The 144,179-nt window shown below is 46.1% G+C and overlaps 1 protein-coding gene across 1 annotated transcript; it reads right to left on the bottom strand.

The window, feature by feature from the left end:
* Nucleotides 1-33,993: 33,993 nt before the first annotated feature.
* Nucleotides 33,994-142,566, bottom strand: LOC119653064 (protein O-mannosyl-transferase 2). Its single transcript, XM_038057542.1, has 13 exons — nucleotides 142,274-142,566; nucleotides 142,103-142,186; nucleotides 125,190-125,274; nucleotides 124,860-124,964; nucleotides 124,241-124,349; nucleotides 110,020-110,294; nucleotides 109,447-109,746; nucleotides 94,048-94,248; nucleotides 93,253-93,493; nucleotides 92,928-93,076; nucleotides 80,647-80,806; nucleotides 79,423-79,563; nucleotides 33,994-34,768 (listed from the first exon to the last, which is right to left on the bottom strand). Exons 1-13 carry the CDS (start codon nucleotides 142,354-142,356, stop codon nucleotides 34,575-34,577), a joined length of 2,127 nt encoding a protein of 708 aa, XP_037913470.1. The 5' UTR covers nucleotides 142,357-142,566; the 3' UTR covers nucleotides 33,994-34,574.
* Between the last annotated feature and the right edge of the window lie 1,613 nt (nucleotides 142,567-144,179).

Raw genomic sequence — 144,179 nt, 5'->3', positions numbered from 1 at the left:
GTATTTTATTGATAAAAACTATGTCCTCGCGAAGAGTGCGGCAAGTCCTGAAAGTAAAGTTCCTTCATAAGTTCCAAAGCGATTATGAGCTCCTTCGCTGGCTGCTGACTTCCAACCCTGTCCAAGGAACTCTCCTATGCACCTACCCTGCAGACATAGTAACGCAGTAAGGATTCCATAAGCCCGTTCCAATAACACTTAAATATTTCATAAATTACAGATTGAAATTGCTGCGAAAGCAGAGAACTCCAATATTGGCATCCTACTGGCACTTAGTCCTGCCATTTACCATGAAATATTCATCAATTCTATTTCTTTTAATAAAATTTCAAAGCACAGTAGATACTTAGGAAATGTATCTTTCATCCATTGCGAGCAATTCCTTTTTACTGTCATCGCTTCACTTTTACGGCGAATGTTATATTCCGCCAAGCCGCACACCGGCAACGAGCCACCATCATTCCAATCGAGGCACTGAAGGAAACAACCTGCTTCAGTCATATCGTTTGCATAAAAATTCCCAAAAAATCCTGTGATTTATTCAATATTCACACGCAAAACATCGCCGCGTCCTTTGTAAACGTCACGCCGTCACAGCCATCATATTACCATGCGTGGCTGCTTCCCGAGGCAAGAAATCGAACCAGGCATTATGGCGAAAGAAAGGATTTTTATGGTGGATGCCTCACAAAGAAAAACAACCCATCGAGCCATACTCCTGCCAAAGGGATAATTCAGGCTTTTTTCGCACCTTACAAAATTATATGATCTCTGCGTGTGCTGGAAGCAGCAAGGAAATATGTTGTCGCCATGAAACATGTTGTTTTTGTGACCGAAACAATTTTCGTGATGGCGTTTTCTCCAGGACGGATTGGATTCATATTTCCATTTTTTTCTGGTTACCTCCTCCGGCACACTGCGCGCTAGACAGCTCGTCCTTGCAACGCCAACGCTCCGAGAATATGATGATGGTGTAATTTTTCAGCACAGCCGGAACATAGACCACCAGCAGGCTGGGCTACTCCGGTATAATACGGGAACGTGTCATGAATATGAATAAAGGACGATGAATGCTTGTAGGATGGGTTAATAAATTCGTAACAGCCACTTACAAGTCAAATTACAAGCATGACCTCTAGCCGGCAAAGACTCTGGCACTGTGCAGGAGCATAAGCCAGTGGTTGCCAGTCTAAGAGACCATGGCTGAAATTAAGGTCATGACTGAGTTGTTGGAAGCCATCGTTTGACTGTCGTTATCCTGGTGAAGTTTGTAGTGCCGGTGGATTATCGGAGAGAGTAAGTCATGAGTGCTTAATTTACATCACATTACCTCGAGAGGTTGCTATTCATATGCAAATCTACAATGTTGTAGTGGATTTCGGAGGAGCCAACTATGCAGGAAATTTGCTGCTCCTGCGATTATTTGTAATAAATTGCCCGAGTCCTTGCATAAACGAATTATGCAGAGTATTCTGATAGTTTGAGGACTGACGGTGGATTGAATGTTAACACTCCAAAAGCAAGACTTCTGTCCTGGACTACAGACAACAAAAAACCCTAGCACTTTGCCATATCCAGAATAGTAATCTAAAGTTGTTCAACACACTTCGGACAACTTAACATGTCGCGGGAGGATTGGCTTGGCAAATTTCATTTATCTGAGCTTTTTCTGTGCCCAAACATTTTCGACAAACTAAAAACTTTTTTGATGTTATTTATTTTTATTCAAATTTGTTGCAAATATTCAGTTTTCAAAGACGAACCCGGGAACGACAACGGTATAACGATTTTCAGATTTTCTCATGGAACGTGCGCTTCCTATACAGAGATGGAACTGGCAACCAGCTAGCCGATACCATGTCCCAAAATAGGGCTGATGTAACAGCATTGCAGGAGATGCATTGGACAGGGTTTCCTCACTACACCATAATATTAAAGCGGCCATTCAGTAAACCATTATTATTCTGTTAAGGGAAAGTCGCACCGCGTCCTTTAAGAACTATTGTGCCCCTTTTACTGGTTATAGTGTACCTGTTGATCATAGTATCTCAAGCAGGCCTGTAACCGTTAGGAACTTTAGTATGTTCCCCACTTCCAGAAGTTTCAGCTTTGCATCTGGTATTAAGTGTTCTCCCCGATGTATCGACCTACTTTGCACAAGTGCCGGACACTGTCCCAGGACGTACATAGAGGTTTCGTCCTCCTCCTCACAGAACCTGCAGGCAGTGTCCGTAGATATCCCTAGCTTCCCTAGGTGATAGTTCAGCTAACAATGACCAGTGAGAATTCCCACTATGATTCAGAGGTTCTTTTTGGTGAGGTTTAAGCAATCCTTTGTACGCATGGGTTCGTATCCCCCAATAAGCACCCTGGACTGCTCCATCCCTGATAGGCCCGCCCAATATAGTTCCCTCAACCGTTTCTCTTCGTTTCTTAGATTCATAGTCCGAGTTTCCGATTCCACAGAAGGGTTCTGGCCCGTGTAAAGGCATCCCTGCTCCCTTCTTGGCTAGTTCATCCGCTGCCTCATTGCCTTCCAACCCAGCATGGCCTGGAACCCAAAGTATCCAGACTTTGTTGGACGAGCCGAGTGTATTCAGTCTCTCAAGGCATTCCCATACCAGTTTAGAGTTCACCTGGTTGCACCTAAGTGCCTTGATCGCTGCTTGGCTATCGGTGAGAATAGCTATGTTCTGCCCACTGTAGTTCCTTTGCAGATTAAATGAGGCACATTTGTCTATGGCGTAAATTTCCGCCTGGAATATGCTAGTGTACCTGCCCATTGGCTCAAAGTACATTTTCCTTGGACCAATGACACCGGCACCCGCTCCCTCTGCTGTGAGGGATCCGTCAGTGTACCAGTTTGCCTTGTTACTCCAACGTGTTTCAAACTTCTTATCGAAGTGAAACCTCGTTGTCATGTTGTCCCTCGGTATCAGTAATTCGGGATATCGCCTAGAAAGGATATCAATCTTCCTTCGATTTAGGCAGCTCCCCGCCTCACTCATACTACCGGCCATCCTGAATATTGATCTCCTTGCCTGCATCTGTATGTGCAGATGGAGAAAGGTTCATCCCAGAAGGACCTCCAGGGATGCCGTTGGGCATGTCCTCATTGCCTCACTGATACACACGCAAGCCAGCCTTTGGAGCTTATATAATTCCCTGGCTTGTGTGCTGAGTTCGGTTCTTTCTGCCCAGATTACCGCTCCATAGATAATTATTGGCTTTACTATTGCAGTATATATCCAAAGTAGTATCTTCGGGCTGCAACTCCATTTTTTTCCTGCTATGGATCTGCAAGTCATCAGAGCCCTCGTGGCTTTCCGACAAGTGTTTCCGACATGTGTCTTCCAGAGTAATTTTTGGTCTAGCGTGATTCCCAAATATTTGACCTCTGTTTCTCGTTTCACCTCCATACCATGTAATGTTATGGCTTTCAGGTGATCCAGCTTACGCCTCCTAATGAATGGTACTATGGTGGTTTTGGTTGGGTTGATCCGCAGTCCCACCAGGCACTAGTAACCCTTAATCCCGTTTGGATTCTATCACATAGGGTATCTTCATATTTGCCCCTACAGATTAAGACAATGTCGTCCGCGTAGCCCTGGACTTGTATTCCAGTATTACGTCCAGGAGTTCATCCACTACCATACTCCACATCAGCGGCGATAGTACTCCACCCTGTGGACAGCCTTGAGTGGTGTTCATGATAATACAATTTGTACCTGTCTGTACCTCTATTTGTCTGCTTTCTAGCATTTTGCCCATCCAGAGTGCCAGAGTGTTTCCCACTCCTTTACGGCTCAGGGCATCCTGTATCTCTGTGTGCGATGTGTTGTCGAATGCTCCTTCGATATCCAAAAACGCGCACAGTGCAACTTCTTTCGTTTCTATGGCGTCCCGTAGTACCTCAGTCAGCTGATACAGAGCAGTTTCAGTTGACGTCCTGCCCGTTAAGCGTGTTGACAGTGATTTAGGGGATTACGCTTTAGAACGTTAGTTCTAATATAGTTGTCTATGACCTTTTGAGTACGAACGATGTTAGGCAGATTGGTCTGAAAGATTTAGGGTGAAAAGGATCCTTTTTAGCCGCTTTCGGAATAAAGACCACTTTTGCCTGTCTCCTCAGAAGAGACTCTAAAATAATTCCAAGGCCTCTCTGGATAAGTGCTGGGAAAATGCCATCTACTCCAGGAGATTTCATTGGTTTAAAAGTTACCACTGCCCATCTTAACCTAGCTTCTGAGCATACCTCTTTTGCTAGTTTCCAGCTCTCTTTCCTTCCCCTTTTATTCGTTGTTGGGGTGTCAGGCAGATTGTTGTCGCCTGCCGCCGAGGGGTAGGACCCCGGAAAATGAGTTCTGAGAAGCAGGTGTACCCTGTCCTCCTCATTCTCGGTCAATGTCCCATCTTCCTTTTTCAAGCAGACAGAGGATATTCCCCCGTCTTTGGTTACAGCCTTGTACAGCCTGGTTGCTTCTGTGATCTGTTCAATCCCTTCGCAGAATTCCCTAAAGCTGTTCCGTTACCTTCCCTGATCGCGTTGCTATACGCAGTCAGTGCATTTTTATACCTCCGCCAGTCCCCGGTTTGTTTTGCCCGGTTAAAGAGTTTTCGTACCTCTGTTCTCATTCTGGCTAGGTTCTTGTTCCACCATGGTACATCCCTTGATGACTTGACTGTCTTGGCCGGACAGCTGGCCTCATATGCGTCAATGACGATTGTGTTGAGGTTTTCCACCACCGTTTCTAATTCCAGTTCGCTCCTGATGTCACCGCCCCCTTGAAGGCGGGCAATGTTGTTGCTCAGGTGCGTTGTGTAGGATTCCCAACCCGTTCTCTTGGGATTCCTTATTATTCTTTTTATTTCGGAGTTACCCTCAATGTCGAATCTGATTATCCTGTGCTTGCAGTAGGTTTCTTAGTCAGCCAAAAAATGAAACCTGCGGTTATCGACTTTGAAAACATAAGCGAACGGCTATAAACTCTGCGCTTGCGAGGCAAGTTTAGAAATATAAGCCTCAATAACGGTCACGCCCCTACAGAGGAGACTGCAGAGTTGAAGAAAGACACCTTCTATGAGGCAGTAGAACGAACCCTCGAAGCCTGTCCCAACTATCAAATCAAAATCTTATTTGGGGATTTTAGCAGGAACGTAGGGCCGGAACCTGTATTCAGGCGATACGTTGGCTCCCATAGCTTACATCAACATACAAATGATAACAGACTGCGAATTATTCAATTGGCAGTATCACACGAAATGGTAGTTGGAAGTACCTGGTTTGCACGAAGAGCGGTCCACAAGCAAACGTGGGCCTCTACATACGGAACCACTTTCAACCAAACTGACCACCTCAGCATTGATGAATGTCAGAACATATAGAGGAGTCAATATATACTCGGATCACTATCTCGTTGGCATAGTGCTCCGAACTCGAATAGCAATACCGCCCAGAATTCCCTCTGACAATCAGGAGAGAGTTAACACTGAAACCATCCACAACACAGCCCTCGGCAACACCTATAAAAGCGAAATGGATGCCGCGATAACCGCAGTTAACAGAGATCCTGCAGATGAAGTATCAATAAATGATCTTCACAATCACCTGAAAAACGTTAACATAAATAGGGCCCTAAACATTCTTGACCCGAGTCTCAAAAAGAGTCGGAACGGCTGGTTTGACGATGAGTGTAAGCAACGGAACGGAAGATACCGAGTAATGTTGCATTCACAAAGGACGCGGTCACGCGCGGAGGCTTATCATGAACTCGCTCGAGCCGAGAAGTGACTTCACAGACGGAAAAAGGAAGCTTGGGAGAACAACAGGTACCGGAACTCGAAAATACAGGGAGCAACCGCACCAGGCACGGAAGTTTTACCAACAAGTCAGCAGAATGAAGCCTTACACACCTCGATGTTCATCCTGCCAAAACAAAGAGGGAAATCTGATTTCTGGCAGAATGGGCATATTGGAACGATGGGTTGAATACTTTGATGAACTCCTAAATAATAAGAACATCGGCGAGTTGTAGGTCCCGCCAACTGAAGACGACGGTCAAATACTGCCACCACAAAGTATAGAAGAAACAGTCCATGCAATTTATCGGCTTAAAAATCATAAGTCGCCAGGAGCCAATGGAATTATAGCCGAATCGGTTAAATATGGAGGCGACCAATTATACCAAGTGGTTCACCAACGTTGAAAATGTCTGCGTTACGTGTATTCTAAGACGCAGGTGATATGGTTAGCGGCGAATCAGCCCATCAGACCCGAGGAACGTTTAAAAAATGTGCATAACTCCAGATAAGATCTACGCTGTTGTAGGAAGAGAAGGTTCAGAAAGGGGAGGGGGTCGTTGGGTTGTGCACGCGGGGGAAGCTTTTTTGAAAGCAGAGGGAACAGGTGAATTTATATTGCACATTTCCATGGCGAAGACAATAACAGTTACGGGGGGGGCGTGTCCAGATCACAGCACAGTACTCGAGGGTATTCCTCACGAGGGAGTTGAAGAGTGGTAATGAGGGTCGGATGGAGTCAAAATCAGAGGAGGAGGGAAGTATAAAGCCTGACAATTTTACTGCTCCAATGATGACTTCGAGGTAATGGATGTCAAAGCGGAGTTTATTGTCGAAAGTGATTCCGAGGTCTTGAGTGGAATTTAAGCAGGCTAAGGAGCCATAGAATTTAATAGACGGAGGGGACAACTGAGCAGGGCAGTGGGAGTTGCGAATATGGTACCAGAAAGGTTTAAGGTTTCCGCGCTTTAGTGAGTTTTCAACACTGGTTTCGAGACTTCCCTATTAAGAATTTGACCAAGGAACGCAGAGTTTTGGAGAAAACTGAGTCAATATAGGTTCTAGAAGACAGGGACTTCTTCCTCGCGGTGTGTTTTTGACGTAGTTTTTTATGGACTTCAGTGATGAACCAGACGGGGAAGAGCGTAAGCACTTTGGAGAGGAGGGGACGTAACAAGGAAGAAAATGAGATAAAATGGTATAGACGGGGTTGAATGCTTGGTCACACGTAAATAGAGAGAGGAGGGGAACCCAGTTGTTTGCCGCGAGGGCAGAATTCCAACCTTCGAAGTTCGCCTTACGAAAGTTGAACTTGGTAGGATTGCGAGCGACAGGAGAATAGAGTCGAGATATCTGTGCATCGAACTCTCGAGCAGGATGATGGGCGTCAGGGGCAACGTGAGACGGGGTATGAAGGGATTGGGAAAGGCAACGCATAGGAAGGTTAGAGAGGACAAGGTCATGAGTGCAATCTAAGTGGTTCCTAGAAAGGTTAAAAAGGAGGGCGCCACAGGTGTACATGAAAGTGGGTAGAGGGAAGGATGGGTGGGTGGAATGAATAGGGAGGAAGGGAAGGCCAGGAGTATTGGGGCAGGAGTGCATGGGAATATTAAAATCGCCACAGAAGATGAAAGGAAGTGAGGGAAACAAAACGATTAGGACCTCTGATAATCTGTCAAAAAACTCTTTGTTCAGAGAAGGCGGGCTGAGGCCGGAAAAATATACACATGATATGATAACGGGGCAAACGTTTGGTGGAGGAGGAGAAAGAAAAGATGATTTCGGCACGGAGAGGGGACTTAACACCTATTAGAGCGCCACCACCGGTTGTCTTGCCAAGCGCAGCGCAGTCTCTGTCACAACGCAAGACAAAGTAACCTTCGAGGAGCTCGGAATCTAAAATCCTGTCATCCAGCCAGGTTTCAGAAATGCAGATGACATGATGTTGGAATGCTAAGGCAGTCAGTTTGAAATCCGACAGCTTGGTCCTTAGACAGATGAGAGAGGTGACAAAGTTGAGTTGGCTTTGCTTCTGATATAGGCCAGCCTTTCGTCGGACGTAGTGGAGTACGCTTTGATAGCATACCCAGACTAACACTGTACACGGCCATGAGAGAATTCGGTATCCCGATGAAATTGATAAGATTGACTAGGCTAACCCTGACCAATGTGCGGGGCCAGATAAAAGCAGCAGGATCACTCTCAAGACTATTCAACATCAACAACGGTCTACGATAAGGGGATACCCTATCATGCTCCTCTTTAACCTGGCCTTCGAGAAAGTGACCCGTGATGCTGAGGTAAATGCAAGAGGTACGATCCTCTTTAAGTCCACTCAACTATTGGTTTATGCTGACGATATCGACATCATGGGAAGAACGACTCGAAACTTACAAACTGCCTTCATCCAGATCGAGCAGGCGGCGATGGAGGTGAGATCTTTAAGACCATTGATAATTTCTCCTATCTAGAGTCGAAAATCACAACCGATAATAGCTACGACGATGAAATCCGCGCACGGTTGTTGACAGCCAACAGAGCCTATTTCAGCCTACAGAAACTATTCCGCTCTAAACGTCTCACCATAGGATCAAAGCTCTTACTGTACAAGACAATGATCTAGCCAGTCCTCAAGTACTCCTCGGAGAACTCTTGGCTACGTTCGATAGAAGAATCCTCCGAAGAATTTCTGGCCCCCTACATGAGGGTGGACGATTTCGTAGCCTACATAACGACGAATTTTATGAGCAATACCATGACCGTCTGGTTGTGGATAAAATCCGGCTCACCAGGTTGCCGGGTCGCTTAACCCATATGGATGAGGATGATCCAGCCCGGAAAGTCTATAAGGGCAATGTCTATGGTAGGAAAAGAAGACGAGGCAGACCCTGCCTGAGATGGTAGGTCAGGACGCCAGACAGCTTTTAGAGATTTCGAATTAATGAACCTCTGCGCAAAACCAGGGTGTCTGGAGTTCCTCATTAAAGCAGGCCTTGACCGAGAAGGTCGTTTGTTGGCGGTGTAGTCCTCTTTAGATTTCAGCAGTATTTGAAGGTTGAAGTTTTCCGATTCTTCACCAAAAGGTCCTTGGTTGCGGTATTGGAGATGGCAGTCTATATTACCCTAAAATTTTCCGCGGGATCGACAGTAACTATAGGAAGGATTTTAGCAATGACCGCCTTTCTCTGAAGACCTGAGGTGGTTGTTTGTGAGGCTTAGATGTTGTTGAGGTTTGCTGTTTACTGTTAGATTTCACAGCGAAGCGACACAATACAGCATTGATATTGTGAAGTTGGTCTGCTTGGGGCAAGGTCCACCTTATGTTGATTTGATAGTGGCTTTTAGTAGGGCAATGGTGGACTGCAGACTCCGGATTAAGTCCTACAGGGGCTTGTTTTTAAAAAGGGGTTCCTCGAACTTGATCAGTAGGCCTTTGTTTTTGTCTGTTTAGGGCAAGTATCTCATCGTTAGCATTTTTTTACTCACTCCTAATCATTTGGTGAGGATCGTTGGCAGTGTCGGACAAGACAAAGGGGCAACATTTGTAATAGTTATGAAACACGCCAAGGACATGCAAATTTATTGAAATGAAATCATTCATTCCATCAAAGCATGGTTACAAATAGTTAAACTGGACCTGGTTGACGACAACCAATTGCAGAAAAACAATACTGTCAAAATCTGGTTTGGTAACCACGAGGTAGTTACAAAATCGATCGTTAGATATCTGGGGGTAATGATTGATTCGTTGCGTTTTAAGGGGATTTGGGGCAGCGCGCGCGAAAAGGAAAGCAAGGCTAATTTCTAGCAATGAAGATCCCTAATATTAAGGGTCCAAAATATATTCGTCGCCCGTTCGGCATCGCCACAAATCTAAGAACATGCGGCGCATATAGGACAGTGAGGCAGTATGCTTCGAATGAGGCGCACTATCCCTACCTGGGCAAATCCACCCAATGTGACTGTGGCCCTCGGAAAGGACGCTGAACCCATGCACTGATCCCGTACATTCAGAGATGAGTCGACCGATACCCTGTGGATACAGGAGGTACTTGTATCGCTTCAGAGTAGACAAATCCCCCGACTGTCCCGAAGGCACCACTACATCAGAGAACCAGGATCATGTTACGTTCCATTGTTGCAGATTCACGGAAGAAAGAGGAAGACTAAACGATGCCCTTAACGCAGTTATCGGACCTCATAATTTCGTGGAAGACATACTGAGGTCAGAAGTAAATTAGAGCATGGTAAACACAACAATAACTGCGATATAAGAAGAGCTCCAGGAACTAAGTGGAGCTCGAACAGCATGACGCTAGAGCCTTCCCTGCGAAGTAATACTTCAAGGTGGTCCCACAGGGATATGAGCCTCGACGTGGAGTGGTTTCAACTAATGTTTCCCAGTCACAAAATCTGTAGCAACCCTACCTTATGCCGTCTTTTTAATCAGACTTGAAACTTTTATTGCAGGATCCTTTTCTCCTAGTGCAACTAACAATTGATTCCCCAAAAGCTCGCAATTACAATTTCAATTCCAAAAGCAATGTTGAACTTAACACTAGATTAGACTTTTGTCCCTTTGTCTCTCAAAATTAAGGACTTCGACATTGAAACCATGTGGAGGCTGGTCGCTTTGATATGTCACCTGGATTTGCCTGGGTCTACACTTCGCAAGTTTGACTACAAAGCGCTTGTAACTGAGATGTTATCAAGGCAAATAAGACAACGTTCAACCTGCACTTACTACTGCACCTCCGACTAGACTCACTGAATACCATAGGGACATTTGAACACTATGGCGGTTGCAGAGGGTCACCGATTGATCATTTCACATCCAAAGGTTAACAACTACTGTATCTTAAACAAGACAACACTCACAAGTGGATAAAGCAGAATATAAAGTATCTCACTGCATATGCTCCTAGCTTAGCTTTGCCTTTCATCTTTAGGCAACGCCATTCCACCTCCAAAACGCCTTTCTTCTTCCTGAAATTCCATGACATGAAAATCGTTTCACCAATTCACTGACTGTGCCTACGATGGTCTCGCCCACCTACATGCTCGTCAAACACTTACGACTTTATGGACAAGTGATGTCGCCTCCTCGGGACATCATCCAACAGCATCCTGAATCAAAAACAAGGGAAAGGTTCCTTCTCGCCGGTCACCTAACAGAAAGGATATTGTTTTCTACATGATGACAAGGATGATGATGACGACCAGGACAACGATGAAAACGACAATGACACAAGCATTGGAACAAGGTCTATTTGCTTTGCTTCGCCCAAGCCAGAATCGTCCCTAAAGAGATTGGCCATTTAGGAGTGTGTTTTGCCAAGTATGCAAGTCAATAATTGAGGAGAGAAATTAACAAGAGAATTTATGCTTACCGAGGATTCCTGATAAGGAATAATGAAGGAGAACTCTTTGGGGGATTTCCTGCAAGATGTGAAAGTACAGCATCAAATTATCAAGAAATGTCTTCGGTGAAATGGTCATCCTGTTAAAGCTAGGGGAGGAACTTGCGGGGAATCCATTAGTTTGATTGTGTTTTGTCAAATACAAGGTATGGGAAATTGAAAGCTAATGGTTCGTCCTGTTAACTATAGCCTTTGCCTCCGTAACATGAAGCAGAGAAGATCCAAGTATTGATTTGGTCCGTAATCTTTTTCTAGACATCGTGAACAATCTCTTTGAAAACTATGAAAGATATAAGACTCCATATCAGTCCTTGTGATAAATTAAATAGAGAATCGTTCATTCCATCCAAATAAAGGGATTCTTCCCTCCTCCATTAATATTACATCCAACAAGCACGTACGGTTACCTCCCAACATTTTACCTCATTAAATATTCTCCTGACAACATCTGATAGACTCATCTATTTCTCTCCAGGCTAGTTGCCAATTTAAACCATATCTCGTGGGAGCAGATAAGGAACATACGAGCCCTTTAAAAATCAACCATTTCGGTCCCTCACAATGCATGCGAAGCCCGGAACATTATCTCTTTTTCCCTTGGCAACCCGTCCCATCCGGAGCAGACAACGCCGTTCAATAATGTCTGAAGACAATTTAAACGTAAATCACTGAAATTTTCAAGCGTAACATAGTTTCCAGGATATACGGAAAACTTTCTCGTCATCATCAACAGTGGTAAGGAAGTATGAGACCAAACGAATCGCATGGTGAAGGCAGACGGAAAGAAGTTTCACATAAGACAAATACCCGAAGGATCGTCTCCTTCGTTATGCGGAAACATCTTTTAATAACATAACGTTAGCGATGAATCCTAATCACTTCCGCTGAAGCGTAGCATTCCGTGCTCCACCCGAATTCGTCGGGAATACCCGGTTAGCGTGAGTCTGCCAGGAGAAGGTGCGGAAGGAAAGCATGCACGAAACCTGATCTTCCAAGATTTCAACCGAATAGAAGTGTCCAAATCCGCTTTCCACAATCAGTAAATTTTTAATGTTCCAACACAGATAATCCCAACGGAGCCGCCAGTCGCAGGACAATATTAATTTTACGCTACTCCGGCATAGGAATTTCGTCCTGAAGTGGACACCGAGCACATTCCGGGCGTCGTTGTTCGCCTGGTGTTGCGACAAATCCTGGCAGATTTTTGGAATTTCGTCCTCACCGAGATACATATCCGATGATTTATAACTGCTTTGAAGTCAGAGGAACATTGTCCTCGGAGGAACTTTGAAGGCATAATTAAATTACTAAAATTTCTGCTGCATGGATGAGTGCCCACTTCTCATTTTTTCCTGAAGATGGAAGACGTGCCTTTCACGGTAACGCGAGCACATACTTGACCTCTAGGGAGAGGAAAGATACTCGATATGTTTCTTGGTACCGACTCTCATTATAGTTGAAAGATTTTACACTTTCCTCTCGCGCGCATTGAACTTCAAAGACAAAGCACCAGAATTTCAACTCCACTTTTACGAAGGAATACCCGGAAAGGGTATCCAATTCTACCTGATACGAATCTTAAGTTGTTTCGCCGTCGGATAAGGAAGCAAACTTTTCGGAACAGTAACCTTTTGTAAAACTGAGCAACTCCCTCGAACAAACGGAGCATTGTTAATCAATGTGCTGTCGATGACGATAATGAAATAAGCATGGAGCGAACAGCAACTGAAAAACTAAAAGTTTCAGTTGAAAAAGCAATTTCAAGTTTCCTCCTCGTTCGGGAAAGGTGTTACTTCCCGGAAAAGGATTTCCATCAGTTTGCTGCAGTCGTGCTTCGTTCACTTGTTTCGTGGCTTCTTGAAAAGTGAAAATAACATGCTGAAGTGTCTGCACAATGTTTAGGAGCTGGAGCAGCCGTAGGATGTGCTAACTTAGAACTCAAATCACGTTGGGAACAGATACCTTCTTTCAATCTTCATTTGAAAAGTTTACTTCTCCTTGTTAGAGTAATGTTGATGAAAATCTATTACAAACGATGATTTAGTGTCCTGGGCCTAGGGTTCCTTAGATGGAATTTCGGTATCGATATGTTATCAGTAGTTGGGACTCTTTAATGTCCTTTGACTCTCGACGGTATCTCCAGAAAATCTTTCTGACTCCACAGCCCTCTCAGTCGGAACCATAGCAAAACAGCAGCTTTGAAAAACGACTGACGGTTTCATCCTGGACAGAGGCAATACTGCCTCACTTCGGCCCAGGGAGCAGCATGATCGAAAGTGGCTATAGGTTATGATCGCTCCTTCATATATAACCACAAATACAACATGGGTGTAAATTTTACCCATCGTGGGAATCCTTGACGAAACTAAATTTTTATGTAAGGATTAAGGTGGCCCTGAGTCTGCCCTAAATGACAAACCTGAGCAACTGGAGACAAACTATCTCGTACCCTTGTGATCTACGCATTCCTCTTGCTTATGTTTAACACCAAAGTTTTCACAAAGGACAACTGATTGTTTCGTTCAAAAGTGATAATCGCTTCTTGTAACCACTTTCGGCCGCACTGCTCCCAGGGCAGAGTAAGTCTCACCATGATTTCTATTCAGTCATGCACATAAGTAACCAATGAGCTGCGCAGTCCATTGCCTCTTGTCTCGTTTTGGCAAGAGAGTTTCCACTCATTTAGTGCAGGTTGCAGTTCTTTACGAGCAACCGCCTCCCTTGCCCTTGTAAATGTCTTTACGCTCCCTAGTAAAATGGGCAGCAGGAAAGACAGACGCCACCTCCAAAGCTCCTCCTTCTCTGCAATGGCGCAAGGTGCTTACGATCAACTTCTTTGTCAAAAGAATAAGCCCATACTTCCGCGCCGCAGAGCAGAACAGACTGCCCTACATTCACTGGAAAATGTCACCTGCTATTTACTAACTTAAGGCCGAAACTTCAGCTACAGATTTATCCGTTGCTGCTTCGATTTGCTCGAAAAAGGTCATTTTTGAGTCGAGCCTCAATCGAAGGTACTTAACCGTTGATTTTAACTCGATTATGGACTCGCCAATCGATAAGGGGCACAAGGTCTGGATTCTCGTTTTAGTCAGTTTTTTCTCCAAGACAAGGCCAAAATCATGAGCTTACCCATGCATCAATGAGGTAAGTCTACTTTGCGCTTTTTCAACGGTGCTTCCAACCAACAAGTGCTTCAAAATTATCTGTAGCCGACCATGCACGACTCTTCTGGCATATCAAGTTTTACCAGACTATCATAAGAAACGTTCCAGAGGTCCCGCGCCAAGATGGATCCCTGCGCTACCTCCAATGTGACCTCCATCCTCCGCTGACCATCTAGCGTCTCGTAGAGCGGCGAGCTGTTTCTCAGATAATCCCTCAGTATCTGTAAGATATAGCTCGACACATGGAATTATTGAGTAGTGCGCGTAGATCATTTTCCATTTTACGGAATTAAAGCATTTCTGCCATGGAGCGTTACGAGGAGCTCCGCCCGTCCAGCTGTGTGGCCCAGTTTAATGAACCGCATGCACATTTCCCTACTTTAAAATCAAACTGACCTTGAGATGAGCTTTCGGCAGCATGTATCACATCAGCGAGTCTTCTCCTCTTTCCCGGTCGTGCCAAGCATACAAAGTGGCCGATATTCAGACGGCAGATTTACCGGTTAGCACAAGCCTCGCTAGCTAGTTTCCAGCGGGAAGGAAAAAGGAAAGCAACGACGTTCGAACACCGGTTGTATATCTATGTCAGGATGCCATCGGACACTGGTCTCTCCTTTTTTCATCGAGGGAACTGCCTCTTCCAACTATTTTACAGAGAAAAGTGGGAAATCCTCTACGCTTTACGTGCTGCTGTCATCAACTCATAAGTGATGTGCAAGGAATAGTGTCCGTAGAGTACAAGTCATCTGTTTCGTCTTAAGTGAACAAAATTCGCGCAGGGTCCCAATTTTTAGGATTACCAGTTTATAACCGAGTCCCTACGGGCAGCCATTCACCTGATCCTGATTGACAGGGAAGGGCTTTTATTTCTGTTTAGCGCGGAACGGAGTCTCCTTTTGGCTAATCTGTGCCCTGTCATTGTGCTACATGACTCCTGTCGGTCGCTTCGAGGTTTTGTCAAACGACGCAAGTGAACAGATACATATCAAAGGGTTACATGAGTTATTAGCCTAGAAATAGTTACGATTTCTGAGTCTTCAATTTTGGGAAACGAGATAATAAAACGGGTCGTTATTCACCTCCACCGCCACGACCAGGTCCTGTCAATAACGGGTTTTGTTTATGTTTGTCGCACATAGGAGTCTCCAGTACGGCTTCACCTACTCCTTCCCTCTCGGTGTTCACCTTCGCGACTTTCACTCACAGGAAAAGCGCCGGGCTAGTGCACTACGAAAAGTGACACCAATCACTTCGAACACGATATATCATCGTCGCTTGCCGAGAATTCTTCAAGAACTCGCCATCCGTCCACCAGCGATACCAGTGATTCCGACGCAAAGGTTACGTCTGAAATGTTTTTTCGTGGTCTAGGCACCGGAACGATTTGGAGGAAACGGTAATTAAAACGACGAACCTTCTTCTCGCAGCCATCTCGAGAATCTATTTCCCTCTGGAGTCTGAGTAAAGAATATTCCATTCAAATGTCCTGGCATTGAAGCCACCTCTAGCAAGGATCCGTCTTCCGTGCCCAAGACAGCGTCGTCCATAGTATGATACCTGCGTCGAAAGTCCGGCATTGTCTTATTCGGTGTTAGACAATGAAAATCGTAAACATTACCCTTAAACATCGCATCCGTTGGTCTTGGGCAAGAACTTTTAGGCGAGTACCAACTCGACCCCAGATGGTCACGGTGTCAGATAAGTCGATGTTCCATGAAGCGGGGTCCTCGTTTAGGTAGTGCTCACCTACAAGCATTAGATCAGCTTTTATCTCCGCAGCAAGCAACGCTAGCAACTCATGAGCGGCTGCACTCCGGTACATATTGATCTGTAGCATGCAGAGCATGTTAGTGCCATTCTTGCTCTTTCTAGTTCTGCTTTGAAAACGTGGCACCATCCCAAGCCAATCGCCTGTGCAACACTGCCATCAGACGCGGCAGGATCACTACAAAAAACGCAACTCTCCTTTTCGTTGCAGGTATTCTCTTCATGACCTACCCCTTGGCATCTGCGGGTTGTTGTTCTGCTGTGTTCTCCTGCCAGGTCTCCGTTTGGTTGCCGACGTATGCTCATAACCTGAGTTACACTTGATAGAGGCGTAAGTAGATTCGCGGGTGTGGGCACGTAGGTAGGAACCAGCGACCTCTCTGAAGAGCCCAATTAGCGCTTTGGTGCGCCGTTTTGATCACACAAACTGCTAAGACCATGACTGTTGTTATGAGAGCAAAGACGCAGCGTCCAGCCGACTGAGATCTTCAGATCCAGCCCATAGCATTCACGAAGGAAAGCAGCTTTCCCGCCCTGCAGCCAGAGATCTCCCTGAGGTCCGCAAAGAATGGTATACCTAGTATCCGTAACCTGAATGTAGCTAGAGCTGGATAATCGGAAAAGCAGTACGTGAAAGTTTCCCCTCTTCTCCTCATTGTAGGTTATGCCGAGTCTGGCAGCATGGTCCCCTATAGGCCCGTCCCCGATGCAAACTGCATAATTTTGTCTGCATTCGTACCCGCCTGGCACGGGACCTCTCGCGATCGGATTTAGTTATGCGAGCCATATCACTAAGTTGTTGGCATACACCATCACCTTTAATCCACTCCTGTCCAATATTCGTAAAGTTTAGTCCATCACTATTAACCAGAGCACCGGATAGATGCCGGTACACTGGGACGAGCCTCTGCACACAGCTCTGCTCAAGTGGCTGGCACCTATATTAGATAGTTCTTAGCATGGATATTATCCAATGCGTAAGATACCGCTCCTTTGCAACACTGGTCAAGGCTTTCTTAATGGCATTGGTACTAACACTGTTGAATGCTCCCTCTATATCCAAGAAGGCAGCAGCATAAATTCCTTTTTTAAAATGCGCGCCACTCAGTTAGTTGATGTCATAGCGGAGCGCTAGTGGTCTCGTTCAAGAGGGGATACTGTAAAGTTTTGTCCCGACACGGTTCAGTCGCCATCATGCGTTGGAATAGTGAGGAGCGTGCCTTTGCCGTTGAGGTTTACTTTTCAAGCGGATGTTCGGTTATTGCAACATAGCGTGCATTTCGGAATCGCTTTAATTTAGCCCCGTTGGCTCCCGTCCCAGACCGCAAATCAATTGTTAAATGGGTCACTACATTCAGACAAACTGCAAGTGCGACAAAAGGAAGAACTGGAGTCCCTCGGCCCGTTAGATCACCTGAGAACATTGAAGCAGTGAGAGCGTCAATGTTGCGATCGCCACGGAGTTCTGCGCGCAAACACGCTTCTGCCCTTGGACTATCCGATAGTTCGTTATAAGATGGCGATCCGTTCATTATAAGATGGCGATAGTGCAGGGACTTTCAGAACATGACTTCAACTCTTGAATGAACGCGTGTGAGCTTCTTCTTGATGTCGTTCCCGAGGGTGCTATTGTTTTTTTTAGCGATGAAGTCCATTTTCATTTGTGTGGGTCGGTTAACAAACAAAACATGCGCTGCTGGGCTGACACCAACCCTCGAGAATTGCATCAAAAGCCTTTGCATTCACCCAAAGTCACAGTGTGGTGTGCAATTTCCTCAGCTGGAATTATTGGTCCCTGGTTTTTTGAGGAAAATGAGGTTACAGTGACAGTGAATTCGGACCGGTATGTAAACATGCTACAGAATTTTTTTTTCCCACGGCTAGAAAATTTGGATTTGGGGGACTCTTAGTTCCAACAAGACGGTACAACAGCACACACTTCAAGAGCATCGATGGCTGTTTTGAGGGAACACTTTCCAGAGCGCCTTATCTCAATTAGAGGAGATTTGGAATGGGCGGCACGCTCTCCCGATCTGTCTCCTTGTGATTTTTTTCTATGGGGTTTTTTGAAATCCCGTGTTTATGTGAACCGTCCAAGAACCCTACAAGATTTGAAGACCAACATCCAAGAAGAAATTGCCAACATAACACCTGCTATGCTAACAAGAGTCATGACAAACGCCAGAAATCGGTTTACGCAATGTATGGAGAATGGGGGACTTCACCTAACAGATTTGATCTTCAAAACAATGTAAATAAAAACTTTAGACATGTAACTACATTATCAAAAATAAATAAATATTTTCCGATGCATACAATAATTTTTATTAAGTTTTGAAAAAAGGAAGTTATGCTGCCGCACCCTGTATAACCACAAATACAACATGGGTGTAAATTTTACTCATCGTGGAAAGCCTTGACGAAACTAAATCTTTGCGTCAGGATTAAGGTGGTCCTGAGTCTGCCCCAAATGACAAACCTGAGCAAATGGAGACAAACTTTCTCGTACCCTTGTGATCTACGCATTCCTCTTTCTTATGCTTAACACCAAAGTTTTCAAAAAGGACAACTGATGGTTTCGTCCAGGGGAGGTGGCTCACTGTAGCCACTTTCGGCCAGGACAGAAGTAAAGTAGCATCCTCCTTTACGAAACCGTCAGTTGTTCTTTTGTAAAAACTTGGATACTAATCCCAAAAAGAAGGGCCTACGACGCGGAAGAATGTAAAAGTGGGAATGATGGAAGTAGCATTAATAGTGTTTTTTTCTGGGGGTAGGGTACGTTAATGCTTTTACGCAAAGAATATTGGAATCTTGCACAGTTCGCAGTCGGACTAGCAACCAAATCTTTTCCCATTGCCAGAGAACTAGCCACGAATGGTCTGGAACTTCCAGCTAGCCCTTCTGCTCTGCCCACTTGGGCATCCCTCGAGCCAAAGAACTCCTTCCACCAACGGAAAGAAAGATGAGAAAGCGAACTATTAGCTCAAGGAATCTCCTTCCACAGGTCGAGCTAAAACACCATCATAAAAAAATCTCTGATCGTCGTCGTCCACAACCCTATTGCAAAACACACGGTCAGGAGATCGGAGAAACTCTAGGCTCACTTAGGAACTGGGTAAGGAAATAGTCATACCTCTTATCTCGTTTTGCCAAGAGAGTTGCCACTCATTTAGTATACATTGCGATTATTTACGAGCAATTGCCCCTTATGAGTAGACTCCCTTGCGCTTGTATATGGCTTTACGCTCCCTAGTTAGATGGGCAACGGAAATCTTTCTCGCGATCACCACCACCACTTACGATCACCTTCTTTGCCAAGAGGATCAGTGCCATAGATCAGAACAGACTGCGCCACACTCACTAGAAAACGTCGCTTACTAGATATAACACCTCCAAATTTTGACGTTAGCCGATTAAGGCCAAAACTCCAGCTACAGATTTGTCCGCTGCTACTTGGAATTGCTTGAAAAAATGTATCTTTGAGTCGAGCGTCAATCCAAGGTACTTAACCGTTGGTTTTGACTGGATTATTGAATCGCGGATCGATATGGGACTCTTGAACGGGATTCCCCTTTTTGTCAGTATTTTTCCAACGCAAGGCTGAAATCATGACCAGTCGTCCATCAAGTCTGCTTAGCGCCTGCTCAACGGTGCGTCCGCCAACAAGTGGCACAATATCATCGGAATAAACGACCAAGCGTGACTTCTTTGGTATACGGAGTCCTAACAAACAATCGTAAGAGGCGTTGCAGAGGTCGAGCCCGAGAATGGATCCCTGCATTACCCCCGACAAGACCTCCAACCTCCTCTAACCCTCTAGCGTCACATAGAACAGGAGGCAAGACCTCTATAACAGCATCCACTTGGACCTCCCTACTTTAAAACCGAGCATCCGAAAGCACGTATCACGTCAGCTAGTTTTCTCCTGATGATCTTTACGAGCACTTTCCCAGTCGTGTCAAGCATACAAAGCAGTCGGTATTCAAACGGCAGCCCAGGTTCGCCTTTCCATTTGCTGGGTAGCACAAGCCTCGCTACCTTCCAGTGGGAAGGAAAAACGCCCCTTATCAGTCAAGCATTGAATACAACAAGCAATAGGATTGGCCGATGTTCGAACACTGGTTGTATATCCTGCCGGGATACCAGCGGATACTGGCCGCTTCATATTTTCCATCGAGAGAACTGCCTCTTCCAACTCTTTTATAGAGAAAAGTGGGAAACCTTCTGCGCTTGCATGCTGCTGCCATCAACCCATATGGGATGTGAAAGGAATAGTGTCCATACAGTACGGGTCATCTGTTCCGCCCTAAGTGAACAGAATTTGCGTAGAGCCCCGATTTTTCGAGCAACCAGCTTATAACCAACTTCCCACGAGTCCCTATTCACCTGATCGATCAAGTCCTATCAGCAAGGGGCTTTGTTTCTGTTTAGCGTGCAGCGGAGTCCCCTTTTAGCTAATATGTACTCTGTAATTGTGGTATATGCCTCCTCCCGGTTAGAGATTATGTCAAGCGACGCAGGTAAGCAGATACATAACAAAGGTTTACAGGAGTATCTCAAATGGTTTCAATTTCTGAGTCTTCAATTTTGGGAAATGAGATAATAAAACGAGTCATTATTCATCTCATTGACCAGGTTCTGACAGCAACGAGCATTGTTTCAGTTTATCGCGTGGCGATCTCTTTTTCCCGGTCGTTTAGAGGCATTTAGGCTTTCTGATACTCCTTCCGGAGCTCGGTATATTCCGCCAAATAGAAGGTTTGCCACGTTTCATTGCTCTCTTTAGCATAAAAGCTCCGCAGACCACAGCAATCAGATTCATAACTGAATTTACGACAGTACAGCGCAGTTCACCCTACTAAAAGAGCTTCCCTGCCGGTATTATATCCACTGCGTTCCACGCACAAGAAAAGGGGCCGGGCTGGTGCACAGCGGAAGATGGCATCAACCACTTCGAACGCGATATATTCATGGTCGCCCGCCGAGAAGTCGTCCAGAACTCGCCACCTGTCCATCAGTGACGCCACTGATTCCGACGCAAAGGTTACGTCTGGAAAGTTTTTTTCAGGCCCAGATGGCAACGGTATCCAATAAGTCGAGTATCTGATAAGTCGGTGTACCATGAAGCAGAGCCCTCGTTTCGGTACTGCTCACCGAAGAGCACTAGATCAGCTTTAATCTCCGCAGCAAGCAACGCTAGCAATTCATGAGTGGCTGCACTCCGGTGCATATTGATCTGTTACATGCAGGTAATGTTAACGCCATCCTTGCTCTTTCCAGTTCTGCTTTGAAGTCCTGGTATCACCCCGAGCTAGCCGCGTGTGCAACACTATCATCGGACACGCCAGGATCCCTACATAAAACCCAACTCTCCTTTTCGTTGCGGGTATTCCCTTTATGACCTACTCCTCCGCATCTGCGGCATGTTGTTCTCCTGCCAGGTCTCCGTTTGGTTGCCGACGTATGCTCATAATCTGAGGAACACTTAATAAAGGCGTAGGTAGACTCGCGGGTGTGACTATGTAGGTAGGTATCATCGGCCGCCCTGAGGGGCCCAATTAGCGCTTTGGTGTGCCATTTTGATGATACAGACTGCTAAGACCATGGCTGTTGTTATGAGAGAGAGTCCAACCGACTCAGATCTTCAGACCCAGCCCGTAGCATTCACGAAGGAAAGCAGCTTTCCCACTCTACAGCCAGAGATCTCCATGAGGTCCGCAAAGAATGGTTTACCTAATATCTGTAGTCTGAAGGTAGCTAGAGCTGGATAATCGGAAAGGCAGTACCTGAAATCGTTCCCCTCTTCTCCGTATTGTAGGGTATGCAGAGTCTGGCAGCATGGATATAAGCCCACCCCGGTGCAAACTGCATAATTTTGTACGCATTCGTACTCGCCTGGCACAAGAGCTCTCGCAATCGAATATAGTTATGCGAGCCATATCACCAAGTCGTTAGCATACGTCATCACCTCTAACCCTCTCCTGTCCAATATTCGTAAAGTTTGGTCCATCAATATTAACCAGAGCACCGGTTAGATGCCGCTGCACTAGGACTAGCCTCTGTTCACAGCTCTGTTCAAGTAGCTGGCACGCAGATTAGATAGTTCTTAGCATGGATATTATCCAATGCCTCCTTTCCAACACTGGTCAGGGCTTCCTTAATGGCGTTGGTACTAACACTGTTGAATGCTCCCTCTATATCCAGGAAGGCAGATAGAGTATACCGCTTGTAGTACAGTGACCGTTCAGGTGTGCCAATTACCTCGTGGAGAGCGTTTTCTGTGGATTAACCTTGATATAGCCTAGGACTTAGAGAAAATCTCGCCATAATCGAAGCACTCTCACCTTTGTTTTCTTGACTCCGAACCGCACTTTGTAGTGTACCTTTTCCAGTGTCCCCAGGCAGTCTCCGTTTACACGGAGCAGGAAAGTTGGCTGTTGGCCTGGAGTTCCTTCTCCTTGACGACAATCCAGTCGTCCATCGGAATCTTGTGATTTTGATGGTGCAGGGATTGAACGAGCTTGTCCTTATCCATACGGACCTTCAGCAATTATATGCAAGCGACCGATCTCCCAGGAATCTCGTCGTAGGGAACGACTTTGAACTTCACGCCCTCCCAGGCGTCGTTGATCATAGCGTCGCACGAACCATGAAAATCCCTGAAGCATTGGTCCTCGCAAGCTATAAAGTGGAGTCCACGGACCATTTGAGAGGAAACGAAGTAGGGAATGGATTCTTTGGCGTACAAGAGATGCTCCAAGACCATCTCCAAAAACCTGACCTCAACACTGGTGCACGGCTGCGGTGCTAGTTTGCCGCTAGCGGAATTGTCATTCGCAGCGCCACACGTAAGTGTAACCACATGGCTGAAAGCATGCAGTTCATGGCCCGCCGACTGGCTGTTGGTGCTTATTTGTCTGCAGACGTTACTTAGCATCGGAGCCCTTGCATACTTATCAGTCCTTGCTTTCGCGGGAGCCCCCATTGTCAACGCTTTTGAATTAGGGGTAGCTGGTGCTCCTTACAACCAGCCGTACTCTTGACTCTTGACACTCCGGGTGGTCCATGCGGTTGGCTCCAACACAACCCTGCTTCGGCTGGCACCGCTTGTACTGCTCTCGACGGCTTTTCAGCGGCCACCACGGGGAGGTCGTGTGAGGACTTGCCGAATTATGCAGCCTTAACCTGGAGCATAATCGCACCAGGTCGCCGTTTTTATAAGATTTAGACTTTAAATCATTACTCCTTAATCCGCGAAACTGGATGAAGCTAAATATACACATATCCTAAGGACAATATGTTAGAGACACACAGAAGCCAAAATAGCGGTAATATTACTATTATTGGGAGTGGGGTATGCATACGTAACAGCGAAGGGTGTTGAGATTCAAAGAGGAGAGCAAGGGAAAAACCTCATTACAGAGGATTTGACGAATATCAGATATAGATTCAGTTACGTCGACTGCGCGTGCATAAGGATAAACGAAAGAATAGAGCCCTGAAGGAATATCAGGCAAAAATCCTTCCAGTATCCCAGAATGATTGAAGAAAAAAGCCAGACCTCCTACTACTGCCAGAATCTGGCCGTCAAAATCCTTTCAGAAACCGGCACCCAGGCCATAAGAGGTCCCCTTTGGTAGCCATTAGCAATAGTACGATAGCGACTTAGGGTCTTCTACCAAACCCACAGTGCCGCAAGAGGGAGAAGAGTACTCTCCAGAGTTCCACTGCCCTAGTCTTCACTTGGGCCTTGGCTTATATCGCCAGAATTCTTCAAGTTGGAGGAAACCAACATTCTAGGGACCCTTAGTAAAATTATCAAGGAGTGCGAGCACACTGGGCCAACCAATTGTAAACCGCTTTCGGTAGCCAAATGTCGTAGCGGCAGAGTCAATCTCCTTCTTAGATGTGCAACCCGAAAGTGGGAAGAAGGTTCGAAATTTGCAAGTTGTGAGACCACGAATTTCTAGCCCTTCAATGTATTCTTCAACTTCAACCCAATGGGGGAACGAGCACCAAAATCATGGAAATTTACTATATCAAAAATGAGGGAAACATGCTAGACGTACGCACACAGGTCATTGGCACTCAGAACAATTTCGGTACCAATCTGGAAAAACTACCACTCAATATGTATCTAACAGGCTTACCCCCAAATCTAAACAATTCTCATGCTTTCTCCACCACTTAATACCACTTCTATCTATGTGTTCGCAGTGCCTGCACTGAAGATAATCTAACTCAATTCTAAAGAATAGAAATTTTTCTCAATGCCTGATGAATGGCTCTTTTAGTCCATGAGTTTCAATTTCCTGTCCATGACCACTTTTGCCAGCCCTCAATGACCAAAAGACGTCTTCCTTTACCAACACTGCGGCTATCGGTCGTCTTTAGCCATCTTTTCATTCCTTCCAAATTTACCCGCACTCAGACATGAGCCCTCTGAAATAATATTTATGTCCTGTCTACGTAAGGAAAGATTATTCCATGTTTTCTTATTTTATTTTGTACTCTCTCTCGCTCTCTTTCTCTATCTGGATATTCTCCTTGCCACCAAGCCCACTTTTCCCATTTAGAAAATTTCTGTGCATTGAAGAATTTCACTTTGCGCTTCGTTAATCCTTATCGAGCTATCCATATCAATGAAGCACCAAAGGAACGATGAGGAGGTCAACGGGTGTAAAGCTGGGTGGAACTCCTGAAGGAATCAAGTCAGTTTGAAAGTGAAAAATCTTTTGATAGGTTCGATGGTGAATGGAGACTGGAGGAGAATTGCTCGGTAAAAGCCTTTGAAAGGCTCCTTAGTCATTGTGAAGACAAGTTCGAGAGGTTTACTATTCACTATTTATGCAAAGTTAGTTCTTGTTGGATCGGTGTTCAGCCGAAGTCTTGAATACAAGAGACGTAAATTCCTTTGCTGCCTTCTAATTGCTTCTCGAGTTACATCCAATTATCTGCATTCAGTGTGCACTTGCAAGTGGAGAGCAATTTTCAACAATATCGAGTAAGATCCTGGAATTATGATGAAACTGGGCGATGTTAGCTTTTGTTATTTTCTTCTATGATAGATACGAGTTGGATATTTGAGTTAAGATTGCAAGAATCCTTTCCTGGATGATGAGGATTATTTCTCATTTCCTTGCAAATTACACATTAATTGAGACGCAACGCTGAATATCTTGAACAACAATTCTGGAGGATAAAATTCAGCATCAGGCTCTCCCTTACAGAGCAGCACGAAAGACCTACATTTCAGTTTTTTCAGAAGGTTCGAACGTTGACGTATTGCTACTAAGCAAGTAGTTATGGAAAATCGAAGACTTGTCAAGACAGCGAGGACATAGTACTTTTCACTTCCCTTATAAGGGAACCCATATAGGCAAAATAAATTCAAAGTCGAAAGAACTCTCGCGCTTTCCCGTAGTTCCCGCCCTTAATCGTCAACCACAAAAGTATATCCGCGGATCAGAACCCATGTTATTAAGGATTCTGGTGTAATGATGCACATCTAATAGGGCACCAACCACTCAAAGCGGCAAACTGGTCACGCCCCTTTGGTGCCCCTCCGTTGGTGCAACAGCCTGAGTTTGATGCTAGGTACTAAGGTAGCTAGATTCCAAAGTTTTGTACAAAGCAGCAAAGATAGCGGTGTAGCAGATAGACGTTAAATGGTCCTTGGATACCGAAATCCTGTAATTCATAGGAGTTAAAAAACCCGTCCTTCTGAATGCTACTTTGGGTTTGTTGGTATCTCTGGTATCAAGTTCTCAGGGGCTTCAATGGACACATGATTTTTCTTCCTTTTTTTTTTGTTGGGACTCGAAATAGTTTTGTTGCAGAAAGCCGGGCTTCTGTTTTGAGATAATTTGAGATAATTCGCTAGTAAATATCCATCTTTATCCTTTCCATCTTAAGAATCTCTTGGGTGCAATATGCCACCCGGTCGGTATTGCGCAAAACGCGCAGAATTTTTCCTCTTAACACCAACACGGCTTACTCCGGAATGGAGGCATAGGTGGACGTTACTCGCAAATCCTTTCCCAGTTGAATATTCCACAAGAGCATGCGTCACCAAATCTGAACTGAGTGCTCATTATCTTACTTCATTTTGCCGAACATTGGCTATAGTGTATCATTTGCCTACGTCAGCCGTCCTCAATTCGCTCCAAATTGCTGGATTGCATTGTGGAATAATTTTCCATGCCAAATGTCTTAGAACTCCCTCTGCGTTTCTAGGCATTCTGGCAAACATTTTCTCCGAACGCTAACTATCGTTGTAAAGCTCTCTGATGCGATTCCACTCCTGCTACACCAACCACTACTACTACTTTAGCATCAATTCAAATCTACTGTTTCAAGCTGCTTGTTCACCGGGCACCAGAGTAGTCTCGGCTTGTCAGATATATCTGCCTGGCTGTGCTGATAGCCTGCCTACGACTGCAGCTAACAATGCTGGTCCTAAGTTGCCACGGCATATAATGCCAAGCACTCTTCCAATGCAACTATAAAAGGTCGCACAAGCCCGATGGGGCCTCTAAGCTAAACTATCCCTAACAACCGCCTTCCATCCGAAGAACACGGCATCTGCCGTACTTCGCAGCTCCGATTCAATGTCACTGAACCAGTGTCTACGCACGCTCCCCCAACGATGCCTGCCACCGGTGAACCGCAGGCCACTTCTGCCGTCATCGCAATCATTTTAATCCACTGGCCTCCTGCTGAACGCTACCTAACTACCGAAAGAACTAGTCGTGTCAACACTGACCGGATTTTAGATTACAAGCTCCCCGAAAGTGCATTTGGCAGCTCCCTCATAACAATTAAGTTCCCTTTCCGTACCCAAACCACCTCTTTCTCCTCCTCATGCACCTACGATTTCATCTTCATACGAGTCATTCCGCCAAATGTATGCCCCTTTATCATATTCTTTGTATATTTTCCTCGCTTCAGCCCCTTTCCTGTACGATGACCTTCCTATGTTCCCTTGGCCTAACTTCTCCTACCTTTTGCTAAATTTATCCACTTTCATTAACAGCTGTTCCGCCATCCAATTTAACCTTTCCAAAAATCACTTAAACCGCACTCTTTTTCTTGTCAGCTCTACCCTTCCTATACGTTGCTTTTCTCAGTCTCCTCAGAGGTCCTTTTATGTTGTTCCTGCTGCCCATCATCCTGCTCTCGATTTTGATTCTCAAATCACTCAGCTCCAATCCCCTGCCGTGCCTCAAGGGACGTCAGCAACCTTTAACAGGTCGCTTGCCCATTACAAGCCGACCTTACCAGGTCGCGCTTTGCCAAAGTGGGAATTGTGGCGTGTATCAGGAGCCAGACTCTCCACGATCCTGGTTGGGTAGTGAACATGGAACCGCTTTAAGTAAATCATGTTGGTCCGAGCGAGCGCCCATCCGTCCGTGAATTCCGGGATCTGTTAAGCTTAGGTCAGGCCTCAGGGAGCTAGGGTAAGGGTTGTGTCCCCAAGGGTACACGCGTTCCAGACTATTGCGGACCGCTTCCTTGCACATGATGCGCTTGTGAATTTTCCTTGGAGAATAAAGAGGCAGCGTTGATGAAATACCCAATGTAACATCGGTATACCCAAATAAAAAGGAACCCTTACCAAGTGGCGCGACTGACCTTCCAGAAACGGCAACTCCAATACCTTGTTGTGCCCCTGTTCCGAAAAGAAAGCCCAATCAGAAGCGCTAGTCCTGAGCAGGTGGATTCGGACACGAACTGAATAGAAGTGTGGTCGGCCGTCCTAGTTACAGCCGAAGAGGAAATTCTCATCAGAAAATGTGTGACAGTGGTGAAGCGAATGCGGTCGGCAACGTTCCTCCAGAGGAGCATCAGGTAAGGCGCCAAAAACAGGCTGATGAAACTGAAGGAACTGGTAGACCGCATCTCCTCCTACAGGCGAACGTAGAAAGCAGCGTAAGACGATTGGAATACAAAAACAGCCGCATTTTCCGCTGAGAACACTGATAGCGCCAAACAAATAGCAAATAGCCCACTACAAAACGAACTGGGGAAAAAGTGGGGAAGGAGGGGATGTGGAGGGGAGGGACAATGTGCCAGAAGGAGACTACATCAAATTAGCTCCAGTACCCAAAAAAGAAGTTGAAGAAGGATAGAAGAAAACAACTGATTATGCCACCAGAGACCCGTCTGTCCAAACACAAGATGACTGCAAGCCACAAACAGAAAAGACGAGGAAACGAAGAAAGACTAAATCGTCGTTAAGCCGACGGAAGGCAAGACATTTGCGGAAGTCCTTAGTGACATCCGCCACATGATCAAACCTGAAGACAATGGGGCAAATGTGTCTTCCATACTGAAAACGAAGAATGGCAGAGTCCTTGTCGTACTGAACCCAAAGACGACTAGCAAGAGTACGCTCTGCGAAGCAGTCAAGGGGTTATTGGGGGGGAAGCATCTTGTTTCTAGTTTAGTCTATGTGCTCTCTAGAAATCCGAGATATTGACTGCCTCACAGGAAAGGTCGAAGTGGAGGATAGGTATCAAGTTTGTAAATGCTCGAGGCCAAAAACTCGCTGTGGTGGAAGTCTCCGAGCAGTATGCGAGGAAACTCCTTAGCAACGAAAAAATCAAAGTTGGATGGGTAGTATGCAGTCCCCACCTAGTGCTTCAGGTGTTTTGACTATAGACAAACATCAGCAGTTTGCAAGGGACCGGGCAGGAGGATAGCATGCCGCGAATGCGGTCAGGTAGGTCACAAAGGAAAGACCTGCAGTGAAAGCGAAAGTTGGGTTCTCTGCAGGGATCGTGGCGCATTTGATGAGAGCGTCGTACACGCTGAAGGCTCGGGACGGTGTCCAATCTTTAGGGCGGAATTGGAAAGAACTTGAGTGTGAATGACATAATCCGCATTTTATAAATTAACATGCAGCGGAGTGCAACCGTTCACCAGTTGCTAGCTCAGTTCGCCGCGGAGGTGAACGCTCACCTAGAGCTAATCGGCGAGCAATATCGAAACAGAAACCCGGCTTCATGGCATCTCGACTTATCAGGTACCGCTACCATCTGGATTCGGGAATGACTTTGTCTGGATGGCGGACTTTCGGCGCCGGCTTGACGCTCTGGAGAACGAAGTTTCGTTCACGGAGGAGCAAATCCTAGTAGGCGGTGATTTTAATACTTGGGCCCTTGAATAGGGCACGCATCACCCAAACTCTAGAAGGAAACGGATTCTGAAACTGGCGACGAGAACTGAGCTCGTAGTCTCACGCCAACGTTTCGGCGCCCAAGTTACGAAGGAAAAATCCCTTATATCACTTTTGCGTCGGAATCTCCGGCACCATCAGTGGACGGGTGGTGAGACCTGGAAGACTTCTCAGCAAATAATCACCAGTACATCGCTTTCAAAGTGGTTGGTACTCCATGCCGACCTGCCCCAACCCTAGCGCCGGGTTCTACGCCCGTTTGTGGAATGTCGCAAAGATGTACATCGAGAAGTCCTTCCCATCTCTTGGAACAGGCAGAGTCGCGCTGGAGGGCGGTTCAGGGGTTGATAGCGTTGCAGTTGACACTGTCGTAGACTCAGTGATGAACTTAATAAGGACAGTATTTGACACTTCTATGTCCCGGAGGGGCCCCAGTCGTAACAAGCCTTCTATGTACTGGTGCGTAGCAGAAATTGCCGACCTATGGAGGGAGGGTCATAAGCTCCGCTTTTTGGCACAAGGTTTACATGTCATCCCCAAGCAGTTCTGGTTCAGAACAGGGAGATCCACGATGAATGCTGTTGTGGAGGTCGTGAACACGGTTCATCGAGCCAAGGTACACAGCTGATAATCTCGACGGATAGTACTCCTCATAATGCTTGATGTCAGTACATAAAACAAAAATAAAATGCTGAGATCAAGGAAAGAGATAAATAGAGTATAGTTGGAGTTATTCCACTATGTTAAATCCTACCTGATCTCTATTGGTGACAGGTCCCGCGATAGGCCGACCAAGAAAGTGCATACAATGTCGTTAGAAACAAGATGATCGGATTGAGTCACAAGCATTTGGTGGAACCAAGTGGCAAAACCGATCACGACGAGCCGACTCTACTTCTGAACGAGACAAAGGCTGAAGAAAAAGAAGAAGACATGCTAAGCTATCTCTTGTGGATATTGAGGGATTACCTGAAAGACTGCTCCCTGCTCTATGAGACGCTAGAGGGCCAGAGGAGGATGGAATTTTCATCGTGAGTAGCACAGGGATCCATCCTAGAAACCTCTGGAACGTAGACTATAGTCTGCTGAGACTCGATATGCCCGAAAGATCGCACCTGATCAGTTATGTAGACTACGTTGCGGCACTTGTTGCCAGACGCACTGTTGAACAGGCCTAAAGCAATATGCCAAGTCATATTGATCATAGCCTTCTTGACCAGAAAGAGAATCACGACCCTCCTTCCATATCGACCGGCGAGTTGATTATGGAGTCAAAACCAACGTTAATGCTCACCCCAAAGATGAACTTCTTCGAGCAAACCAAAGCAGCAGCGGGGATGACTGCAGCTGGAGTCTCGGCTTTGAGTCGGTTAATGACAAATGTTGGGCCCCTATATCTACTAGGAAACATCTCCTTATGGAAGCAACCCAGTCGGTTCTGCTGTATGGCACGGAGGTATGGGCTGATGCCCTTGACAAGGAGGTGCATCGTAGGCGCCTTGCTCAAGTGCAGAGACGAAGAGCTTTGAGAGTGGCGTCTGCTTATCACTCTGTCTCAGAACCGGCCGTGATGATGATCGCAGGAGCGATCTCCGTTGCCCTCCTTGCCAAGGAGCGTAAAGCTATCTACCGCCGTAAGGGCGAAAACTTAAAAGAGGTCAACACATTCTTACGGCGTGGGAACTCTCTTTACAAAATGAGCTAAGGGGCAGAGAGACTGCGCGGCTCATCGACAATTTAGACCGGCACGGTGAAATTGATTACTTTCTTACCCAATTTCTAAACGGGCATGGAGCTTTCAGTCTTACCTGCACAGGATTGCGAAGGCGCGATCTCGATCTCCTAATTGTGTGCTCTGCAATGGAGTGGCGAACGACGCTGAATGCATCTTTTTCTTTTATGAAAGGTAGGACGGCTTTTGTCAGCAGCTTTATGCAGATACAGTAGAGCTCTTTCCAGACAACATTGAAGAGCGCTTGCAGCCGGAGTCGTGTTGCGCATTATGTTCGGGCTCTTCTTATAGCGAAGAAGATTGAACTGGACCGACGGAGAGACCGGTCGGCAATGGGTTTCCTTAACTAACAACTTCCTTCCTCCCCTCCCCTCCCGCTGGTGAAAATGACTTGAAGGCTCCCGAAGCTGGGAGGGCGGGAGGGCTAGCCCGAAATAATGTATCAAACGGTTCCAGGCTAGTTTTCTGATGATAGGGAGGCATTTACTTGGTAGTCCGACAGCGTACTGTTGCGGGTGCACTATGTGCGTAAACACATTCACCTACCCTACTCCCAAAAAACAAGAAAATAAAATCCCCTGCCGTGCGCAACCCTGCAAATTTCGGAGGTTTGACCTCGGTCCTGGCAACAAACAGCTGGACACCCCCTTCTCTCCAGAGTCCCTGCGCTCTTAATCTGTATGGTTCACCACTGAAGTCCAGAAAAGACTTCGTCAAAAACTCAGTGTCCGAATAGCTGGGTGGTTAGAGCACAGGGCTGCCATACCGAAGGTCGCGTTCAAATCTCACTGGTGGCAGTGGAATTTATATCGTGATTTGACGTCGGATACCAGTCGACTCAGCTACCAGGCGAACGCACTGCTGACCGATTGCCTCTACAGGGTGCTGTAATCCCGTAGTGCACTGTTACGTTCTTGAATGAAGTGCTTTACCACAATTCAAGGTCCTGATCCAATTGGATTGTTGCACCAACGCTTATTATTGTCTTTTGAAATCGATGTTAATTTCGTTTTTTTAGGAAATCTTTAACACTTAAGTCCAGAAACCTGACTGGTTGTCCGCCAACTTTGATCACCTCATTGTGAAAGAGCAGCACGAAAACAGGTTCAAGCAGTGGACGAACGCTTAGTAGGTCCACTGCCTCCAACCTGCTCAGCTTCGCCAAATTCGTGGCCAAATGATTAAACTCAGGACAAGAAATCCACACTATCTACACCGATTTTGCTGAATCCTTCGACACTGTAAATCACAAGATCCTTTTGTCCAAACTCGCTTTCCTCATTGTTCCCATATCACTTGTACTTTGGCTTGCCTTTTACTTTTCCAACCGATCTTACCCCCATCCCTTTCCCCCTCCTCTAGCGTCCCGCAGGGCACTATTTTTGGGTCTTTATTATTTTTATTCTTCATCAACGACTTTCCCGATCCTTAATTGTCCCTGTTTGCCTTATGCCAAGGATCTTAAACTGTTTTCTATCGTCCACTATAAACATGTCAACCATCAATAAAAACCTAGGCACTCTGGTTCGTTAGTGCTCTGCTAATGGTTTAGCGCCAAAAGTAAGAACGCATCACTCTATGTGCTGTTCGTTCAAATCCTCATCCACTTCCTCTTGCTCCTCTCTTGACGAATATTCTCTATCAAATCAGGACAACATTGGCGTCAAGGTTGCCAATGTGGCACTCGGCAAAGAGAAAAGTAAAGAGGGGATTGATAGGAGACTAGTGGGAGGCAAAGGGCTGCATTCACTATTGAGGGAGAAGAAGATGGGGGAGAGGGAACACAGACTGAAGAAAAATGGGAGTGAGCAGAGGAGCCAGAAAATGTAATAAAAGAAAGAGATTGGTGGGCGGAACTACGAGAGTTGCGAATGTGCGACCAGAATGATTTGAAATTTCTGCGCTTCGCTGCGGGTCTTCAATACTAGTCAAACATGCTTTCCTGGACTTAAAGGTTAAAGATTTGACCGAGGAACGAAGTCTGCTTGCGCTCCAAAACTAGTTAATAGACAAATGAACTGCGCGGCAGTTTCGGCAGTTTCGATCAAAATTATTTAGATTCTTCCCAATCCTACAACAGCTGTATGGTCATCTCCGAAGCTGAAGAAGATATCTTTATGATAGTTCCGAAAATACCATGCATACCATTATTATGATTTACGCGATAGGATGGGTCTGTGTCTTCATCTCGGATTGCAAAGCTTTTGCGGAAACTTACTTACCTAGATAGGAAAAGATGCATCGGAAAACAGTGACGGACCGAAACATCCTGCTTGCCCCTTCTTCTTCTTTTTCTTCAGGCTTTGTCCCATTCACAGGCAGGGTCGGCTCGTCGTGATTGGTTTCGCCATTTAGCTCTATCGAATGCCTGATCTGGGTGCAATCTCAAAGCTTTTAAATCTCCATCCAGCATATCAAGCCACCGTTGTTTGCGTCTGCCTTTTGGTCGTTTACCATCGACTTCGATGTTCAGACCAAGATTGGCATGTGAATTCCCGTTAGGGCGAATTGCGTGACCATACCATCGAAGACGCCTCTCTCGCAATTTTTCCATGATCGGTGCAACCCCATAACGATCGCGGATATCCTCATTTCGGATGTGATCAAAACGTGTCACGCCATTAGTTCAACACAACATCTTCGTCTGCATTACTGCAAGGCGTCGTTCATTGACTTTTATAGTCGGCCAACACTCAGAACTATAGAGAGCGACAGGACAGACGACATTGCAGTAAATTTTAGATTTGAAACGGTCGTTGATACGTCGATCACAAAGAACACCAGTTGTGGAACGCCACTTCATCCAGGTGGCGTTAATGCGTGAAACTTGCCTGCGGCTCCTTAAAAGATTAACTGGCGATACCAAATTTAGATTTCAATAAATAATAAAATTTTCTTTTATTTAACTAAAATCCATATAATCAGAGACGTTAAAACTATGAATATTGTTAAATCGCTGAAAAGGCTTCGTATGAATAAATAATGTAAGGCAGTATCTTATCCTTAAAATTAACATAAAAAATCTTAAAAAGAAATCAATTCAAATCAAATTTAACCGCAAAAAGTCTCCTAATTTAATCTTTAAATGAAAACAACCACGAGTTATTATTAGCAAAATTAAAAAAGTTTCCTCGTTCGCTCCGACGAGTGTCCTTCAAAAACACAATTTCTCTGCTTATCCTGGCCATCAAGTTCGTAAATGCCAATCCAGTCCCACCCGAAAGTAGCCGCACTCATTTAAAATCCACTGATATAATCCGACATTATTCATTCACCCATTTAGTCCTTAATGCATTCATTTATTCGTAGTTTCATTCTCAATCGGTCTCTCCGTCTGAGTTTGTCTGTTCATATTTTCTGATTTTCATATCCACATTACGCCCGACTGTCCGCCTGTTCGTCTGGTCGTCTGTCTGTTGTTGTCCTTTATTTTTTATGACTGAATATTACTTATGTCCGTCTCTGCATCCGTTTCCATTCGTCCGGGCCAGGCTGCGTCGGCGACCAAATTAAAATTCCCAACTGGACATCCATTTCAGGCCATACATGGTCGAGTTGGGCTCATTAGCCAAGGGTCCGGTCATTCCGTAGGCCAGCGGCGAGAATAGGATGAAGCTGTAGGCGAGGACTCCCAAAAATGCTCCCAACAGGATATGCCTGAACCATGGGCTTAAATGATGTGTCACGTAGTTGTATATCACACCTGTGGATGATATGGGTAAAACCGCATATTAGTTCTGGACGTGGAGAAAAGTGGAGGGAAATTGATAGATATGCCCCTAATTGGTAATTTAGTGAATATGCGAAATTAGGTTCATAGATATACTGAGGGAGAGGTTAGTCAACATAATGCAAACAGGCTTCAAATTAGTTTAATTGTGGGGAATATTTTGCAGCCAATATAACATTAAAAGCCAAATAAACGGGGAAAGGAGGGGGAGAGGAGGAAAGAAATCGAAATTTAACCAAATCCTTAGCACAATATGAGGGTATGGTGTTGGACGCAAGAGACCTCAGCCCTAAAATCATTGCGGGCGATTTCAACGCATGGGCCCTGGAGTGGAGAAGCCGATCGACGAACACCAGAGGTCAGATTCTGCGGGAGTCCTTTGCGGAGTTGGACATGGTGCTGGCCAACGAAGGATGTGCGCCCACCTTTCGAGGTAGAAGGTCGGGTTCGATCGTTGACCTGACATTTGTTAGCATCTCACTGATGAGGGGGATGCTTGGCAAGTGAGTGAGCACTACACCCTCAGTGACCACCAGGCCATCTTCCTCAGCATCAAAAACCGAGGAAGCAATTAACGACGCTCTGGAGAAAGAAAGGCCAAAGCGGTGGGCTGGTCTATCGGAGCTTTCGAGGAGGAGACATTCCTGGCGGCATTGGAAGGGAGCCCATGATCCGGATGGAACAGCGGTGGAAAGGGTCACACACCTGTCTCAGCATGTAACCGAAGCATGCAACGCTACGATGCCACGACGACGCTTGCACCACGGCAAGAGACCAAACTACTGGTGGAACAAGGAGATCGCTGCCTTGAGATCCTCTTGTCTACGAGCGAGGCACTTTCCCACAGGATAAGAGGAAGGCCCGAACACCAGGAGCGTGAGGAGGAATACAGGGATCTACGAAGCAACCTTAAGAAGGCCATACAAAGAAGCAAGCGGGAATGCTACCAGAAGCTGCGCATGGAGGCTAATACTAATCCCTGGGGTATAGCCAACCAAGTCGTAATGAACAAGATCCGCGGGCAAAAATCACCTCAAGTGACATGCCCGCGGCTCTTGTTGTAAATAATTACAACTCTTTTCCCGCATCAGGAGCAGGATGAAAGTGAACACCAACTGGCAACTCAGCAGGACGTCTTCTCGATCCCTGGTGTTACTGAAGAGGAACTTCGGCAAATCTGTAGACGTATTGGGGATAGTAAGGCTCGGGGATTGGTCGGAATTCCGAACAAGGCTCTGAAGATGGCGGTCAAGGCCAGACCAAAGTGATTCAAAAGCACAGTCGAATCGTACATGGCGGAAGGGGTATTTCCCGCCCAGTGGAAAAGGCAGATGCTGGTATTGCTGCCGAAGCCCCAAAAACCACCTGGCGTGCCCTCTTCATATCGCCCTATTTGTCTGTTAGACACCATGGGGAACATTTTGGAGAGGGTGATATACAACAGGCTGCTCCCGTTCATCGAGCTTGCGGGTGGTCTTTCAGAGCGGCAATATGGGTTTCGGCGAGCCCGTTCTACGGTCGATGCAGTAGCAAAGGTCGTGGAATTGGCTCGAAATGCAATGACCATGGGCAAATGCTGTGCTCTGGTGACGCTGGACGTCAAAAGTGCTTTCAACTCAGCCAACTGGAGCTGGATTAAGGGCGCTTTGGCGAAACTAGATGTTCCCGAGACGGACGACAGGCCGAAGGAGAAGGAATTATTGTGACAGCAGGTGTGCCTCAAGGTTCTGTATTGGGACCACTGCTGTGGAGCATAACGTACGACGGAGTGCTTGGCCTACGCGTGCCGGAGGAGGCAACGCTGATTGGTTTTGCGGAAGACCTGGTGGTAGTTGTAATTGCAAAGCATCCCCAGGATGTGGAGCTTTATGCAAATGAAGCCACTCATACCATCGAGTCATGGTTACGAATGGCCAAGCTGGACCTGGCGTACGAAAAGACGGAAGCAGTCCTCTTTACCAACCGCAGGAAGAACAACACGGTTAATATCCGGGTTGGTAATCGTGAGGCCGTCTCAAAATCAATTGTCAAATACCTGGGCGTGATGATCGATGCCAAGCTGAGTTTCAAGGAACACTTGGATTATGCGCGGGAGAAGGCAGCAAATTCTAGCTCATCCCTTGCAAGGATAATGCCTAACGTGGAAGGGCCGAAGTATAGTCGCAGGCTACTCATCGCGGGAGTGGTGAACTCCTGCTATACGCGGCACCTGTCTGAGCGAGAGCGTTCAACCACGCTGTCAACCGGAGAAAGATTAGTACGGCATACCGACCAATTATGCCAAGGGTGTGCAGCGCATTTAGGACGGCGTCGACAGAGGCAGTATGTGTCATCGCGGGAATGATCCCTATAGATCTTCTAGCGGGCGAGGCACACTGGCTCTACGAAAAACGGAAGGCACGGATTTCCGAAAAGCTATCAGAAAAGAGTTGTGTGGCAAGTGGCAACAACGGTGGGATAACTCCGATAAGGGCGGGTGGAGCCATACATTGATCTCGCGTATCGAGAAATGGGTCGACCGAAAGCACGGAAAATTGAATTACTATCTGACACAGTTCCTTACGGGACACGGTGGCTATAGGAAGTACCTGCATCGCTTCGAGTTGGACAAGTCTACCAACTGTCCTGAGAGCAGTGCTATACCCAAGGACCCGGAGCACGTTATGTTCCATTGTCCCAGATTTCTGCAGCAGAAAAGGAGGTTGAACAGCATCCTGGAGGCGAACATCGAGCCCTCCAATCTGGTGAAAGAGATGCTGAAGTCGGAGGAAAGCTGGATTTCGGTAAATGAGGCGGTAGCCGTGGTGCAGACAAAACTACTGGAGTTGGAGCGAGCAAGGAAGGCGGCGTGACGGAGACGCGACATGGAAGAGCTGGTGAAGCGAACCAGAGCCTCCCTCGCGAAGTAATACTTCACGGTGGTCCCGCGAGGAGGGGCGGAAGGGTGGAGGTGGTTTTAGTGGGTGCGAATCCCAGACACTCCTGCAACCTGGCGGAACAGCGTTTTTCTAAGATATCCACCTCTATCCATAAAAAAAAAATTAAAAAAATATATATATTAATACACGGAAGTGTTAAAAAATCTTGGAAAGACACATCCATTTTAACTATGCCGTGCGTATGTCAAAGCTGCCATGGATGGAGCGTGGGATTGGCACCCACTAAAAAAACACCCCTACCTATCTCCTACCCTTGCCCCACGGGACCACCACTTAGGCATTACTTCGCGGGGCGGGCTTGTCTTCCGTAGGCTTTCATGTTTCCAACTCTGCAGTCCTCCACTTCTTTGCTTCCTCCATTTTGTTCTGCTCTTGTGAGTTTGTATTGGCGCAATTGTGTGGATGACCGAAGTCCAGTTTGCCTCCGACCTGAGCATATCCCGGATTAAGTTTTGGCGGCTCACGCCAACTCCCAGGGCCTCGCTCAGGCTTCTTCTCTCCTCCCGGAATCTCGGGCACTCAAACAGCACATGTTCCGGGTCCTCTGGGATCCCACAACATCTGTAATAGTTCGGGGAATCATCCACACCAATACGATGCAGATACGTTCCATAACAACCACCGTGTCCAGTGAGAAACTGGGTGAGGTAATGGTTTACCTCCCCGTGTTGTCGGTCAAGGTATTCCCTAATATCAGGAATAATCTTGTATATCCACCGACCCTTCGACGACTCGTCCCATCGTCGTTGCCAGAGTCAATGCGACTCCTCTCTTGTCATTCGCCGGTGATCTGCTTCCATTCCTGATGGACCCACCTGCCTCGGTCCATACAGACATCGCATCTCGCATCGCAACAGGTCAATAGAGACCATCCCCCGATTACGAACACCGCATCATCCGAATTGGTTCGAAATAGGCTGCATACCTTCAGTACAATCAAACGAAAGTCAGAATTTATCTTCCTCCAGTTCTGTACGTTGACCAAAGCCTCCGCCCACACAGGCGACCCATGCAACAATATAGACCGCACGACCCCAGCTATCAGCAGCCTGCTACATTGTTTTGGCCCACCTACGTTCGACATGGTCCTTTGCAGCTTTTTCACAGGCGTGCGATATATGCCCTTTGAAACTCAGCCTGGCATTGAGAGTCACACCGAGGTATTTGATGATCTACTTTGGACGATCATATAGTTTCCAACTCCCAGACTAATCGTATTTCTTTTCCGGCGAATTGTAATGAGGTTTGCCTCCTTTTTTTCCTCCCCGAGGCTCAATCCCGCCCCCTCAAGCCAGGACCTCACAGCCATGACCGACTCGGTGGGGTAAACACATCCCCCACATCCTCCGCAACGATCACTATGGCCAGGTCATCTGCAAAATCGACCAACGTGGCCTCCTCTGCTGCGAGAAGCAAGAGCATCCCTTTATATATAACGTTCCAAAGCAGAGGACTCAACACCGAACCTTGTGGTACCCCCGCTGTAATGATGTTTTCATTGGGCCCGTCGTTCGCCCCTCACCAGAGAGCTCTCTCCAACAGGCAACTCTTGATTAGCTTAGCCAAGTAACCAGGTCCATTAATTTTGGCCAATGACTCCTTAATGCGGCCTCAATTGGCGAAATTGAATGTATTTTTTACATCCACAGCACTTGCCAGAAATCATTGCCTCTCGAGCCAAGTCCATCACTCTTCCCACCGCGTCAACAGTGCAAGCTTCCCGGAACCCATATTGTTCATCCGCAAGACCATTCCCGTCTTCCACGATTGGGAGCAATCTATTGTGCGCTCCAACATCTTTCCCATAGTTTCCAACAAACAAATAGGATGCTGGGTCCCCCGGTGACTTGCCGGGTTTGGGCAACAACACCAGTACCATCGCCGATCCTTCCGCAGACCTCCCAAAGTTTCCCATGCGCCCAGAACATCATTGGCAAGCGAAGGAATAACTGCTAGAATATGGACATCAGCTGCACAATCTTTTCATCGACTTTAAGGCCGCCTATGATAGCATAGCCAGAGTAGAATTCGGTATCCCGACGAAATTAATAAAACTGACTAGGCTGACCTTGGCCAATGTGAGAGGCCAAATAAAAGCAGCAGGATCACTCTCGAGACCATTTGACATCAACAACGGTCTAAGACAAGACTTAATCCAGCCCGGAAAGTCGAGAAAGGCAATATCTATGGTAGTAAAAGAAGGCAAGGCAGGCCTGAGATAGAGTGATGGCGTAGGTCACGATGACAGACAGCTTTTAGGGATATCGAATTGGTGGCCCTCGGCGCGAAAACCCGGATGTCTGGAGTTCGTAATTAAAGTTGATGATGATGTGTTATAACATTATCGCTGATCTTTCGCTCTGGCCTAACTGAAAACCCAACTGGGAAATTCCTCTTCAAGCACCGTCTGCGACTGTCCAGGGATCTTGAGTCTAGGATGTTACTATGGCCGTAGGGCTCCACTGCACATCCAGAGTCATGAAGCCTGACAGCACTATACGATACAGTAATAATTGGGGCACCATTTTTTCCAAGCGAAGTTGTTTTGGAAACAGCGCGCCAACAATGATTCCTTCTGCCACAGCTTACGATCATTGGTAATAGTCACTCACTAGGGGAAAATAGGAAGCATGTTCAATCGACCTTGGAATACAAACATCTAGAGCTCATTCCTAGGGGTCTTGGTCGTCATGAATGTTTGTATTCTTCTTTGTGTTTGTCTCACTGCTCTGGGCTTATCACTCACTAGCTAGGTATCGTTGTTATATGCTCCAAAAGATGGAATGGATAAAACGTCAATGCTAAGCCATAATCAAGCCCCAAAACCCCAACTTAGGGTATCCACCGGTGAGTATCCACAGGAACAAAGATATGGCCATCAATGGTGAACTTTAGTCATCTGGTGCCCAATATTCCAAACAGACATATTTAAAGAAAAGGGACTCTGTCGGCAGCACATCTAGCACAAGGATGCAGTTAGTACGAACTGTTGCAAAGCAAGGCTTATTCATAAATAACCAGTTGCTTCCGGACGAAAAACTTCGAAAAAGTTACTAAGCTGGTGTTTAATTTTCAGATGAAGGACCAAATGATGTTGAATTCTTAAGGGCATGGATGCCATCAAGTGCTACAGCAAGAAAAGGGATGATACAACGAAAGTTTTGAGGTTCGGTAGCGAACACTAGCTGCGCCTTTTCAGGCTACTGATTTGGTCAACCTGTCGTCGTAAACTAATTTCAGAACTCGCCAAAAATCAAGTTTAGGAGGATGCGTCATTTGTGCCGACGATGCACCAAATTGGATGTTGCCCGACGCAGTAAAGGCAGTAAAGGATCCACTTTCACTGGCTTGTCTAAAATCTGGAAATTCAGTTATCTCTTCACCAAAATCAAGTTGAGACTGTCTCGTGCTAGTATGGTCTCTGTGTTGCTCTATGGAAGTAGCGCGTAGAAAGTGGCCCCCAATGTCACTCGGAAGCTCCAAGCCTTCGTCAAAACTTATCTGCATGGTATGATTAGAGTAACCTGGACTGATGCTATTACAAATGGAGAACTTGGTCGACGTACAGACCTAGCACCCAAACACGATGTGATCAGAAGGCAGAAATGGCAGTGGATAGGTCGCACGTGAAGGAGAAACGAGAATTCTATTGCTGACGACGCCATGCAGTGGAATCCACTCTTTCCCAAGATGGGCGGCAAGTGGGTTGCCCCAAGGGCGCTTAGCGCATAGCAGTAGAGAAGGAGTGCAGGCGTCTCAGAAAATCTTGGAGAGGAAATGGAGCACATTTTAGATACTCCGGAACGACGGCGCCATATATATATATATAATCAGTTCAAGATCCTAGCAACAAATGAAAGTCTTGTTTTGCAGCCTGAGATGTTTAGAGCCGGCTTTTACTGTCCCTTAAGAGAAGAGACAAAAGGATCACAGTAGGACATCTAACGAGTGTTACTCCTGAAGCTATTTCCTCGAAAAAATCGGCATACCAGGTTCAGCTGTCTACCGCCAATGTCAGGAAGACGTGGATACGATTTCGCAGTTTTTCGTTTTAATTAATATAATCTCATCGTATATCTCTTCTCCCAACCCCCGAGAAACCTTTGGCCCCGTGCGGAATTATCCCCTTCCTTTTCGACGGGGCCTCCATACTTCAAATGTCCAACTTCCGCTTTCCAATTTATTTCAATCTGCTCTCAATAAGCATAAAATCTGTTTTCTGCTTAATCAGAAATTTATTCATTAAAAGTTAATATTCAACGCTTACACCGTATAAAGTACTCTCTGCATGTCTCTACAATAAGCGTTCTTCGAAATAATTAAACATAATTCCTTTTTTCACTGGTTAACCTGCACTTCATTCTGAATACAATTACACCAAGTTGCATAATACCACAGTACACATTACCAGGAAAAAGATGGAATCTCAGAAATACCAATTGGTAAAATGACATGCTTAAACCCCCATCCCTGGCATACCCTCTTGATCCCAAATACTAATATTACCTCTGACCGCAGTTGCCAGCAGCATCACGCCGATACGACCCACGTCAGAGAGGTGAAGGCGTTCATTTTGTTCGTTTTAAACGGTGAAAGGAAAATAATACTGTAAATACACATTTTACCATCGTCATTTCCACATATGAGCTCATATGTGCTAGGAGACGAAGGGACACGATACCAGATATTCCAGAAGAGAGAAAAAAATCATATTTGCATTGTGAGTGGATTTCATTTTAGCGTACAGTCTGGACTGAATATTTAGGATGAGCCAGGAAATATATGGTAGGAAGGGAATAATATCTAAGGAACTAAACTAAGTATGAGAGAATATACCGTCTCTGTCCTAACCATTGATATCCTACTATAGAATAACCAGCATGGATATTTGCAACTTTTGACAATTTATCATTATTCGTGGTAGGCAAAGTCTGCACACTGGTGAGAGAAGAGCCGAAGCAGCAGCTCAGGGAACCATCCTCACTGCGCTCGAAAATATGTTAATAGGACTCCAATCCGAGGTGGAACAGGGACTACGTGGCCAATCGAGAGCTTGGTCTTTAGTGTGCGGACTCTAAATTCCTCTAGTTTCAAGTCAGACGTTTACGCTGGTTACGGGCTGGATGAAGATATAATGTCAGGCGCATCATCTGACAGCCAACTGCTGGCGTCCAACTAGGAGGCAGTAGTTGCCGTGGTCAGTATGTCGGTGCCAGCCGTAGCACCACTGTCCTAAAGCTAATAACAGCGGCCTCCGAGAGCATGCGGACTGTTGTCGAGCTCGAAGTTGGAAGTGCCTGCCACAGTACCCCTTCTCCGTAACTGCCAACATCGAGAGCCCTCCAAAAACCAGAAGTCAATAAGAATGTTGGCTCCCGAAAGCCAGTGAAGAAGCGCTTAAACCTTGCTCAAGAGCCAGGACGAGAAGGCCATACATATTCCGAGCAAGATGCAAAAAATAAGGAAACCGGTACTGTCGCCAAGGGAAATGAAGAGGACCTCGCTGGAATACCAGGCGATTGTAGAGGATTACAACAACAAACACCAGGGGAACCAGCATTAGGTGAAATCTGTTGCCTTCTAGTAAAATCTATCTCAGGACTAGATCGGACAACAACACAAAAGAAACAGAGTGTGCAAGGACCGAATAATAGCCCTTCAGTTACGTGGCCATAAGTCACTCGGTGCTGCCGGTTGATAATTTCGCTAGCAGCAAAACTAGAGCTGAATGGGGGTAGGACCAGGGCTAGGGTCAGGCTGTAGATAACCATCTCCTACAAAGGAAGCAAGGGGAATATACCACCTGCTTCGATTCCTGTCAAGTGGTCTACGGATTCCAAGGAACAGCATGCGGGAACCAATTCTCCAGGGAACCTTTACTACTCCGGATAAATGGAGATTGCCTAGAAACACTGGGAAAATGGACTATAAAGTGCGGAGGCAGTAACGCTTCGCAAAATCAAAGGCCTCCAACAAGTTCTTGGAGGAAATAAAAATCGACGGCCTGACGGTGGCTGAAAATCCCTCTCTACAAACAAATCATGCTGAGTATAGCGCAGATTGAAATGCGACCCAACTAACTTACTCTCCTTCCTTCGAGGGGCAAACATTGACGTCGCAAGAACACAGTCTATAGTCCTAGATCCGAAGAAGCCAAAATAAATATTACAATTTATTCCATAACACAAGGGACACTGATTGGGACAGACCTAGAGCATGTATCTTCGCCAGAAAGAGCCTATATACCTTGCTATATCCCGAACTGAGTTCCAGCGACCGTGGTCTAAATGAACCAAACGCGAGCCGAACCTATGTTCATCTTCCTGATTTACATAGTTCACGACTGATCAGCTCCACCAAAAGAACTACAAGATTTGACCACCACCATCACAACAAAAAACGCCAACCTGTTGAAATGCTGCCACGGTAATCCAATCAAACGCGGCCGCTTTGAAATCAATAAAAGAGATGAGTCTCGCTTTGACTTTATTATTAACCTAACGGTGTGTAACAGAGGCAATACACCCACCTTTCATATCCCCAGCTCGGAGAACTGTAACGTAACGTTTGGAGAAGGCCTTTAAACTACCCTCCAAGGCGGCAATGGGAATTTTAGGCTGGAGACCCGGGTGTCTGACCAGAGATACTTCTCAAATCACAGTTAGATGCTTTTCTGTCCAAATTTCCCTCCTGGCCTACTGGGGTCTCTGAATCGACTGAAGGGATTTGCTCAAGTCAACATTCCGGTGATCCTAATGGTAGCATTGACCCGACAGACGAACTAGTGTCAAATGTCAGATCTCCGGAAAAAAACAGTCGAAACCAGCTTCAAAGTCTCGGCCGTGTTGGCATAATCCCACCGTTTAGTTCGGACACGGATTGATTTGGAGACGACAATCGACCTCCCGCATGACTAGCGCAGCGGCACTGGTCTATACCGAGTGCAGTCTCAGCATTCATACCAGTGGATGCGAGGTCTATCTAATATTGGTACCCACGAGGATTGTGACTCCCAAGTATGTCACTTCTGCAGGTATTTCAAATTTACTCTGCTTGATTTTACTAAGGGCGAACGACGTAGGTTGCATTTGAGGGTAACGGGTTTCTCTGTTGAAACCGTAACACCACCTTTAAGATACCGTGCATTTACGATGGGCATGCGCTCAATATTCCGCTGCTCATGCTCACGCCGGCTGTGCCCCTTCAATGACAAATTAGACCCAATAGTTCATCCATCATCAGGTTTCATATAAATGGACCTGCGATAGATCCCTGTGGGAAGCCATGCTCTACATTAACCCACCCACGCTCACTGAAACCTTGGAGGAATGTTGGGGGTAACCGCTTGATCAGAGCCGTGAGTAAAGAGACGCTCCACAGTGACGGAATTTCTCCTGAGCTCTGGTCGATAGTGACATATGATACGGATTCTACGGATATTAGAGATGTTTCCCTCCGTTATGAGTCAATTCAAGGAGGCGCGGTGAGAAGGTGTGGGCTGCAAGGCGCGAAATCGGCATAAATTCAACAAAGAATCTGATGCTATTTGTTGCCAAAGCAAGGATACCCAAATTTTACCCCTCGCCTAAATGAATTAAGACTGACACTTTCCATCAATGTGAATTATCTCGGTGTGACCCCGGATCATAAGTTAACTTGGAGACTGAACATAGATATCAGTTTTACGAATGCCGTGTGAAATGGAGTCTTTGACCGAGGATGGTTTTATGGAAATGCATAGACGGTGTTCGTCCCAACCTGACGTATGATTCTATTAAGTGGTCGACGGTGCTAAGCAAGAGATATAACCTCCTCCCCTTGACCTCCACATAAAATACGCTTTAACTTGCAGTGTCATCAAACTACCTGAGTTCGGATGATGGATAGCAAAGCCTTGCGATCATAGTAATATCCTAGACGAAATACCTCAGAAACACCACACGCAAGCCGCGCTTCACGAGGAATTCTGCTGCAGACAGAGTGGAGAACCAGCGACCTGTTGTACGGCTATGACACAGGATTCTTGTCCAACGAATCAAAGATGGTCTCTAGAGTTGTTGCGGAAGTTTTGTCAGATACACACCGTGTAACCGAGTCGTACGATCATCAGGGATTCGCTAGTTTATTCCAAGTGGAGTTATCCATCAGTCCGCTGCTTTGCACCTTTGTACTTAGTGGCGACACCCTCCACGCTGGTGGAATGGAGCAGGGAGGCGTTTAGCTAACTAAACGCACCCTCAAAGTCAAGAGATTGAGCTGACTAACGGACTGGCTACACGAGGCTCTGCCCTTGGCAGTCCCTCGGTGACACAGCCAGATGGCGGTAGCCCGCCATTTGCGCCAAGTCTAGAAGGATTTCGCATTTTTATAACGAGGCCTGATCGTGAGAGCTTTTGGGCCAGACGTGAGCAAATACGTACAGGATTACTACGGTCTGCACTTCGCACTGGCCTATAGAGACCGCGAGACTCGACATACCATATAAACCACATTACGAAGGAGAGAAAAAAAATCCTCGGGCGCTTTCTTTGTTATTGCCCAGTTCTACCTAGCTAGAGTGTGGAATCTAGGTAAACGATTCTTTGAGATCTCAAAGAGATCTTTAGTCGTAGGGTAGGGGAGCTGCCTGAGTGTGCCCTCCCATGACCTAAACCTACTGAAGAAGCAACTTCGTCGACGGTGAAACGGCGATCTTACTTCAAAAACTCCTTAGCTGCACGGACGTTTTCGTATATGATGGGAGCTCGAAGACATCTTTAGAAAAACTGTTTTGCCACTCGTGGTTTTAAAGAGAGTTTTCGCCTCGAATTATGCCCGTCAAGGTAATAAATTTTTTGAAGTTTTCACTTTTTCCCATGTCAAAACCCTTATAATAATTAGTTGTCAATTGGGTTTTAATTGACCGACACCAATCAAATCGAGCGCTTCGCGATCTCCTGGATGTGCGTAACAAGAGACGCGCTGACATCGACCTCGGAAGAGATCACCATCTAATGATCGCTTACGTTCGCTTGCGTGTTGCCTCTGCCACTTCCAGCAGGTTTTAAGAGCTCCGAACCCCCAAGTTCAACATTCTATGATCCACCTGTCCTTCGACAGTGCAAAAGCCATCTTGCTGATCGAGCGACCCCGAAGGGGGGTCATAATATCTGATTGACTACGGAATGGTGGAGCCGTATCGATGAATGAAAGGAATCAAAGGCTTTATTGACGCTGCGAGTTTTGGGGGGCGTGACGCAATCGAGCTCCGATACCGAGCGAGGGAAGCCGAAGAGCCCAAAACGCAATGATTTCAAAAGTGTATATGACCTGTATGTGACCGACGTTAGCGGTCGACTTCTCATCCACGAAAAGAAGCAACCGAAGAGGTGGAAAGAACACTTCACCATTGCTCTTAACCGTATTACATCCGGTAAAGTTCCCCCTCTTGTAGATGAAATGGCCAGCGACCGTAACATCCAGCGCCTGCAGTTACTGCATATATGCTACTTCCACGCGTTCGGGAATCGTGGGAATCCGAGACTTTTCCCAGTGAGTGGAAGAAAGGGATGATCGTTTAGATTCGAAAGAAGGGCAACCGATTTGAGTGTAACATTTGGAGGGATATCTCCGTAATACTTCCTGCCGTTGCAAAAATAATAGCTAAAATAGTCGTGGAACGCATTACAGAATATCTCAAAAGCTTGGTCGGTAGAGATCAGGCTGGTTTTCGTTCGCCATCCCGCTACATTGACCAATTAACACCCTACGGGTCACTATAGAACAGCGTGCGGAGCTTTAATCTTCGTTGCACCTGCTCTCGGTTGATTTCCAGCTTTCGATAGCGTGAACAGGGTTGCATCCTGTCACTGATATTATTTCTTCTTGACGACCTTCTTCATGTTACCTTGGCCGGAGGACGTGGAGAAATTCAATGAATTATCATGTTTTTCCTCAAACACCTCGACTAAGCTGATGACATCTGGGTCATGTACCTTGGTCAAATGGCTCTGAATGCCGAAAAAGGCGCGAGTACAGCTGGACTAAAGGTAAATACCAACAAAACCAAGAATCTTGCCTGACGCATTAACACCGCTGGATCCGTTTTCGCTGTCTAAATATGGGAATGCAGTTATCTCAAGAGCAAGATCAATTTGAGACTGTTCTATGCTAGTATTCTTTCTGTGTTGCTATATTGAAATGGTACTTGGAAAGTGAACTCTACTGTTACTCAAAAGCTCCAAGCTTTCGTCAATACCTGTCTGCGTCCTATCATCGGAGTACACTGGCCTGGTACATCACACAAAGAACTTGGTCAGGTACGCGATGTGATCGGGAGATGGAAGTGGCAGTAAATAGGTCACACATTAAGGAGGGGTGACAATTACATTGCTGGCTACGCCATGCAGTGGAACCCACTCTCCCAAGAAGACCGATGGGTGGATTATCTCAAGGGCACTTGGCGCAGAATGGGAGCGAAGGAGTGAAGGCCTCTCAGGAAATCGTGGGTAACCGCGAACTATAGCCAGTAAGTGTGGTCGACTCCCCCTCGGACACCACCTTGTCGTGGTGGGGGAGCCTGTAGTAGTTTACTACTACACTAAGGGTATCCAAAAATATGAATATGGAAACGATGGATTTAAACTCTCCAAGTGGTAAGAAGTCACAGACTTCGAATCCACCCGCGACCATGAGCAATCATGTCGCGGCCGAGGCGCGGATTTTGGAAGCCTCACCACATTCATATTCGCCTACAGATCAATCTGTAGAAGGCATGCTTTCCGACTCAGTGGAAAGTTTGCACTTGGTGCCTACGGCGAAGTTAGCCAGAAAGGAAAGTACGGAAACTTTCAAATTGGGAGAAACTGGAAATCCGACTACGGCTGAATTCTGCCTGTCAGAACCTTCTCCTTCATCCTTACCAGGAAGAGCGGAAGAACGGGAAGCTGGTGACGTGGACACTACTGGTTTAACGCCGGTGTGTGGAAATGGATCCAAGCGGTCCGGACACCGTGAACCTTGAAAGGCTCGAAGCCGACGGCAGAAAAGAGCACTGCGAAGAAAGATGAAACACGTTGGGAATGAGGACATGGACGTGACTGTACCACTACGCGCGGTAACGCCCAGAGAAAGACACAAGGACACAAGGAAGCGGAATCTCCGGCGGAAGGTGGGGATAAACTGGAAACCCCGGTAAGATCCACACTGGACTCACCAGACTCTTCTGTCAACGACAATAGACTAAGTTTATGTCGAAAAACATAAAGATTGGTCAAATCAACCTGCAGCATGCTAAAGCTCCTCCTACCTGTTGGCAGCGAGAATGACAAAGCTGCAGGATTTCCCCTATATCTTTCTGGTGCAAGAACCGTGGGTTCGATTTAACAGAATCTGTGGCATTGGATCAGTAAAGGGGGCTAGGATCTTCTACGACGAAAGATCCATAAGACCGAGAGCTTGCGTCCTGATGTCAACACGGTTAGAGGCAACTATGCTGAGACAATATTGTTCCCAGGACTTAGCTACGGTCATCATACAATACCAAATAAATGGCGAGAGGAAAAACATCATAGTTGCCTCCGCTTATTTACCCTATGATTCTTTGTATCCTCCACCGACGCAAGAACTTAGGGATCTTGTGGCGTATGCAGAATCAAGTAGTCTCGAACTCTTAATAGGTTGCGATGCGAATGCTCAACATATTTGTTGGGGCAGTAGCAAATGCAATCCAAGAGGAGAGAAGCTATTTGATGGTGGGTGCGGTAGGGTGCGCCCCTACGTTCGTGGGACCGAGAAGAAGCGAAGTAATTGACCTAACAATCTGTACCCCAAAATTGTTAGAGTTGATTACACACTGGCGAGCGCTAGACGAGGTCTCACTGTCAGATCACCGATATCTAGAATTCAATCTGACTATTGCGGGCGAACAGTCTGCAATACAAAGACGGAAACCTAGGAAAACGGATTGGGCAAAGTTCAATGAACTTCTTGGCAATAAAGTACAGTTCCCTAGGCGACTAAGGACTCCTTTGGTGCTGGAAGATGAATTGAAAACTCTGAACGGCACACTTTTAGAGTGCTATGAAGAGGCTTGTCCTATTTCCCGAGGCCAAAGCGGTAAAACGGTTCCTTGGTGGAACCGAGAACTTCAAAAACTCAGGAAATCAACCAGGCGACTTCTAAATCGTGCTTGCAAAAGTAACAAAGACGAAGACTGGTTAAATTTCAGGAACTCACAACGTGAATATAAGAGGCTCGTGAGGTGCTCGAAACGAGACTCCTTTAGAGCGTACTGTGAGGAACTGGGAGGCGAAAGGGAGACTTCAAGGCTGTGCAGAGTCCTCAAAAGGGATGAGTCGGCCAAGTTGGATTCTCTTAGAAAACCCGACGGTACTTTCACGAGCTCCAGACTGGACTCAGTACAGACCCTCCTGGAAGTACACCACCCGGGAGAACGGGTGAGAGAAGTGCTAGGGGGAGAGTTGACGGTTCTTGCAACCCCTTCAACACGCAAGCGTTGCAAGGGGAACTGGAACACTGCGAAAGCGGTTGTTACCCAAGAAAAGGTGAGAGCACCTGGCATGGATGGCATCTATCCGGCAATGCTAAAGGAGGGTATGGAGCATTTAGAGCTACCTCTAAGAAATATTTTTCGAGGATGTCTTGCTCTGGGCTACGTGCCTTCTTCTTGGCAACAGGTTAAGGTAGTTTTCATACCGAAACCTGGGAAAGATGACTATTCTAATCCAAAGAACTTCAGACAAATCAGCTTGACTTCATTCTTGCTGAAAGGTTTGGAGAGACTGGTGAAGCGTCACATTCGTGGAAACGCACTTACGTCACACCCACTTAGTGAAAACCAACATGCTTACCAACGTAGAAAGTCCTGTGAGTCTGCACTTCATTCTTTGGTCACAAAGATAGAGGATGCAACTTTGAATGGTGAGTACGCGATGGGGGTGTTCGTGGACATTGAAGGGGCTTTTGACTGTGCGCCTTTCCAAAAACTTTGTGATGCCGCCAGAGTTCATGGTGTTGATGATGCTTTAATTAAGTGGATCTATGCTATGCTAACGCAAAGATTGTTGTGCGCTGAGGTAGGGGTCGATCGCTACTTGACTACAGAAGCGACGAAGGGCTGCCCCCAAGGAGGTGTGCTTTCGCCGCTTCTGTGGAGTATGCTGATCGACTCACTGCTATGCGAACTGCAAAATTTGCCAATACACGCTCAAGCTTATGCTGATGACGTGGCTGTACTTGCTGTTGATCGGACTCTTGGAACGGTTTGTAGGAACACACAGCGTGCCGTTGATTTGATAGACAGCTGGTGCCTTAGGCATGGTTTGTCAGTTAATCCAAATAAAACCACAATGGTTTTCTTCACAAAAAGGAGAAAACTGGATGGACTTTGTCTCCCTGAGATGAGAGGTACTACCCTTCAACTCTCTGAAGAAGTGAAATATCTGGGGGTCACTCTAGATAAAAAACTTCTTTGGAACAAACATGTAGAGGTAAAGATGAAACGAGCTCTCACAGCTTATGGGCTGTGCAGACGGACCTTTGCCTCAACATGGGGACTCAGGCCTCATGTGGTAATGTGGATATACGTTGCCATCATTACGCCGATGTTCGTATATGCATCTACGGATGCATGTGGTGGGTTAAGGTGAGACAAAAAGGTTTTCACCGTAAACTAGACGCACTGCAAAGAACTGTTTGTCTGGGTATCACTGGTGCCATGAGCACGACATCCGGCGCAGCTCTGAATGCACTACTCAATTTGCAGCCACTGGATATATTTATTCAAAGCACTGCAATGAGAGCGGCTCATAGGCTAATTCGATTAGATCTATGGGAAAACAACGGATGTGGGGGGCACAGAGCATTGGAAGAGTTACTGGAAGGACTAAATCCAATTCTTACAATGCCTTCCAATTCTCGTGTCCCCATAGATCTGTTTGGTAGAAGATATGTAGTTACCCTGAAGCATAGAGAGGACTTGGAAGACCCAGAGGAATGCGTGGCGGGATATACGGAAGTCTTCTACACCGATGACTCAAAAACAGAAGAGGGTTCTGGAGCCGGAGTCTACCTCTCGAATAAAAAGGAGAAGTGGGCTTTTCCTTTGGGACAATATGCAACGGTTTTTCAAGCCGAAGTTTATGCAATCCTAAGGGTGGCAAACTGCGTGATTGACGAGCGGTTGAAGGGCAGGCGCATCGCAATCTGCAGTGACAGTCAAGCTGCACTGAGGGCGTTGAGCAGTCCTTTGATCACCTCGAAAATCGTTGAGGAATGCAGAAACCGTTTGAACTCTATGTCTAGATTCAATACGGTGGAACTACTCTGGGTACCTGGTCACTGTGGCATAGAGGGAAATGAAATCTCGGACGCTTTAGCGAAAGAGGGGTCAATCTCCCCTATGCCGGGACCGGAGCCAGCAATTGGGGTATCAGTAGCATTGGCTAAATCTGTTTTCAAAAACTGGGAACAAGTTTCGCATAATGACAGGTGGCAGAGGCCTAAATGCTGCTCGACACACCAAACTTTTCCTGCCAGAACCCAACATACGCACCGCAAAGTTTATCCTGTCGAAAAGCAGGAGGACTTGCAGGTGTATTGTGGGCATTCTGACAGGCCATAATTCACTAGCTGGGCATATGTTCAGAATAGGAATTACCGAAGATGATACGTGACCCTCCTGTAATGAAGAAGCGTAATCCACGGAGCATTTCCTATGTGAATGCCCCACCTATGGACGCATCAGGCATCAGATCTTTGGTGCCGATGTCCTCCAATTGCGACGGGTAGCATCACATCCACTAACGGACATTATACCCTACCAAAGGGTAAATGAAAATCATGTATACATATATAGAACTGAAAAATACTTTTTCTATTCTATAGAAGAGACCCACAATGTGTAATAACCCTTTCCCAGTTAGACTTGCCAACTATGTAAAAGCTGAAACAGCTTTGAATCTGATTTTCAACACTTACTAACTGAAAGAGGTTGAAGGTTTGATCGTTTTTTTTTGAATCGCTTAGGTTGCCAGCGGCCGGGAAGTTGAAAGCCAGATAAAAGATTAGAGTTTCAAGTCTGGCATAGGATGAACAAGAAATCGAAAGTGTCATACCTAAACCGGGAAAAAGTCTTTAAAATTGGCCAATTCTGTGGATCAAAAAATATCTGACGCATTTGATTTTTAGAGTCCTGGAATCATGCTCGCCCGAAACTGCTAGAGGAACATTCAGTCATATTCCTAATACCTTAAGATTCAGAACCAGTACAGCAGCAATTCATCGGATTTTACTAGTGCTATCTACCCTTATGATTTAAACGTGTGTTAAGAAATTTGAACAGACTTCAACAAGGACTACAAAGAAGCCTCTAATACCAAGAACATTACTGACTCTAACAGGAAGAACTAGAAGAACTAGAAGAATATCTATGCCTAGAATAAACAAGGTAGTAGGCGAAGACGGTAGTGAATAGGTCACGCAAGAGAGGAAGTCAATATTTATTTTGTTGCGAAAAATGGAAATATGGCAGAAAGTTGATTTCAAAAGGGTCAACGAAAAGACCCCCCAAAGTCCCAAAAGACCTCTGCTCCTTACTATGAACAACAAGTTATCATGGACAACGAATTATACCCCACCTAAAAATTTACAGAAACCTTAATATTCACAAACTAGCAACGTTGATCTGATATCTGCAAAATGTATCTTTTTTAAACCCCACATCACTCTCATCCAATATATTTCCCTTTGACTGTAGTTAACACTATCAAGTTCAACGAACAGAAATCGAGAATGTATCTATTCACTGCATGGAGCAATCTAAAGTACACATAGCTATCCCTAGACGAAATTTCGCCTGTGGCCCTTAATCCTTAACAGCCCTAGCGCCATATCACCATGTTTAGTATCAGATTCACGTTGATGATATTTTTTGAATAAATTTAATTTTCCATAGGCACCACGGATATGCACACACAGCCAGACATCAGCCAGATCTGCCAGGATCCTCTGTGATGTTATAGGTGCCTCCGAAACGAATGATACAACATGGTCCTTTTTTTTGCCACTCTAAGTACAAATTCAATTCCACCAGGAGCACCAAGTGCTTTCGATTACCTTCATTTTTGGGGTCGCAGTTGTCGGAGCTTGGGAACGGGGGCGCTAGGTAAAACGACCGACCAGACCAGGACATGCCATCCTGAGCCATATCATAGGGAATATTAGAGCACTAAACAGAATATATCCTGGGCACGGGAACCGAATTAAACTTACATCATATTTAGAGTGAAGAAAATATGAAATGTGACAGGATTGTAAATGTAGCTTTCAACCCGGTCTGTAGCACTCAGAATATTTCGGCTGGCAAATGGACGCAATGTGCCGCAGATGTAGTAATACAATTTCATATTTGGAGAGCTCTTATTAGCCGGTGAAGGCTGGCTATTGCCCTCAGGATGATGTAACGGTGCAAGTTCCATTCCGTGTTTTGTATAATTTTATTAGTTCAATCGGACATAAAGAGAATACCAAACGCACTTCAGATCTTTTGGACGTCTTTGCCATGAGGTACATCCGGCGGATTCATGAGCGCTTCAAAGGACTTTAAATCTAACGAAATTAACATAATCAACATTTGCCCTTTTCGATTCCAAAGAACCTTAATTCAGACCAGTTCATAGCAACGTGCATACCCTAGGACCACACTTCAAATGGGATGCTGGGATGCTGGGATGCAATCTTTCGTTTGGACCATTGGCTCTGCATCGTAGCCTTGGAGGTGTTCTTCTGTGAATTATCTGCTTGTAGTGCTCACTTGATGGTCTCTTCACTTGCAAGAGGAGAACACTGATTGAGTTACCTTTGTGGGAAAGTTCAAGAGCAATTTGTACAAATTTGCTGGTGCTACAGAATCTGGGAATTTTGAATTTCATCTAAAGGAGAAAGGCAAATAATATATTCAGGGAAGCGGATTCTTAACGTCATAAACCTTTGTTTACCATATAGAATTATATTATGTACGTTTTTTAAAAAAACTCGAGAAATATAATGCAGCAAATTCCCGGCATCCTCTATTCAACCTGATGAACTAAAGATTCACACGTCCTTCCCACTCGTTATGCCGTCCATCGAAATCTTTGGGAAGATCTGATCCGTAGTAGTTTCGATACCATTTTTAACCTCAGCAGAAGCAGAAAATGTGGAAAACACCATCAACCAATCCTTTGTTTTAACACTATGCTACAAAAAGCTAAGACTATGGCTGACAATAGGAGATCCTTCTGTAGTAACACCAGAAAGCGCTGTTGTTGTTTACCTTAATTTCTATAGTAAAGGATTCAGTAAGCTGAAGCTCCAGACCCAGAAGGGTTCTAGCACGTTCGTGCCTTTTGGGAGTACCAACCCCATGTAGCCGAAGCATAGCTCTTTGACAAGTAGCGCTCCGATAGTGGACGTGGATGCAGGGACCCAGAGACGACACAGGAACTAAATAAGCCCTTCATCCCCTGTTATGAACGTCAAGTGTGCACTTGCTCATTCGCAAAAACTCCATTTCGGAAGCAAGGCCCTTGACTGTATTCATCAACTTACTACGAATAGAGATTAACTCCGCTATGTTACTAACATAGTATGCAGGTCCCAAGCCCAGGTAAAGGAGGAGGGTTTGAAGCACAGGAAGACAGGTCCCACAACAGGCCGACCAAAGAAAATCCATCCAATGTCGCTAGAAACAACATGATTCGAGGAACAAGTCTCGGTAAAATGCTAGGGCGTCCACCTAAGTCGACGCGGCAGGACAGGCCCCGGTCCTGTTGAAAAATGGGCAAGGATTCTTGACACATCAGGACGTAAGTAAGTTAGTCTGAACAAAACAAATACGAGTCTGAACGCTAAATTTTGGCACTCTGAAAAGACCGAAAAACTCGCTAGAGCCCTTTGGAAAAAGCACATTAATATCTGCTCTCTGCAAGAAACCCGATGGTCTGGTGCCAAAAGCTGCGACATTGAACACGGACGCGCTAAAAATGGCTATAAACTTCTCTATTTTGGTAGCCCACACACACGGACGGTTTCGTGATGCCATTAAAGAAGTCGTACGATCTGATGATCGGATGATGAAGCTCACCATTATATCAGCTGATGGCACTATTCACTTCTTCACCGTAAACGCATGACAGACAGGTCGACCTGATGATGCCTTCTGGCAACTTTTCGATGAAAAGACTTGTCACGTACCTGCTGACGACTATATCATCATTGCCAGCGACCTTAATGGTCATGTGAAAAGGCAGACAGGTGCCATGGGGGAAAAGGGTTCGGAGCGTGCAATGAGGGTGGCGAGGGTATAATCGATTTTGCGGGCACCCATGACTCTGTATTTATGAATACATTTGTTCAACAAACGATTGTCCCATCTTTCTTCATTTTATAGTGGGAACAGTAAAACGCAAATCGACTATATTCTCATAAGACGGCGACATTTTACCATTGTCACTGATTATCCCCTATGAGACCATCGCGCCTCAACATCGCCCGTCGATTGCCGTCCTGCGAATTAAGCCACCGATAAAATAGCATGAGGAATACACTGGGTCGCCGCGCATTAAATGGTGGCAATTTCTTGAGAAGAAAGAAGAAATGATCTCACTTACGCGATTACCAACCATCACGAATGTGGATGAATCGTGGTACCAAATGAAAGACACGATCCAGAAAGCGGCCTCTGCAACTCTCAGGGTCACCAAGCCGCATAAGCGGTACATCCACCGAGATACTTGGCTTTGGAATGACGATGTTGAAATAAAGGTCCGTGAAAATAAACGCCTCTAGCACAAGTTTCTCGACGATAAAACGCTCGCCAATTGGCAAATTTATAAGAATGCCAACCGGGAAGCAAAGAAAGTAGTCGCTGTCACCCGAGCGGACCATTAAAAAAATCTTTACGATAAACTGGACACTCGGGATGGCGAGAAAGATCTGTATCGACTTCCCAAAAGCCGAAACGAATGTACACAGAATTTCGAACACTTCTGTTGCGCTAATGACAAGAACGGTACTTTGCTCACCAATCGTCCAGCCGCGACTGACAGATGGCGAGAATACTTCGAGCAGATTTCAACGGAAGAATTTGCTCATCGTCCACTTCCGCAATCATTGCCGACATTTGGACCAGTTCCACCTGTCAGCGCAACTGGGTGATCAGCAGAGGTGGCGACGAGGAAGATGGGGCGGCAACCCTATCGGCCAAACCAAAACCAAGTGGCCGAGTAGAACCTCCATAGTGATGGCACCGGGAGACGCTATAATCACTTTGGTTTGCCGGCCGTGATTCAGTAGGCGAATGCTCCAAAGGCCTAATCAGGGCGATCAGACCCGAGTCTGCACGGGGACTCATCTGAAGTGGCAAAATGGTCACGAAACCTTACCAGGGGTATACTGGTACCATGGGAACCGGGAAAGCCCCTGGACTCACATACTTGGGGTGAACTCCTGTTGTATGTGAGGACAACTCGGTTATTTGCGGTTGGCCCCTCTAGTGGGAGTTTCATGGTGGTTGTGGTTATGCTCAAGCAAGAAGAAACCTTCGGGCCTCGACGTGGTGTTGCGTATCAACACGGGTGCCGTACTTCATAGTTCGGTAGAGATTTAGGTAATTCTTGCATCCACCAGTATGAATGCTAAGCCATGCACTTGGTATAGACTGGTACCGTTGTTGCTTGTCTCAGCGGAGCTCTGATTGTGGTCACAAAATCAATCCGTGTCTGAAGAGGACCGTAGGATTAAGTTTCACGACAGGTGCCTACGTAAAACACCATGGGCTTCACTGTCCTCGCAACTGAAGCCGAGGAGGCAATAAAACGAATAAAATCGCGGAAAGCCACAGGACCTGACGACATCGCATCTGGGCTCTGGGAAGTGTAGAGCTAGGACCCAACACTGTGGCTCAGTGAATTCTTTAACCGGATTATTCAGGAAGGAAGAACACCATCTGACTAGCAAGAAAATACTACCATTCCAACATGGAAAAAGAAAGATAGTCCAGCAGAATGTCCAAATTACCGTCCGATCAGGTTACTTTCCCATATCATGAAGATTTTTGAACGTATTCTTGACAACCGTATTCGCGACATCGTTGAAATAACCGTGAATCAAGCCGGACTTGTCAAAAACTACGGAACTACTGGCGCAATACACGCTGCGCAGTTACTCATGGGGAAACACCGTGAGAAGCATCGTCCTTTTTACATTGCATTTCTGGACCTAGAAAAAGCGTTGACCTAATGCGACATGAACTCATCTGGTATGCTTTACGACAACACTTTGTGCCAGAAGAACTTGTGTGCTGGGTTCAATTGCTCTACCACGTTCCGAAAAGTAAATTTCGAAGTATGACGGGTGTACCAAAACCGCTCCATGTCTCTGTTGGTGTTCATCAAGAAAGCGCCCTCTCACCACTCCTCTTTGTTCTTGTTATGGACACCATCAAGCGGGACATCCAACGTCCAGCGCCCTAGCCCCAGCATCTAATATCAAAAATGATCTCAAACAACTTGTCCAGAAATGGAATGATTGCCTCATGAAACATGGTCTCAGATTGAACCTGAATAAAACTGAATTTTTGACGACCCATCCCCGTGAAACAGGCGCAATTATTGTCAGCGGCAAGGACCTGCCCAGAACTGAGCGATTTAGATACCTCGGGTCAACGCTTAGATCTAAACTTTACCGCAATGTCGCCCGTCCTGTTGCTCTCTATGGTTCTGAGTGTTGGCCGACTATAAAAGGTAATCAACGGCGTCTTGCGGTAATGGAGACGAAGATATTGCGTTGGACTAGTGGCGTGACACGTTTTGATCACATCCGAAATGCAACAATCGCGGAAAAATTGCAAGAGAGGCGTCTTCGATGGTATGGTCACGCAATTCGTGCCAACGAGAATTCACTTCCCAAGATTGGTCTGAACATCGAAGTCGATGGTAAACGACCAAAAGGCAGATCTAAACAACGGTGGCTTAATACGCTAGATGGGGTTTTGAAAGCCTCGACATTGCACCCAGATCAGGCATTCGATAAAGCCAAATAGCGAAGCCGATCACGACGAGCCGACCCGGCTTGTGAACGGGACAAAGGCTGAAAAAAAAGAAGAAGTACGTTTTTGTCAAAAAGCGTGCGATTCAGTAAATTCTCCCTGCCCTTTTTACCACCTGATGAACCATATATATGTAAGAAGCTTCTCGCATCCTTACTGCTCATTAAGCGTCCATCGAATCTTCGGGAAAATCTGATCTATACCATCAAGAAGGTAGTTTCAACGCCAATTTCAACTGCTGAGGTTCAAAGTAGAAGTAGAAAATGTGGAAAAACCCCATCAACTAATATTCTGCAATAAGACTTGGGGAATACTATGCCACGCGAAGCTAAGATTATTGTTCTTACTCGAAGATAGCAAAGAGGCAAAGGAAGCAGCCACTTCTACTGGGTCAATACCAAGTTGCCCAGAGGGGATCCGGCCCGCGGTAGCACCGGAGAACGCTTTGTCCACTTTGATTTGCTTGTCGTGACTACAGCAGGCGAAAGCTCTGCCTCAACCCAGAAGGTTTCTAACGGCTTGCAAGGCTATGACGACTTCTAGTGACGCCGTTTGGGCGCACCTATTCCACGTAGAAGACGAGGCAGATCCTGCCTGAGATGGAGCGATGGTGTAGGTCAGGACGCCAGACAGCTTTTATTGATATCGAATTGGTGCACTTCGGCGCAAAACCTCGATGCCTGCAGTTCCTTAGGCCTAGATCGGATACCGGTTGCTGCGCCGTTGATGATGATGATTCCACGTATCTAACATATAACTGGTTGCCAGTGCTGAGTTGCATGAGGCTCAATTGGTACCTGACCAGAAGTTTGGTCTAGTAGCACGGGAGCTGAGATAGCCATTTACAAGTAGACTTCGTTCAAAGTCCTCTTCGGGTCCGGCCGTTGGCGTCTGCTTTTGACACCCCAATCCGGGGAAGAGAGTTCTTTTGTCTTTTCATGGAATTATGTTTCCTTCCAACCCATAACAGCAGAAGTGTCAGTTGAGTCTCACATCCACTAGTATGGATGTCAAGGGTGCACTTTACTTTAACCAGTATTATCTCCTCAAGACGGTTGGTTTCCGACTTCCCATTCCAACTCTTGCCAGTTTGGTGGAAGGTGAAGTTAGTAACTGGTAGCAATTTACCAAGCGCGCTTTCACTTTGGTCCCTACACTTATCCATACTTTTGAACTGTGACGTAAAAGGAGCTGAATTTCGCTCATTCGCCAACACTGAAGTTCACTATCGAATTCCCAAAAACTTGCAGTGCAAGAAGCCTAGAATCGGCTAATAGGGCACCTTCGATCGAAACCAACCATGATATCATACTCCCCAGAGATTGGAATTTAAAAAAGAGTTCATCCACTAATCAATGATCCTCGCGGTCCCATCAGAACTTCCCAGTTGAGAACACTGTCGCCCCAATAGTCACTAAGTATCTCCAATGAAGGGATGTGTGTGTTTGAGGTGGAGGAGAGGCAAAGTCTCTGAGTACTCAGACCTTAGTGGTCCATTGTACTCGATTCCCCCGTCCCGGATTCGTTTATGTATCGCAGGATTTCCGTTAGTTGATGTGATGCTACCAGCTGCAGGTGGAACACATCAGCACCAAAAATCTGATGCCTGATGCGTCCGTAGGCGGGGCACTCACATAGAAAATGTTCCGTGGATTCCGCTTCCTCATGACAGGATGGACACGTATCATCTTGGATAATTCTATTCTGAACAAATGTCCAGCTAGTGAATTATGGCCAGTCAGAATGCCCACAATACTTCTGCAAGTCCTACTGCTTTTCGACAGGATATACTTTACAGTATATTTGTTTGGTTCTGACAGGAAAAGTTTGGTCTGTCTGACAGAATTAAGGCTTTGCCACTTGTCATTAAGGGAATCTTGTTCCCAGTTTTTGATAGTAGCATCAGCCAATGCTACCGACACCCCAATTGCTGGTTCCGGTCCGGGTAAGGTATCCAATATTTCATTTCCCTCTACACCACAATAACCAGGTACTCAGAGTAAATCCACCGTATTGAATCTAGAAACAGAATTCAATCAGTTTCTACATTCCTGAACAATTTCTGGGCTGAATCATTTTCATCCATATGGATTTAGTGACCCGCCCACTGTAACCTGTTGAGCCAGATTTTATCCTCAACCGGACCGTCGTAGTGTCGTTCATAGATTTCGTCGTTATGTAGGCTACGGAATCGTCCATCCTTATGTAGGGGGTCAAAAATTCTTCGGAGGATTTTTCTCTCCAGCGCGGCCAAGAGTTCGTAGTTTTTTACTAAGAACCCAAGTCTCGGAGGAATATATAACGACTGGTAAGATCATAGTCTTGAACAGTAAGAGCTTTGACCCTATGGTGAGACGGTTCGAGCAAAACAGTTTTTGTAAACTGAAGTAGACTCTGTTGGCTGCCAACAACCGTGCGCGGATTTCACCGTCATAGCTATTATCGGTTGTGATCTCGCCTAGATAGGAATCCTATATAGCATATTGGTGGATTTCATCATCCCGCATGAAGTACCCTGTGTCTATACTTTCCTCTCTCCCCAAGTTAGGCAGCATCCCTGCTAGAGTTAAACTACCCTTTGCTGGCTTCGCTCGTCCGTAATCTAAGAGCCCCGTGGACAGATACCTGGTGGATAACATCGAAGTCTGACATCGATAATTTTGAGATAATCTGGTGATCACCCATAGAGATCAGTAATGGGCGTGATATCATCCCGGATGGTGACTGCGCTGTTTTCATTACGATTGATAATAAGGACCGGCAGATCTAGTTTGACCATTCGTAACTATGATTTTATAGCATAAACAGTGTCACTTCCATATATGTTATGTCATGTTCTCGCAGTCCTTTGAAACTACAGCGACCGCCAGCTTATCAACGAAACCAATCAGCGTTCCTGCTTTTGGTAAACGAAAGCGGGGTCCTCCATCATAGATCGTACATCAAGGGGTCTCAATACGGAACTTCAAGGAGCACCTGCTCTTTGGACGTTTCATTCATCTGGTACCAAAATTGCCTCTCCGAAAGCTAACTTTTGATTGGCCTAGCTAAGCACTTTTTGTACAATAGCCATAGCCAACCGAGCCGGATCCACGACCATTGCTATTATATCAACGGCAGGATTTGGTTTGCCTAAGCCCATAATGTGACGTTGATAGACTTCTTGGTAACTCGATAAATGGATGACACTGTATATCACCTTCCTCTATTGGTACTGAGGTCATCACCGATCTGTCAGACGAATCTTTTCGTGAGGCACTTCATCAACATTTTAGAAACTTAGTGAATTACCGGGATATACTTGAACTGATGTAATGCAACACTCAAAGTTCTGCGTGGATTTGAACACCGACTATAAGCCAATACGTTCACTAGTTGTTAGGTTAAAAAATTCCTTAACAAAAGATAAATTAGTATAGTTGCCTGAGCTGAAACCCGACCTTCAGGAGCAACTTTTCTACTTCTCGGCGAGTACGGTTCGCGAGCTGCGTAAGTTAGTAGAGCAGAACGAAAATATTGAAAACATCGATAAAGGATTTGATCTATCATGGATCTTCCCTCTCGATCCCCACACTAAGGGCTCGAATTGACACATTCCCGAATTTGCAGCATCAATATTCGCGACGGAACTTCCAGGGACAATTTCGAAAACCTTTTTAACTTTTTTGAATACTTTGCCTTCTAAGTGAACTTCGATCAACCAGAATGGTCCTTTTATCAGCACCCAAGTCATCTAGGTTATCACAATCCTTGCAGGACGTTCTTATTAAAGTTCGATGCACATGTTCCATCCAAAAACAGCTTTAAGCATCTTTCTTTCGTAGAATCATGCCTGTCTCTAAAATCAGACACAGACTCATTGAGCATTTAGTAGTTGCTCAGTTGCTCAGCGAACCACATTTGGAAAGTATTCCTAGCCTTGTACTAATAAGTTACTGATACCCCCAAATCCAGATGGCGCTATGCCGAACAGGGAACTGTGATGGAGAGAAATCCAATCACTTTGTTTTTCTATTTCTTGTGTATGTTGCCTTGCACTCTTTTCCTCCTATACTGACATGGCGTGGTAATGTTTGTGCCTCGCTGGGTGAATTATTTCCGAGATTCGAGCCTTGGGAGTCTTCTAACGGTCGCGCTGAAGGAGGGGAGGGGGAAGAAATTAATTGCCTGATTGCCTGACGTGTTGTAAGATCGAGGAAAGCATGGCAAGGGTCAGGTCTCGGAGGTCGCCTGACTGGGAGAGGATGACTGGCGAGTTGCACAAAACCATCTGACAAGCCATCCCATAGTTTCAATCTTGCACTGGAAAAAACCGAAGTAGTCAGCCTAACTAAAACAGAGAATCCCAACCCTGCGTCCCATATAGTTCAGCGAATCGATAATCGAGTCAAAACCAATGGTAAAGTACCTCGGCTGACTCTTAACTCAAAGATGAACTTTTTTGAGCAGATAAAAGCAAACAACGCTTCAGCTGGAGTTTCGGTGTTAAATAGGCTGATGGCAAATATTGGGGTCCTACGTCTAGCAGGCGACGTCTCCTGATAAGTTCAACGCAGTCTGTCCTGCTCTACGGCACAGAAGTATGGGCTGACGCTCTTGGCAAGAAGGTCTATCGTAAGCGTCTCGCGCAAGTACAGAGACAAGAGGCTTTGCAAGTGGCGTCTGCGTACCGCACTGTCTCTGAACCAGCCGTGATGATGATGGCGAGAGTGATCCTTGTTCTAAGGAGCGTCAAGTCATATACAAACGCTAGGGAGTAAAGCTAAGGGAGGTGGTTCCTCGTGAAGAACAGCAACGCACGCTAGACGAATGACAACTCTCTTGGCAAAATAAACCTAGAAGCAGATGAAGTGCGCGGAAGCATGGTGAGACTGATTATTTCCTTACCCAGTTCTTAGGTGGGCATGAAAGTTTTCAGTTTTACCTGCACAAGATTGGAAAGGCACGATCTCCGGACTGTGTGTTTTGCAATGGAGTTGCTGACGACGCCCATCACACCTTTTTTTTCTTCTGGAAGGTCGGATGGGATTCGTCAGCAGCTCTATTTGGACACACGGGATCTCTCTACAGACAACATTGTTGAGGAGATGCTGAGAAATGCTGACAGGTGGAGCCGAGTTGCCCATAACGTCCGGATCCTTCTCGTCGCTAAGAAGATTGAGCTCCACGGGTAGAAGAGCCCGATGGTAGAGCGTTCCTTGAACTGACAGTTCCCTTCTTCCTCTCCCTTCTCGTTGGTGAAAGGAATGCGCTGGTTTGAAGGCCCAGCAAGGCGGGAGAGTTCGGGGACTAGCCCAAAGTAATGTGATAAACGGTTCCAGGCTAGCTCTTTGACGATGGGGAGGTGTTTAGTTGGTAATTCGACGACGTACCGTTGCATTCACCTACCCTACCCCCAAAAAAAAATCACCTAGTGAAGCTAGGGATATCTACGGACACTGCCTGCAGTTTCTGTGCGAAGTGTGATGAAACCTCTGTGCACGTTCTGGGGCAGTGTCTGGTACTCCTGCAAAGTAGGTCGAGGCCGCTGGGACAACACCCAATACCAGATGCAAAGTTGAAAGATTTAGAAGTAAAGAATATATTGAAATTCCGAGGCTTGCTTTAGATACTATAATGAATAGGTAGGTTAATATAACCAGCAAAAGGGACACAATAGTTCCTTAAGGACGCAGTACGACTTCCCCTAACAGAATAATAATTATATTTATTTCACCTCGTCTTGGTTCGCAATAATATAAGTTTTCCCCGCGTCTGCTTACTTCCCCAATTTTTAGGTACAATCTCATATATTCAGATTATTAAAATGCTCGAGGGATCTCTAGTCTTTACTACTATGTCACGCCAACTGAATGTGGATGAATGAAGCTGTACCCAGGATTCTCTCGAATACTCGGTTAGTTATCAATTTACGAAATCCTTGTTTTTTTCAATATTTCTTTATTTACTTCCAATATCCCTCCATTCGGGCTTGAACCGCCAAAGTTCATGCAGATTAAGCGATTTTTTGGCCATCTCCCTTCTTATGATCTTCTAGAGACTAATTTAGTCCACAATCGTATAATCAAAATAGCGTGGTGGCCTAAGGGGTGACACCGGGGTCTTGTATATCTGAACTGAATTTGAACCACTATCTGACATAGCTTGAAGTACATTTACACCCCGCCAGGCGTATTACCAATGAGGAGACAGGTATTGCGGAGCCTGACAGGCAATTCTGAGGGATGTCACTCAGACGCTCCAAGGAAACACAATACCACATGTATCAGTTTACTCACAGTAAGTTTCCCGTAATATTTCCATCAATCCATGTCGAATTCATCGCTCCTCAAACATATTCACCACCAAGCCTGCTATTCAGTGATAATTGCTAAGGGGCTCCCGTCAATTTCTGTTCCCGAATGACAGGGACTATTGCAAGCCCGCAAGTCGGCCTTGAGTGTCCGAACCTTATTGGGGGCAATTGAATACATTTACAACAGGACCCTAGGATAGTTGCCTTCTACTTAGGATGTCCTTAAGTGATTTATGTAAATCTGTTTGCTCTCGATACTCCTCAACTTATGAATTTCCACTGTAGGAGAAAGGCAAACAACATGTTCATGAAACTTTCATTAACGGTAACAAACAAATGCTAATTTGAGGAAGAATATTAGGAACACGTTCAATATTAATGCAGATCCAGTGTACGGAGCTTTTTGATTAAATTCAATTTATAATATCATCGCAATACCAAAGGTTAACCGAGCGTTCTGGAAAACATGTAGAACGCTTCCGAAGTCGATTGAGACGCATCGCCCTTCACGTACCGTTCTGGTCCTCGATACCTTCACCGAACAAACCCCGAAGCGTCTCCCCAACTTCTGAATATAATCTGAATGTTTTGCATGAGAAATATGCATTTTCAACATTACATAAATAATTTATGCGAAGCCAATCAACGCTTTGACTACGGCAAATATCGGTATGCCTGTTATTATCCTGGTAGACGTGCTCCTGCCACCGGCAATATATACAATTTGCAAGGGCAGGAGTGAGTACTTGTTATTAGTAGTACTTAGTATGCTTGGCTCGTACAACCAACTAGCCCCGGGGCTGATCCTGAGAGCAATCGGTTTTAACAATTTCAGCCAATCTGCATATAATCACTGTCGCCCGGCTCACAACCCTTTCTGGTGCCCTTCCGTTCAGCAAACTTGGGGAATCATAACCCTATGCAATCCTGTCATGTGGAAATTATAGAAATCTGTTCATTGGCTTTCTATGTGGCAGTGATTCAATAAAAAATAATTTGAATTTAATATCAAGGATTTTTCCTTTCTGTAATTGAGTTCAAAATGTTGGAAGACGAAGCGTTATTGAATGAAAATTCGTTTATCCAAATGAATTTATAGGAACTGCTCGTTGGAAATGGCATCTAATAAGTTTATCCTTTTTCGATTTTGGGAAAAGTCTTGCAGGAATTCCTCCGTCTAAATCAGAAATTCTCAGCAACATAAAACTCAACTTCGTCTTAAGATTCCGTTTTTAAGGTTCTGTGTAAAACAAAACCTTATTAAAATCGTTTTACTGTCTGTCTGTCCGTGTGTCTGCCTGTCTGTCCTTTTTTTAAAAAAGAAGAGGTGGAAATCTTCAAAAGACTCTGGCCTGGATATGCCAGAGTGTGGGATTTTTACCCTCTAAAACTACCCCCGACTCCTCCCTACTCCGTGGAACCACCCTTAGGTATTACGTCACGGGGCGGAGGTAGCTTACTTTAGCTAGGTCTCCTTCCGTCTACCCGCCGGGTTCGTAACCGCGCCTTCCTCACTTCATCTGCTTCTCGCAGTTTATCCTGGATTACTGCAATCATCGAATTGATCGCATCCCAAACCTCCTGGCAACCTACCATTCTCCGAACAAAACTTTTCGGTGATAGCACTTCCCCAGAGTTTCCTCTAAGTTCCGCTTTCTTCCACAAACTTAGAACATTGGAACAATACGTGCGCTGGGTCCTCTGGAACCTCGCCGCAGTTTGGACAATTGGGTGAAGTATCCAATTTAAACCTGTACAGGTATTGACGGTATCCTCCATGGCCGGTGAGATTATAATTGATCTCCCTATGCTTTCTCTTCAACGACTCCTCGATGGAAGGGATCAACCTGTAAGTCCAACGACCCTTTTCTAACCGATCACATCGCTGTTGCCATCTGCTTATAGATCTCTCCTTTTCGGCTACGATAAGGGAGAGATGGATCTGGTGTTATCAATGTTCATCACTTTGGTTGCCAAGATGCCGATCGGCATCATTCCCGAGATGAACATTGCATCATCTGAGACGGTCCTGAAGATAGAACACACCCCTAAGGCTGTTCTTCTGTAGACCGTACTCAGTTTATGTGCAATGCCTAAAACATGCAGCGCTTTTCCCCAAACTGGGACAGCATACAACAAGATAGAACTCACCACCCTGGCTATGAGGAGCCTGCAAGTATACCCCGGTTCTCCTTCGTTCGGCATCATCCTTGCCAGAGCCATACTCGTAGCAGATGCTTTTTCGCAAGTATGCTCTATGTACTGCTTAAAACTGAGTTTTCCATCTATCATCACTTCCAACTGTTTGATGTCCGGCTTGGAAATGATAATACGATTCCCGATTCTAATGCAGGCGCTTAGTGATGAGGACCGTTTCCGTCTTTTCCTCCACGAGTCCCAGTCCAGCACTCTCTAACCAAGCCCTAATAACACTGATTGCTTCACTTGACTACAACTCAGCATCCACGAGATGCTTTGCGATCACAGCCAGTGCTATATCGTTGGCATAACCCACCACTTTGACCTCTTCCGGAACCGGAAGGTTAAAAAAATCATTATACATGATGTTCCACAGTAGTGGGCTCAGTACAGAGCCCTGCGGGACACCTGCGGACCTCACCTCCTTGGGTTCATTATCGGTATTATACCAGAGTGTTCTCTCATGCAAGTAGCTATCGACAATAGCGGCGAGGTAGGTGGGAACACGAATCGTCGCCAGAGACTTTCGTATAAGGTTCCAATTGACCGAGTTGAATGCATTCCTCACATCCAGGGTCACCACCACACAATATTTGCTGGTACAACCCCTTCCGGGAATTGCATTTTCGGCCAAGTCAGTAACCATTTTGATGGCATCAATGGTTGATCTCGCTTTACGGAACCCATACTGCCTATTTGAAAGGCCCCCTTGGCTCTAGACGACTGGGAGTAATCTATTATAAATTACCCGCTCCAACATTTTCCTCATAGTGTCTGGAAGATATATTAGTCTATAGGAGGACGGTTCCCTTGGAGGTTTGCCAGCCTTAGGCAACAGCACCAGTTTCTGCCGCTTCCATGGTGCAGGAAAGATACCCTCGGACATGCACGTTTTGAACAGCTACGCGAACATATCCAGTCTACATTTCAGGGCAAGTTTGAAGGCCTTATTCGGTATGCCGTCTAACCGGGGCTTTGCTGTTGCCTATTCAACTGTCGATCACCAGCAGCCCGTCCATGGTGACTGGTGGAATCGACGTCACATTCAGAGGACGCTGAAAGGTCAGTACCCCCCTCTTATTAGTGAATATAACCCCTGGATTATTTTCAACAAAAGCATAGGGCACTTGATCTGCGGAGATGATCGGCTTCGGATCGTCCTGTCACGATGTTGCGTTCGAGAGAAGAATCCTTCGAAGAATTTTTGGCCCCTTACATGAGTATGGACGATTCCGTAGCTTACATAACGACGAAATCTATGAGCGATACCATTACCGTCAGGTTGTGGATAAAATCCGGTCAATAGGTTACGATGATCCAGCCCGGAAAGTCTATAAGGACTATATCTATGGTAGAAAAACAAGACGAGGCAGACCCTGCCTAAGATGGAGCAATGGCTTAGGTCACGATGCCAGACAGCTTTTAGGGATATCGAATTGATGGACCTCGGCGCAAAACCAGGATATGTGGAGTTCCTTATTAAGGCAGGCCTACATCGGATACCGGTTATTACGCCGTTGATGTTGATGATGATGTCACGATGTTATAGGCGCTACCCCACGGATTTAAGCCCGCTTCCGAACAGAGCTCCTTAAAACATTCCCTCTTACTCCGCTGGATGGAGAGCTTGAGGTTCTTGCGGGCTTCTCTATAGGCATGCTCCTTTTGCCCTTGAACGATCCTACTTTTGCCCTATAAACCGTTCGTCTGGCTCTGTGACAAATCAATTGAAGGCTGGCAAGGTCACTACTCCACCAATAATTGTGTCTTCTAGTGGGGAATGAGCATCTCCTAGGCATCGAAGCGTCACATGCTTAAGAAATGCTTTGTGTGACATGGAAAGCTCTATTCGTAGATGGACCTGCTTTGCTAGGCAGGTTTAAGCACACTTCCATGAATGTTTGCTCTTTCATGGCTTTTGCAGACCATCCTGGTGTTCTCTTAGATTTTGGCTTCCGGGTTGCGGGTCTCCTGCTTTGTGGCTCCGTCCTTAGTTCAAAAGTGATTGCCTGGTTGTCGCTGTACATGAAGTCCTCGCTAACTTGTCAGGGCATGTCACATGCTAGCGCAGGGCTGAAAAAAATCAGATCTACAATTGAACCAGATCCCCTTTTCCGATAAGTGTTTCCATCACCTTCGTTGGCCAAAACTACATCCGACTGGGCAAATACTTCTAATAAGCACCGCCCCTTGCGTTAGTCTCACTCGATAGCCCACGCATTAAAGTCACCAGCTATCACGTTTGGACCTCATCCCTTGCGCCTTGAACAAGATCATCGTACAGGTCTTCAAACTAAGGTAGTGTGAGGCTCGGTGGGGCGTAGTAGCTTTATACGAATATACCGCTTATTTTTGCCCACACAAATCCACTAACCGCCTGATCCATGCTTTCTTGTATGGCTTGGCAAACCCACGCCCATCCTACCGCTTCACCAGTCGAACCTGTAACCCATACACCACCGTCAAGGTTTCTGTACGGTTCACTAATGATAGCAATCTCCATCGCGGATTCGTTAGTGGTCTGGGCAAGCACGACCCTGCAGTGGTTGAGGTTTATTTGTATTAACCTCATTTTTACACTGAAATTTACACCTTCCTAAATTCCGGTCATTTACCACTTCCGGCACCATGCCGGTTATCCCGTCCCTCCTTTCGTTCGCACAAAATGCATTTGGGGTCATTATTGCACTCCTTGGCAATATGTCCTTTCTCCCCACACCTTCGACATCGATCTGACTGATCGATGCCGCTGGCGCATGCCTTCGCGAAATGTCCAAACATTAGACATTTGAAGAACCTCTTTCAATAGAGGTCTGTTCCCTTAGTCGGCAAACCGAACCTTCCCCAAGGCCAACAACTTCTGCGCTGACTCCACTGACATTGTGGCCGTTTGAGTACCGCCAAAAGCTTTTCTTAGCCTCACGATAGGGCCTTCGCTGAATTCCTCCAACTTGAATTGTTGCGTCAAGGCAGTGCAGATCTCTTCTCTGGATGTTACCTCGTCCAGATCCTTGCTCTGTATATAGATCTCATGTTTTTGGGAACGGACAGCGACATTTCCCCAAGTGAGTTTATATTATAACTTGGTTACGAAAGACGTCAGTTTCCCCCACGCTGAGTTTTTCAGCTCAAACATGAGATCCCTTTTCTGGATCCTCAGGATTTTGATGAAATTTCCTCCTAGGTCTTTTAGGTCGGGTTCAGATTTAACCTTTTTCAGTATTTCCGCATGCGTTAGATTTCCTTTCCTGGAGATTACAATTGCCTCTGGGCGAATTCGCACCTTCGGTTTCTTGTTCCTTTTTTGTTCACGACCTTAGGCCAACTGCCGTTCTTATTTCCTTTCGGTTTCATTTCGTTAGCTGACATTCCTACTTTGGGGACTTTAGGCCCTTCTTAGCTTTTAGCTGCATTTGTCGGACTGGTCACGACCCCTTTTTTCCTTTTTGGTCCCTGTTGATTCCCCAAAGCTTCCCCCTCTTTGTCTCGCACTCTCTTACTTGATCGAAGGTCAGTGACCTTGTGCTTTGGTGTCACTTAGGTAGCCTGTGACTGTTGGGGCTGGGATGTTTGGCTTTTCCTTAGGCTTTCTTCCTTCTATCCTCCTATCCTGCGACCTATTTTAAGGCATCCTGATGGCTCTCACCATGTTCTTAATGGATTGGTGCAGATTGTGCTTGTCCTTGATGAATTCGGACAGCACAACTATTTTAGTCCCAAGCTGCATAAAAGATAGTTCTCCTAGGTCAAGGCTCTGTTCTCGATGAGTCTTCGCCAGATTACTCCTTTTACAGACTCCTTCACCTTTTTCAATTGCTAAGCTCAAATGAGCTTTCTCTTTTGCCAGCTTTGGTATTGGAAGAGATCGTAAGATTGCTGAGCTTCTCATGAATGGATCTATTTGCTGCTGCTGGAGTTCCTCCTGATCCGATCCGATGGGTGCCGAAATTGCCTTTACTGGCCAGCTATCTCCTTTTAGCTCATCATCCTTTGCCTTCTGCAGTTGGTATTCTTAGCAGAGTTGTGCTTCGATTGAACAGCTCCTTCTCGAAATATAAAACACTTGTACGATTAGAAACCACGGTGGCCAAGTTGTCCACCACCGAGGTACTACGGTCGGGGGATATCGACGGCCGGGAGCCCGCTTGCTCACTCGCAAAAGCCGCCGGTACTGAGGTTCCTAGCCCCTGCTTCCCCTAGCCATTTTGGCCCATGCACCAGAGATGAGCAAACACTAGTCCCCAGTCAGAAAAGTACATGAACACACATTTACAATCAATATCTGTCTGTCCGGCAGGTGCTCAGAGGTGAGGAAGACGGGGTGGCACCCCTGTCGGCTGAACCAAAACCAAATGGCCGAGGAGAACCTCCATAGTGGTGGCACCGGGAGACGCTGCATCACTTTGGTTTGACGGCCGCGATGCAGTAGGCGAATGCTCCAAAGGCCTAATTAGGACGATCAGACCCGAGTCTGCACGGGGACTCATCTGAAGTGGCAAATTGGTGACGAAACCTTACCAGGGGTATACTGGTACCATGGGAACCGGGAAAGCCCCTGGACTGTCATACTTCGAGTGAACTTCCGTTGTATGTGAGTACAGCTCGATTATTTGCGATTGACCCCCCTAGTGGGAGTTTCACGGTGGCTGTGGTTGTGCTCAAGCGAGAAGAGACCTTCGGGCCTCGGCGTGGTGTTGCGTTTCAACACGGGTACCGTACTTCATAGTTCGATAGAGATTTAGGTAATTCTTGCATCCACCAGTATGAATGCTAAGCCATGCGCTTGGTATAGACTGGTACCGTTGTTGCTTGTCTCAGCAGGGCTCTGATTGTGATCACAAAAGCAATCCGTGTCTGAAGGGGACCGTAGGATTAAGTCTCCACGACAGGTACCTACGTTAAACACCATGGGCTTCACTGTCTGTCCTTCACACGCATTTTTCCCGAAGACGATTATAGCGATTGACACAAAATTTTGGTGGAAATGTGGGAACTGTGAACGCTCATGCATAGAATGAGTTACATCCTTTTGCGTCGAATTTAAGGCAAATGCACACTCAAATACCTTTATATGAGAAATACACAAAACCTTTCATACCTGAAGCATCCAGCTTCCGGTTTCCCGACTTGTTAAAACTTCCAGACCTACACAACCCCTTCATCTTCCCTGAATATGGTTGCCATGAGTATTCCAATTTAAATTGCTGTTGATTCGTCCGACAAACTATAATTTTCGTTTTTCAATTATAAACGTTGGAATTGGTTTTCCGCGGGCATCAACAATGATTGACTTCCAATTGAAAATTGCATTTTCGAAATAATGATGGAAATCTGCGGCATGCCAACATCGTGATTTTTCTCTCTTTTCGAAAATGGGAAAACACGATTCCGGTGAACCATGTAAGCCGCAAACAGTTCTTGATGAGGAATAGCCATTGTCATTCAACGGGGATGGCTAGAGTTATTCCAGGAAATGCAAATTAGAAATTAAGGGAGAGCTAATAAGTTGATGGTGATTCGATGAGTTCATTGAATCAAGCAATTGTGGCCGAGCTGCAACATTGTTGGTTTGCTCTTTGTTGGAATGGTTCACCACCATAAAACAAATATTAATCAGGATAATGGAAATATTCCAGGAATTCAAACAGAGATACCAATGGTTAAGGGTTGCAGCCAATATGAGTACTCTCTGAAGCAAATAATGTAACCAAGACCAAATTAGGCGGAACACATCGAGGCTGAAGGGCAGCAAATGTCTCGGGGCAGGTATAAATTCAACCCCATGTGTGCATACCATATGCTCGGTAAATATTGAGATATGGCAAGCAAATCATGCTGGAGCAAATCCTTTTCCCACTTCCACCTACGGTAGAGCGAGTAAAATCCCAGCAGCAATCGAATGTGGGTCATTCCAAGCGTTGATGTGGTAATAGATCGTTGCTAGCCCATTAAACCACTTTCTGGCTGTTGGCAAAAATATGAATATTTACTACCTCTCTCTCTCCTCCAGGTCATGCATTGGCAGAAGGTATACATACATATTGGACTGGACTGCCTGGTATTGAATTTATAAAGTCGGAGCTCAAAAATTAGCTCAGAAACTGACTAACTCAATCTGGAAGCAAAAGAATAGGAATGCATCAACCAATGCTGAAGGCATAGTTCACGGTGCTACTGAAAGAAATTATGGATTCAATATTCTTCTCCATGCACTAACTTGGAGTTCATTGAAACCGCACACTATACACACGAAAGTAGTAGCCCTAAGAGACGACTAAAAGGGATCGAAATTTGCGGGCTAGCAACCTGCCAATTTCGAGACTTTACTACTACCGGAACATCAACAACGTCTCGGGTAAGGACTGACAATACCCAAAAGACCCTTAGCTATCGAAACGGACTATGACTGGTTCCTGGAATATGCGCTCCTCGAGAACGGTAGTGAAGGTTCCCAGGATGCTGATGATATACGCTGGAAATCCGGGGCCTAAGCGAAGTAAAAAAGTGGGACTCCGAAGAGAACTCCTTTTCCCTTTGCGGCAATACTCATCCCCTGGAAAGCCAAGTGGTAACAATTACACGTAGTTTAAGAGAGTCCTTCCTACAGGCGACATTGTGATCTGAATGCCAACCTGGGCTCTGATAACACCTTGCTCAGACATATGACGGGGAAGCATAGTCTTGACGACCGTGACGATAATAGTGGCAGGTTTATGGGTTTGTGTAGCTCTCCCCGCCTCGTCATCGGTGCCACATTGTTTGTGCACATAGCCTTCCATACCAGCCCTCATGAGTCTTCAGCGACCTTTAAGGGATCGCTTAAGATACGGGGAGTGAAATCCACGAAGTGCCCGAGTAAATAGTTCTGACCACCGAGCCAGCAGTATACTTGAGAAAACCTCTCAGTGAAGCGTCGGGACACGCTGTCCCCATAACCGTCGACAACTTTCTGTCCCCGTCGATGGGATAATGTTAGCCTAGCACTGCCAAGGTGGTAGTTGAGACGTGTATCAGGAGCCAGCCCCTTCGGGATCCTGGTCGGGTAGTGTGCGCTGAACTGATGTTAGTAGACCGCATTGCCCCGAGCGGGCAGTGATCCGTCCGTGAGTTCCGGGATCAGCAAAGTGTAAGACAGGGAACTGGAGCAGGGGCTGTTTCCCTTAAGATACACTCGTTACGGCCCACTCCCTTGCACTCGTTACGCTCATGAAATTTTCAAGGAGAATAAACCTAAACCTAAAAAGTCGACGAAATAGCAGGGAAGAAGGAAGAACTGACTGCGTTTTGGCACAGCACAAACATGCATCAACTGAAATGCCCGATGTGACAACGGGACACCCAAATAAAGAGGAAGCCTTACCAAATGGCCCGACGAACAGTGTGACGACGGCAATTCCAATACTCTGTTGTGTTTCTGTTCCGGAAAAAAACCAGTCAGAATCGTTAGTCCTGAGCAGGTGAATTCAGAGACAAACCGAGTAGTAGCAGTCGACTGTCGTAGCGGGATTCGAAGGGGAAAGGCTCATCAGGAAATGCGTGGCAACGGTTAACTTATACAGTCGCCAACGTTCCTCCTATCATCAAAAGCTTCAAAAACGGGCTGATGGAACTGGAAGGACTACTAGAACGCATCTTCTTCTACAGGCGAGTATGAAGACCAGCCGAAGACGCTTGGAAAGCAAAAACAGCCGCACTTTCCTCTGAGAACACTACTAGCGCCAAACGGATCGCAGATAGCCCACTGCGAAACAAACTGGGGAAAAAGCGGAAAGAGGACAACTTACCCGAAGGAGACTTTATCAAAGTAGTTTCCAGGGCCCAAAAAAAAGAAGACGAAGAAGAATAAAAGGCAAACAACTGGCTATGCCGCCAGAGACTCATCTTTCCAAAGACAAGGAGGCTACAAACCAAAAGCCCGTAGTAGAAAAAACGAGGAAACGAAGTCGACTCTGCTCATTAAGCCGACGAAAGACAAGTTCTTAGTGAAATCCGCCCCAGAATCAAGCCTGAAGACAACGGAGCAGAGGTGTCTTCCAGAAGAAAAACGAAGGGTGGCGGAGTCTTCGCCAAACAAGGTCCGAAGACCACTAGCAAGAGTACGTTCTGCGAAGTGGTCAAGGGGTTATTGGGGGAGAGGGCTCTTGTTTTTAGTGTAGAGCCTATGTGCTCTCTAGAAAGCCGAGATCCTGACTGCTTCACAAAAAAGTTCGAAGTGGAGAAAGCCCGAAGTCGTGAATGTCCAGAGGCAACCAATACCCGGATATGCACCACCTCTGTAAATGCGTGCTGAGCAATATGCGAGGAAACTTCTTAGCAACGAGAAAATCAACATTGGATGTGTAGTATACAGGATACGAATGCAAATAATCACCATCAAGTGCTGCAGGTGTCTGAACTATGGTGTCCAATCCTTAGGGCGGAACTGGAAAGGGGTAGGGCACGAATGGTATGATCCGCATTCTACAAATTAACATGCCCCGAAGTGGAACCGCTCACCAGCTACTCGCGCAGTTCACTGCGAAGGAAATGGATCTAGTGCTAATCAGCGAGTAATACCGTTGTTGGCCCCCTTGACGATTACCTACCTTGTCTCGGTGAGGTAGCTCAGTAAGGAGGATCCTCCCGAAAACCACAGGTGACAACCAAAGGCTCAATGGTCAGAGGGGTTAAGATGTGGCCGTGTGGCCCTCCGGGCAAACCCAGTACCCTGCGGCAATCCCAGCATTCGGCCTTAAGCCGGCTCAAGGCCGAGGCTCCAACTGCAGCCCCGTCTGCTCCTGCTTTCATTTGCTCGAAAAAGCTCATTTTCGAGACGAGCATTAAACCAAGGAAATTAAACACTGTTTTTGACTCTATAGTCAACTCGCCGATCCATATGTGACGTGATTTCCATCCTCTTTTGACCCTCTAGCGTCTCATAGAGCAGGAAGCGGTCCTTCAAATAATCCCTCAGCATCCGCAAGCTTGGCACGTGCAATGAGTTTTCTAATGCGCCTAGCATATCTGTCTATCTTAGGGAATTGAAGGCATTTCTGACATCAAGCGTTATGAGGAGCACTATCCGTCGAGATTGCGGCTGTGCGCCTCGGCTCGATGAACCGCATCTACGACCTCCATAATAGCATCCACTGTGGATCTCCCTGTTCTGAACCCGAACTGCCCCTTTGGCGGGGATCGCTTCAATGAGTCTACTCCTGATAAGTTTCTCGAGCACTTTCCCGGCTGTCAAGCATACACAGCGGTCGGTATACAGACGGGAGCTCCGAGTCTCCTTTGCCCTTGCTGATCAGCGCGAGTGTGGTTACTTTCCAGCTACAAGGAAAAATGCTCTTCTTCAAGCAACCGTTGAACGCCTCAAGCAGCAAGCAAGCGTTGGCGGAACACCAGTTTATAAAATTCTACCGAGATGCCATCAAGACCTGACGCCTTTTTGTTTTCATGATGAGAACCGCTTCTTCAAGCTCTCTCATTGTGAAAAGAGGGCAATCCTGGACACTTTCCGCGCTATTGACATCAACCCGTGTAGGATGTCTGGGGAACAATACCCACACAATGCGGTCCATCTGGTCAGTACTTAGTATGCAGGAACTTCGCAGAGCCCGGATTTTCCGGGTGAAAAGCTTATAGCCAAGTTCCCACGGGTCCTCATTCAACTTGTTGACAGGGCTCCGCCAACCGCGAGCTTTGCTGCGGAGTCTCCTTTTTGGTGATCTAAACTTTGCCTTTATGGCGCTTGCCTCCTCGTTGGCGTGCAAACGTTGTGCTAAACGGCGGAGCTTATGACACTCGCTCCGTAGGTCGGCAATTTCTCCCGTCCACCAGTACATAGAAAGCTTGTCGCGCTTGGGGACCCCCCGGGGCATGGAAACCTAACACGTCGTCGTTATCAGGTTCATCACTGAATTTACCACGGTGTCAGCTGCGACACTACCACCCCCCGGAGCGCCCTATAGCGCAGCTCTGCTTGCTCCAAGAGCTTCGACGAACTTCCCGATGTTCACTCTCGCGACATTTCACACGCAGTGGGAGTGTCGTGTAGATGCTCGCCGGCAAGTAGCGTCAACCACTTCGAATGCGACGTACTGTTGATAACTTGCCGAGAAGTCTTCTAGGACTCACCACCCATCCAACAATGATGCCAGAGATTCCGACGCAAAAGTGATGTCAGGAATGCTTCCTTCACAGCCTGGGCGCCGAAATGTTGGCATAGATCCGGTGTTTAAAACTACGAGCCAGGTTCTCGCCACCATTTCCAGAATCCGTTTCCCTCTGGAGTCTCACTGAGGCATGCCCCATTCAAGGGCCCTGGCATTAAAATCACTGCCTACCTGCGATTCGTCCCTCCGCGCTCGAAACGGCGTCCTCCAGAGGATCAAGCCGGCGCCGAGATTCCGATATCGTCTCGTTCGGCGTCAGGTATACGCTAAAAAAAGTTATCCCTAAACACCGAATCCAGACAAACCCGTCCCCTCGGCCCTCCGCAAGAATACGAAGTCGAACGTTGTCCCGAACCCAGATGGCAGCAGTGCCCGATAAGTCAAGATGCCATGAGGCCGGGCCCTTGTTTCAGTATTGCTCGCTAATTAGCACTAGATCAGCATTTACTTCCGCAGCGAACTGTACTAGTAACTGGTGAGCGGTTGCACTCCGGTGTACGTTGATTTGAAAAATGCGAATCATGTCAGTCACACCCTAGCCCTTTCCAATTCCGCCCTGAAGATTGGACACCATCCCAAACCCGCAGTGTGTACGACGCTCTCACCAGGTGCGCCACGATCCCTGCAGAGAACGCAATTCACGCTTCCATTCCAGGTCTTCGCTTGATGACCCAATTGGCCGCATCTCCGGCATGCTGTCCTTTTGTCCGGTCCCCAGCAAGCTGCTAACGTCTGTCCATAGTCAAAACACCTGTAGCACGTGGTGAGGACTATCGGCATTCGCACCCTGCATAGTACCCATCCAATTTTGATTCTCCCATCGCTAAGTAGTTTCCTCGCATATTGCTCGGGGACTTCCACTACGCATGTTTTTGGCCTCGAGCATTTACAGAGGTGATACCTATCCGGACATTGGTTACCTCTGGACATTCACGCTATATCGCCTCCTCCAGTTCGACCTTTTTTGTGAGGAAGTCAAGATCCAGGATTTCTAGAGAGCACATGGGCTATAGCCTGGAAATAAGAGCCTTCTCCACCAATAGACCCTTGACCGCTTCGCAGAACGTACTCTTGCTAGTCGTCTTTGGGCCTAGTTCGACGAGACCTCCGCCACTCCTCGTCCTCCATTTGGAAGATACCTCTGCTCCTCTGTCTTTAGGTTTCATCCTGTAGTGGATTTCATTAAGGACTTCCACAAATGTCTTGCCTTTCGTCAGGTTAATGAACAGAGCCGACGGTCTAGTCCTTCTTCGTTTCCTCGTTTCTTCTGCTCCTGGCTTCTGGATGGCAGCCTCCTTGTTTTTGGACAGACGTGTCTTTGGCGGCGTAGTCAGTTGTTTTCTTTTTTCCTTCTTCGCCTTCATTTTTTTGGGCCCCGGAAACTACTTCGATAAAGTGTCCTTCAGGCACGTCGTCCTCTTTCCGCTTTTTTTCCCAGTTCGCTTTGCAGTGGGCTGTCTGCGGTCCGTTTGACGCAAGCACAGTGTTCTCATCGGGGAGTGCGGCTGTTTCTACTCTCCAACCGTCTTCCGTTGCTCTTCACGTTCGCCTATAGAAGGTTCGGTCCAATAGTTCCTCTAGTTCTATCAGCCCGCTTTTGAGGAGGAGGAGGAGGTTTGTGTCCGAATCCATCTGCTCAGGACTAGCGATTCTGACTGAGCTTTCTTTCGGAACAGGGGCGCTGCAAGGTAGACAGCTTTTAGGGATATTGAATTGGTGGATCTCGGCGCAAAACCAGAGTGCCTGGAGTTCCTTATTACAGCAGGCCTAGACCGGATACCGGTTGTTGCGCCGTTGATGATGATGGTTTTTGATGATGACCTTAATCAAAATTTCACGAAAACTACACTTTTACCGAAGGAGATTCTTTCAGAATAACCACACACTCAACGTCAATAAGGATTACTCCGCAATTACACAAATTGAATTCAATGCATTCTTTGACATACCTGTTAGCATGGAGTTGAATATGAGTGCTGGAAAATAATGATGAAAATACAGGACTCGTCCCATTGCCCAAAATGGCAAATAATGCAGAATCCAACCGGCAAACAGCCACACGGCAGCCTGGAGAGATTGCCTGAGTTTTGCTGAAAATCATCAATGAAAACGCATAAATAAAATGAACATGATTCGACGAAGAGCTATATAAATAGGATAACAACGTAATTATGTTAATGCAATAATTGGTTTAACGTATTTTCGATATGCACGCGAAATCATACTCGATGAGAATTCCATTGACCTAAATCATGTGATGCAATTTATTGAAAATTGAAATGATAAATCGTTTATGAGCCAGGAAGAGGTATTTTATGGAGATGGCCCCGCTTTAATTGGCTCAGCCAGTTCAGTTGGTCCTGATTGAGTAAGGGCATTATCAGAGAAATGTAGACTGTACCTCCTGTATCATGTTCCGAACTCTCAAAACGGAGATAGCTTCCTCCTGAAAAATTTATCTTTATTACAATAGATGCTATCTACCCCCAAACCATACAAATTGAGTGCTATCACAAGAACAATTGTACCAAATTTCAATACTGTAATTTAACAACAATACATTTCTTGAATTTTCAGCCTTCTCTCGACCCACTTTACCGCGCTCGATGCCCTATTTTCCCAGGCTTCCATCTGATGGCACGCAAATCCAATAATAATAACATTTGTTCAACGGCTTTCACCCAGCTCCTTCACGTCGAGAAACAATTGTAAAAGGCTTCTTTTCAGGAATGTCTTTTAACACATTTTCATTAAGAAAAAAACTTCCCCCTCATCTGGTTTCTTCGCTCACAAAACAATCCACCACCGATTCACCCTTGAGAAATAGAACTCCCCTTGCTTTAAAAGTGACAACAGCCGTTCATCAGCATTTTCTTACATACCCCCACCCCGCCTCCTCAGGCCCATGCATGTTTCTATTTTCCAGCATTCCCAAAGAAATTACTTCTTGATGATGATAATGATGCCCCCATCCTCTCCTTCTTCCTAACACACTTAAGAAAACAGCAGCAATGCCTCGGGTTCCCAAGGCTGTACTGGGCTCCCAAACCACCCTAACAGGAAGTCATTGATGGTAGCATCCACCGAGCCGGTATACACCCATGTATGTATCCTATGCATGCAAGGAGCCTAAATAGGAACAGGATAATGAAATGTCTTCATATAAAAATTACCGTTCTTTATGCTCTCCGTACTTGGACCACGACGTTGCTCCTTAATAGCTGTAATAAACAAGACGATTAGGAATAACAGCAGAAAGATGAGATTGCTCCACCAGATTATTGGATTGCCCAGCAAGTAGATACGGTATGCGCTGCCTGAGAAAAATTGTCCCTGAAAGAAGAGATATATGACCGACATAAATACCAGAGATGAGTAAAGTGACAACAGAATTTGGGGGTCTTTAAAAAATTGAATGAGTTTGAGTTTATGAATATTAGTAAATAATAAAAGGACTTGACAAAGGGATGTCATGCTCACAAAAAAGGGACATATTCAAGTCTTTTATGTTTTAAATAAATAATTGGCTCCCTTTGCCGTTTTGACAAATTTGATCACTGGTCTAATTTGAGCCCTACATGTCAGAAAGATTAAGAGAAAGGTGGCGAACATTGGTTTGCCAAAACAAAATATGGATTTAAGCCCATACTATCTAACTGCCTATGCCCTTCGCTCTTGATTCAAATCCTGCCAGGAATTCTCAAAAAACAACTCTTCTGATCAAAATATTCCTAATACATCAGGATCCTTGTCAGAATGCAGATCCTAAGAGGCAGCTGTTTTAGGTAGAACCCATTCATTGCCACTTCTACCGTCTAACTACTCGTAACTCACCCAAGGCATTGACCCTATTTCTTCTATGACGTTCTGGTCAAATGGCCTTACCTCATTCACATTGTGCTAAAGTGTCCTCTCGAGAGGTGACTTTCGAAGAGCTTAGTTTAATAACTAGGGAACTCACTTTAGCCATTGAGCTTCTTATCCGCTCCCAGCTAGAACGTATTTTGGACGTCCAACGTCATTACGGCACAGTATATATTAGACGACATCGCGTCTCCAGCCAGCTAAAAACAACGTCTACGGCGTCGATCGTTGAATGAGTTTGTCGAAATCCAAATGGTCACTCTGATAGTCCATCCTTATATTCAATGATAGGGAGAAGTCTATTGTAGATGGCCCTTTCGAGCATCTTTCTCACCATGTCAATAAGGCAAATCGGGGCAGTATGCTGATGGATGTCCTAGTTGCTTATTCGGTTCGGGAGCAAAATTAGTTTTTGCCTCTTCCACCAAGCGGACAAAAATCCTTCTACCATGCATGTTTCAAATACGTTGATAAACCAATCGGGTCTGAGTTCAAGATGCCAATCCGTATAGCCGTATAGTCTAACTCGACGGTTCACATATACTTGATGTTTCTCGTCGAAGTCTGGTCTTCCTCTAAATTGTTGATTTATCCTTGTAGCTTGAAAACATGTAGCCCGCAACTCCGTGATCTCCTCATTCCACTAATGGTTTGATCACCTTTTTGCGGCGACTCACCGCCTCAGCGTCACATCATTTGCCCTACCTTTTCTGAAGCCGCACCACCGGAATTATGGCCTCCCAATAGCATCCCTATGAATGCAAACCTTTTCACGGACCAGCCCCGGTTTCCAACTCCGTGGGAACACACATCGCCGCATGACCCATATTTGATTTGGAGGAGAATTATATGTTGGTCCCTATGAGTATAATGGTCACAGACAAACCATGCCATTCTTCTCCCAACGTGGTACTCACACATGGCAAACCGACTACTGAGCCCGACCCTGTCCTACGAAAGGTTTGCAAGTAACAAGTCTAACTCTGGGAAAGTCTGGAGCAGAGTACGGGCCCAGATGTTTGTAGTTCGACTGCACTAACCCACAGCCCACGCGTCAAAATCATCCACTATGATCTTGGGACTTTGACATCTTGCATCCGAGACCAGCATGCCTAAGATTTCCTCAAATTCTGCTATCGGCGCGTTTGGTAGACCATACCAACTATATATGTAAATGCCAACTATTTTTACCCTGACGAATCAAACTTCTGGTAACTCCATCACTTCTTAATTGGCTTGATTTCCACACGCCTTTATTACCGCCTTGCCAGTTACATCTGCAGCCCAGGCACCACTCTTATTGTTGCGATAAGGCGCGCTAGTTATAGCAGCTTCGATTGCCCTCTCATAGATGATCTGCGAAAGTAGGTCTTGCGCTGCCTCGCAGTGGCTGAGGTTGACTTGTATCTTCTCCCCTACATTTTCTGCATCTTTTTAACTTGTCGTAGTCAAGGGTGCATTTTGCCGCTATATAGCCAAATTCAAGACATCTAAAGCAACGCTTGAAGGACACCTGCTCGCTGAGCTGGCAAAAGATTCAACCTATTTTTACTTTACCAGGCGCTAGCAGTTTGAACGCTGCTTCAGTTGGTAAGCTTATAGTTACCATTTGCGTGCCTCTATATGCCTTCCTCACTCCGATGTAGGAATCCTGCAAACGAAGTGGTCCGTACTGCTATTCTGACGCTTCGCGGGTATCCTTCTTGGTCGTGATTTCATTAATCTCTTTACATTGTATCACAATCTCTTGCTTTCTGGCCTGTACTTGTGCCTCTTCCCCTAAGAACTTCTCCACCACGCGGCAAAAATTTTTAGCCGTTCTAGCCGTTCCTTTTTTCCCAGGTCCATCAGCTCCGGATCCGATTTGACCTTCCTGAGGCTAGCGTAATCAATTCGGGCCGTAAACTTCTTTTACTGGACGCATTTTCTTTCCGCTAACCTTGGTTCCTTTTTGGGAATTTACCTCCCTTATGTCCATTGGAGCCAGCACCGTTGTTTCTGCAATTTGGGTTCAGCTGTCACACGTATTTTTCTCAGAAACGGCTATACCAATTGACACAAAATTTGACGAGAAGGTGGGAACTGTGAACGCCTATACATGCAGCGAGTAACATCTTTCAACGTTGAGATCAAGGGGGAGGGGATCCTCATACATGCAAAAGGGGGTGGACAATTTTTTCTTACCATATGTTATATAGTCATGTCTGGTATAAAATGATAGGTCTTGATCAGTACCTTTGACATTTGTTGGAAAGGCGAGGAGTGCGAGGGGTCAAAAGTGATGATTTTTGTAACGAACCCATTCTCAGAAACTACCGAACCGAAAGGTCTGAAACAAAACCATAAAGCTGCCCCTATACGGTGTCCAGACATCAAAGTACAGGAGGCAATACAGGTCTGTAGGCAGTATGTACAAGAGCGAGTTGCAGGTAGCCTTCCGCGCATTGTTCTGAACCGCAATATAAGCCTTAGAGAAGGAGAGAGAGTTCTAGCTCGGGAGGTAGAAGAGCAGCTGGAAATGTGCAAAGACAATTGTTGAAGCACGATGCGCCTGATATCAATTTCGCTTTTGAGAGACTTTTGGGTGGCAAGAGACTTGTTTCTTTTGGGGTGACTTTGTTATATGTGAGGAGCCTTTCAACGTTTGACTGCTGCTTGAATGGGTGACTTTGCACACCAATAAGGAGAATAGGAAGGAAACCTGGAGCGGTACTTTGCGCGCTAAAATTACACCCAAGGAGGTCCACCACGGGCCTATGACGTTTGGCCGGGGAAGTACTTTAATAGTTTTGATTATTGAAGAGTAGCAATAATGATTTCTCTCCCTCCACTAGTACCTTTTTGCCTTTAAAGAATTCCTCGATAAATGAAAGGGGTATGTCCATGTCTTCTGGACAAAATAGTCTGGGGGAAAGATAGCGGGGACTTTTTTGACTTCTGACCCAACGTATACAAAGTAAAACCCGTTGTTCTATCTGGTTTTTCATTGGCCATCCTTTTTTATTAAGCATAAATTTCATATGGGGACCCACCTTTCCAAGGATTGGTTGCCTGCTTTCCGGCTTGATTCATTGATCAGGGTTGGCTTCCATATCACAGGATCGGCCGAATCAATGGGTTCAAGATTGTTACCCCGGTTTCCCTATGTGCATTTGGAATTTTGAATAATGGTAACCCCAACTAACATATTTTATTAGCAAGGATAATCCGTCCCTTAACCTATGAATTTTTGTTCTTTTTTATTGATTTGTAATTCAACTTCTTTCGACGCTTACATGCAACCTTTCTAGGATACTCATATCATCTGCATGGACCCCACAATCTGTATTAATTTGGACAGCGATATCTCTTGTGGGAATCAAAGGCAGAAAAGGACTTCTGATAGAAAACATATTCCTTTTTGTTCAGCTCACGATGGTTAATATCCACTGAACTAAAGATCGTTTCGCAAACAAGATTGCAACCTCGCGATGACATGAAGAACTTCAAGTAGTTCACCCTTTACATCACTCCCCTCCGAGCGAGCTAATTTGAAAATCGAGTATTGCTGTTGGTGAGGGTTCGGCTACTTTGACGGTCCAATTGTGAACGTAACTCTCTTCAACCGTTTGATGCTGACATTTGCTTCTCGTCCACTCACGTCCACAGAGAAAACTCGGTCTAATAACCATGAAATAATTCTGAATGGTCCCTCATAGAGAGACTCCAGAGGCTTCCACACATGGTCAACCATGACGAACTCATGTCAGCACGTTGCTTGGTCCTTGTGGACGACTATCTTTCCGCTGTTGTGGTGCGCTCTCGCTAAACGTCTCATCTGCTCCCTGTGTTGCTCAAGGAATATTTGCGCTTAGATTCCAAAATTTTGGGCAACTCCTCATCTACTCGCTGGGTTGCACCGATTTCTTCAATGGTGATGGAGACTGACATTTATTTATTTATTTATTTATTTAATGAGGACAATACACAGAAAGCAAATTTCTTATTACATATTGTCCTCAGAGGGAGGAGCAAGTAAATGGCATATTTTGCGCTTAAAGCTAGAGAGGGACATAGAGTCAAAGGAACCAAGCTGTAGGGCATTGTAGGACCGGCAAAACCTCGGGATCGGAGAGTGAAAGTAAATCTCGAGCTCGGCGAAGGGTACATCAAAAATGTCCGCATTACGTGTGTTATGAGACGAGGCGATACGGAGAGTAATATCCGAGTTGGCGGAGCAGTCCATCAGACCATTGCAGAGTTTGAAAAGGGTACACATATCAAGGAAGATACGGCGTTGCTGTAGGGAGGGGAGATTGAGGGTGCGGAGTCGTGACGGATAATCAACCCGTGGAAGGTTCTTTTTGTAAAAGAGGGTCAGGGTGAATTTGCGTTGTACAGCTTCAAGAGCGCGGCCGTCACGGATGCTGTAGGGGGACCAGACTACACAGCAATGGACAAGGGAATTGAAGAGTGTTAAGGAAGACTGGATTGAGGTAAAGTCGGACGAGAAACGTAGGATAAAACCAGACATTTTGGAAGCTCTATTGATGATGTCAACGAAGTGGGAATTGAAACGAAGTTTATCGTCGAATATTACACCCAGGTCTTTGAAGGAGGTCAGTAGTGAAAGGGGTTGACCGCTGAGAGAATAGGAAAAGGATGATGGGGAGGGTTTCAGGGAATAGCGCATCCAGTGGCATTTGTTGACATTCAGTGTTAGCTTGTTGACCGAACACCAACGGGCTAAATTATCAAGGTTGGACTGTAAGAGAGTACAGTCAAATGGAGACGAAACAGAGGCAAACAATTTAAGATCGTCTGCGTAAAGCAAATACGGACAGGTGAGGATAGAGGCGAGGTCATTGATAAAAAACAGGAAGAGTAGGGGGCCAAGTGTAGAGCCTTGGGGAACACCAAAGAAAGGAGAGAAGGAACGAGATGAGTGGCCATGAAAAGAAACTTTGCAGGAACGGTATGAGAGATAGGAGGAAAGCCAGGAGATGACTGAGGGAGGGAAGTCTAGCGAAGAAAGTTTAGAAAGGAGAATTTTATGGTCAACGGTGTCAAAGGCTTTGGAGAAATCAGTATAAACAGCATGTACCTCCTGTCGTGAATTCAAGCGTTTAGCAACAAAGTTGGTAAAGACCAGAAGATTTGAAGCCGTTGATCTATGTTTCACGAAACCATGCTGCTCTTTGACAATGAGGTGACCGAAGTGCGCGGTCAACCAGTCGTTGACGTATCTTTCTAGGATTTTGGAGCAAGAGGAGAGAAGGGAAATGGGGCGATAGTTCACAGCAAGGGAAGGGTCTCCGCTCTTGACGATAGGAATGATAAGGGCCTCTTTCCAGAGACGGGGAAAGTAGCATTCGTCTAGACTTTTGTTGTAGATTATACACAGCGGGAGGGAAATGTGTTTTCTGCAGTTAAAGAGGAAGAGATTAGGAAGCCTATCGGGGCCAGGTCCGACATTGGGGTCAAGGTTACCAATGAGGAACTCAACCAAGGAAGGCGTAAGGAGAGGAATGGCTAGTGATTCGGAGGAGTCTGTGGTTATGAAAGGTGTAGAGGGTGAAGGGCTCGAGGAAGAAAACACTGAAGAGAAGTAGGTGCAGAGAAGGTCGCAGGATTGTTGTGGGGAGTTGGCAGTGGAGTCAGCGAAGCTGATAGAAGAAGGGACAGATTGAGTTGGATTACGAGAGTTGCGAGCGTGAGACCAAAAGGGTTTTAAGTTACCGCGAGCAAGGGCGGATTCGACGCTCAACAGGTACCTTTTACGCGCTTTTCTGACCATTGACTTCACAGTAGATCGTATAGCTTTAAAGTGAGCAAGGTCGGCGTCATTTTTAGAAGCCCGAAACTTCTTCCTCAGTGTATGTTTCAAGCGAATGTTAATATGAAGTTCCGTTGTGAACCAAGTTGGGTAAGAACGTAGGCAGGAAGGGGAAGAAGGACATAACAGGAGAGGAGATCAGAGAGGATATAGTAGAAGGTGTTAAGAGCTTGATCACACGATGAATTACTTAATATATGTACCCAGTTGAAAGACGCTAAAGTTGAGTTCAGACCGTCAAAATTGGCTTTGCGGAAGTTGAACTTAGTGGGTTTTGAACCAGGGAGCTCTGCTTCAAATTCAACCGCGGGATGGTGAGCGTTGGGTTTTACATACGGGGATGTGCCAGGAAATAAAGAGAGGTGGCGCTCGGGGAGGTTGGAAAGGAAGAGATCGAGAGTGCGCCCCAAGGAGTTTTTGGTGGTATTGAAATTCAGGGCAGAGCAAGTATACATAAAGGAAGAAAATGGGAGGGAAGAATGGGAGAGGTTGTTGGAAGGAATTGGAAGACTAGAATGATTAGGCCAGTTGAGCATGGGGAGGTTGAAATCTCCACAAATGAAGAAAGGGAGGGAAGGGAATCTGACGGTAGGGAGTTCAGACAAACTGTCAAACAATTCCTCATACAGGTGAGAAGGGCTAGCACAGGGGACATATACACAAGAAACAATGAACGGGAGGAAGTTGGGCGGGGAGACACGAAGAGCAACACAATCAAAAGGAAAGCCAGAGGAGAAGAAGACGAGTTCAGCGGGGAGTGAATCTTTTATAGCAATTAGGACTCCACCGCCTGTGGACTTACGAGAAGCATCCCGGTCCCTGTCACAACGGAAAGTGGAGTACCCTTCGGGGAGCTCGGAGTATAATATGGCATCGTCTAGCCAGGTTTCTGAGATACAGATGGCATGGTGTTGCTGAGCCAGCGCGGATAAATTGAAGGCCCCCAGCTTGGTTTTTAAACCCCTGACGTTCTGATAAAACAGACGGACAGTGAACATGGATCCAGTTATATAGCTCGGCGAGGCAGGCGGGTTGCCCTGAAATTTACCCGCGAATTGGGGCGCTTATACGGCTTTATGAATACACCTTCAGGCCAGAAAGAAGGGTTGCCGAGGACATCAACTTCGTGTGGATAAGTAACCTTGAAAGATGCAATTACCCGGTCGGTGTTGTCGTCTTTTGTGAGTTTAATGCAGGACAGAGGAGAGAGTAAAACTTTGCTCTTTATATACTCCAGAACATCGTCCGTAGACGTTGTGAACGCTAGCCTGGAGATGAAGAGCTGTTTAGGTGGGGACGCCCACTTTAACTTGGGGCCACTGGTATGGATGGATGAAGTGCCAGGATATATGGCGGTAGCGGGAAGCGGAGCTTCGTTGGCGACAGGAACGATGTCAGAAAATGGGGCGACTGTGTTCCGACTCAAAACTTGCTGAGGAGGCTGCGGATATTGTCCCATCGTAGGCGCGATGGAGCGAGACAGGATCGGAGGCTCGGTGGACCGTAACTCGTCGCATGGGGGCCGCTGGATTAGGAGTGTAGAGCCAGTGGAAGCAACCCTGATGTAGGAGGGCATTGCAGGCGAATTCAATGCAGAATGAGACGCCTGGTGCATAGACTCCTGAGATGATGTTGAGACTACATTGTTATGCACAGTAGAAAGCGCCTTTTCGGAAGTCACAGTATCGTCTAACGGATTCCTGAGCCGTCGGGAACATGCAGATGACGACGTCGATCGCTGCATTTTTGGCACTGCACCAGTGTTGCGGTTCACGTTTTCGGCGGAATTCAGTGATTGGGCTGAATCGGGGGGCTTGGTATGGTCGTCCTTGGCAGAAGGGGATGTAGACACAGCTGGAGGTACAGTAGATACAGTAGAAGCCGCCGGTAGAGGGAATCCATTTGACTTCGGTGATGCTAGCAATACGAGACAACATTATCTTCACCTGCAACGTAACAAATTTGCTTAGCGAATTCACTTACGTAGTCCAATTGTCCGCAAGCTAACGCTTCGCCTCCGAGAAGTCTTATTCCAACCCTGAAGTCCAAAAATTGAGGGTCTTGTCCCTCTTTTTGGCTCCGAATAACAGACGATGTAGAGCCGCCTGCACTTGGGCTGTTCTCGACAAGTGGCGCCTATAGAAATTTACCATCTCCAGAAATCTTCTCAGCTGCTCCAATGATGCTGCCTCTTCGCCATCACAAATTGCTGTCTCTTTTTCCAGCAGCGATGTTGGTCCGTGCTCGTCTATCTACATAGTATCCCAGATAATTCACTTTGGAGGCTCCAAAGACGTATTTGGTGACATTGATATGGAGACAAATTGCTGAAGTCACTCAAAAACAATGCGTAGTTTAGTTTAGTTAAATGGGGGGAGCCGCAGCTCCGAGCACTCAGGCCATTATTAGGCCCATTGTACTATCCCCGTAAGTTGCCTATTCAATGGCTTCCCGCCTACGGTGTTCGCAGGCTTTAGCGAATCTGAGAACATTCTCAAGAGGCAGAGAGTGTGCAAATTGCTCATTGAAGAAAACCTTGCCAAGGTGTCTTCGTCTGAGATCTGAGGATGCCGAGCTGCATAAAAAGTGCAGGGCTGTCTCCTCCTCCTCCTCACATTGGCTGCACACAGCCGAAACCACTACCCCAATCTTTTCCATATGGTAGTTTAAGGGGCAGGGTCCCGTCAAAAGCCCTACTAGGGTTTTCATGTCCCACTTCTTAAGGGACAACAAAAATGCCGCTCTAGTGGCCCTAGGCTCCTTCACAAGGATTTTCGCTCGCCGGCAAGAGTCCAAATTTCTCCACTCGGTTGCGTGAATCCTCGCAATTTCACCCTTCAGAGTAGACTTGACAGTAGATGGTCGGATTCCAAGAGCTGGTTCTGGCCCCACCATTGTGGATCCAGACCTTCGGCGATGTTAGAGTGCCCCGGCACCCACATCAGAAATGTTTCGTTCAGTCGGCCAAGTTTCAGCAGCATCTGATGACAACTCCACACCAACTGGCTTGATATGTTGTTGCCATTTAGTGCTGATAATGCCGCCCGACTCTCGGAACAGGTTCGAATGGTGCGACCCCTCCATTTTTGTCGCAGACATTCTTCTGCTGCCAGTGAAATGGCATATATCTCCGCCTGGAATATGGTCGTCATTTTTCCGAGGGGTCGGGCCAGTTCTATAATCGGATTCTCCGAGAACACACCTGCACCCGATCCATCCTCCGTGACTGACCCGTCGGTGAAGATTATTAGGTCTGTAATCTGAAAAGACTCATGGCCACTTGTCGACCATTCTTCTCTTTCGGTGATTACGACAGTGTATGTCTTTTCAAAGGCGAATCTGGAAACCATATGATCGGTCGGCATCAGGGCTACCGGATGTTTTCCAAGGAATTTCCAGATAGACGCATGCCCGTTGGATTGGCCGCCTTTCCACGCCCCAATGGTATCGAGCCTATATGCGTCGTTGGCTGCTTTCCGTTTCACCTCCAAGTGAATGGGGGGTAAATTTAGGATAGCTTCAGCTGCCGCAGTCGGCGTAGTACTCATTGCTCCAGTAATACTTAGGCAACCAAGTCTCAGAATCTGCGTTAGCAGCTTCCTGCTGTTAGCAAAGTTCAGTCTTGGCCACCAGACGATGCAGGCATACATCAAAATGGGTTTTATTATGGATGTATACATCCAATATATCCGTTTAGGTGAAAGACGCCAGGTCTTACCTATCGCATTCCTACAGCACCAGAGCAATCTGCAGGATTTCTGGTATTGTTCCTGGATATGATGCTTCCACGTTAACTTGGAGTCGAAATGTACTCCTAAGTACTTGACTGTTTGTGCCACCTGACATTCCTAGTGAACATAACTAGTCCAGTCTTCCTAGCGTTCACCATGAGTCCATTGCGGAGGCACCAGCTGTGGATTACATGCAGAGTTGCATTCAAGCGGTCACATACTGTGTCCGCAATCTTGCCGGTAATTATTACGGCTAGGTCGTCCGCAAATGCTTGCGCGAAGACTTTTTTGTCCTCCAGGAGCCACAGCAGGGTATCCATCACCAAGAGCCATAACAGTGGAGAGAGAACCCCTCCCTGTGGGCAGCCCCTGAGACATCCTGCTTCAATAGACTTCTGGCCGACCGATATGTGGATTTTTCCCCACTCTAGCATGTGAAGGATCCAACTGATTAGCAGCGGTTCGATTCCATGCTGTCTTGCCGCATCACAAATTGCCGCAAATGAGGCATAATTGAAGGCACCTTCGATGTCCATGAATGCGCCTAAGGCGTATCCTTTATCGGACATCGCCTTTTCAATTTTTGCCGTAAGTTCATGGAGTGCTGTCTCCGTGGATTTGCCTTTCTGGTAGGCGTGTTGCCTATGATGAAGTGGCCATTTAGGAATGTGTGTATCCCTTATGAACCGATCTACTAATCTTTCTAGTCCTTTTAGCAGAAAGGACGTTAGGCTGATCGGTGGAAAGCTCTTTGCGTCTGTGTAGGTGGGTTTTCCTGGTTTGGAAATGAACAACACCTTCACATCCCGCCATTTAATTGGAATATGACCGTGTGCTAGGCATGCACGATATATATTCCGAATGTGTAGACCCAGGGCATCCATTCCTTCTATTACTAGCGCAGAGATGATGCCATCCGGACCTGCAGACTTGTATCTATGGAACGAGTTAAATGCCCATTTCACTCGCTCCAGTGATACTACTTTGCATGCCAGATTCCAGTCTCTCGGTTGAGGGCTGTATGCACCTGTTGGCCCCGAGATTAGATTTTGGATGCTGCCTGGGAAGTGTACTTCAAGCAAGCAAACAATGCGTAAATACTGGTGATGTTCCTTTGGCATTGCTGACACTGACGGGGGTTGCCGCTGGCAGATTAGGTTGAGGGTGGCGCTCGAAATGCGCCTCAGGTTATCAACTGGTCTTCCACCCGGAGAGCAAGACAACAACGTCGCACTAATATAAAAGCCCTACATCGGAGGAAGCTGAACTATCAAGAGACCTCAAAGTAAATATATTATTTATTCTACAGCACAAGAGACACTGATTAGGACAGACATAGACCACGATTCTCCGCCAGGAAGAGCCTGCATGCCTCTCTGTTAACCTGTTAACAAGCTGCGACACCAATACAAGGTATACGCTTTGGGGCAGCTCGAAAATCAACGAAAGTGGTGAGTCATTCTTTGAATATAGTGTCTGAACATAGGTCATTCTCAGACAACAGAACCGGGAAAGTTCCTTGACCACCTGAATTGGTCAAGGTTGATCCAAGAAAATTTACAGAGGCAGCTTATTTTCTCAATTTTATACCTTTCAGACGAGAAGGATTACTTCCATTCCATTTGTCTGACGTAGTCACAAACCACAGGATTTTAAATTCCTTCCTTTTTCAAATTAAAGTGTTCCTTTAATTATTTTCAATTCCCATAGATAATGTACACACATCCAAGTAGGTTATATTCTCTTTTTACTTATTTTTCGCATCTCCAAGGACATTCTTCAGCAGAAACAACTTGAGCAATAAATTATTTATACGCACATCCTTACATGTCCTTGTTTACTCAGAGCAGCTTATGAAGCGAAAGAGCTTTTTTGCAATAACGTGATATTCAGTAATGGAACATTTTCTGAAAATAGGGGGTCGGAAAGTTTACCTGACCACAGCCAGGATGAAAGCGGCTTCCATCGTTTCAAATTGCTGGAACGCAAAAACCTACACACTTGCCAAAAAACATGGAGACTAAAAACCATATTTCTTACTCACCCGATAATTAATAGGCCATTGCCATGGTCGACTTGTGACCTCTCCCTCCTTCGGCTTCAGGCCAGCATTCCCCTGGATCATAACAGCATGCGACTCCAAGAACCTCGAAATGAATCCAGGTGCGTAAACGTTGAAGCTAACATTGGGCACTGTACGGAGGAACACCAGCAAAATACAATAATTAGTGAGGTCGTAAATTTCATCTTAGTAAAGTTCTGCACTCTATAAAATTAAGTGGAGTGTTGTGTTACTTAGCCAGGAGTGGAAGCACCTAGTCCTACACGGCTCCTCCGTGGCAAGATACACGACCACTAACAGGACTTACATTTCTCATGAAAATTATCTTCAACATTCCAATATGCATTCTTGTCTCGTATATTCGGATTACAGGATACCTCCTGCTGCTCGAAGCCCCATTTTGGTAATTGCTTTCCGCTAGCCGTGAGTACACAGTTCTGGAGATAGTGAACAATTAGTAGTTTACTCGTAACAGTTAGTACTGAGTCGTTTTGTCTGCCGTCGACAATTAGAACTTTCCACACATCGTTGGCATCACCTATGCCATTCTGTAGCCAAGTAGCAAAACAATGAGAACGTCAGGGACAAAAGCCATCGAGAGCGATGGGAGCAAACAGGCATTCCGTGTGGGTTTCCAGTGCAGTCATCGGCATCCGGTAGTCCAGTCCAAGATGAAAAAATCCATGGAGCAAACAAGGAAGATAATGCAAACATATGAGTTAGTTGTTTTAATTTATCGGTCATTAAAAAGTGACTCGGAGGCTCCTTGTGAGCGTGGTAGGAACAGCTCTGCCATATGCTTTCCCTAATGGAACAGGAAGGAGTTATTTGGTCATTCTTTGCAGGAACATCGTTCAGTAGTCCTCATATTTGCAGCTAGTTTTGTGAACTCTCCTTGAACTCAATGAAAGGATATAGAGAACCAACATTTTCGGTGCACCCAACTAAACAGCTGCTTATTTAATAATTCATAAGAACCACTTGAACGACATTCCTGCAGTTCAGGCTTGTCCCGAATGTTAGTTCCACCTGAAAAACAGCAAGGACGAACCTCACTCCGACCACGCTCCTAGAACACACGAACTTCTCATAAAGCAATTACCTCTCCATAACCAGTCACTTGAAGATGCTTCTTAGTGAGCGGTGCCGGTTCCCGATGTGAGTGCAAATTACGTCTGGTCTGAACGTGCTCCAGTCGAACCAAATCGCCATGCTTAAGGATTCGGACTTTCCGTACAGATTCTTTATTGTACGGTTTTATCAGCCATTTATTATTCTCGTCCTTGTGTGTATATGTCGTTATCTGGTCAAGAAAAAGAAAAGCAACGAACGTCAGATAAATGACACAAAAAAGAGGTAGATGATGCGGAAACCAGAAAAGTACCGAAAAAGGATAACAAAAAATGAAGGAAAAAAAATTTCCAGGAAAACAAAAAACAAAATGAATTTCTGGATTTTAGTACTGAAGAATACAAATACTCATACATTCCACTGAGCAGGTATTATATAATGCGGTTTGTGGAAGAGGATTTATCCTGGAGAGAAGAAGGACTTTGTACAGTCCATGGTATTATCAGGGATTTCGACTGCATTTCCTATGAATTGCTTTGGACGGTTGCAATGGGTTTGTAGACGGAGCGCATTCATCTCAGAGTCGGGTAGTTTGTTATAGTGATTTTAGGTTTTTTTTTTGGCAATAGCGCTGGGGAGCGATAAAAATATTCCGTCCTACATATACTATGTGATCCGGGAATGCCAGCCAGATTTAGCTTAGAGATTCCAGGCTTTGATCAGTTAGATTTTCTCATCATTTTCATGGTGTTTGCATAGCTAAATTGAAACTTTTTCGGGAAGTTTCATCTCATGAATGGAGAGATTGGTTTAGATAAATTGGCAAAAGATACTATCATGGATTTTCGAAGACAATGAAACTTCCAGAAAATGTTCAGCTTTTTTCAAGGAAATCATAACAATTGACAGACAAATCATAAATGATTCAATAGCTACCACTAGAGGATAGCAATAGCACATGTGCTGTTCCACGTACTTAACAAGTAGTGATCAATGTTGGGTCCCATTAGGCTCAATTGGTCCCCGACCGGAGGTTCGCTTAGTGAGTTTCGCATTCACTGGTATGATTAGTAAGCATGTATTTGGCTTTGAGCGAACCTTCGCCCTAAGGCAGAGAGGATGCCATTTAAATATCTTTTCCTCATTTTTAGCTCTTTTATGGTCCACTTGATAAACATCACTGACGCCTAGCGAAGACCCCCGGACGCCAGGACATTAGACTGAATCTGCTGGCAATACCCTCTTTTGACGGATCGCCACAAAATTGGTTGGCATTCAAAGGCACTTATAAAACAGAGTTTCCCGGTCTCGGTGGCCTGTACACCGGGACTACCAAGAGGTATGGGAAGCTGTGAATTATCACTACGACAGTCCAAAGAAAGCGATGGAAATACATATTGGACGATTCTATAATATCGAAGCAGTGAATTATGATCCGCCTAAAACACTATTAGCTGTAGTTAGCGCAATGAGGCTTTCCTTTAACCACTGGGATGCATTAGTTATGTCTATTGTCGTCCCGAAACCACTAAGTTCAACGCAGTGCGCTTAGTCAATGCAAGCATTTCCAACTTCAAGGCCTGTTAAAGTATCTAAGAATAACCATTTTAGAGAAAAACGTCTTAATCATCTTGAACATAATTCGCTATGATCACGTCCGAATATATAAGAAGTCCGATGTCTAAAAAGAATTGGCTTGGACACCATAAAGCAACCCAAAACAACAATCATTTTTCGCGCGGTAAGCCGAAGTCAAAACCTTGGGACTCCAGCGGAAGCTTATCACCGGAGCAATAAGCAAAGCCAATTCAGCCGAATAGACCCGGGACAAAGGCTAATAAAAAAAAATAGAATTTGATACGCTATCAATTTAGCTAGGATTAAGTTCAGCAAACTCCAGTCATGCGCATCACGTTAGCAAAGCAAGTGGAACCAATTAAACAACGCATATCGCCGCAACCGACACGACCATCAATTGGTACACCAACGATGGAACATAGATTGAAGCGACCTAGTAGCATAAGGTGACCCAGCTTCCTAAGGTTTTTGTCATGATCTCCACGGAATAAGTTGTTGTCAACAGCTTAAGGCAATGGTTGTGACTCAAGGATAGGCGGCATTGCGATGCTCGAACTTCACAACTTGTTTTTGGCACAACAACAGACTTCGATGCAGAAACCCTCGTCTGCATTCCAACAGTATAACATTTCAACGAGTCTTGTTAGATCTAGGACTCCACCGCTATGAGAGGAATTCTTAGCGACGGCGCAAGCCAATACTGTTGACAAGTCTAACCATCGACATTCAGGCCGAACACTTTACGATCCTGAATCATAGACGAGTCTTGCCACTTTGCAATTGGCACGTTAACTCCAATTACGTAGAACTTACTACATACCGATGTAAAAGCGGTAGGCGTTGAAGCAACACCCCTTTTCACGCATTCTGCATAATTAGCACCTTTCCCCCGTTTATTGCACTCAATGTTTACACCTCCTAGAGATGGTGATCTTGGCGACAATTACCCCAAAAGAGCAAATTAGCCAAAGGCAACGGAATACAGTTTGGCAGATCCAACAATTGGAGCATCAGCACGTGTCGACGTCTTCCTTGGGGCAGATGTTTAGAGATTCATTGTGCAGCCTGGACTTGGCAGTGGGCAATCTGGCGAATCCACATACAAGCCAAGCAATTAGGTTGAGTTGTATTTGGACCAGCTTCTACGATGCTGCCCATACAGAGACCGATGCAGTTGTTCACAGTCCAGATTAACAACCAAAACGTACGTTTGAATGACTTTGTACAACGATTTTGGTTGCAAAAGGGGCTCCTGATATTGGCCATCTGGAGGAAGAACATTGCTGCGGTCATCACCAAAACTAATTCACGAATTGATAATGGTAGTCCAGAGGTTCCAGACTTGAGCGACCGACCGCACCCAATTCCAATCCTCAGTGGAAGCACGTGGTCTTCATCATTGACTAAGAAAAATTAGGACATAAGCTGGTGGCACTCCCAAAGTAGATTCCTGGCTACTACATTCCACACCATATTGTATAATAGAAGTTGGGAGTTGCCTTCGACGCTTGGGTGCCAAAATGCAACGAAAATTCCTTGAATAAAGTGAAGTGGAGAGGCGAATGTTCCGAAAGATTTGGGTGGTACCCAACCACAGAAATGGCTCCTTGATGAGAGCATCCGGGCAAATTTAATTTTGAGTCCATCCAATGAACTCTGTGCACTGCAGCAGTATAATCCTTACAACATCGAGCGCGTAACAAGGCTCAGTCCGGCATCAACCGAAGAAGATGCTACATAGATAGACCTTCTACTAAATCTTGATACTGAACTGCAGGCGGCACACAAGGCTCGTGACATCAACCACATTCTTTCATCAAGATATTTCCGTCAAAGTCCAATGGGATTGCATAGGGACAAGCAATCGTTCTCTCTCTCCTGTCTCATTTAACAAATTGGTTGCCAACGAATCTCCCACTTGACTTACAATTAAATCCATCCAGTGATACACTCCTATTCCGAGTGGATCTCCCATCATTGACATTGCTTCCGACTAAACGACAGGTCCCTAGTAAGGTAGCCAGGCTCTTTGATCCTGTTGGTTTTTTAACAGCCATTATGGTTCGATTAAATTATTACCCAATCTCTCCGGTTAGCTGAATTTACTGGAATACATCTCTTCTAGATATCATGGCGAGAGCATAGCTCACTTCCCGCAACTGATTAGACCACCTCAATCAACTGCGCATTGCCCGATTACAGGCATGTGTCCTGGTGACATACGATCACTTCACCGTTTTTCGTACACCCACCCGCAGGCTTCGCTTAACTGGCACAATAGGGGCTATACCGCAGGGCAATACTGGAACCTCCAGGTTGGAACTCAACGCGGCGCTGTATGTTATGTATCAAAAAACATCTCAAAAGCTTTATTGACAGAAGGCAAGCTCGTTTTCGCTCCGGATCCTCCTGCATTGATCACATAAACACCCTACGGATCATTCTAAAACGGTGCGCGACGTTTAGATAATCGTTCCACCTGCTCTTAATCGATTTCGATAAAGCTTTCGATATCGTGAACAGGGAATGTATCCGGCGTACTCTATGGAGGAGGGCATACCAGAGAAACTAACAGCTATTATCAGAGCGACTTATGCTGACGCAAAAAGTCCCGTGCTACACCGAGCTAAAATCTGGATTTGGATTTGAGCTCCAAAATGGAGTCCACCAGGGTTGTTTTCGGTGACGGTCTTCCTGCTGCCTTGTCTGGAGGACGTGGTGGAATTCATCATCCTATAAGATTGTTCCTTAAACACCGCGACTACGCTGGTGATATTTGTTTGCTCTCTCACCGGATCATGAACCTTAGCCAAATGGCTCAGGATATGGAAGGAGAGGCAATTAGAATTGGAGTGAAGACAAACTCCAACAAAACCAAAGTCCTCCGTCTGATGAGCCATCGTACTCTCCCTATCACAATTTATATACATTGGAAGCGCAGTTTCTGCCGACCGTGGCACCGAACTGGATGTTACCCGACGCAGTCATCATCATCATCAACGGCCCAACAACCGGTATCCGGTCTAGGCCTGCCTTAATAAGGAACTCCAGACATCCTGGTTTTGCGCCGAGGTCCACCAATTCGATATCCCTAAAAGATGTCTGGCGTCCCGAACTACGCCATCGACCCATCTTATTTTCAACCATAGATATTGCCCTTATAAACTTTCCGAGCTGGATCTTCCTCATCCATACAGATTAAGTGACCCGCCCACCGTAAACTATTGAGCCGGATTTTATACACAGCCTGACGGTCATGGTATCGATCATAGATTTCGTCGGTATGCAGGCTGCGGAATCATCTATCCTCATGCAGGGGGTCAAAAATTTTTCGGAGAATTCTTCTCTCGAAAGCGGCCAAGAGTTTGCAATTTTCTTGCTAAGAACCCAAGTCTCCGAGGAATACATGAAGACTGGCAAAATCACAGGAAGAGCTTTGACCCTATGGTGAGACGTTTCGAGCGGATCAGTTTTTGTAAGCTGAAATAGGCTCTGTTGGCTGACAACAACCGTGCGCGAATTTCATCATCGTAGCTGTTATCGGTTGTGATTTTCGACCCTAGATAGGAGAAATTATCAACGGTCTCAAAGTTGTAGTCTCCTTGCTTTATTCTTCCTGTTTGACCAGTGCGGTTTGATGTTGTTGGTTGGTTGGTTTTCGGTGCTGACGTTGCCACCGTATATTTTGTCTTGCCTTCGTTGATGTGTAGCCCAAGATCTCGCACCCCCTGCTCGATCTGGATGAAGGCAGTTTATACGTCTCAGGTCGTTCTCCCCATGAGGTCGATATCGTCAGCATAGATTAGTAGTTGGGTGGACTTAAAGAGGATCGTACCCCTCGCATTTACCTCAGCATCACGGATCACTTTCTCCAGCGCCAGGTCAAAGAGGACGCATGATAGGGCATACCCTTGTCGTAGACCGTTGTTGCTTTTATCTGGCCTCGCACATTGGTCAGGAGCAGCCTAGTCAGTCTTATCAATTTAGTCGGTATACCGAATTCATCATCATCACATCAGAAGCACTTTAATTACCACCACATCTCTTCATAAATATATAGGGTTGCAGAAAAATAAATGTCGTATTTTGTCAATAGATGGCGCCACTTAAACATATCTTGTGTTGTACTTATCTCATACGGCGATTTGAAGATGACAATCTGTGCTACAAGTCTCTCTTTGGCAGTGTTGTGATCGTACGTTTCAGTCTCAAGTTATAGCGCGTCAAAGATGGAGTCCACCAAGCAAGAAATTCGTCATATTTTATGTTTTTACTACCTCTCAGGTAAAAATGTAACGAAGGCGGCCGAAAAAAATTGTGAAGTTTATGGGCCCGATACTGTAACGATTCACACAGCACAGCGTAGGTTCGATCCATTTTGTTCTGGTGTAGTGGATGTCGAAGATACACCCCGTACTGGTAGGCTAATCGTCGTAAAAACCAATAAAATCTTCAAAATCATATAAGTAGACCAGCATGTGAGCATTCGCTCAATTGGCCAGGAACTGGGTATAGACTATAAAACCGTTTGGAACCATTTGCAGAAGATTGGATTCCAAAAAAAGCTGGATGTTTGGGTGCCACACGAGTTTATGCAAAAAAATCTCTTGGATCGAATTAACGCCTGCGATACACTGCTGAAACGGAACGAATTCGACCCATTTTTGAAGCGGATGGTGACTGGTGATGAAAAGTGAATGATGAAGTGATGAAAAAGTACGACAACCTCAAGCGAAAAAGATCGTAGTCGAAGCGCGGCGAGCCGGCCCAAACCATCGCCAAGCCCGGATTGACGGCAAGGAAGGTTTTCCTGTGTGTTTCGTGGGATTAGAAGGGAGTCATCCACTATGAGCTGCTCAACTATGACCAGACCCTCAATTCGATCCCCTACTGTGAGCAACTCGACCGTTTGAAGCAGGCGATTGACCAGAAGCGGCCAGAATTGGTAAATAGGAATGGTGTTGGGTTCCACCAGGACGACGCTCGGCCTCACACATCTTTGATGACCCGCCAGAAGCCTCGGGAACTCGGATGGCATGTCCTATGCACCCGCCGTATAGTCCGAACCTGGTACCAAGTGATTACCATCTCTTCTAGTCCATGCAAAACGCTCTTGCTACCATTAAGTTGGCCTCAAAAGAGGCTTCCGAAAACTGGCTGGCTGAGTTTTTTGCAAATAAGGAAGGGGGATAATGAAGTTACCCTCTAAATGGCGAACAAAACGGCGCATATTTGACTTAAATCGGATAATTCTAAGTATGTTAAATAAAGACGGTCAAAGGGTAGTATAGGTCCCAGGGCGAAACATGGATTGGTACCCACGATGGAGCATAAAATCTAGGAAATACTTGCTGAACCAACACCAACAGCTCTACTACCAAACCCTATCTCCACCTCCACGTGGTGACCGCTGGGAGCTCTTTCATAACGAAAAACTGCAGACGGAGAAGGATCAAGGCGAATCTCCCGCGCCTAAAAACGAGACAAATTGTACCAACTGGTCCTCCAGGTTGGGGGTTGGGTAGGGCTGACAACCCTACACGGAAAACAACTTGTTACGGAGCCACACCAGGAGCCTCGGACAGGACGGATTTTAAAACGACGGACCCGGCAACGACAACGGACTAACGATTTGCGCATTTTCTCATGGAACGTGCGCTCCCTGTACAGAGATGAAGCTGATGAGCAGCTAGCCGATATAAGGCTATGTCCCAATATAAGGCTGATGTAACAGCGTTACAAGAGATGCGTTGGGCAGGGACCGGTTTCCTGGAGAAGAGTCGCTACACCATATATTATAGTGGCCATCCAGTAAACCATGTGCTTGGAGTCGGTTTCTTAGTCAGCCAAAAAATTAAACCCGCTGTTATCGGCTTTGAAAACATAAGCGAACTGCTATGCACTCTGCGGTTGCGAGGCAAGTTTAGAAATATAAGCCTCATTAACGTTCACCTCCTTACAGAGGAGACTGCAGAGTCAGAGAAGGATACTTTCTACGAAGCAGTAGAACGAACCCTCGAAACCTGTCCTAGATATGATATCAAAATCAGTCAGGGGATTTTAACAGCCAAGTAGAGGAGGAGCCCGTATTCAGGCGATATGTTGGCTCCCATAGCTGACACCAAAATACAAATGATAACGGACTCCGGATTATTCAATTAGCAGTGTCACACGAAATGGTTATTGGAAGTAGCTGGTTTGCGCAGAAAGCGGTCCACAAACATACGTGGGCCTCTCCAGACGGGACCACTTTCAACCAAATTGACCACGTGTTGATCGAACGCCGCCACCTCTCAGCGTTGATAAATGTCAGAACAATATAGATAGGGGCCAATATAGACTCGGATCACTATCTCGTTGGCATGGTGCTCCGAGCTCGAATAACAACACCACCCAGAATTCCCTCTGACAATCAGGTGAGAATTAACACTGAAGCCATCCACAACACATCCCTCCGCGACATCTATAAGAAGGAAATGGATGCCGCAATAACCGCAGTCAACAGAGGACCTGGAGATGAAGCATCAACAAATGATCTTCACAACCACCTGAAGAAAGTTATCATTGATGCGGCCACAAACATACTTGGCCCCAGCCGCAAAAGGAGTCGGAACGGCTAGTTTTACGATAAAGGTAAGCTAGCAACGGAACGGAAGAATGTCGCATACCGAGTAATGTTGCATTCTCAAAGAACGCGGGTACGCGCAGAGACTTATCACGACCTCCGTCGAGCGAAGAAGCGACTTCACAGACGGAAAAACGAAGCCTGGGAGAACCAACAAGTCTGTGAACTAGAAAAGTACAGGGAGCAACCGCACCAGGCGTGGTAGTTTTACCAACAAGTCAGCAAGATGAAGCCTTATACACCTCGATACTCATCCTGCCGAGACAAAGAGGGAAATCTGATTTCCGACAGAATGGGCATATTGGAGCGATAGGTTGAGTACTTTAATGAGTTACTGAACAACTAAAACATCGGCGAGTTGGAGGTCTCGCCAACTGAAGACGACGGACAAATACTGCCACCACCAAGTATAGGAGAAACAGTCCGTGCAATTCATCGGCTAAAAAATCATAAGTCGCTAGGAGCCGATGGAATTACAGCCGAATTGGTTAAATATGGAGGCGGCCAGTTGCGCCAAGTGGTTCGTCAACTTGTGCTCAAGGTATGGGACAGCGAATCAATGCCTAACGACAGGCAAAGAGGCATTATTTATCTCATACATAAAAAGGGAGGCCTGTGTGGAGTTGCCAAATCTCCCATCAGGCGCGTCCCTTCGTGCGGATAAGGGAATACTCGGCGAATGTGTCATGGCCATGCACATGCACGCATCCGGAGATGTGCGTGTATGGGCATGTTTATGCGCAGGCTGGGTAGGTGGGAAGTAAACGCCCACCCGTGGATAAAAATTGGCTATGGGAAGGATACCCAGAAATAAAACCAAAGATGGAGGAGCAGAGAAGAATGAAGTTACGGTGCAGGGCTTCGGAAACCCAGTGCCGGCGGTTTTTGGGAGTGAGCAAGCGGGCTCCCGGCCGTCGATATCCAACGATCGCAGTGCCTCAGTAGTGGGAACCTTGGCTACTGTGGCATCTAATGTTACAACCGTACGGGAGGAACTTGAACTGGCTCCAGTGATGGATTCGTTCAGAAGAAGCTCGATTTTTCGCAGATCCCCTCCCACACGGGCACAAGCCCCCACGATCGCTACCCCCAGTGGGAAGCGTATAGCGGGAGTCTTCGATGAGGAAGAATCACTGACGCCAATTCACCCGAGCGATGTTTTGGGCAATGATCTGTCTGGAGCTGCCTTTACTGCCCTCGGTAAAAAGATCATGGAGCTGTGTGAGTTTATAAAGGAGCGCAGGAACATTCACTAAAATATAAGGACCATGATAAGAGGCATCCGTTTGACGTACGGCAAGGCCCAGGATGAACGAGTAGGGAAGTAACGCCGGTTCAAAACACAAAAGGGGAGAAACCGGGAAAGAGGGGGCGCGAGAAGCTGAATGACTCAACAGGCCAGCAAACCCCGAAAAGAAAAAAGGACTCAACTCCCAAAAAGGCGGAGTTCATGAAAAGTACGTCTGAAGCTACCAGTGAAAATACTGCAGTGGCTACCTCGAGAAAAGGGATCGAACCTTCAAAGGCGGATGCGGAAGCTTGGAGGAAGGCAGAACCGCGGAAAAGAAATTATCGGAGGAAAATTAGACTGGAGGTGATTTTCATTTCCAAACGAGGCGAAGGGTCATACGCCGACATTCTCAGGAAAGTGAAGGCAGACCCCGAGCTCACCAATTTGGGAGACAACGTCAACCGTATTAGACGGTCGCAGAAGGGAGATCTTATGTTGGAACTTAAGAAATCCAAGGATGTAACCGCGTACAAATTCTTAAGCCAAATCGGGAAGACTTTATGGCAGGAAGCCGACATAAGAGCTAGCAGGCCGGAGATCACTATAATCTGCAGAGATATAGATAAAATCACGACGAAGGAGGAGGTTCGCGAAGCGTTGGAGAAACAGTTTGATCTTGGCGGACTACAAGAGTCAGTGGTGAAAACGCTAAGGAAAGCCTATGGGGGAACACAAACCGCCATCATCAGCCTGCCAGTGGAGAACGCACTCAAACTGTTAGCAGCAGGGAAAGTGAGAATAGGCTGGGTTATGCGTCGCCTTAGGGAACAGGTGGCGTTAAAACGGTGCTTTAGATGCCTTGGCTTTGGTCACATTGCGAAGTCATGCACTAACCCAAATGACAGGTCAAAGCAATGCAGGAGATGCGTAGTGGAAGGCCACATCAGCAAGGACTGCGGAGCTGACCCAAATTGTCTACTGTGCAAAGGAAAGGAGGGTGTGGACCATCGGCACATTGCGGGCAACAGCAGGTGCCCGGAATACAGGAGGGCCCTTAGCACAAATCGCAGATGAGGTTGATACAAATCAACCTCAACCACTGCGAGGCGGCGCAGGATCTACTCGCGCAAACCATCCGCGAGAAAAACATCGATGTGGCCATACTGAGTGAACCATACCGAAACCGCGGTGGTAGCGTTTGGGTCAAAAACCAAACGGGCCAAGCAGCGCTGTGAACTTGTGGAGAACAAGCCTTCGAGGAAATAATGGAGCACCCGAAGGAGGGCTTCATCAGAGCGAAGGTGAAGGGCATCCACATCTACAGCTGCTATGCTTCACCCAGCGCTACACTCGTCGAGTATGAGCGGATGCTTGCTGCTCTTGTTTTGGATGCAAGAGGACGTTGGCCGATCATAATAGGAGGCGATTTCAATGCGTGGGCTCTTGAATGGGGCAGCCGGATAACTAATGTCAGGGGACGTATTCTCCTCGAAGCATTCGCGGAGCTGGACGTGGTACTGGCGAATGTTGGGTCTTCGTACACTTTCCGGGGAAGAGGCCTGGGGTCTATAGTGGACCTGACATACGTGAGTGCCACTTTAGCCAGTAGAATCGCTTGGCATGTCAGTGAGGACTATACTCACAGCGACCACCAGCTGGAGAGAAAGCCACCCAGATCACTCGATGGGTGACGGAAGCATGCGATGCTACTATGCCCAGAAGGCGATTGCTCCCCAGTAGGCAACCCAACTACTGGAGGAACAACGAAATCGCAAGTTTGCGAGCCGCATGTTTTCGGGCAAGGAGGCTTTTCCAGAGGCTCAGGGGAAAACCCGGTGGCGACGGTCGAGAGGAAGCACACAAGCAATTGCGTGGCCGCCTAAAAGAAGCCATTCGGAGGAGCAAAAAGAACTGCTTCAAACAGCTGTGCGACCATGCCGACATAAACCCTTGGGGCGAGGCTTACAGAGTGGTGATGAAAAGGCTGCGGAAATCACCCCAGGTGACCTGTCCGCGCCTCCTGAAACAGATTGTTACCACTCTGTTCCCTCACCACGAAAATAGGGGAAGGCAAATTTTTGTCCAGCTAAATGACGGCATAATACCGCCTGTAACTGTGGAGGAACTGCGGGAAATATGTGGTAGGTTCGGTGACAACAAGGCCCCAGGTTGGGATGGCATCCCCAACCGAGCTTTGAAACTGGCAGTGAAGACTAGGCCCGACCTTTTCGCCAACACCTTCGAGGCGTGCCTAAAAGAAAGAATATTTCCTGCCCAGTGGAAAAAGCAAAAGTTGGTGTTGCTTCTGAAGCCTGGCAAGCCACCTGGAAACCCAGCGTCGTATCGTCCTATCTGCCTGTTGGATACAATGGGGAAGATGATGGAGAGAGTCATCTACAACAGACTCCTGCCCATCGTGGAAGCCAGCAATGGTTTGTCGGAACGCCAGTTTGGTTTCCGACGCGCCCACTCTACGGTGGACGCAATTGACATGGTGGTAAACCTGGCAAAAGGTGCACTGATTTCTGGCGGCTGCTGTGCCGTGGTGGCGTTGGATGTGAAAAACGCATTCAACTCGGCCAACTGGAATAGAATTAAAGGGGCGTTGGATGACATAGGTGTCCCCGGATACTTAGCGAATTTGGTGGAAAACTACCTCTCAGAGAGGACTCTCTGATACGGGACGGATGAGGGCCCCAAAGAGTACATTGTCACAGCCGGGGTACCACAGGGATCGGTACTTGGTCCCCTGTTGTGGAATATCATGTATAATGGGGTGCTTGCTCTTCCCGTCTCAGAGGGGACTACGATTGTCGGCTTTGCTGATGACCTAGCTGTGGTTGTTGCAGCAAAACACCCAGAAGATGTGGAGGTTTACGCAACAGAAACAGTGAGAGCGGTAAAGTCCTGGCTAGAAAAGGCCGGGCTGACCTTGGCGGACGCGAAAACGGAAGCGGTCTTAATAACGAAACGCAGGAAAAATAATACTGTAAAAGTGGAGGTCGGTGGACATACGGTCGTATCAAAGCCGGCTATCAAATACCTGGGGGTAATAATTGACACCAAATTGAGTTTTAGGGAACACCTAGAGTATGCATGCCAAAAGGCAGCCAGTGCCACCACGGCACTTGCAAAAATGTTGCCAAATATTGGTGGGTCGAAACATTGCCGGAGGTTGGTGCTAGCCGGAGTGGTGCGCTCCATCCTGCTCTACACGTCGCCTGTGTGGGCAGAGGCGCTTGCAAACTCTCAGAGACGGGAGCAGGTGAACTCGGTTTACCGGCGGATGGCTTTGAGGGTTTGCAGTGCTTTTAGAACCACATCAGATGAGGCAGTATTGGTGGTGGCAGGCATGATCCCGGTTGACATTCTGGTCAAAGAAATGAGTGTCCTGTACAATGCGAGACATATGGAGGGGCATGCACAGCGTAGAAGTGCGGCAAGGTCAGAGTCGCTTGATCTCTGGCAACGCAGATGGGACGAGTCTGCGAAAGGTCGATGGACGCACAGGCTCATTCCCAACATTAGGGTGTGGCTTAAGCGAATACATGGGTAGACCAACTACCACATTACCCAGTTCCTCACGGGACATGGTGGTTGCTACAGGCAGTCTCTGCACCGCTTTGGGTTGGATGATTTTCCGAACGGTCCCAGATGCGATGGCATACCGGAAGATCCGGAGCATGTGATGTTTTACTGCCCACGATTTGCGATGGAGAGAAGAAGCTTAAACCAGGTGCTGGGCAGGAGCGGGACCCCGGAGAGCTTGGTTACTGAGATGCTGGAGTCCGAGGAGAAGTGGCTTGCGGTTGGCTCCGCAATCATCCAAATGCAGGAGGAGTTGCTGAAGGAACAAAGAAGGAGGAAAGCTGCAAATAGGAGAAGGATGAGTGCCTAAGAGCAAACCTACCCCGCGAAGTAATACCTCAATGGTGGTCCCGCGGGGCTGGGGCTGGAGAGACCGGGGGTGGTTTTTAGTGGGTGTGAATCCCACACGCGCCCGCTGTAGTTCCGCCGTTCGGGCGGTGGAGCTGCGGCGGACGTGTCTTTCTAAGATTTTCCACCTCCGTGTACGCACAAAAAAAAAAAGGTTGATATCACACAGTGCAGCAATTATAGAGGTATCACGTTGCTGAGTACCATCTACAAGATATTCTCCGCTATCTTGCTAGGCCGGATAGCCCCATACGCCCAGAACATCATTAGTCCATACCAAAGAGGCTTCACTCCAGGCAAATCAACAACTGATCGGATTTTCTCTCTGCGACAAACGATGGAAAAACTGTTGGAATATGGATATCAGTTGCACCATCTATTCATCGACTTTAAAGCCGCCTATGATAGCATAGCCAGGGTAAAACTGTGCACGGCCATGAGAGAATTCGGTATCCCGACGAAATTGGTAAGAATGGCTAGGATGACCCTGACCAATGTGGGAGGCCAGATAAAAGCAGCAGGATCACTCTCAAGACCATTCGACATCAACAACGGTCTACGACAAGGGGATGCGCTATCATGCGTCCTCTTTAACCTGGCCCTGGAGAAAGTGATCCGTGCTGCTGAGGTAAATGCAATAGGTACGATCCTCTTTAAGTCCACCCAACTACTGGCCTATGCTGAAGATATTGACATCATGGGAAGAACGAATCGAAACGTACAAAGTGCCTTCATCCAGATCGAGCAGGCGGCGATTGAGGCGAGATCTTGGGCTGCACATCAATGAAGGCAAGATAAAATATATGGTGGCAACGTCAGCACCAAAAACCAACCAACCAACAACATCAAACCGTACTGGTCAAACGGGAAGAATAAAGATAGGAGAATACAACTTTAAGACCGTTGATAATTTCTGCTATCTAGGGTCGAAAATCATAACCGATAACAGCTACGATGATGAAATCCGCGCACGGTTGTTGTCAGCCAACAAAGCCTATTTCAGCTTACAAAAACTGTTCCTCTCGAAACGTCTCACCATAGGGTCAAAGCTCTTACTGTACAAGACAATTTTCTTGCCAGTCCTCATATATTCCTCGGAGACTTGGGTTGTTAGCAAGAAAAATTGTGAACTCTTGGCCGCGTTGGAGAGAAAAATCCTCCGAAGAAGTTTTGGCCCCCTACATGAGGATGGACGATTCCGTAGCCTGCATAACGACGAAATCTATGAGCGATACCATGACCGTCAAGTTGGATAAAATCCGGCTCAAAAGGTTACGGTGGGCGGGTCACTTAATCCGGGTCACTTAGCCCGGAAAGTCTATAAGGGCAATATCTATGGTAGGAAAAGAAGACGAGGCAGCCCCTGCCTGAGATGGAGCGATGGCCTAGGTCAGGACGCCAGACAGCTTTTAGGGATATCGAATTGTTGGACATCGGTGCAAAACCAGGATGTCTGGAGTCCCTTATTAAGGCAGGCCTAGACCGGATACCGGTTGTTGCGCCGTTGATGATGATGATGTTAAATAAAGCGTCAAATTTCGATCACAAATACGACATTTCTTTTTCCCTTACCCAATATGAAAAGCTATATTCAAGTGTCATCCTACCACAGTGCATAGCCACCAGCTCAGCCACTTCAAGATAGTTCGATTGTGGTGACTAAATAAGAGGATGAACAGGCTCTTCCCCGACTCTAATGAAGCTTCGCATTTCTCTAACTACCTGAGTGACACTCTACTGTCGAAAATTGAATTATCCAAACAGAATCACAGGAGAACCTCTCCAATTCCAAATTACTAATGTTATGCAATTTAACTTGAGATTCACAAATTGAGTGATTCCATATTTCGTGCACCACAAACCGCATCTACCCTAATCCATCGTAACTCGATTATCGTCTCGATAATCTCGCTCCCTCTTCAAACTCGAGTGCAACCGAATTACGGATTGCCCTCCAGATTCACTTGAACCTCTCCTTATAATTTCATTAGTTTGAATTAAATGCAATCCATCAGATAACGCCAATAACCTTGACAACGTCTCCTCATTGACATACTCACCTGCTGTTGCTTGGCTCCAACGCCTTTCGGGTAGAGATGATAATGCGAGTGTAAATATCCTCCGCCCGTTTTATGATTCTTGAACGTTACAATGGCCCCGTATGCCACCGTCCTTGGCATGCTGGCATTGTACAGGGAATTTCCAATAAGTCTTGATTGAAATCCTGAACTGTAGAAGCCATCGCCGTTCCCACTTCGATTCAGCACTGTCAAGTGAACGTAGAAGAAGAACAAATACAAACAGGCCGGCCAAAGGATTAATGAAATCGCTCGACATATCAGTTGCTTACAGCATTCCATCTGTAATGTAATATCGAATTGGAATTTAATTAACCTCATCACTTCAGCCTTGTGCTGAGTATGTGTGCTTGGTAGTTGAGGAAACAAACCGAAATTGAACGGAGCAAAGGATCACCACAGGCGGACCGGGGTACAACAGGATAGGCAAACATTCGATTCAATTACCCACAAATACTAGCTCGCAATTAGTCAAACAATATTATATAGAAAACAACCCCCATTGCAACATTGAATTGCGTTCATCCAAGATGCAATCGGGGCAAACATACTTACGGCCGGCTTACTCAGATCGCCCAACACGTTCCACAGTTCATTTATTGTGTGCAAGCCAACAAGTATGACCACAAATAAGCCAACAAACTTTACACTGATAGTGCAAGCTAGCATGGTCCCAGTAAAGAAGAGCCAAAACCACCATCCAGCAGTGTATGAACGTCCCAGGCCGGTGCACTTGGATACCTTGACCATCCCCCAAACGGACGCAGTCATGAAAAACAACAAGATGGGATCGAGCAGAATATATTGATTCAAAGTCAACATGCCAACATCTGAAAGTAAACGAGAACAAGAACAATTCAGGACAATGCAATTTTGCTTTTAAGTAATTGTTAGCGTGTTTGAATGTTGGTCAACACAAGAGAGGGAAGTTTCCCTGATGGTCGGATAAGATGTTTACCGGGTTATTATCCTTATTGATCCAGTGGAAGTTCAAACAATTGGTTTTTCTTGGATGTTATCATGTCGATAGCAAGCTTAGGACTTGATGTTCAATTATGCACAAACATGAGTTCGAAATATCTAAAATACTTTTAAGGTTTAAAATGTTTACCCTTGTTAGGTTAATGTTTTTCCAGAAAGTACCATTGTTCAAGCTTAGGATGTTAACAGCAGCACTAGAGCGAAAGATGTATAAGACCTCTGTAACCTTCAATACCTTAAAGGCGCAGTCATGTAAAATGGCCCACTTTAAGGAGAGTTCATAACAGGATTACGCCACAAGTATAACGGTATTATGTCAACTCCTATGCCTATGGAGTAGGGTAGGTGAATGCATTTACGCACACAGTGTTGGACGCCCGGTTCAATACGTCGTCGGACTACCAACTAAACACCTCCCCATCGTCAGAGAGCTAGCCTGGAACCGTTTGTCACATTACTTTGGGCTAGTCCTTGGACTATCCCGCCTTGCGGAGCCTTCAAATCAGGGAATTCCTTTCACCAACGGGAGGGGACAGGAGGAAGGGAACTGTCCTGTTCGGTCGAGCTCTATCTTCTTGGCAACGGAAAGGACCCGACCGTAATGAGCAACACGGGTCCACCTGTCAGCACTCCTCAGCATCCGTTCAACAATGTTGTCTGGAGAGAGATCCCTTGTGCTTGAATAGAGCTGCTGGCGAACCCCATCCCATCTTCCACAAGAAAAAAAAGTGTGGTGGACGTCGTCGATAACTCCATTGAAAACACACAATCCGGAGATCGCGCCTTTCCAATCTTGTGCAGTTAAGACTAAAAACCTCCATGCCCACATAAAAATTGGGTAAGGAAATAATCAGTCTCACTATGCTTCCTATTCAGCCACGCACCTAAGTTACCGATGAGCCGCGCAGTCCATCTGTCTCTAGTTTCATTTTGCCAAGGGAGCTGCCACTCGTCTAGGGTGCGTTGCCGTTCTTCACGAGGAACACTCTCCCTTGGCTCATCTTCCTTGCGCTTGTATATGGCTTGACGCTCCTCAGCAAGAAGGGCAACGGGGATCACTCCCACGATCACCATCACGGCCAGTTCAGAGACAGTGCGGTACAAAGACGCCACCCGCAAGACTCCCCGTCTTTGTACCTGCGCGAGACGTTTACGATATACCTCCTTACCAAGGGCGTCAGTCCACACCTCTGCGCGGTAGAGCATGACAAACTGCGTTGAACTCATCAGGAGAGGTCGCCTGCTAGATGTAGACCCCCAATGTTTACCCTCAGCCTACTTAACGCCGAAACTCCAGTTGCAGCCTTGTTCGCTGCTGCTTAGATCTGCTCAAAAAAGCTCATCTTTGAGTCAAGAGTGAGCCCGAGGTATTTTACCGTTGGTTTTGACTCGATTATTACCTCGCTGAACGATATGGGACGCAGGAACGGAATTCGCATCAATATGCTGAGTCTGCTTTGCGTCTGTTCGACAGTGCGTCCAGCAACAAGCGCCGCGGCCCGGCGCAACTCCTCTGGCATGTCGAGTTTAAGTAGCGTTCCAGAGATCCAGCCGTAGGATGAATACCTGTGCTATCCCCGACGTGACCTCCATCCTCCTCTGACCCTCTAGTGTTTCATACAGCATGGAACGGTTCCTCAGATAGTCCCTCAATATCCGTAAAATATAGTTCGGCACATGGAAAATATTGTCTAGTGTGCCTAAAATGTGTTCCCATCCTACGGAATTAAAGGCGTTTCTGATGTCAAGCATTACGAGGAGCACCACCCGTCGAATTCGGCGGCTATGTGCCTCCGCTCGTCAACCGATATCCACGACTTGCATGACAGCATCAACTGTGCATCTCTATACTTTAAAACCAAACCGCCGGGGAGGTAAATCTCCTGCAGCGCGTATCGCTTCTGCGAGTCTACTTTTAATGAGCTTTTCGAGCACTTTTCCAGCAGTGTCAAGCATACATAGTGGGCGGTATGAAGACTTCAACTCGAGGTCGCCTTTCCCTTTGTGGATCAGCGCAACCCTCGCCACCTTCCAACGAGCAGGGAAAGTGCCCTCTTACAGGCAAGCGTTGAATGCGCCGAGCAGTAGGTCTGGCCGGTGTTGGAATACCAATTTGTGTACCTCTGCTGGAATACCATCGGCTCCTGGCGTCTTCTTGCTTTTCATAGAGAGGACTGCCTGCTCCAACTCTTTTATAAAGAAAAGTGGACAGTCCTCTGCGCTCTCCGCGCCGACGTTATCATCCCATACGGGATGCGCAGGGAATAGTACCCTTACAATGCGGTCAATCTGCTCGGCCTTAATTTAACAGGGTTTCCACACAGCCCGAATTTTTCCCCACGGGTCCCCATTCACCTCGTCGACCAGATCCTATCAGCTTTCATCATCATCATCAACGGCGCAACAACCGGTATCCGGTCTAGGCCTGTCTTAATAAGGAACTCCAGACATCCCGGTTTTGCGCCGAGGTCCACCAATTCGATATCCCTAAAAGTTGTCTGGCGTCCTGGCCCACGCCATCGTTCCATCTTAGGCAGGGTCTGCCTCGTCTTCTTTTCCTACCATAGATATTGCCCTTATAGACTTTCCGGGTGGGATCATCTTCATTCATACGGATTAAGTGACCCGCCCACCGTAACCTATTGAGCCGGATTTTATCCACGACCGGACGGTCATGGTATCGCTCATAGATTTCGTCATTATGTAGGCTACGGAATCGTCCATCCTCATGTAGGGGGCCAAAAATTCTTCGGAGGATTCTTCTCTCGAACGCGGCCAAGAGTTCGCAATTTTTCTTGCTAAGAACCCAAGTTTCCGAGGAATACATGAGGACTGGCAAGATCATAGTCTTGTACAGTAAGAGCTTTGACCCTATGGTGAGACGTTTCAGCTTTACTCTTGTTTATTGTGCTGCGGAGTCTCCTTTTGACTGATTTGTACTCCGTCATTATGGTACATGCCTCCTCCCGGTCGCTTAGACGTTGTGTTAAGCGGCGGAGCCTGTGAGACTCCTTCCGGAGCTCTGCGATTTCCACTGTCCACCAATATATAAAAGGTTTGCCACGTCTCGATGCCCTTCTGGGCGTGGACGCTCTGCAGGTCGTCGTTATCAGATTCATAACTGAATTTACGACAGTATCGGCTGCAATACCACCGCCCCCAGGAGTACCCTCCGGCGTGGCCCCACCTGTTCTTAGAGTTTCGACAAACCTCCCGATGTTCACTTTCGCAACATTCCATGCACAGAAAGGAGCCGGGGCGGCGCACACCGAGAGTTTGTGTGTTTCGAAGGCAATGTATTGATGGTCGCTGGCCGAGAAATCTTCCAGAACTCGCCACCCGTCCATCAGCCAAACACCAGTGATTCCAACCCGGAGGTTACGTCTGCAATGCTTCCCTCGCAGCCTAGGTGTCGGAACGTTGGGGTGGATCCGGTGTTTAGAATTACCAGTCCTGTTTTCGCTGTCATTTCCAAAATTCATTTCCCTCTGGAGTCTGTGTGAGGCATGTCCCATTCAAGTGCCCTAGCATTGAAGTCACCTCCGACCAAGATCCGCCCATCGGTGCCTAAGACAGCGTCCTCCAAAGCATCAAGCCTGCTTTGAAAGTCCGGCATCGTCTCATTCGCCATAAGATAGACACAAGAAGACTTTATCCCTGAACACCGAATCCAGACAAAGCCGTCCCCTCATCGTTGGGCAAGAACCGTAAAGAGGGTGCCGTCCCGAACCCAGATAGCAGCGTTACCTTATAGGTCAGGGTGCCATGAAACTGGAACCTTATTTTAATACTGTTCACTGATGGGTACTAAATCAGCTTTGGTCTCCGCAGCGAACTGCGCTAGCAACCCGTGAGCGGTTGCACTCCGGTACATATTGATTTTTAGGAAGCTAATCCTCTGAAGACTGGACACCCCCCCTAGCCCGCAGTGTGTGCAACTTTCCCATCAGTCGCGCCACGGTCCCTGCATAGGACACCACTTTCCTTTTCATGGCAGGTATTCGCTTAATGGCCTGCCTGATCGCATTTACGGCATGTTGCCCTTCTGCCAGGTCCCCGACGGGTTACAGATGTGTGCCCATAATTAAAAGATCTGTAACATTTGGTTGGGGTGGCCCGGATTCTGTATTGCTCGGCAACATCCACCACAGCGAATTTCTGGCCCCGGGAGTTCGCTCTGCAATGGGCTGTCTGCGATCCGCTTGGCACTCGTAGTGTTCTCATCGGGGGGCGCGGTTGTTTCTGTTTCCTCCGGATTTTCTGTTATTCTCCATGTCCGCCTTTAATATGAAATCCTGTCCAGGAGCTCCTCCAGTTCCATTAGCCCGTTTTTCAGCCCTTTATTGACGTTTTTCTGAAGGAACATCGCAGATTGCATGTGCTTCACAGCTCCCGCGCATTTCTTAATAAGCCATTCGTCTTCAGCTTGCGCCAGAGTAGCCGACAGCCCTCCCACTCGGCTTATATTCGAAACCATTTGATTAGTTTCGGCAGTTTGTGACTCTTTCCTCTTCCGGATGGGCTCCGAGGTATTAACACCCTCAGATGAAAACACTGATAAGATGGTGCGCTACACTTCCATGACTGTCGCCAAAAACTTTATTAGTTTCGGATCAATGCGATACAGATTTAGGACATCGATTAGCCAGGTATGCGGGACGCTATCGAAAGCCTTGGAATAATCAACATAGCAACTAAAGAGGTTTCTTTGGCCTCTAGTTGCTTGTCCTACTACCACCGAGTCGATAATGAGTTGCTCTTTGCAACCCCTTGACCCAACTCGGCAGCCCTTCTGCTCCTCGGACAGAATGTTGTTCGTCTCCAGGTACGCATTGACCCTTCCACTAATAATGGACGTTATGAATTTGTTGAGGGTTGGTAAGCAAGTGGTCCGTCTTGTGTCTGCAGGGTCCTACCCCGTGTCCTTCTTAGGGATAAGGTTGGTAATCCCTGCAAAGTGGAAGAGTGGAAAATCCTCCTGTGAGTCATGACGTGACTTATACTGTGTGCCAACCGACTGTGTACGCTGGTAAATTTCTTATATCAAAAATTCTGCACCCGATCCAGACCTGGGCCCCTTCAGTTCTTCGAGCTGTCTATGGCTCGTCAAACTTCCTCTTCGATAAGATCCGCAAAATTCATGCCAGACGTTGTGGCATGGCGGGTGCCTAACCCCCAAAGTCCACCCCAATATTCTCTCGTTTCCGTCACCGAAAACTTTACTCTGGACGCTCTGTTGGAATTCGTTCAGTGATCTGAAAAAATTCCGCTGGTTCAACTACGGGTGTCTCATTGGGGATCCTCTGCACTCTATTTTTGACCCGTCTGCTGGAATTGCCAGTGCCAATTTGAATCAGCCTAGAAATGTCCTGCCTTAGTGAGTCTCGCCGAAATTCCACACGAATTTTCCATGGTGGATCTCTTCAGTCACTCAAACCAATAACGCGAAAGCTAATCTTCTGACCGTACAATCTGACAGCCGTAACTGCACCAAATACACAAGTGATTGTAGTTGCAGAAATGACATATCAGCACACAATCGAGATGCAATCTCATCATTGATTTGAGATAGAATTCCCGGAATTGCTAAAGATGCATAGAACCTGGGAATACCTGGTCTATGCAAAGGATCCATTGCCGAGAATTCTATACACGCTCTTTACAATTCGTCCCAAACCTCAGCGGAGACCTCAGCTGGACGGTGGAGAAGAGTGTTTCCGCGACTGCTGAAACTGCTGCCTGCAGTGCGGCGTGGCGGTGTTGGTGCAGCTACTTCTGCCTCTGTCGACACTTGGTCACCAATTTTCGCGATGACCTCAAGTCAAACACGTTCCCTGATGGTGGCCGGGATTGTGTCGCTGCGAGTAATAAAGCGGTACTGGTCTGCGACTCGCTGCATAATAAATGGCTCCTGGTTGTCATGGCGCCTAGACATCGAACCTCCCCACGATTAGCGGTTTCGGCGCCGTGCTCTCCATTACGGGAGCCCGGCCCAGTCGACGACTCCCACCGGTTACCCTACCGAACCTGAAGTTTCTGCTTTTTCTCATTAGATGGATTTGCATTTTATACCTAACTGCCAGGCCTCAGTGAATAATCTGTAAGACTGCAAAATTTCTGCACTTTCTTCACCTACCCTTTGAGGTGCTGCGGTGGCGAACAGCCATTCAGACTGAAGCTATCCATCCCTCCTCTTTTCATAACCCATTTGGATATTACAAATTTTGGAATTTCTATTCCTATCTGTTGAAATTTATCGGAGACTGTTGCAGCGATTGACACCAAATTTGGTGGAAAGGTGGGAACTGTGAACGCCCACGCTTACAGTGAGTTACATCCTTTTATGTCAAATTTAAGGGCAGGTCCCTATACATTCAAAAGGGGGGTATACATTTTTTTTTCACCAAATATAGTCATATGGAGCATCAAATCAAAGGTCTCAATTAGTACTTTCTGAAGCCGGTCTTAGTTTTGACATTTGTTGGAAAGGTGGGGAGTGCGGGGGGTTGAATGTGATCATTTTGTAGTGACCGCGGCTTCGCGACGAGAGCGGAATCTCATTCGTCTCTTTGCTCAAATAGTGTATTTCATAATCTGCAATCACCCTAATGTTCGCCGCAGATTGCATATTATTGAGTACATTCAAGGCGAACGTAGCGGCATGGGGAGCGGTCCTCGGGGAGAACAGCTGGACTGGCGGGTGACAAGAAGAGTTTTTTGGATTTGGGCAGAGGAGACAACTGGAAGCCAGGGAGTGGGATTGGAAAAATTTTCGCGCGGGAGCATCTGGAGAGAAAAAGTTAATTTTTTTCTTCTCCACGCTTGGTTGAGCCGTTTTTTTTAATTTTTCAGTTTTAGCTCACCTTCTCGTTTTTATTCGTTAGGCCGTCGCGAATTCCTTCGTTTATTGTCTATTTTGAAACCCACTGCGGACCACGGATCGGTATAGACACTTTGATTTTGTATTAATGACACGAGCTTGGCTAGCACAGCTTCAATTTTTGCGGGCGGACCTTCACGGTCAATTTCGCCAACTTTTTAGGTTTCTGGGATAGCTCCTCCCTCCAAGCCGTTTTCGGCCACTTAGGATGGTCGTCTGATCCTCCTATTCCCTGAAGTTCACTACAATTTATTTTACGGACCCATTCTCAGAAACTACCCAACCGAAAAATTTGAAAAAAATCCGAAGGCTACGCTGCCTAGACTCCGAAATACCTTCCATACCGATATCTGTTCAAACAAAGTCAATAATAGTATATTACTATAATTTTTAGTAATTGGCTGCAAAACCTCCCTTAAGTTCATCTTAGCGACACGAAATTTTGCAGTGATGTAGGCTACAACATAGAGCATGATCAAACCAAAACAAAGTTATAATAGTTCCAAATTGTCGCTTCTTTGCAAATTCAAGACTATGAATGTCAATATCACCCCAAAGTAGATACTCTCAAATAATATATGCATTTATTACGTGCTATGCACTAATGGGACAAATGCACTCTCCAATGTCTTTATATAAGACATACACAAAACCTTTCGTACCTGAAGCGTCCAGCTTCCGGTTTCCTGACTTGCTAAGAATTAGCGGGTTTTTCCGTTTTATCTCTTTAAGTAATTTCTTTAATTTGAGGACTTCCTTCTTTTCTCCTTCACCCCGCAAACACGTACCCACTAGAGACATCCTATAATGCCCGGAGGATGTCAAGGAAGGGAGGGAACCTCAGAGGCCGCACGTCATTGAAAATCTGAGGCAAAGGAAACAAAGATTGAGGGTGTATTCTATCGTGGATTTCAACCCTCGCCCCCCCCTCGATAGCGGCACTAGGGTACCGAGACTCCCGACTACGCACATGCTGTCGAGCCGTTTTTAAGGTTTTGTGTAAAACCAAACCTTATTAAAATTGATTCACCGTCTGTCTGTCAGTCTGTCTGTCTGTCAAACGCACTTTTCTCCAAAACAGCTAAACCGATCCGAACGAAATTTGATGGACAGATAGGAACTATGAAATCCCATGCATACAGCGAGTGGGATAAATTTAGGTGTAGTTTAAAGGGGTTTCCCATACATGCAAAGGCGGTATTCAAAAATTTATTTCACCGGATATAGTCGTGTAGGGTATCAGATGAAAGGTTTCGATTAGCGCTTTCCGCAAATGATTAGTTTTGTCGTGAATTGCAAAGTGCGCGGGTGAGGAGTGAAAATGTACGCACTTAAAGCGAAACAGGACTCACTTTCGGAAACTACCCCGATATCTGCTCTAATAAACTTACTTATAGTATATTACCAACTTCAAGAATTTTGCTGAAAAATCCCCCTAAAATCCATCTTAAGACTTCCAAATTGTGTTGTATCAGCAAAGAGGATAGTATTTGCTATTCACGTGCCAAATTTCATGGAAATCTGGCCATTAACGCCAAAATTGTAGCAGTTCAAACTTAACAATTTCGCACGAATTAACTGCTTCCAAAGCCATGCAAATGAGATTCTGACGTCAAAATTAACGAGAATAATTGACATTCGCATGAAATCTTGAAGTCGCATTTATGAAGAATCTACTTCTCCCCAGCCCTTTTTAAGGTTTTGTGTGAAACAAAACCTTATTAGAATCGAGACGGTGTCTGTCTGTCCGTCTGTCCGTCTGTCTGTCTGTCTGTCTGTCTGTCTGTCTTTTTTTTTCCCCCGATGGAAGGTGGAAAGCTTCAAAAGCTACCGCAGGCTCCTGCCACACGGTTATGTGGGACTCTTACCCACTAAAACCACCTCCTTCTCCTTCCACTCTCCCCGCGGGACTCCCATTTGGTATTACGTCGCGGGGCTGGATCAGAATTTATTCTGCGCTCATGTCAACATTCGTGTTCCTCTCGCGTTCATTCTTTCGGATGACTTCCTCCTGCCTAAGCTTCTTTCCGATGGCTGTAGTAACTTTTTCAACTTCGGTCCATATCCCCTTGGCTTTCACCATAAGCTCCATGATATTTTCGGGTGTAAAGTGCTCCCCGGTTGTAGCTTCTAATGTAGCCCTTTGGGTTTCGAATCTGGGGCAGTGAAAAAAGACGTGTTCTGCGTCCTCTGGAATGTTTGCACACTGTGGGCAATATGGCGAATCATCACGCCCAAATCGATACAGATATGCTCGATAGCCTCCGTGTCCGCTCAAGAATTGAGTTAGGTCGAAACCTACTTCGCCGTGAGGTCGTTCGATCCATTTCCGGATATCCCATATGATTTTGTGAGTCCAACGGCCTTTTTCTGACTCGTCCCACTTCTCTTGCCATTCCGCGACAGTTTCACCTCGTGCGAACTGTCGCCGACGGGCAGGAGATTCTCCGGTGAGGTACGTTCGATCGTAAAGTCGTTGTGTTTCTTTCGCCAGAATCTCAATCGGGATCATTCCTGCTATCACGCAAGCTGCTTCATTAGAAATTGTTCTGTAAGCGCAACATGTTCGGAGTACACTTATGCGATACGCAGCTCCAATCTTTTTCTTATTTATTGTATTTTCCAGTGCATCTGCCCATACTGGGGCTGCATACAGTAGGATCGAACTGACCACCCTTGAAATAAGGAGTCGACGGCTCGGCCTTGGGCCACCTATATTTGGTAGCATTCTCGCAACCAGCGCTCCGATGTTATATGCCTTGGTTGCTGCACCCTCCACATGCAATCTGAAATTCAACCTCTGGTCAATCATTACACCTAAGTACTTAAGTGCAGGCTTGGAATAAATTGTCTGCGTTCCAACTTTGATCTTCATGGAAGTGCACTTTCTCCGCTTGGTAATAAGTACTACTTCCGTCTTATGCTCTGCGAGCTGTAGACCAGCATTCTTTAACCAGGATTTAATCTCATAGACTGCTTCATTTGCATAGAGCTCGGCTTCCTCGAGAAGGCGTGCAACAACCGTCACACCAATATCGTCCGCGAAACCAATGGAAGCCACACCAGTAGGAAGGTCTAGGGTCAGTACCCCGTTATACATAATAATCCACAAGAGTGGCCCTAGGACAGACCCTTGTGGAACTCCGCATGTCGTTTGGTAGGATTTCATTCCTTCATCTGACTCGCAGCACAGAGTCCTATCGATTAGGAAGTCGGCAACAATACGCACCAGGTACTTCGCCACGCCTAAGTTCATTAGGGACTCAAGTATCTTGCTCCATCTAGCGGAATTGAAGGCATTCTTCACATCAAGTGTAATCACTGCACAACATTTGCCCTCGTCAAGTGCGGTCTTAGCTGTGTTAGCTACTAGGACAAGTGCATCGGTTGTAGACCTCCCCTTTCGAAAACCGAACTGATTTTCGGAGAGACCGCCATCCTTTTCGGCAATTCGAATTAATCTGTTATAGATTACTCGTTCGAATAGTTTACCAGCATTATTAAGAAGGCATATCGGCCTGTAGGACGAAGCTTCACCCAAAGGTTTGTTTGGCTTGGGGACTAGAATTAATTTCTGCTTCTTCCATTGTGTAGGAAATACTCCTTCTTTAAGGCATGTGGTGAACGCCTCAGCAAACATATTTGGAGCTATTTTTACTGCTGCCTTCAGAGCTTTATTGGGGACGCTATCCAAGCCAGGTGCTTTGTTTCCAACAATTTTATCCGCAGCTTCGAGGACCTCCTTTTCGCTTACCATTGGAACTTCGGCGGTGTCTATCTCGACAGTGGGAAGGTCAGCGGTACTCACATTCTGCGGGAAAAGATCCGTTACTATCTCATCAAGCAGAGTAGGGGAAGAGATCGGTGGGGAGCGTTTGCCTTTAACTTTCGATGTCTGTCTGTCTGTCTGTCTGTCTGTCTGTCTATCTGTCACACCCGATTTATTCGGAAACGACTGGACCGATTGTCACGAAAATTAGTGAGAGTATGTAATCTGGTGATCCCTTTACATGCAGTAAGTGGCGCCATCTTGTGTTAAATTTAAGGGGGGGTTCCCCATACATGTGAATGGAGGGTGCAAATTTTTTTTTCACAGAATGTAGCCATGTAGGGTATCAAATGAAAGGTCTCAATTAGTACTTTTCGAATCTGGTTCAATATTTGATATTAGATGAAACATAGGGGAGTGATAGTTCAAAATATGACCCACAAAAAGTGTAACAGGTCTCGTTCTCAGAACCTATCCAACCGAAAAATCTGGAAAAAATCACAGTGATGCATCTCTACGAAATCTAGGCCTCAAAATATATCCGGTTCCGATATCTACACAAATAAAGTTAATAATAGTATATTTCCACATTTTAGAAATTTACCCGGCACCCCCCCTTATGTTCATCCCCAAAGTACAAAATTTGGCATGCGTATAATAAAGAACATGGTGCACAACTCGGTCAAGTTTGAAGAAAATCCAACTATTATTAACAAAGTTATAGGGGGTGAAACTTTACAATTTGTTGTGAATTTCGTGCACTCTACAACCTGCATGACGTCATCATCACATATCAATTCGTCAATACCACAACGAAATGAGTTCTTATGAATTGGGTCGCAGAGAATTATTTTGTTTTAGTTTTTTAGTTATTTGTCGGCCAGACATGTGTGTATGTAGGTATATAATAGATGCGTGCTAATGAACTTTACGGGTAGTGCCTAATTCAAATAGATATAAGATGTAAATCGGAAATATGGGTACGATCAATTTATATACGTGCATATATGTGTACAGTATTCGGTAATAGGCAGTTTGTTTGTTTAGGGTGAGCGTGATATCTATGGCTGTAATATGTACGTATGTCTCGTAGTTTGGAAAAATATGAAGTATTATGTTGGATTTGTAGCTATATACGGACAGCAAAATGTGCGTTGAAGTTTCTCACATAAGATGAACACAAAACCTTTATACCCGAAGCGCGAGCTTCCGGTATTCCGACTTGTTTATATCTTTTATTGGTTAAATTATTCGCATTTGCTAATAATATTAAACTCAGTGTTTGAAGCGTATGAAGTTGACTATTATCAATACAGGGCTTTCTATCAAATGATTTATTCAAATCGCCTTCTAAAAAATAGAGGGCAGTGAAATTTTTAACTATGTGATACGGAGCTATCATGCACTTGTCACTCTTCACATCTTCTTCTTTTTCTTCAGCCTTTATCCCTAGATAGGAAAAGATGCATCGGAAACTCTGACGAAACGAAACATCCTGCTTCCCTCTTTTTCTTCTTTTTCTTCAGGCTTTGTCAGGCCATTCACAGGCGAGGTGGGCTCATCGTAATCGGTTTCGCCATTTTATTTTATCAAACGCCTGATCTGGATGTATTCGTGAGGCCTTTAAATCCCCATCCAGCGTATCAAGCCACCGTTGTTTCTGTCTGCCTTTTGATCGCTTACCGTTGACTTCAATGTTCAGCCCAATATTGGCAAGTGAATTTGCGTTAGCGCGAATTACGTGATCATACCATCGAAAACGCCTCACACGCAGTTTTCCACGATCGGTGCAACCCCATATCGATCGCCAATATCCTCACTTTGGATGTGATCAAAACGTGTCACGCCACCAGTGCAATGCAACATCTTCGTCTCCATTACCGCAAGACGCCGTTCATTGTCTTTTATAGTGGCCCAACACTCAGAACTATAGAGAGCGGCAGATGGACGATCTTGCGGTAAATTTTAGGTTTGAGACGTTCACTGATACTTCTATCACAAAGAACACCAGTTGTGGAATGCCACTTCATCCAGGTCACATTAATGTATGAAGCAATTTCAAAACGCAGTTCTCCATTGGCTGATAACATTGACCGGAAATATTTAATTCGCTCAGTTCTGGGCAGGTTATTGAATCTGACAGCACTGAGCAATTTAAATATCTCGAGTCAATGCTGTCAGCCAATGGAGAACTGCGTTATGATTCTGACATAGAGAAACACAAAAGCTTTTATACCTGAAACGTCAAGCTTCCGGTTTCCCCACTTGTTTTTTTAATTTCCCGGTTTAGCTCGCATTCTGGTTTATCTCGTTAGACCGTCGCGAATTCTCTTGTTCGTTTGGTTATTTTTAGATCCGATGCGGACCTACGCATTGGTATAGACAAGTTGATTTTATCAAAATGATACGTGAGGGATTGAAACGCTCAAAGAACCCCCACATTCCCGAACATGTCTACCACATAGCCATGCTAGAATGTGTCAACCGAGCGCTTTGATGGAGCTTCAGTATTTGCGGGCAGACCTTCACGGTCACTTAGCCAATTTCTTTTAGGTTTTGGGATGCCTCCTTCCCTTTAGGTCGTTTTCGGCCACTCAGGATGATTGTTTGACCACCGTAATCCAGAAAAGTTCTTACAAAGTATAGTTCAAGGATTCTAAAAAAAAGACAAGATAAAGGATATGTGCTTAAACAACCATATTTTGCTATCACATTAACTATAAGCTTTCTTCAAATGACCTCCATCTCCGTGGCTTAACCTTTATATAATTGCTACCTCCATTTTCTAAGAATAGCATCCGCAGAAGTAACGGAAGACGAAAGGCAACATCCCATTTCTGCAACGAATTGTACACTTTTCCATCCTTCCTCCGTCTTATCCTTCCTCAACCGCCACTTTTCCTGATTATATCCTTATCCTTAGTTACTTAACTCAAAACCGCCACCGCCGACTATTAATTTATCTGTTGAACTAGCAACGTTTTGGCTTATTCAGGAACAAGTGCAACAAATGTCCAACAATGTCCTGGCGCCGGTAACAACCCAAAACTCTAAGTTGAATTCAAATTTTGAAATTGGAATGAAACCATGAACGTGGAGAATATATGCACATACGAAATATCTACGGAAAGGAGTCTTTTACTTACCAAAAATTATATAAGCAGCTGCAACTAATGCTGCCTGTTGGGATTCAGTGAGTTCCCACACTGTATCAAACGCCATCGGGACAATGAGCGCACCCAGCGTTGTACAAAACTGCAACATGAAAATTAAATTCAATTAAAATTTACTTCTTCCACCGGAGTTGGTATTACTATCACTGCGCGCTCCTGCTACCGAGTACGGTCTTTATCCTTTCTGGAAGAAAATTAATGTCGCAACGGCGCCTGGCTGCACTGCACAGTGAGTAATACCATCTTTATTCTTAAGCAAATAACCTACAGACTGTACGGAAATGTTGAAGGAGCTATGGAGCTACGAAAAGGAAGCTACTTTGAAGAGTAAAGGAGTCGTGCTCTCAGTATCAAATTGATGTGCGTAAATCCTGGATTACCTAACCATCGAAGCCAGACAGCACGTAACCCACACTCTTCTATGAAATAGTGTCTGCTTTTCGTCCTTAACACTATTATGACCGTTTTCTATCTCCGCTGCAAAAATTCTAAGGAATTCCCTCACAGTCGACCTTACTTTGAACTTCTGAAACACATCCGCCCTCCAACATTTCCCTGCACATACTGCACCCTCTCATTATTCTTCACTTACCACTCTCATTCCTTCATACCGTGTCCCATTATACTTATCGCCAGGTTTCTCAAACGGATACGTTCCATTGTAGCCGGTAAGTATGCCCGAAAGACCGATTAGCATCTGGAAGGTAATTTACTGAGTTACGTTTCATTTCTTTTAATTAAAATCCCGTCTAGGACGCTACACGGCAGTTGCCGCTACTACATCACTTTGTGCCTCAACTTTGGGATTATCACTTGCAGACAAGAAAATAGACGGATGGATGACTAGACACGTAGGTAGGACAGCAGAAGTTTAGACTCGACAAACAGTTGAAGCGCAAAGTGGGAGTCGATAGCTACTTACCTTCCCTAGCGGGGGATGAACATCAAAGAAAAACGTTCTGTTTATATACCAGCTCCCCATCTTTCCGAAATGTGTTTCGTCCCAGCTACAGATGAAGAGGTGTGTTTGCAACCAGCAAGGTAAGTCCAAAAAAAGTAAATTGAAAAAGGAAGAAAATTTATTATAATTGCCAACTCCTCATTTGCCAGATACTTAAAATTTATAGTAACCGGTGAAAATGTGTTTCTAAACTGACTTTTGAAATACAGCCCTTAAGAAAGATAAACCAGCAAGTCAGCTATTACAGGTACAGTAACCTGAAAATTATACAGACATATTCCACCATGTGTCCCTTCCCTTGTCTTCAGGCAGGATATATTGTGGTCGACCCACGCATCTACAGTCCCAAGTATGGTAAGACTCAATCATTCAGCAATCACACGGGGAGTATCTTTAGAAAGAAGATATATTTTAAGACTCATACCACACTGTCTTCATATCAACATCAGCGGCGAGAAAACCACTGTCCGTTTTCCAGAGCCTGGCAGGGTATTTGAGTCGCCTGTACCATGAACTATCTCTCCAGTCCCAGCCACGCGGGACCATAATTTAGGTACTACTACGTGGGGTATGTTTGCCTTTAGGCACTCGTCCTTCTCCTCTTTTAGGTTTTCCTCCTTCTTTGCTCCTTCAGCCACTGCTCCTGTATTTTCACGATTGCGAAAGAAACCGTAAGCCAGTTCTCCTTGGACTTCAGCATCTCCGCAACCAAGTTCTCCGAGCCTACACTCCTGCCCACCGCTTGGTTTAGGTCCCTCCTCTCCGTTGCGAACCTTGGGGAGTGGAACATAACATGCTCTGGATCCTCCAGTATGCCACCGTATCTAGGGTAATTCGGAGAGTCATCCAGCCCAAAGCGGTGAAGATACTGCTTGCAGCAAACACCGTGTTCCGTCAGGAACTGTGTGATAGTTGGTCTACCTATTTTTCCGCTCAAGTCACACCCTAATGTCGGGAGTAAACTTGTGCATCCACCGACCCTTCGTAGACTCATCCCATCTGCATTGTCAGAGATCATGCAACTCTGGCCGTGCCGCATTCCTACGCTCTGTGTGATCCTACATATGTCTTGAATGGTACAGCACACAAAATGTCGACAGGGATCATGCCCACCACCAACAATATTTTAGTTTAGTTTACTGGGGGGAGCCGCAGCTTCGAGCACTCAGGCCATTGTTAGGCCCATTGTACTATCCCCGTAAATCGCTTTAGCGAAGCTGAGAACATTCTCCAGAGACAGAGAGTTTGCAGATTCTTCATTGAAGAAAACCTTGCCAAGGTGTCTTCGTCTGAGATCTTAGTTTGCCAGGCAGCTGCATAAAAAGTGCAGAGCCGTCTCCTCCTCCTCCTCACATTGGCTGCACATTGCCGAAACCATTACCCCAATCTTTTCCATATGGTAATTTAAGGAGCAGTGTCCCGTTGAAAGCCCTACTAGGGTTTTCATGTCCCACTTCTTAAAGCACAAAAAAATGCCGCTCTAGTGGCCCTAAGCTCTTTCACAAGGATTCTCGCTTGCCGGCAAGAGTCCAAATTTCTCCACTCGGCTGCGTGAATCCTTACAATTTCACCCTTCAGAGTAGACTGGACAGTAGATGGTCAAATTCCAAGAGCTGGTTCTGGCTCCACCATTGTGAATCCACACCCTCGGCGAGCCAGTCTGTCAGCCCCCTCATTACCAGCGATGTTAGAATGCCCCGTCACCCATATCAGGAATGTTTCGTTCAGTCGTCCAAGTTTCAGTAGCACCTGATGACAACTCCACACCAACTGGCTTGATATGTCGTTGCTTTTTAGTGCTGATAATGCCGCCCGACTTTCGGAACAGATTCGAATGGTGCGACCCCTCCACTTTTGTCGCAGACATTGTTCTGCTGCCAATCAAATGGCACATATCTCCGCCTGGAATATGGTCGTCAATTTTCCGAGGGGTCGGACCAGTTCTATAATCGGATTCTCCGAGAACACCCCTGCGCCCGATCCACCCTCCATGACTGACCCATCGGTGAAGATTGTTAAGTCTGTAATCTGAAAAGACTCATTTGTCGACCATTCTTCTCTTTCAGTGATTACGAAAGTGTAGTTCTTTTCAAAGACGAATCTGGAAACCATATGATCGGTTGGCATCAGGGCTAAAGGATGTTTTTCAAGGAAGACGCATGACCGTGTGATTGACGCCTTCCCACGACCCAATGGTATCGAGCCTATCTGCGTCATTGGCTGCTTTCCGTTTCACCTCCAAGTGAATGGGGGGTAAATTTAGAATAGCTTCAAGTGCCGCAGTCGGCGTAGTACTCATTGCTCCAGGAATACTTAGGCAACCAAGTTTCTGAATCTGCGTTAGCAGCTCTCTGCTGTTAGCAAAGTTCAGTCTTGGCCACCAGACGATGCATGCATATATCAAAATGGGTTTTATTATGGATGTATACATCCAGTATATCCGTTTTGGTGAAAGTCCCCCCCCCCCCCCACCACCAATACTGCCTCATCTGATGTGGTTCTAAAAGCACTGCAAACTCTCAAGGTCGTCAACCGGTAGACCAAATTCACTTGCTTCCGTCTCTGAGAATTTTCAAACGCCTCTGCCCACACAGGTGACGAGTAAAGCAGGATGGAACACACCACTCCGGCTAGAAGCAACCTCCGCAGTGTTTCGGCCCACCAATATTCGACAACATTTTTGCAGGTATTTGATAGCCGGCTTTGATACGACCGTATATCCACCGACTTCCACTTTCACAGTGTTCTTTTTCCTGCGGTTCGTTATTAAGACTGCTTCCGATTTTGCGTTCACAAATTCATCCTAGCTGTTTTTAGCCAGGACTTTACCGCTTTCTTTGTTTCTGTCCCGTGGACACACATCAAACACATCTTCTGGATGTTTTGCTGTAACAACAAGCTGTGGTTGTCATCAGCAAAGCCGGCAATCGTAGTCCCCGCTGAGACGGGAAGAGCAACCCCCCATTATACATGATATTCCACAACAGGGGACCAACTATCGATCCTTGTGGTATGCCGGCTATGACAATATACTCTTTGAGGCCCTTATCCGTCCTGTACGAGAGAGTCCTCTCTGAGAGTTAATTTTTCACCAGATTTGCTAAATAACCAAAGACATCTATGTCATGCCAACGCTTCTTCAATAGTGTTCTAGTTGGACGAGTTGAATGCGTTTTTCGCATCCAGCGCCAGAAGTCTGTGCGCCTTTTACCGGATTTACTACCTTGCTAATTGCGTCCACCGTAAAGTGTGCACGCCGGAAACCAAAATGACACTCCGGCAAAATATTTCTGTTTTCAACGATAGGTGGGAGTCTAATATAGATGGCTCTCTTCATCATCTTCCCCATTGTATCCAGCAGGCAGATAGGACGATACGATGCTGGGTTTCCAGGTGTCTTGTTAGGTTTCGGAAGCAACACCAATTTTTATCATTCCACTAGACAGGGAATATTCCTTCTTTTAGGCACGCCTCGAAGGTATTGGCGAAAAGGTCGGTTGGGGATGCCATCCAAACCTGGGGCCTTGTTCTCACCAATTCTACCACATATTTCCCGCAACTCCTCCACAGTTACTGGTGATAATATCATTTAGCTGGACAACGGTTTGCCTTCCTCTATTTTCATATGTGAGGGAGCCAGAGTGATTACAATATGTTTCAGGAGACGCGGACAAATCACCTGATTTGATTTGATTACCACCCTGTAGGCCTCGCCCCAAGGGTTTATATCGGCATGGACACACAGCTGTTTGAAGTAGCTCTTTTTACTCCTCCGAATGGCTTCTTTTAGGCGGCCACAGAGTTACCTGTGTGTCCCATCTCGAACATCGTCACCGGGTTTTTTTCTGAACTTTTGGTGAAGATTCCTTCCCCGGAACATGTGGCCCGCAAACACGATTTCGTTGTTCCACCAGTAGTTGGATTAGCTACTGGCGAGACTTTCTCATTTGACTCAACAATTTGTACCTAGTTACACTCTTGCATTTCTTGAGCTCCATAAAATCTCCTTTCTGCTACCGCCTAATGGGGCTGACACTATCTCCTAAGTTGGTGAATACTGGGTCTGCCTTCACTCTTCTGAAAATATCAGCATATGACCCTTCACCTCATTTGGAAATGGTCATCACTTTCAGTCTCATCTTACTTCGGGATTCCACTTTTCCCTAGGCTTCCGCATCCACCTTTAGAGATCCGCTCCCTTTTCCCGGTGTTTCGATTGCAACCGTTTCACCGAGAGCTTCAGCAGTAGCGCTCATATGCTCCGCCTTTTTGGGAGCGCTGGCCTGTCGAATCGTTCAACTTTTCACGCAACCTCTTTCCCGATTTCTACTCTTTCGTATCTAGAACAGGCGTTACTTGAGCCGCCTGGTTCACTTTTTTGTTCGACGGCTTTCCCCCTCGTCCGTCCTGGGCCTTGCCGTACGCCAAACGAATACCTCTTATCATGGCCCTTATATTTTGGTGAACATTCATGCGCTCCTTTAAGAATTCACCCAGCTCCATCATCTTTTTACCTAGGGCAGTAAAGGCAGCTCCGGCTTAATTGTTGCCTCCAACATCGTTCAGCGCCCAGGGTTCTTCCTCATCGAAGGCTCCCACTACACACTTCCTACTGGGGAAGCAATTGGCTTGTGCCCGTGTCGAGGGAGGCGAAGATCTACGAAGAATCAAGTTCTTCTGAATGGGTCCGTCAATGGAGCCAGTTCCAGTCCCTCCCGTACGCTTACAACATTAGATGCAGCAGTAGCCAAGATTCAAACAATTAAGGCACTGCGGTCGTAGCATATCGTCGGGTAAAAGCGCACTTACCCACTCCCAAAAACCGGTACCGGTAATGGGTTTCAGAAGCCCTGCACCGTAACTTTATTCCCCTTTTGTTCTTCCATAATTGGTTTTATTTCTGGGTATTCTTCCCATAGCCAATCTTTATCCACGGGCAGGCTTTTTGTTCCCACCTATCCAGGCTGCGCGTAATCCCCCCCCCCCCCCCCCCCCCCCGCTAGAAAGTTGCGAAACTTGTGCTGATAAACAAGGACAAATGGGGCCCCTAGGCGCGTCAGCGTATCACCCGCTCAGTATGTTCGACACAGCGGTGAAGCTGCTTGAGAAGCACATCAAGCCACGACTGACTGACGCAGTACGTGCTGCGGGAGTTTACTCGCCTACACAATAAGGTTTTAGAGCGGGGCGACCCACAATTGATGCAATTGAAAAGTGGTGCAAGCGGTAAAACTATCTGAGGCACACAGTCGCCACTGTCGGCAAATGATGCTCCTTGTGACCCTAAACGTAAAAAAGGCCTTCAATTCTGCGAGGTGGTACCATATATTTGAGGCACTGGAAAATCGTTTCCATGCTAGAGGCTACCTATTTCGGATATTGAGGAACTATTTGAAGGAATAAAGGTAACCTCAGAGGCGGATCTTTGGCACACCTTATATGATAGTCTTCTGCGACTCGATATGTCTGATGAATCGCATCTGGCCGGATGATGTTGCGTCACGCACGGTTGAGTAAGTTCAATGCTTACTGGGAATGGTGATCTGGCGAGTAAGCAGATGGATGGCTGAACATGGATTCTTCTTAACTTTGGAGAAAACCGAAGTCGTTGTGCTGAGCAATGAAGAGGTTCCCACAGTCCTTACTTTTCAGATTCATGGTCTTGTCAAAGCCGGCAGTGGAGTACCTCGGTCTCATGAGAGACACGAAGATGAGTTTTTCAAGCAGATTCGCAACATTGCAGACAAGGCTGCGACTAGAATGATTCCAATTTGCCGGCGAATGTCGGAAATCCTCTATCCAGCAGGAGCCGCTTGCTGGTGAACGCGGTTTAATCCATCCTCCTTTACGGTTCCGAAGTTCGAGCTGACTCCCTCAGTAAGGAAATGTAACGCAAGCGCCTGGCACAAGTGCAAAGACGAAGAACCCTGCGAGTTGTGTCGATGATAGCGGAAGTTATTCCGATCGCTCTCCATGCTGCCGAAGGGAGGCTTATATACATCAAAAAAGACGAGGGAAATAAGGAAGCTGTCGCTTGGGAAGAGAGAGCCCATACCCTCTGCACATGACAGCAATGTTGGGAAAGAGAAATGGTTCAATCGAAAGCACGATGAGGGTGGCTTTTTTCTAACCCAGCTGCTCAGCGGACATGGGTATTTTCAATTGTACCTGCACACAACCAGGAAATCACGGTCGGCCGACTGCATTTATTGCAAGGATGTGATGGGTGATGCATGCCACACCTTTTTCTTCTGCAAAAGGTGGGAGCGCCATCGCCATCACCTCACTGCATCAGTTCAGGTCATGCAACTCTTTTCCCGCAGCAGGAGCAGGACGAAAGAGAACCCCAACTGGCAGCTCAGCAGGACGTCTTCTCGATCCCTGATGTTACCGAAGAGGAACTTTGGGAAATCTGCAGACATATTGGGGACAGCAAGGCTCCGGAATTGGACGGAATTCCGAACAGGGCTCTGAAGGTGGCGGTCAAGGCCAGACCAAGGTGGTTCGCAAGCACATTCGAATCGTGCATGGCGGAAGGAGTGTTTCCCGCCCAGTGGAAGAGGCAGAAGCTGGTCTTGCTACCGAAGCCCCGAAAACCACCCGGCGTGCCCTCCTCATATCGCCCTATTTGTCTCTTAGACACCATGGGGAAGATGTTGGAGAGGGTGATATACAACAGGCTGCTCCCGTTCATCGAGCTTGCGGGTGGTCTTTCAGAGCGGCAGTATGGGTTTCGGCGTGCCCGTTCTACGGTCGATGCAGTAGCAAAGGTCGTGGAATTGGCTCGAAATGCAATGGCCATGGGCAAATGCTGTGCTCTGGTGACGCTGGACGTCAAAAATGCTTTTAACTCAGCCAACTGGGGCTGGATTAAGGGCGCTTTGGCCAAACTGGGTGTTCCTAGCTGCTTGGACTTCTCTGGTACCAGACGGACGACGGGCCGAAGGAGTACATTGTGACAGCAGGTGTGCCTCAAGGTTCTGTATTGGGACCGCTGCTGTGGAACATAATGTACGACGGAGTGCTTGGCCTTCGCGTGCCGGAGGAGACAACGCTGATTAGCTTTGCGGACGACCTGGCGGTAGTTTCAATTGCAAAGCATCCCGAGGACGTGGAGCTTTTTGCAAATAAAGCCATTCATACCATCAAGTTATGGTTACGAATGGCCAAGCTGGACCTGGCGGACGAAAAGACGGAGGCGGTCCTCATTACCAACCGTAGGAAGAACAACACGGTTACCATCCAGGTTGGTAATCGTGAGGTCGTCTCAAAATCGGTTGTCAAATACCTGGGGGTGATGATCGATGCCAAGCTGAGTTGACACTTGGATTATGCGCGAGAGAAGGCAGCAAATGCCAGCTCATCCCTTGCAAGGATGATGCCTAACGTGGGAGGACCGAAGTATAGTCGCAGGCTACTCATCGCGGGAGTGGTGAGGTCGATCCTGCTATACGCGGCCCCTGTCTGGGCGGGAGCGTTGAACCACGCTGTCAACCGGAGGAAGATATGTTCGGCATACCGGCCAATTGCGCTAAGGGTGTGCAGCGCATTTAGGACGGCGTCGACGGAGGCAGTGTGTGTTATCGCAGGAATGATCCCTATAGATCTTCTAGCGAGCGAGGCACACTGGCTCTACGAAAAACGGAAGGCAAATCCAGCCGAGGTGAATGCGGATTTCCGAAAAGCTATCAGGAGAGAGTTGTGTGGCAAGTGGCAACAACGATGGGATAACTCCGACAAGGGCAGGTGGACCCATACATTGATCCCGTGCATCGAGAAATGGGTCAACCGAAAGCACGGAGAATTGAATTACCACCTGACACAGTTCCTTACGGGACACGGTGGCTATAGGAAGTACTTGCATCGCTTCGAGTTGGACGAGTCTCCCAACTGTCCTGAATGCGGTGCTACACTCGAGGACCCGGAGCACGTTATGTTCCATTGTTCCAGATTTCTGCAGCAGAAAAGGAGGTTGAACAGCATCTTAGGGGCGGACATCGAGCCCTCCAACCTGGTGGAAGATATGTGGAAGTATGTTGTTGAGGGGGGGAAGGGTGGTGTGTTAGCCGCCGGCAGTCTGTTTGAGACAGAAACCCGGCGCTTTGTGCACAAATGCATTTCACCTCCCTACCCCAAAAAAAAATCATCTTCATCGCTCACATTTATTCACCACTAGACTGATTGGTCGCCATCCACGACCATCAACTGGACTTGTGAATCTACCTGGTTCGGAACACAAGGGTATTTGCCAACAAGTCAACTTCACCCTGTACATCCAAGGCCGCAGACTTACCTCTCAGCAAAGGAAGTATTCCCGGAACAGAATCAACTTTTTTCGTTCTCAATAATCCTTTCCCTTGCAAGAAAGCGATTTCAGCAGAGAGAATATTCTAATCTACTTTCAAATGAATACAGAAGGTGTACCCTTTTCCAAGGTAGATTGCGAATATACAAAAAGTTACATTTAAAGGTTATAAAACACGAAGATATAATGAACGCTTTTAAGATGGAAGATAAACAGAACGACCTTCCACTGGGAGCTCACCTGGAGTCCTATCCCATCTAAATATCCTGGTAACCTCTCAAAATATTACTTATTTGTCTTAAATAATAAAAAATGGATTATCATTCACTTTCAGAACAGATAAATTCACGGTACTATGATTTCCTCTGAATTGCTTTCGTTTTGATGAAAAGATACACCTGAAGACTTGGAGTTGAAAGGGAAATCAATGAACTAGAAAATTCCCTGAAAATATTAGTCCTAAATAAACAAGGCCCGAACGGAGAACCGGAGAAAAGAAAAGCAACAGCAGCAGACAAGGTACATAGAATCGTCCATTATGCGTCGCTTTCCCAGGGAAAATGAAATTGAATAAAATTAGTTAGTCGAGCTTTCCGCTTTCATCTTATTTATCTGCCGCCGATCGGTGCGAAGTGGGCGGCCCGTGGATTCGAGGACTCGTCTAATTGAAGCTACCGGGAAAGTGTTTCTGGCAGCTTTTATTGCAAAGGATATTTGCATTACTTACATATTTTCCTTATTGATGTCTATTCATTCAAAATTTAGAAATGGACCAATGTTGTCTGTTTTCCCCGAGTGCTTTGATAATTTTCCAAGAAGAAGCTGTGAATATTTCATTGAGTTTCGCACGAACACTTGGAAAATGGAAATGACGAATTATCGTTTGGACTAATGAATTCAATCTTTCCAGGATCAAACAGAAGATTTCATCTAATGAGAACAAAAATAGAAGTTTCTTTGGATATTCAATTTGGGTTTATTTAAATTTTGGGAAGAAAGTGGTAAACAACGCAGATACATATTTATCCTCAAACAGCTTAAAATTATCCCTAAAGTTACAGTGAAAAAGCAATCATCGTTGATTAGCGAATTTCGATTTAACTATAAAAAAGGCAGTGCCTAGTATTTCAATGGTGAGGATGGGAATAAAGCGAAACCAGAACAGTACCTGGGTCTAAAAAGGACTCACCGGCGACGAAGCTTCGCCAGAGTACCATCTCTCTTTGAGGGTGAGCTGTCCCTCCTCTAGGGTAATGTGTGGCTTTCCACGGAGCAAGCTTCTCGTCTACCAAGGCCGTTAGTGAGTGGTGATAGCCACACCCTGTACGAGGTGACCCTACTATTAACAAAACGCTACGGATCTAGACTGGGGAGTCGAAAAATACCTCCCTCAATCCAAGGTGTCTTGTGAACCATGCCAATTGGATAGTTGGCACTGATACTCAATTGCCTCAGTAAGCAAGTTTGACCTTACCGTGCAAGCTGCTTTATGGCACGACGGACCTCCTAACCCCCATACTCGTGGGAATCAAATGAGTACCAGTAATAAAAATAAAAAAACTCCAACCAATAAAGCGGGACCCCGTACCGCACACAAACTGGTTAATCAGGCGGAGGCACATCTACGAAATACTGAGAGCCCGGTGATTACACCCAAGAAGGAAAAAATTGGGACGTCAAGCAGTGGATCCAAGGTCAACATTGGTATAGTGCGAGGACAACAACCAACAAACATCACTGCTCAAAAAGCAGGGGCAAGCAAAACACATCTGAGATAAATATATCAAACGTCAGGAAGGAGACAGGTCTCAGTGGCGCAGGTGATAAATAGTACCTGCATTATCTAAAGGAAGCTCTAAAGCGAGAAGAGGTCCTTAAGATGGCTCAGGATAAACCTAGGCCATCTATATCAGGGCCAAGAAAGCAGGGAGCAGCAGTGATTAGCCCGCATGAAAGGAATGCTCCCAAAAAATAAAAACCTGAACCCCTGAAAACCCGAGCAGGTCAGGGGTGAAGGCAGGAATCAGGAAACCCACCATTAGTTATACTAGACTGGTCATAATGCCAAAATTATTTCCCAAGCAAATACTCACTCGTGAGGAGCAGGAAACCATCGAAGAGCTTGTCGTCAGGTAGAAGTGCGAAACTGCGAAACTTGTGTCCGCCGGGATATGCTTTCAACCAAGTCATATACAGGTGAACTGCGCGACGGAAGACACTGCAGAATGACTTAGAACCATAGTTCCTAAATTTCCTGGCTGAGAAGAAGCAGAACTGTCAACACGTGCTGGGGATAATATACCAAGAGCACACATGGTGACAGTGCTTCTGCCAAAAGCCACAACAATAGAGACAGAAGATTTCATGGACCTCCTAATCTCTTAGAATGAGGATCTCCATACGCGATTATGGAGAGTCTTCAGAAGCAAGGCGGAGGGAAAGGGTAGACTCCTCGCGACCGGGGTACATGACCGATTCATAGAGGCAATCAAACGTCGGAGTTGCCATATCAACTGTCAATTTGACAACATACCTGTGCGCATGCACAGAGAAAAGCCAAGGAAAGACACCTCGGAGGGAGATATCGGATGAAAAGCATACCGAGGTCCCTGAAAAACTATCGAAGTTTATAGAGGCGGGAAGAGAAGAGTAGAAGCTGGACGACCTAGACCTAGAATTGCCAGGCCTTAAGCTGGACAACGACGCGCGGGAAAGCGCCATGTGCGAGGAGGAGGGTGATACTCCGATAGTGGAGAAAAGCTCCAAGCAATAAAAGAGCTAATGGCCAGCACTAAGATAGCCTAGATAAATCCCCACTATGCGAAAGCTGTAAGCGGGCAAGTTTCATGGAGAACATTGGAATAGTGCTGGCTCAAGAGACCTAAGATGTACTGGGGACGGATTCGTGGTCTGCAAGGAGGAAGCATGCAAGTAATTTGGGACTCCTCTTGTGAAAAACTAAGAGCTTGTATAATTCTTAAACGTAATTTAAAATATATATGTCTTTCGGAGTTCCTGACTGGGGACCTTGTGGCTATTCAAGTCTCACTGGAAGCTGGGAGGAGCACTCGAGAGGTAGTCGTGACATCGGGATACTTCCCAGGAAACGACATCCGGGTTGCACCGGAGCTCGTCGCTAAACTGGTGAATTACTGTGAGAAGAGGGCGTTGTCACTTTTCCTCGGATGCGATGCTAACGCCCTTCTGCATAAAGGTCTACATAAAATGTTCGACAAGACCCATCTCACCTGCGCCAAATAAAAAGATGTGATCGGCGCCGTTCACCACTCCATTGCAGAACACACATCGAGCGTTCCCAATCTTAGGTAGATAAGACTGAAAACCCCCATGTTCATTTAGAAGGAAAGGAAATAGTCGATCTCCCTTTTCTTTCCACAGATCTACATTGCTGATGTGCCACGAAGTGAATCTGCCTCTTGACTCATTTTGTCTAGAGGGTTGCTACTCGATTAGTGTGCGTTACTGTTCTTCAAAGGCAACCGCCTCTATTAAGTCTTCGCCCTTGTGGCGTGTGGAGCACTTTACGTTCCTTAATATGGCGGCAATGGAGATCACTACCGCGATACCCTTCACGACCGTTTTTGCGGCAATGCGAAAAGCAGACCCCACTCGTAAAGCTCCCCGTCTCTGCACTTAGGCAAGACAGTTACGATATACCTTTTTGTCAAAGACATCAGCCTATATTTCCTCGACGTTAAGCAAAACAGACTGCGTTGCTCCCATAAGGAGACGTCTCCTGATAGATATTTAGGGCCCCCATCAATCGCCATTAACTGGCTCAAGGTGGAAACTCCAACCGCAGCCTTGTTCGCTGCTACTTTGATTTGCTCAAACAAGCCCATCATCGAGTTGAACGTTGACCCAAGGAATTTAACCCCCAGTTTTAACTCTGTAGTCAACTCGCCGATCGATATAGAATGCGTGGTCGGGATTCTTCTTCTGGTCAAGATAGTTACTTCAGTTTCAGCCTGTTCAACAACGCGTCTGACTTATCGGGTACCGCTGCCGTGTGGATTCGGAACAACATTCGACTTTGGGTAGAGCTAATGGCTTCGTTTCAATTCCATGTTTAGGAATATTATTTTTTAGCGTTTACCTAGCGCTAATTGAGACGATGCCAAACTTTTGACACAAGCTCGATGCTCTGGAGAACGCGGCAGAAATCGTTGACCCACAGAAGGAGTATCATTAGCTGCACCGTTTGACACAAGCTTTACATACCCGCGAGGAGACATGCGCCACATACATAGCAGATACTAGTCAACGAGATAAATTGGGTTCCGTGGAGGCTCGGTTATAAACTTGTTATTCGGAAAATCGGGGCTTTGCGGAAACTCTGCATACTTAATACCGACCAGATGGCATTATTCCTCAGAAATTCCATATGGGTTGATGGCAACAGCGCAGAAGTCGTAGAGGACTGCCCGCTTTTCACCCTGAAAGAGCGCAACGAAGCAGCTCTCATTACGATAAGTAAGAAGGCGCTGGGCTCTGATAGTATCCCCGCGGAAATATTTCAACTAGCGTTCCACCAACGGCCAGAATTGCTGCTCGGAGCGTTGAACGCATTTTTCCTTGTCACTGGAAAGGGACGAGGCCCACGATGATCAGCATAAGGAAAGGAGACCGTGAGCTTCCGTCAGTATACCGCTGTGTTTGCTTGACACGGTCAGGAAAGTGCTCGAAAAGCTCGTCATGGGTAAACTTGCTGAAGTGAGTTCAAAGCAGGGAGATCCACGATGGATGCTGTTATACAGGTTGTGCATGCAGTTCATCGCGCTGAGGCACACAGCCGATGGTCTCGACGGCGAATGCTCCTCTTAAGATGGACAAATAAGTCAGGCACATTAGAAAAGTCATTCCACTTGTCGAACCATCCCTTGCGGATATTGACTGATTATCTGGGAATTTTCTCCAGGGTCTATGAGATACAAAAGGTAACACGTCGTACGCCCGCACCTCTGGAACGCCTCCTACGATAGTCTGCTATGCATCGACATACTAGAAGAGTCCCCCCTGGTCGGTTATCATCGTCATCATGAACGGCGCAACAACCGGTATCCGGTCTAGGCCTGCCTTAGTAAGGAAATTTAGACACCCTGGTTTTGCACCGAGGTCCACCAATTCAATATCCCTTAAAGCTGCCTGGCGTGCTGATTTACGTTTCATCTCAAGCAGGGTCTGCCTCCTCTCTTTTTTTACCATAGATATTGCCTTTATAGACTTTCGGGGCCGACCCACCTACCGCAACCTGTTGAGCCCGATTTTATCCACATCATCCATCCTCATGTAGAGGGCCAAAAATTCTTCGGAAGATTCTTCTCTCGAACACAGCCAAGAGTTCACAATTTTAGCTTCGTAGCACCGGTTTTCCATGTAGGATTTTCAGCCCTACCCAACCTTCAACGTGGAGGACCAATCGGTACAATTTGTTGGGATTACCCTTCATTCTTACCGTACATACTACCCAACTAATTTTGATTTTTCTGCAGTCAAGGAATATCCTCGCAGATTGCTCAGCGACTTCCACTACAACAAGTTTCTAGCCTTAAGCATTCACAAAAATGATACCTATGCGGCATTGGTTACCTCTGGACATTCACGTTTTATGACCTCCTCTATGGTTCTGGTTGTTGGCCGACTATAAAAGACAATGAGCGGCGTCTTGAGGTAATGAAGACGAAGATGTTGCGTTGGACTAGTGGCGTGACACGTTTTGGTCACATCCGAAATGAGGATATTCGCGATCGATAAGAAGTTGCACCGATCGTGGAAAAATTGCGAGAGAGGGGTCTTCAATGGTATAGTCACGTCATTTGCACTAAGGAGAATTCACTTGTCATGAATGGTCTGAACATCTAACTCAAAGGTAAGCGACCAAAAGGCCGGCCGAAACAATGGTGGCTTGATACGCTGATGGGGATTTGAAAGCCTGGCGAATGTATGCAGATCAAGCTTTTAATAGAACCAAATGGCGAAACCGATCACTACGAGTCGAGTCCGCTTGTGAACGGGGCAAAGTCTCACGAAAAAGAAGGAGAGTTAAAATAAAAGTTACTTTGTAGTAAACGTCAATGGTAGTTCGGTCTTTTGACTATACCGAATATGGAAGTAAAGTTAAAGCAGGACACTCGTAAACCCCACCCAATTCAGGTTCTTCACCCCATCCACTGTCCCTCGTCTCTCCTGCCACCGCCTCCTCTGTACCTGCGGCACCCTGTAAATAGGCGCGGTAGTAGCGGCAATGCAGGCAACGCTCAAAGAAGTCTTAAATCTACCGAACAGTCGGCTTAACTAACAGAGCCAACGATCTAGTCCATCTTCGTTAATAATTTACCATTAATCCTTGGCTTTGGGCAGACGGTTTTCTAGTGGCATAACGTGTTGTTTTCTTTAGTCCCTCTTTGTCTTCTTTTTTTGGGCCTGGGCACTACTTGGAGAAAGTTTCCTTCAGACGCGCCTTTCTCTTTCCACTTTTTCGCCAGTTCGCTTTGCAATGGGCTATCTGTGATCCGATTAGCGCTGACAATGTTCTCAGCGCGAAGTGCGGCTGTTTCTGCTTTTTACGCAACTTCCGCTGTTGTCCATGTTCGCCTGTAGAAGGATCACGTGTCTCATCTTGATAAAATTTGGTATGAATTTGAAATCCAGAGCGAGGAGAGAGGATATCACTCCTTCATGCTGCCTTTGCTATAGGAAGTGGAAGACTTCAACCTCCTCAATTACGCTGATGACATCTGTTTGTCCCACCACCTCTACCTGCTTTAATGACCATATTGATAAGGGCAATGGACATTTGGTTTATCTGGGAGCGTTTAGTCTGCCTGCGCTATTCTACCTAAAATCTGAAAATTCAGGTGTCTCAACAGAAACATCAAGTTGAGAGTGTTCTGCACCCATCCTCTCTCTGTGCTGATATATGGGGGACGCCGGCAACGAGCGCTACTGCTACTTGAAGGCTCTTTAACACCTATCTCCGCCGTGTCATCGTGGCACTCTGGACCGAGACAGTCTCTAACTAAAAATTTTGCTGGTGTATGGGCCAGATACCCGCGGATGTGTTGTTCAAAGAGCGGAAGCGACAGTGAATAGGTCACGTTTTGAGACACGGCGACAATTCCATTGCGAATTAAGAAGAATAGCAGATGAACCCCAAAGACATAGCATTCTAAGACGCTTATAATAAAAAGACCCAGAGTGGATTATCGAGCAGTGCCTAAAATGGCCTTCACCGTTGGGACTAGCCGCGTTAGCGTTGGGACTAGCAACGAACAACGGGTCAAACTACACAAGCTTTATCAGCAGTTTAAATAAAAGTGAGATGGACATCTTAAGAAAATTCTCATTTTTCACAAGACTCTTCCATATCGTATGTGACTGTCAGAATCTTACTCCCAGGATTTGAAAAATTCAAAAACCATTTCCAGTGGAAATCAAATAGCTCGAGAGCAAGCAGCTATTGCCAAAATCACCATAGCCTCGAAATCTGAACCCAAGCGCAGATCAATTCATTACCTTGCCATCAACCATCAGAAGTTTGGTTCACCACCTGGCGTAAACAATCTTCAGTTCACCGATAAATAAAAGCTACTAGGACTTTAAGAAACAGCTTTAGAAACTATTAAGTTACTCAATGCTATCTGTGTAGAGTTCTACAAAACTAATGTAGAATAATACGGGCCAAGCAACTTTGCCAATCACACACCAAATCATAATCACCTTTTCACATCAAAGCCAGCCGAGAGAACAAATTCGCAACCGATAGTCAGTATCGGGACTCAATAGTCGCCTCGGCTGCTTATACTAAGAGACATTACGTAGGCCAACGCCATACACTCATCAACCAGTAGTCGACATCCATTACAAATCAATTACTTGAAGCCAAGAAATCTACACACCCATATTCACATGGATCTGAAATCATTTTCCAGCCCAAAGCTAGCCCGATACTCGCCAACGGCTTCGACAAGTGCCGCCGCGAATTATACTACGAAGAGTGACAATGGTAGGTGACGCTATATTATAACATCTCTTTTGTAATGCGTAAATGTTAGGTAATGCGGTAATGTTAGGTGATCCGGTAATGTTAGATGATATTGTAATGTTTGATGATATTGCAATGTTCGGACCGCGTTCGGTGATGGTAATGTAATATCACAATTTAAAGTGGTATCACCTTTGTAATATTACAAAAATACGATAAGGAAACTGTGTGAAATTATCACTTCAAAAAATAATTTGTAAGAAAGGCACGAATTTACTAAAATCAACAGGGTCACATCAGAAACTGATTAGAATCTAATATAACGTTGGCTCAGAAAAAAGATACAAATTTCTATGTCCCCTATTTGTCATAAAAAAAAAAATCCACAATAAGGTAGTGCTTTGAGATTCCTTAATACCTTTACCAACTTCAGGATCCAAAATAAATTCAAGACCTATACAATAACTTGCACATTTTCTATTCTAAAAATGGACGAAGAAACAATATAAATAAAAGGTAATCTCATCGAAAAAACATAATATCATATCACTTCACACTACATACCACACATGATCCGGTTCCGTTACTTTATAAAATCTCGTTGCCACCGTCAAAACAACAACAATAGTAAACAAACATTTCCAACTTCTGCAAGTAAACAAAATTTCACAAAAATCAAGTTACTCGCTTAACTCTTTCGTTTTCTCTTATGCCCACTTCACTCTCAACACTTACAATAACTCTTCACTGGCACCGTCTGGCTTCCGGCTAATTTCAGAAGACTTTTCACATTTATTTGGAGATTCTTTCACCCCCATTTTAAAAAATAACACAAACACTGTGCGCTTTCTGTTGAGGAATAAGGACAACAGCTAACCGGCGGATTTAATGTGAAATTTACGCGTAATTTTGATTCAAATTGATTAAGATTTTGGTTATAATCTCATCTTAGCGAAATTCCTCAAACCACGGCACGTAAGCAACTGAGGTGAGCAGTGACGTGTCGCAGAGGTTTCTTTCGACTGAGGAGGTAAGGTAACAGCAATAGCGACTTCTTGTGCCCGGTTTTACCGGCTATCGTCCAAGAGCGACCCAACTAAAGAATGTATAGATTTCGAAATGCTCATTAGTTGGATTTCTGTATGGTTGCAGGTAACGTTGATGAATTCTGTTCTTAATTTCTTTCTCAATTTGTGCAATGTGTTAAGAGAAATGTTGACGAAAGCTTAAGCTATCTTTATATGATGGAACAACTGTACGAGAAAGTAACTGTAAACGAAGCTAACTAAAGTTAGCTAGAACTATTTTACGCAATGATACCTTTTCCATTTAGTAAGCAGCATATGTAGTTCCTTGGATACCTACAATTCTTGTATTTCCTGAATTTGGGCCGTTGTCTATCTTGAATGAGGTATCGCCCAAGAAAATTCTACGATTTTGCTTCTTTCTTAACTTTTGCGACCCCCGGATTAAGGAATTTTCGAATTGCTAACGATTTGTGGAGGTGGATTTTTTTCGATATCTCGCGTTAACGCCGTCGTAGCGTGGATATCCTTTCATTTCCTAAATCTAGATAGTCTCTCCTTTCAAATGGTGTATCGTCTGCAGAAACCCAACGATTTTGGATTTTCAGGCTATTTCCCCCCGGTTTGGGGCTGGTGCTGATGGTGTTTCAAATAAAGCAGACACCCCTCTTCTTACACGAGACCAGATATGCTTATAATTACCATGCAAAAATGCCCGATAAAGGGATGTTTGCTAAGAAATAGCAGGAGCAACGTTTGATTTTGGAAACAAATGACTCGGAGGTCTCCCCTCCCCCGAGCCAATATGTCACTACCAACGAGTTTCTAGAAGCGGCTGAAAGAGAGAGAGCTGTATCTGATATGTAGCTCGAACTCTGAAAGGGCCGTTCCACCGATGGCCCAATGAAGGTGGTCATGGAAACCGTGGCGCTGCCATAGAAGAAGAGAGATGACACTGGTGGTCAAAATGGTACTGTGCAGTAGATATGCTGGATGTCATTAATACCTTGAAATCAGTAAATGCATCTTCCACCAAAACGTTGTTCATCGAGATACTTAGCGGCAAACTACTTCACCGAGAAGGAGGCGAAATACAAGGACGAAGAAGATACAAATTACTACCGTACCTCAGGGGTTGGTGCTGGGTTCGCTCTTGTGGAACACCATGTCTGATGGATTCTTACGCTTGCCTCTACCAAGAAGAATAAAATTATTTGATCTCGTCGACGATGTCCATAAGCATGCCCGCCTTTTCCATGCCAACAATAAAACACAGAGCACACAATACTCTTTGCAGTCACAAGCTCCTACTCGCCTCTAGTTTCTGAACTGAAACTAAGCGTTTGTGCTCTCGTTGCTGCTCTCTCAAACTCATCATCATCATCATCAACGGCGCAACAACCGGTATCCGGTCTAGGCCTGGCTTAATAAGGAACTCCAGACATCCCGGTTTTGCGCCGAGGTCCACCAATTCGATATCCCTAAAAGCTGTCTGGCGTCCTGGCCTACGCCATCGCTCCATCTTGGGCAGGGTCTGCCTCGTCTTCTTTTTCTACCATAGATATTGCCCTTATAGACTTTCCGGGTGGGATCATCCTCATCCATACGGATCAAGT

The sequence above is a fragment of the Hermetia illucens genome, chromosome 3 (assembly GCF_905115235.1).
Source record: "Hermetia illucens chromosome 3, iHerIll2.2.curated.20191125, whole genome shotgun sequence".
NCBI classification, from domain to species: Eukaryota; Metazoa; Arthropoda; class Insecta; order Diptera; family Stratiomyidae; genus Hermetia; species Hermetia illucens.
The sequence above is the reverse complement of the archived record's forward strand: the minus strand, read 5'-3'. Positions and strand labels throughout refer to the sequence as shown.

Excerpts from the sequence above, each read along its gene's own strand:
- LOC119653064 (XM_038057542.1), bottom strand. The coding sequence starts at position 142,356 with ATGGGGGTGAAAGAATCTCCAAATAAATGTGAAAAGTCTTCTGAAATT. Across the intron at positions 109,747-110,019 it reads GCGATCTGAGTAAGCCGGCC|ATGGAATGCTGTAAGCAACT; the intron begins GTAAGTATGTTT and ends ATTACATTACAG. Across the intron at positions 93,494-94,047 it reads AAGTGACTGGTTATGGAGAG|AATGGCATAGGTGATGCCAA; the intron begins GTAATTGCTTTA and ends ACTTGGCTACAG.